The sequence below is a fragment of the Colias eurytheme genome, chromosome 19 (assembly GCF_061535395.1).
Source record: "Colias eurytheme isolate Ceu_HAF_F1 chromosome 19, ilColEury1 Martin Lab GWU primary, whole genome shotgun sequence".
Classification (NCBI taxonomy): Eukaryota; Metazoa; Arthropoda; class Insecta; order Lepidoptera; family Pieridae; genus Colias; species Colias eurytheme.
This window is the reverse complement of record NC_142998.1, coordinates 8,581,616-8,725,794: the sequence shown is the minus strand read 5'-3', so window position 1 is coordinate 8,725,794 and position 144,179 is coordinate 8,581,616. Positions and strand designations below refer to the sequence as shown.

Genomic DNA, 144,179 nt, shown 5'->3' with positions numbered 1-144,179 from the left:
AATTTGAAGCTTAAACGGCTGTATCTTTTCAATGCGTTGTATCCATAGAAATCTAAATAACAAGACACATAGAAGTTCTATAATGTCATAATTCGTATGAAAACCGCTGTCGCCAAAATCATCACATTCAAACCGAAAGCTAAACAGTACACACAAGTAAACTATGCCTTTTATTGGACAGCTTGATTTTAGTGAAAACTAACTTATCTATTAAATTAAGCTTTTGAATATGTATCCTCCGCCAACAATGTGATCCTATAAGTGTTCCGTTTTTTTTCCTTTTGAGGTTCGGAACTCTAAAAAAGACAGCGCAGAGGTTAATGTAGGGGACACAAAGTCAGAGCCTTAAAAGACACAATAATTTATTGTATTTTCGATCTGGTTTGATTAAGGAAAACACCGTGATTAAAAGCAATCCTTTTGTTTTAGGTTCAAAAGTTTCACGACAAGAGACATGGCTATCGCCATCTGGCCATCCTCAGGACTATGGCCAAAACCGTGATTGGAGACATGATTCTGCAGTGAAGACGTACCTAATCGATACATGATATATCAAAATAAAATATTCTGTTATAGTAACCTTCGATTCGAATACTTTCTTCTATCTGTAATCTACTATCTGTAATCAAATGGAAAGTTCTTTAGTAAGTAGCTCTTGGTGATTCTACTTGAAAATTATATACATGAACATTAATATGCTGAACTTATAAGGAATACATATCTTTGATAAAGGCTGATAAATTTTTTAAAACAAACAGCTCTATTTTTTTTTCATTTATTCGATTTCTATTAAGTTTAAATACTAACAGTTTTGTAAGGCGATTAACACACGGTGCCGCGTGCCGCCGCGGTTGGCGGTGAAGCGGTTCTCAAGTTGCATTGGCTTCTATTAAATCCGTTGATACCAAACACACATACACCGCCCGACCGCGCGGTCGAACGGTCCGTTCCTCGTAGGGATTCACTGCCTACCGCCGCGGTGCGCGGTGCCGTGTGTGAATTGCCTAAGGCATTCAATGAATTAGCCAATACCTTACCTACAGATGTTTATTGATATTAAATATAGCAGTTTAATAACTTAAAAGCCCCTCCGGTTTAGATAAGCCGATTATAAATAAAGCTAGCCATTTCACAATGACCTGTACTCGACATGATCAATCACACAGACCTCTAAATTAAGATTTTATTAGCTTTATGAATGTCATAATACCTTCGTAGATATTATGGCATTCATAGAGTGCGCTTAGATTTTGGAATAGAGCCAATTTCTAAGATACCAAACGATTGTTCAACAATTTAATGACTCAAAGTTTTTTTAGAGCGTAAGAGCGTTTTGCTTACTAAATATAACTTTGTTTAACTGAATAAGCTTTTAACCACTATTTTGATATGCTTATGTTTTTTATCATAGAACGAACATACCAATACCTATACAAAATCCCTCAATGCTCAATATTCGAAGTACCTACTTACCATTTTTACCAGAAACTAGAAACCAAAACATCGCTTCTTAAATACTTAATACACAACATATCAATAAAACTAAGTAGCGCATGATCAAATAATTATCAGCCCTACCCTTTGAGGGGATAAACCCTTCGCTACGTTCATTAGAGAGGCTCTGACGCCTTGCCTTTCAACAGGTAAATAAAGATGTAATAACGATTAATTAGTAAAGCGTTAGCGTTCCTGTACTTGTATTTCCTGGAATGTATTATTGCGTAGTTTGAGGTATTCTCATATATCTTATAGTTAATTAGTTATAGTCTGTCCACTATAAGAATTGCTTTTTGACAGCTCGACGGGTGATACCAGAAGTGATGTACAAAAGATTATCGATTGTGATACCATTTCAATTATAAATTCAAAATATTATCATAAATCGAATCAGGTATGTAAATAATAATTACAACGTAAACATACTAATAAGATATGTAATAATAAGACCACATATCTATGCATTTTATGTTAAAACTAAACTAAACTAATATTTTATTATTTATTGGTTTCTATCTTACAATTTGTTTGTCTTTATGTTTAAATTATATAACATAATAGAAGAGTTTTTCTGTATCGTATACATTTTACAGAGTATTTCTATCGATTTTATAATCTATCGACCCATCATTGAATAATTATGTGTAGACATCACTAAGTGGGCGGGGCCTGTCCATGAAGTACAATAATTATTTGTATGACATTTTAACATGGACAATACAATCCTTCATAGGCGTGAAGCTGTCAAAAAGCAAATATGTAATATAATGGACAGAGTATAGTGTTATATTTATTAGGGTAATTCAAAAACTAAAGTGAGATGCATCATGCAATTACTACATAAATAGAGTAATATTGTAAAGTGTGAGACAGCATCGCGCACCGAGGGTTTCTATTTTTCCTTTATCAGTGAGAAGTTGCTGCTTATCAAATTTCAAGATTTGTCCCTCTAGGGTCATGGGACGTACCCTAGAGGTTCTAAATCCTTATTCAAATGTAGACAATTTGCAGCATAAACGGCATTGATTTGATTGATTGTATCTTTGATTGCATTTGTTTAGAAGATAGATTTTTTCGCAACTTCAATGGACAATAGATCTGAGTATTGAATATAAATTTCAGCTTTATACCTGAGCAAAATATGAAATGTTCGAAAGCTATAATGGAAAACGTTCTTTATTTGCTAAAACTAAGGAGAAAACAGGTGCATAAAAGAAGACCTCAAGCATATTTTCTAAAAGTTTTAAATCGAATCAATCGCTATTCAACACGCAGCGAAATAAAAAGTTAAGCTAAGTACTTACATACGAACGAAAGTCCCCGATTAATTGGTCCCGTGGAATCGGATTGGTAGTAAATTAAACATTTTCCCTTATTTAAAGGCAAAATGAAGTCCATTTGAATTCGCGGCCGTAATTACAGAATTTACGACGTGCGAAGCATTCCAACGTTGCTATGAGAACGTCCCTTGAGTCTATGAAAACGTAACTTCTGTAGTAATTAGTAAACTCCTCTTAATTATAACTTATAAGACTCGACGTTAATTGGTATACACGTATCTTCTTATATATAAAAATGAATCGCAAAATGTGTTGGTAAGCGCATAACTCGAGAACGGCTGAACCGATTTCGATAATTCTTTTTTTATTATATTCCTTGAAGTACGAGGATGGTTTTTATGTAGAGAAAACGTAAATATGTACCACGGGCGAAGCCGGGGCGGACCGCTAGTAATATAATAAAAATGAATCGCAAAATGTGTTGGCAAGCGCATAACTCAATGCAAGGGCAATGCTGCCTGATACAAATAAAGAAATAAAAAAAAAATAACTCGAGAACGGGTGGACCGATTTCGATAATTTTTTTATTATATTCCTTGAAGTACCAGGATGGCTCTTATGTAGAGAAAACATAAATATGTACCACGGGCGAAGCCGGGGCGGACCTCTAGTTCATAATATTATTATGTTTATGCAATACATGTTAAATGCAAATATAGTAATATTCTATTCAATGTAAATACATCTTATATTCATAGAAATTTATTTCATTGGAAAAGCTATTGGTTTGCTTCAAAGAAAATTGAATAATAAATCTCTTACATTAGGTAAATATTTTCCTGTAGCTGCCATCTTTGTAACGGCGCCTACTCAATAAACCTAATAACTACTTCCTACGCCCTAAGCTCAGTAAAAAATAAGTAAGTACTTAATACCGTTCGTTGAAAACCACTGCAATATAAAAGCACATTTTATGTAAAGAAATAAACATTTAAAAGGAACTAAGTAACTTAAAAAGACAAGTCTAATCGCAGATTACGTAGCGGGGGCTTGTGATTGGAAAAATTTCTCCAACTTTTTAAATTGGATCGTTTCGAGCGGTTTGCGTCGAATGCGAATAGGGTAGTAGATAATGCGATTTCTTCAATACTTAGGTATTAAATTGCATCTCTGAAGAACGGTTGTATGAACGTAAGTAGAATCTGTATTGAAGTTCTTAGTGTTCAGCTATTATGATTTGAAAACGAAATAGTTTGCGTTTCATGATGTGATTAATTTTGACACACCTTTTAATTAATTATTTGCGAATACCTACGTAAAACATTAATTATTCCTTTTAAACGGATCAACCTTAATTCTCATGAGATTTCAATCATTCTTATATTGTAATCATAATTTGTTATTATCACGATAAGTACATAAAGTATTTTTACAGCTTGGTGCTTAAATTTGATCTTTCGAATGTTTATCACACTGCTTCACAGGAATTACATAAATGGTTATGTAGGTAATTCCTTTTTAAATATTCATAATAATATGATGAAGTTGCTCCTGTGAAAAGCCTTATCAAAATATTTCCTCAAATAACTTACCACATCCTTAGCCTGATCGTCTTCAGTAGTTTCAATATCCACGCTTTCATCACTATCGCGGTCGCTTTTAGTGGAGCGGGCGGGTGACGAGCGAAGCGGGGAGCGGGGCGGCGAGCGAAGCGATAAGCGGGACGGCGACTGGAGCGGCGAGCGGAGCGGGGAACGGCTGCTCGGAGATTTGTTTATTGGTGACCTGCTTCATAAAGGATAAATAATTTGTTGTTAGAATCTGAAATGCTTTTTTTTCATAATTATTTGAAAGAGCGTACTGCGTAATACCTTTATTTTCTGAGTCTAGCGGCATCTAAATTGAGTTTTCTGCAGTAGAAATTCACGATTGCAGTAAGTACTATTTTTTTTTTATTGGTGCTCTATTTTTTTAACTTATTGGAACAAATTTCACATTAATCTGTGTTTATCTTTTAACAAAGTTTTCTAGCAGATATATCCAGTAAAATGTTACTTGTTAGTGTTCTCTTTTTATACCTATTCGGTGATCGTGACGGTGATGTAAGTGGTGATATCTGAGGCGAGTCCAGACGATGCGTGATCACAGGTCGGAACGCACGCGGCTCCTCCATAGCTCCCACCCCGCTTAGAGCTGTTAATGCACCTTAAGAAGTGAATTTTTGGATTAATACTTTAATAGTAATGTAAGTATAAAATGTTGCTCATATCAAGTTTTTCATAATTACTTGGATTTATGCAGGAATCTTGCGCGGAAAATGCTTCGTGAAGTTTCTCTGGTCTGTATGGTTTCGCCTATTCAATTTCGTTTTTCCCATTGCAATAACATTAATCTTACCTTATAATGTATGTAATTATTTCTAACAGTTTATACTTTACCCTCACAAACATAAGATATAAAATCATTAAATCAATAATCTTATATATAAAAATGAATCGCAAAATGTGTTGGTAAGCGCATAACTCGAGAACGGCTGAACCGATTTCGATAATTCTTTTTTTATTATATTCCTTGAAGTACGAGGATGGTTCTTATGTAGAGAAAACGTAAACATGTACCACGGGCGAAGCCGGGGCGGACCGCTAGTAACCAATAAATCCAAATCACCTGGTGTCCACAAGGTCGGCTTTAGCCACGGTATAGCATACGGCAACGGTAGCCTAGCGCCCCACACATAGTCCGCAAGCCGCGGGACCGGCGTGTGCGCACTCGGCGGACTGGCCGGCACACGCTTCGCCTCGCCCTCCTCCGACCTGCGGATAGGTACCCTTCTGTGGCACAATTTAAGGCTGCACTTTTTGGTAGAGTTTTTGCATGGCATGAAACTAATGGCGATCATAAGAGATCGTACCAAAAAGCTTTTCGAAAAAATAATAAGTTGATCATCAAAAGGTCAAGAATGGTCAATTTCAAGAATGATCGAATTGTTTAGCAAAGTATGTATAAGCATCACTTAACTCAAGTTCGGTGACTACTGAATGTTTACTCATATCATTTACTCATATTTAATTCTAAGTAAGTACATTATACTTGATTTCAGTTTAGATATTATGTTCCTTAAAAACATAGATATCAAGATTGTGTTACAAAACTTTAAACACTTACCTAGCAGCAGACAACATTCTCTTCCGTGTACCACCATTGAACATAGCCTTAACGTCCTCCCAAGCATGAACAACTTCGACGGGAGGATTCCCGCTCAGCTTCATGTGTCGTCTCCAAGAGTTGAAGTTTGCAGCATCAGGTTGTACGTACTTGTCACCAGGTCCGACTCGGTGTGAATGAAATATGAATTTGTTCGGAGAGAAGAAGAGGCCACAGTATGTGCATTTGATGCATTTAGCACGGGAGGAGTTGTATCTAAAAATATTGGTACGTCAATCTCCATTGCATAACAAGGTATGATTGTTTATCACTTATTTCAGGAAATAGTTTGGTTAAAATGTTCAATTTAATCACAGGAACTATACTGATTCGATTTCCAATTGAACCATTTATTAATGAAAATTGTTTCAAAAGCGGGATAAAAATATTCCGCTCACCTAATAGCAAACGAAGTTAGCGTGGGCGTTTTGAAACAATAGAATATAATATCTACAGTTCTGATATTTCAGTTCTCCCAATTAAGAATTTTTTGCTAAGTATAGTTTTCAGAAATCTTAGTAACTACCTACCTATTGAAGCTATATCAATTTTTCATCAAATTGTAATACATTATAGTTATGTCCTATTTTAGAGTATAGCTACTCCATATTGTAATTTACCTGGCTGGTAGAAAAGCCCCACGGCACCCCCAAGCACATTCATGGTGAACTGCGAATGCAAAGTCATCAGGCAACCTCGGTGGAGCGTTGTCGCCTAAAAATGATTTGCATAGGCGCTCTGCTTCCCGACGGGTAATCATTCCTGGACGAAATTAATAGGATATTTTCAATGAAAACACTTGAGTAAAAACTTAAAGCTCAAAAGAAAGTTATTATCTCTCTTTATTTCATAGAAACGTATCGATCCGGGATGTGAAACCAATAAATTTTAAATCTAGTGAGTTTTCTTCATTTATGCGTAAAGGAGCATTATGTATCAATAATGTCTATTATTATGTGTAGGCATATAATATTTATTAGGTAGGTACAGTAAGTTTCGATCCATCATAATAAATCTTATTTATAATTCCACTTACCACATCGTCTAGAAGACACAGGCATTGCACCGGCGCGCCTCAGAATTTCCAATTGCACAGGTGTACACTGCACACAAGTGATGCCCAACGCTACTCGTCTATTGTGGATCTCATTGTAGGAAAACTGCTTTAACAACGTGTTCGATATCTGCGCTAAACATAAGCGCTCTATGCCCTCAATGACTAGAGATACTATTGGAACCCCGTATAGAAGAACTGTTCCTACCTGTAAGGCAAAATATATTAAAAGATCCAGCTTTTTTCATCGAGAAATCTGTTTATAGTATTAAAAAGGTAGGTGTTTAAAGCGCGTCACACACGGTGAAGATACTATAATATTTTATCTTAAGATACTGTTATATTTTATATTACAGTATCTTAACGCATCCGGTATCAGCGTTCGGACCATCATTTTTCTTTTTGTCATTGCGTACTAAGACTCCTGTAGAACCGCCATCCTGTTACAAATGACCCACAAAATTTCGCGTCACTTGTAACAGGATGGCGGTTCTACAGGGGTCTTAGTACGTAATGACAAAAAGAAAAATGATGGTCCGAACGCTGATATCAGATGCGTAAAGATACTGTAATATAAAATATAACAGTATCTTAAGATAAAATATTATACATAGTATCTTCACCGTATGTGACGCGCTTAATTCACAATTTGAATTGATGATGAGCTTTACCTAGGTCCTAGATAGATCACAAGTGACGATGTAACTATGTACCAATTGCTTTTAAACTAATATCAATTATCAATAAAGCCTAAACGAAATCTTTTAGGTAAGTATTATCATTTTTATTTTTTTTAGGTATGTGTTAAGTATATATCTATATATGTTGCATGACTAATTCAACTTAAAGCTAAGATGATGATATAATATATAGATACTAACTTGATTAGGTTTGCTGTTCATTTCCATAACTTTGTGATCACCCCGGGACTTGGATTCTCTCGAAGTCAACGCTAAATTTGTCGCCTCCATCCTCGTGACTAGAATAATACTATAAATTTAGATTATATTAAAATAAAGTGACCCATCGTTAGAAAACAATTAAGTCACATAAGAATTGTACATACCCATAAATCAATTTCATATTTGACAGAAAAACAGTTTTTGCACAATCCCCGAAATAACATAAATAAGCCATTACAACTACAAGGAAATATTCCGACCTTAATTTTGCCGGATCATAAAACAGCTATTCCGAATTTTGTGTGATTTCGTACAAAAGATCATTTATACAAATTGGCAAGCGTGTGAATACACTGTATCGAATATCAATTGGTTTTATTAACGTGGGGTGATAATGTATGCCCGCCCCTGAAGGGCGCTTTTGTTACCAATTTATTTCGTTGTAAGTGGCAATTGCTTGCTATAGTTTGTTGTATCTGAAAATAATAACTGGCTTGCACACTCGCAGGATTTAACTTGTTTTTCTTTGTTTCAATTTTAATAAATTAATATTCAAATTAATTTAATCATTTCCGAAAAAAAAACATAATTTTTTTACTTAATATAGCTCCATAATAGTTACAACTTGGTATAAAAAATGAAAATTCAATTATTATGCCGTTCATCTCTTATTTGTAATTGATTAATATTTTCAAATTTCCACCCTATACAGGGCGTCCCACTATTGTTATTTGTTAATTGTTATACTAAGCGCGAAGGGACTTGTATAGGCAGTGGCGTGCATTCCATAAAGACATAAAGACACTGCCTACCCTACCATTTACCAAACTCTGATCAATATTTAATATGCATAAATGAAATTCACAGCGTCATTAAATTTTATTAATTGCGCAATGTAGTTATGAAATAAAAATATATGTATTTCAAATATATTTTAGATCCATCTATCGGTATTTTGGTAGCATTATTATCTAATTTCTATAACACCGGCTCGGCTCATGCGCTGCACTAGCGCCGCCACAGGACCCAGTACGTCACGGGACGGCAAAGACACAAACTATCCGTGTCTAAGTTTTTATATGTGTGCTCTGCGTGTCTACGCATATTTTATATGTGTGCGTGCCTATAAACACGGCACACTGATGTAATAAAACCACGCACACAAACACACAAGGTAGGCAGTGTCTTTTTACGAAGATATACGAATTAGGTACGAACCGAATTAGGAACTACATCGAACTCGGACATCGAAAGTCGAAACTGAAGTTGAATATGCGACCAATTTAAGAAGTGTGATAATGTATACAATTTTGTAGCGGTAAAGACCATCTGCAAATAGTATCATTATTTGTTTGTTTTGTTTTGGAAATAACAAACGTTTACTTTGAGGTTAAATTTGTTTTTTGAGAAAATTAATAATGTTTACTAGTTATTAGACAATTTGCAAGTGAAGTGTTTTGAGAGTAACAAAATACACTGATGATATACATAATCTATTTAGATTATGTATATCATCAGTGTATTTTGTAAGATAATAAGGCATACCTAATTTAACGAAAAATTATTTTTGTTTTATGAATAAACTTTTATCAAACAGAGAGTGATAGGAAAAAGGCCGATCTATAAATGGATCTATACCGGAATTTGTAATACACAAAGGTAAAGTTAATCATTAATTACATAATATAGAATACTAGTTAGGATATCATACCTAGGTACTTTGACAATTATTTTATAGATAATATGACCTATGTTCGTGATATGTTTTCCATTATTTTGCGGAAATACTATATGTATCTCCAATCAAATATCAGTACTGCAATATGAAATATTAGTATTTATGACTTATTATCATTGCAATATTTCTGCCTACCCTGTCCATAAACTCTGTGCACGCCCCTGTGTATAGGTACTGTATAGGTATAATTAATTATCATTTAAATCTTCAATTTGAAACGGACCGTTTAAATACAACCTGTTATGATGTTCCATATTACGTATAAATCTATTTTGAATGGGGTCAGAAATAAAAATGGGGCTTGAATTTTATTTTGTCTCACTTTAAGATAATGATATGTTACGGTGCATTTCCATCAAACGAACATAGAGCAAGAGCATTCTTTCGTGATCTTTTTTGTAAACGAAACCTCTTATCCAATGTTGTTCAGTGTTAGAAAATTGCATAGAATCTTTTCGAACGCACTAGGAACAACGAAAGAATGCTCTACACCTGTTTACACTAAAATAATTTGACATAAGGTTAAGCATTCGCACGTTTGATGTAAATGCACCGTTACATGACGAGTCTAGAGCAAGAGATAAGCTAAGATAGATAAGAATACTATTACTATAAGTTTGAAGAAATTTGGACATCAATGAAAGCTTATAACACAAATGTAGATAATATTTATGCAAAGTACCATAATATAAACAATAGAGGTGGTAAAGTGCACAAACAATGCATATGACAATGCAATTCTCAAATCAAGAATATTTCGTAACCAAGTCGTAACCCATGTGAAATCTTCCTAACAAGCTACAATAATATCAAACTAAACGACACTTTTATTACCATGGAGAAACGGTGAATATATTTTCAACATTTTGCCTTAATAATATGTATGGTGATCCAACAATTCGTTAAAAAATTCTAAACATGCTAAGAATGCATGTTATAAGCATAGAAGACTCTGTCAACTGCGATAGGGCGTATTCAGAAAGAAAGCTTGAAACTTATAAGCGCTTATCGGTGCTTGTAATGTTCATATATTTTCCTGTCAGTGCTGGTAACCCGCGCAGGAAAATATATGAACATGACAAGCGCCGATAAGCGCTTATAAGTTTCAAGCTTTCTTTCTGAATACGCCCTTACGTTGCATTTACATCAAACGAGCGAATGCTCATTTTAACCCCACTATGTCAAATTCTTTTAGTGTAAACAGGCGTAGAGCACTCGTTCTTAGTGCGTTTAGAAAGATTTTATGCTATGTTCCTTCTATGTTCTAGTACTGAAAAACACTCATTAGGAGTTTTCGTTTACACTAAAAGATCACGAAATAATGCTCTTGCTCTAGCTGTTAGAGCTAGAGCAAGAGCATTCTTTCGATAGATAGAGCTTATGTTCGTTTGATGTAAATGCACTGTTATAGGCATACAAACATAATCTTTAATTATTATTTCAAAATGTTATCCAGAATGTCTTATTTATATTTATCTAATATAAAAAAATGTTAAAAGAAAGGAAAAGCAAACAAAAGCAATTGTTAAAGAAACAAATAAGGGATGTGACCATACAAGGGGCGTGAGCTGTTAACTTGTGTCAGGGTTGCGAGCGCACAAAATTGATTACACAAAATGGCATTACATTATAGTAATGATTGCATATGTTACTTTTTGTCGGCTCCGGTTTTGTGGCAACACTGCATATAAATTACGTAATTTTGTCATTGTAGCGGCAATTATTTGATAAAATTTATGAATTAGCTTTTTATTATGCTATTATCTTTGTTATCGAACATGTTATTACTGTTATTTTTGTATTGTTTAGTGACAGTAATCGTAAGAACTTCGAATTTTGGACTTTCCAGATTGTAAAATATCTGCAAATTGATAAAAACAGATAGTCATCTTGCGGATCTTATTTTACTTTTGCCCAATATTATTTATTATTCTTCAAAAAATACAATTAATAGCAACAATACAAGCTAAATAATCACAACTAAAGCGAATTAATTAATTTCGACAACAATGCATCTTATATCATATTTTCCGCTCCAACTGTGAGTGAGCATTGATAATTTACTATCATGTAATTATCCTTTATAAGTGCCATATGGTGAATCGAGCCGGGATGGCCCATCCCGGGAGACTGGCAACACTTGTAACGGAACTAATCGTTTTTGCAGACTCTTCAATGCGATACGCCTGCCAGGATTATTATGAATTGTATGTCTAGTGTTTCCATTGTTAGTTTTGAAGTGTTTTAAATAAATGACTATTTAATATGAGCGAATTGTGACCCGATTCTAGATTTGCATTGTGTGTATTTAAAAAAATGTTTATTTTTTACAGAGATTTATCGCCACCTTGTAGAGAAGGTATTATAACTGATGAGTGATGCTCTATCCGCACAAAAAAGGTTAGGTATCCATTGACTGAGTCGTCCGTCAATTATTGTCATATTGACATAACTACAATCGAAATATTATTTTGGTGTTAAAAACCTTAATATTTATTAATTGGAAATGGCACAAACATGCGGCGTACACCCTATGACAATAGCCAGTCGCGTGGCTATAGAAAGAGAGAGGTGTATCGGAATGAGCAGTGCTGAGAGAGAATGGCGAAAGCAATGGTTGCAAGACCAAGTGCTCTCTAAGAACGAACCAGTATACGTAGAAGAGTACTGGAGAGAACGAACAAACCCTATACGCAGGCTATACCGAGCACCACTAAATATTTTCTTTAGCCTTCTAACACCCATCTTAGGAGAAGGTCGGGCAGCAGACTATCGGTACATAACTGGCAAACTATTCTTACTATCCTTTGGTGTGTTAGCTACACATTACTATTTCAAGTATGGAGGCAATGATTGGACGAAGAAGGGAGGTTGGCGGGTTGTGCAGTCCAAACCTATGGTGTTACCAGGACAACCCGGGTTCCCGTTTAAAACTAACTATGCTCCGTCTGATTATGCTGATAGAGGATTTAAATGCTCTGGTTTTGCTAAATAGATTCTCTTCTTTAATTTGCGTTATGTAATGCGATTTTATTAAATGGATATAAATAAATATTGCTTGATTTTGCTTGTATAATATGTGACTTATTACAGTAAAATGTGAAAATGTTCTTGAACTAAAGTTACCAATTTGACACATCGGGAATGCCATAATTAAGTAGGTAAACATAAATGACCAATAAACACTATTTAGCATGATATATTTATATTTTCGAAGACGCTCAATATAAACATCTGTCTGAAAATCTTCACTTAATCGAAAAACATGAAGAAAAATACTGCTTTGTTTATAAAAATGCATAAATTTATCGGTAGGTTGGTATGGTTGGTATATAAATTTATCGGTTGGTTTCATAAATTCACTTGTAATTTTGGCATTTATTTTCTTCCTGTGACCTATAAACCCGTGAACTAGTCAACAAGCTGCCGTCAACAAACCCGCAACCAATCGTATTGACATGTTGTACATTTCTGCGGATAATATGGGATTATCCCTAAATAAAGGGGACATTCGAGTGTGTAGAGTGTCTACACGTTTTTGTTTTTGAGGATACCTGATTTGTAAGTGTGGTAATATCAAGCTGTGCGTTGCTTAAGCACAGTAGGTAATGTTATTTTTATAGTACTAAATGAATGGTAGGAACTTGGTAGGAAAAAGGTATTAGGTATGTCATCTACCAAGCGCAACTTAAGTCTTAACGTTAGGTTAGATACTAAATAAAAACACTACCTACTGCAAATAAAATTGTAACCTTTTTTGCTTATTTGAAAAGTCCATTGATAGGACGTAGTTACCTACCTAACGTCCTCAAATAATAACTAGCTTAAATTACACATACCTAATGGAAACTGTTTTCCTTTTAATCCCTAGTCTATAATCTATATAAGAGTTAATTATATTTGTATAAAAGAAAATTCTTTTTGATAACCTGAGTTAATCTAATACATATTTTTAACAAAACTTCATACCTACCTACTATAGTAGTGTAGTCAACCTACAAAAAATCCGATCATTTCTCAACTATTGAATGGAAGTGTTCCTTTGAGGGCCGTCCGTAGTGAAATACTATTTAATCTTTATAAGATACCAGTTGTGCGCCCCTTGGCCTACAATGTTACAGTTTGGGGCATGTTTTTTTGTAATTTTCTTCATCCGATTATTTTAGTTACACTTGAATTATCTTTCAAGACCGCCTCCTTGGTACAGTGGTTGACGCGTGAGCGTAGAACCGAGGGGTCCTGGGTTCGATTCCCGGTGGAGACGAAGAAAAAAAAAATGTCTCGGTCTGGCAGGACACAGAAGGCTGATCACCTACTTGTCCCTAAAGAAGATCGATCAGTGAAACAGATGTATGAATAATGCATCTGCCCCTTACCCCACTACGGGGACACGGGACTTCACTACACTACTTTGAATTATCTTTCAATACAAAATTTTAATAGGTATCTATTAATCAAGTTTGAATTAAAATGCATAAGATAAGTAAAGTAGATATGTAAGTACCTATGTAATAGGTAAAAATATAATGAAAAGGGAAATGTTTAAAATAATCCTGAAAGAAATAAGTAAGGTACTTCAATTTAATTAGACGTTGACTGAGTTAAGTCTGAGAAGCTATCTTAATGAAGTGTGTAGGTACAATTATTATCTAATACCGAAATTTTCATGAAATAATACTAAAAAATCATAATTCAATGTCACTTGGAATATACCTAAACCACCTGAATCGTAAGTTCGGTAGCTACCTATATAAAAAAAAAATTACCAATTCTACTGATCTAGGTAGGTACTAAGTACCTACAATAGATAATAATTTATATCTCAAACCAACTCGCGCAAATCATAACCCGAAAATGTGGGAACAATATGACAAGTGCTATTTATCTTACAGTATTAGAAACTTAAACAGGGGAATTCACGTTATTCATTTAATATTAATTGTCGAATTAACTCCGTCTTCGCCCGACACCAATTACGAGCACAAAGTACAAGGTAAATACAGCGGGTCGCGGATTAATTTTGTAAGCTTTTGAATTGAATAGTTTGTTTAATGGTCCCCGGGCTTGTATTACGATCATCATTTATGTATCTTGCGATTTGCTTTGTTTTGCGATGGGCGGGGCAAAATAATGTACCTATAGAGGCAGGTACGTTCCAAAGCGCTGAAGATCAACATTATTACAGTCTTTTATTCGAAAAGAAGCAGCAATTTCAAGAATAAACAATAGTCCACGTAGTACGCATAATTCCTCAACATCAGTAGCTACCTAAAAGATATCGTGTGGGGTACCTACCTACGACATAAAAAGTAGATTTTCCTGCTTGTGTACCTATCTTTTAACATATCTATACATTATTACGAAAAAACAATGGGGACATGAAGTCATGAAAGCGCAAACAATTTTTAGGCGGGGAGTTAATTTGGTCTTCGCGCGAAGTAATTTTCATCAAATCAACTTCGCAAATGTCATTTCGTCGTCGGAGGCTATTCAATTACTCTTGTAAATAAAATCAGGCACAATTTGCATGTTTATGCTTTTTTATTTTATCATCCAGCTTGTTTAAAGTTTCCTGCCTTGGAGTAACTTATATTACCCTAATTTGCCTCGTAGACGAGCAGATTTAACGAACGAAAACGTATTTTGCAACTTTTTATTCAAACGGCAAAATGTTGTAGATGTGTGTGAAGGAATACCTTTATACAATTTATATAGAATGGAAATTCATTGTGATAAGGCTTCCTACGCAACATTCAGCATGGAGGTAAGTAATCTTCTAACATTTAAATACTAGGTAACTTACGGACTCCTAGATACCATGACGTGAATAAAGGTAGGTTATTATTATATGTTATTATTAAGTTTTATAATCGAAAAGTAAATACTATAGGTAGGTATTTATTTTTTATGCAACTGCTTAATGTGAATTTTATATGAATTTATTTTAAGTTTCATAATTCAGCGCTCAAAAATGATATCAAAACTGTATCACATCTCAATAGGTAAGTAGGTATCTACAGTTGAAGAATATTTTGTTTCAATAATGGTTTCCCACGAAGTAAACTGTACAAATTTAAAATCAAAATCGAAACAAAAGTCATCAAAATCAAAAGAATAATCGCCTAAGCGGAATTAAGTTAATGTTATAATAATGAGTCCGGGCCCGCCCCTGTTTGTCTTTCAATTACGGGCCCGGGGGACCCGCGCTGTTTAAACAACACATTTATATTTTAGGGGATCAAATTAAATCTTACTTCTCTCTCGGTTTTAATACATTTTCGCTTTATGCTTTAAGAAACGTGCATTGTGGTAGGATATACCGACCTATAGACTAAAAAGTTTTTTATGTTGCATTGATTTCAAATAAATAGAAAACTTTTAAAGTGTTATATTTTATTATAAGCGATCGGTTAAAAAATATGAATTGATGATAGATTTCCAATTTTAATTTGCGTAGTAACTAGTAGGTAGAGATACAAGACGTAGAACTAATATTTTATAAAGTGACCGATTTTCTTTAAAATCAAGAGATTTTAAGGTCTGATTCATAATTATTTAAATTTTTATTCATTCGAAATTCTCATTCACAAGACACAATCATCAGCTTTTATGTTGAACACTGATATCGGCTTATATAAGGCAGTAACTTTACTTACGAAATGATATTTTGCGAAGTTATCTTGGACGACGCGGTTGGCGCAGTGGTAAAATAACTGCCTACTGAGCCGACGGTCCTGGGTTCGATCCCCGGTCAGGGCAAATATTTGTGTGATGAATTCAATTATTTGTTCTTGGGTCTGGGTGTTATTATCTATATATGTATTTATTAAATATTATATTTATCGTCGCCTAGTACCCACAACACAAGCCTTAATGGAGCTTACTGTGGGACTAGGTCGATTTGTGTAATAATGTGCTATAATATTTATTTATTTATCTATACTGCAGTTTAAATGTAAGTATTCTGTGGTTTATGCGATTGTAGGTAAGGGTTGCTTATAAGCGCCAGTTTTAATTCAGTGTAGGAGGAGCAAATAAATTACAAAAATAGATTGTATCTACGCCACTCTATATCTCAGTCATGGTACCGATATAATTTCTCTGCACATTTAAACCTTTTTAAAAGTTAGGTACATTGTAAATATTAAGAAATATTAAATCTACTCAATGCAAAACATGAAAATATCAAATATGTATTTACCTAGATGTGCTTTTTTACTTGGGCTCTAGCTCTATTTAGAGCGGTTGGGAAAGTAATTTTTAAATGTTAGGAGATGTTAGGTTTTACATCTAAGTTTATATATCTAATTGCTAACCAATCATATTGTGCTTGTTTTATAACTTAAAAAATGGATCAAAAGAATAAAATTATTTAGGTATACAACATATTAAAAATAAAATGAAATTGTGTTATGTTCACTGTAGGTATTTTTTAAGGACGATATTACTAAAATGATTACATAATTATTAATATTGCATTAATTTTTTTATAACATTTATTTATAAAAAAAAGGCCTGTTAACTTAATATTATAAAACAATAGGTTTTATAGGATAAATATCGCATTAAATTTTTACCTAAATGTACTTTAAAAATAATGGCTCTATATGTAGAGTCTTTTACTGTCATGTATAATATATAATTATATTTATATATGTGAATAAAAATTATTTAATTACATTTTCTATAATTTATTTCAACTCCAAAAACTATAAAAATCGAATAATCTTACCTCACGCCACTATGAACAGATTCACTACAAGTCCTTCCACCCGTATGGAAGCAGAATTTACGCGAAAAGTACAGTCACATACACTCGCCTATATTCGCACACAAAATTAAGGCATGACACGTCAGCGTCGCTTACATCGTCACACTGGCTACAGACGAGGGCCCAGCCGATCGACCAATGGGAGCCCCGCCCTGCGCCAACCGCCCGCCCAGTTTTCCTGAACCGCCCAATCAAAACACGCGTAGAACCTTATTTACCGATGCCGCCTTCGTCGTCCGCATGTATCGATTGGACGAATGGCTGGTTGTTTAATACGGACAAATTAATGCTGTGATTGAAATTACTATGTCATTAATTTGCTCATTCGATTAACGCGCGATTCGATTGTGCGGTGCCGCGGTCTGTTTTGTTTATGTTGTAATTGTTAATGTTGATTCTCTGTTGGTTAAATGCGCAATTTATTTTTATTCGGTTTGGCTGTTTATGATACGGGTTTAACATTTAATGATACGTTTTGCAATTCATTGCTATATACAACATATTATATCAAAAATGAAATTGCGCTCTTACTCTCTTACTTTTAATAATTCAATAATATTATAACTTTTTGTAACTGGAGATCAATAAAACATACTTATTGTTTTAATTTTGAAATATTTTGATTTACAGACAAAAGTGATTTTATAGACATGATTAATAATAGGTAATTTAACTATTACACCATAGGCATGCGGTAGTTTACACATTTAATTATTACATTAAATCCTAAATACATGAATAATGAATATTCCTACATATATTTATTCTCATGTCTTACGAATTTAATGTCGTTATTTAAAATCCATATTCACATTTTTTGTGAATTTCATTGTGAATGGTCTAGAGTAGTATAAATAAATAATAATAAATAAATATTATAGGACATTATGTATTACACAAATCGACCTAGTCCCACAGTAAGCGCAATTAAGGCTTGTGTTGTGGGTACTAGGCGACGATAAATATAATATTTAATAAATACATATATAGATAATAACACCCAGACCCAAGAACAAATAATTGAGTTCATCACACAAATATTTGCCCTGACCGGGGATCGAACCCGGGACCGTCGGCTCAGTAGGCAGTTACTTTACCACTGCGCCAACCGCGTCGTCAAATATGTAAGTAGTAAATGATTTTAAATCAATTTCTACAGTTTCTAAAATTTTCCAGAATAGAGATAGAAAAAGTCATATTTTTATGATAAGGTATTTTATCATAGTAACGTTCGTATAAATTGTTTTTGTTTGTTTAATACAAGCCTTGCATTCGATATTACATAAAAAATATATATTTGTGTGTATTTCTTAGACATTCAATAGTACAAAGTAATTGTAGCTAGCCTATAGGCATATTAATTGACGCGTCTACGATTATCTTAAGATCGTAGCGCGGCGCTACACTCACTGCTACGGCGCTACAATTCTTAACGTAACATTATTTCTTTCACATTATTATTTATATGTTATTACTTATTATACCTACTGTCTTTATTTTTATGTTATACACTTTTGTATTATATTTTCTACGTTGTTACCTCTCAAGAAAACATTGCCGTTATAATATTGTAAGCCAATTAAAGTAGATATTATAAACTATTATGTTTTCACTATTTTTTATTTATTTGATGAATCAGGTAGCATAGTTATATGAATATACGGTATATCTACGATCAGAAACAATGTAAGAAGTACTTTCTTAACTGGCTAATACATAATATTGTTATACATTTATATGCAATATGAGCATTAATAAAAATGAGTCACCAATTCCCGGGCTCTCAAACTCGGAGATTTATAAAAAAATCTGATTCTGTATTCCTGACTGCTTTTACTTTTCCATGAAAAACTAACCTGACCCTTGTTATATATCATCATTCACCAATTAATTTCTAAATGAACAAATTTCGTATCTAAGTACATAGTTGTTAAACTCTTGAGAGATATAAGTTATAACTATATCAAGAAAACTCAAAAATAATACTATATAGTAATTATATGTTATAATAGTAATAATATATTTTATTCCTCCTAAAAATTTCTGCTTGTTTTCAGAATAAAATTTGTTAAAATCTGTACTTATAGTATTCATGAAAGAAACAAATACATTAAACACCTAAAGAATGTTACAATTAAAAAAAAACATTAAATTTATCTAAATGTGTGACGTCATTATAGTATTGCACGCCTCATAAGCGAAGCGTTGAGGTGGGTACTACTGTCGCTTCGCGCAAAACATCTGATTTTTCAAACTTAAAATGTCTTTATGTATCATACATTGCACTTGTAAGATAATACATACACACACATATTAAGAAAAAACACTATTTTTAACGTTCATGATATTTTTGATGTCATTTTTGTTATTTAAACTAGTTAAAAAACAGTTTAAAAAAGTTCTGTCTTGGACGTCCGTGTGTCTGTATGTGCGGATCCTTTTTCTTGTTAACACGATAGCGACCGAAATACTTTACTAATCGAATCTTTTTTTTTCTCTTACGCTTGAGTATGCTCAGGAATAGAACCCTTTCATTTTTCAGGGTCTGATTCGATGTGGTTTAATTGTTATTAAATAAACAAAAAAAAACTCGGCTGTTTTTGCACGCCTCATAAGCGAAGCGTTGAGGTGGGTACTACTGTCGCTTCGCGCAAAACATCTGATTTTTCAAACTTAAAATGTCTTTATGTATCATACATTGCACTTGTAAGATAATACATACACACACATATTAAGAAAAAACACTATTTTTAACGTTCATGATATTTTTGATGTCATTTTTGTTATTTAAACTAGTTAAAAAACAGTTTAAAAAAGTTCTGTCTTGGACGTCCGTGTGTCTGTATGTGCGGATCCTTTTTCTTGTTAACACGATAGCGACCGAAATACTTTACTAATCGAATCTTTTTTTTTCTCTTACGCTTGAGTATGCTCAGGAATAGAACCCTTTCATTTTTCAGGGTCTGATTCGATGTGGTTTAATTGTTATTAAATAAACAAAAAAAAACTCGGCTGTTTTTTTTTTTTTTTTTTTTTGAAGTGAATTTTTATATTTTTATTGAAATTGATTCCAGAAGATTACTGGGAACTTTAGAAATTCATTTTGTTACTTTTATTAGTAGGTACGATCCTTATAAGTATTTTAGTGTATTCAACCAACTTAAAAAAGTGTGACTATTTTACAACAATTTGAATATGAATTGTATTATTGTATACAATATCGAAGCTTTTTAAGAAATGTATAAAATACTTTTTTAAGAATTATTATCATACATAATATTATGTTACCGGCAATATATTAAAACCGGCATTGTATGCAATTCTTAGTAAATGTATGTTATTCCGAGAAACAGTCGGAATGAAATAAATTAAATTCGTCACATTACCTACTTATATCTTTAAATCTGAACTTTTCCTAAGTAGCAAACACATTTGCAAATGTGGGTGGTTTTTGGGGTAGCTATTAACCAATATGAGGTCAAAACTAAAATCCAAGATGGCGCCGACGAAAATTTGAAATCTTTTCGTCATGGGTGTCATTTTCATAGTTTTTGGGGTAGCTATTAACGAATATGAGGTCAAAACTATAATCCAAGATGGCGCTGATGAAAATTTGACTTTTTTTCGTGATGGGTGTCATTTTCATGGTTTTTGGGGTAGCTATTAACGAATATGAGGTCAAAACTAAAATCCAAGATGGCGCCGACAAAAAATTTACATCTTTTCGTCATGGGTGTCATTTTCATGGTTTTTGGGGTAGCTATTAAACAATATGAGGTCAAAATTAAAATTCAAGATGGCGCCGACGAAAATTTTACACATTTTCGTCATGGGTGTCATTTTCATGGTTATTGGGGTAGCTATTAACCAATATGAGGTCAAAACTAAAATCCAAGATGGCGCCGACGAAATTTTTACATATTTTCGTCATGGGTGTCATTTTCATGGTTATTGGGGTATCTATTAACCAATATGAGGTCAAAACTAAAATTCAATATGGCGCCGACGAAAATTTTACATCTTTTTTCTCTTACGCTTGAGTATGCTCAGGAATAGAACCCTTTCATTTTTCAGGGTCTGATTCGATGTGGTTTAATTGTTATTAAATAAACAAAAATAATAATTAATAAATAATTATTAAAAAAAAATTATGAGGCGTGCACTTTTGGATTTTCCAAACTATTTTTTTTCTTTTCTTATTAACAGATGTTTACACGATGTCTATGAAATAAACAAAATGTCATCGCGATAACAAGCCGGTGTTGATAAATGTGACAGCCTGTTAGAGATTTAGCCCTCAATCATTGAATTAAGCCGCGAAGGGTTAAATCCCCTTCAAAAGTTAGGGATGTTAGCAATGAACTGTCGATATCGATAATACTTTTTGATCTTCATGCATTGGAATCGCTACAATTATATTGACTTTATTTTAACACTACGAATATTTTCAATTATAAATTGTTTAATGTTAGAATTGGTGTACAAATCACGTTTTTTTCTCTTATTTATTCAAAAATAATTTAACTCATACCGAATGAACTTAACTACTTAAATGATGATAATGACTATAAAAATATCTTAAACATTCACCAAAAGACTTCATCAAACCGTCTCATCTAAACCCGGTGAAAAAATATTTCATTTACTATATTTTATCGATAAGTAGGTACACATCACTACTCAAGTGACGATGTTTAAAACAACATAATGAACAGTAGTGTCGTCACGCTGCGATTTTATAGACCCAATATTTTGGTTGAACCCCACTGTTTTGGTATCAATTTTGAATCTGTGACAGTCATCGACTGTATAATGGGCGGGAAAATTGTGGATACTTATGAGTTATGATAGTATTAATGCTTTAAAAAAATTATTTAATCTAGGCTCAGTTGTTATGGCACTTAATTAAGAGTAATAAATGAATAAAATTGTTGGTAATAATAGGTAACTGTATTTTTCTCCTTGTGATCTTTATGGTTTAGGTATATCATTCCATTATTATTTAAACCATGAAAAATAACTTGAATATACTCAACCTATTCAATAATAAAGAAAAATTAATCAATGCTTTACCTTTTCAAAAAAAACACAATATACCTAACGACGTCTCACAAAAGCTAAAAAGCAAATCGCATAACTCACCCTTGAATAAAATTGATACGAGATCATACCAATTAAAAAGGAACATATTGTAAAAACCAAATACTTTTTCATTGAAATGTAAACGTTGGAAATCCCCAATTAATTGGTAACTCATAGAGAAAACGATTACGGGCTCAAATTGTTGGAAGAAAAATATAAAAATTCAAGTTGTATAATCACTCTAATTCACTTGTAATAAGGGTGCTTTCTGAGCTGTAGTACCTATAACATTAGGGGTGACAGCAATTAGTGGTCGATGCTCAATGCAGGTATTATAATTTATAATCTATGAGCTTTGCCGGTGGTTATCGGCACGTGTTTATTTTTTTCCTTTATTAGTTCTTAAAATTAATTTGATAGTATTTTTAATGGGCAACGTTTTTAGAATATAATAGGCAATCATTTATTATCATACAACAAGTTATTCTTTATTATAATAAAATATTTTTATACATTAAAAATTTTGTCAGCAAACAATATTGACGACTGTGGAGTGTAAAATATATTGTATTTTTTGGAGGATTGCCAGATCATTATTGATCACAAGAAACTACTTATTTAAAAAAAATATATGGGCGATAAGTAGGTACACCAATGTTTTTCAACTTTTTCGCATAAGAATATTTAACCTAAGTGCAAAAGAAAATGTTTCATATAAATTATATTTTATAAGTGCAGATCTCTTTTTTCTAGAAGCAGTATAAGCCAGCAGTAAGTAAATGAAAAAAGGATATTTCATACAAATACAATACTTCTATATTAGTTATTATAATAAAGCAGTATTCGAAGAAGTTATATTTTAACACAATATGGTACTTCACTTTTATATTTATCTCATATTCATAAAATTAAAAAATCGTTCCATAAAGAAAATGTTAATATCTATAATATATTACCTACCTACATATTTATAACGTCTTTAAAATATAAACATCAACGACTATTTACTTACGCTCTTATAAGGCTGAAGAATGAATAAATTGAATGCAAATAAACAATGTATTTAGGCAGTCGTTCCTGACGTAGTCAGACATAACTAAAAGTGCGAAGGCTCTCCATCCAGCCTCTACTTAATTGAATATCGCACCACTACCATTGCAACTCGAAAGCGACTCGTTTAGTATTTTGTATTGCACTTTTATTTACATTATTTTGAAAATCGTTTGAATTTTTATGATTATTCGACAGCCGACTCTACAACAACGTGGCAACTGCAGGACATTATCCAACGTTAAATCTTTAAAACTACGCAATGTATTTTGATGCGTTTTTTTTTAATGGATAGAGTGATTCAAGAGGAATATTTTAGTAATTTATTAAGTTTTAGACAAAGCAGGTTAGTAGTATCTAATACAAAGATAATATTGTACTAGAACTATAGGTGGTACTAGTGAAAATATCGTGAGCAATGGTAGTGGAACAACGCGGGCAGCGACGCGGAAAGTTAAAACGAAGCCCCTCCCCCCACCCCCCAGACAATACCGCTGAAAATGTGCCGGAATTAATTAACAAACGTACCGCTACATTGTTCTTTACATATATGTATATATATTGTAGAATTTAGATATGGGAAGTAACTGGTTTTTACTGGTTTGTAGATAGCTCTTTATATGATTTTATTTTACCTTTGTTATTGCAATATATTGTTTTTTAAATAGTTTAACGGGACGACGACGATATAGATGTTATTGGTAACTTATACATATATATGTTATATACGACCTTATACAGGGTGGCCCCAGAAGTATGGATGAACTGAAGCCTAGAGAAGAGGACCTAGAGGGCTATCCGAATCACCCCCATGTATGTTATGCGATTTTTCGTAGTTTCGGAGTTATGACTTTTTTTTCAATGTTTCACTTATCGCCGAGTACGATGAAATTTTTACTCATGGTGGTTATTAATTTCAAATTATGTTAATTACTAATACCTTATACCTACTTATAACGTAAAACATTAGGTATTTATTTATTACATACAACTTTTGTAAACCTAATTGTAGCACGTTCCTGTGTATAAACAAAATTATTTATTAGATAGGTATATTGACCTTCAAATAATAAGAATCTCAAACATTCACGTTACTTTCTTAGCTTATATTTCCGAAGCTCAAATCGCTTGTAATTACTCGCAACTCGTGTACTTAAGTGGAAATCCTCTGAACCGACAAATACCATTACTCACTTGCCGTAAACCGATTACCGACGATACAATATACCCGGCTATTGTACGAACATGTTACCAATCGGAATATTTACATACATCGCAATTTTTCTTTATACTTACCTACATTTGCCATCGGATTACAATGATTCACTTTATTTTAATCTCCAATAGTTTTGATAACAACGGGGTGGTTTGTTGAGCGTTAAAGCTCTGAATTTAATCTGATAGTTCAGATTGTAAGGAATAAATGTCAGTTTTAAGGTCTATTAGCAAATAATGATCACCATAAGCCTCATCATCACCGCTATGAATTGGCACTTCGTGAACCAATAAGTTGAAGACATGTTTCCAATCTTAAACTAGTGTAGGGACACACATATGCAATTCGCTGATCAAGCTTTTTGTATATGTGTACGTCCACATGGTTTCCCCGACGCTTTCTACATTTATTATAGAATTATATAATAAAACATATTAGGTATAGCCTGATTTTCCAACCGCAGCTGCAGGAACAATCTACTATGAAAACAGTAGGCTATAATTTGAGCAGTGGGATATCCTGATGATAAAAGGTCCAGTACCATAGCGAATTAACCACCATCATGAGTTATTGTGTGTGAAAATTGAAACCCTGAAAGAAGATATAAGTTCTTTGATCTAGGTTTTGAGTTTTCTTAGTCCCAGCTGTATTTTATGTGGTTTCATTATCATATCTACCTAAACATTTTGTACAAATTTAGGCACAATATAATAGAACAATGTGTGAATCTTTAATTATTTTACTAGCTTTATTAGTTTTTTAAGTCTCAAACTTAACAAATAATTTATCAAATAATAGGTACCTTCCTCTTGAACCACTCTCTCTTGAACCAATCCATAGACTCTATATTCTCTATATTAAAATAAAACCGCAGACAGACAATCAGACAGCTGGAAGCGACTGTTTTATACCATGTAGGTACTGATAATTAATTACCTGACTCCCGTAAGTGACTGCTAGATGTGTGTAGATACTAGATAGCTATATAAAAGACTAGCTGCGTTTCGCGGTTTCACCCGCGTGGCTCCGCTTCAGTTGGTCTGATCGTAATTATATATTATAGCCAGCCTTCCCCGATGATTGGGCTATCTAACACCGAAATAATTTTTCAAATCGGATCACTAGTTCCTGAGATTAGCGCGTTCTAACATACAAACTCTTCAGCTTTACAATATTAGTATAGATTATTAAGTAGAATAATTGAGCTGATGTAACCAATCAAAACTCCATTCTCATTTCACCTGAACTGGCTCGACAATACGCTACAAAGTATCAAGTCAAATAAGAAATAACCACCTAAATCAGCTAAATAATACAAATATCGCCCGTAAAGGTGGTGTGGGGTAAATCCAATGATACAATAATAAAATAAAGAGTCATCAAAAAGAAAATTCGATTTCATTACCGAACCAGCTGACAATGCGTTTAGAACGGTTTAACATCGATTGTTGGATTTGCGAATTTCATGTCTGCTTTTAATATAATTGTGTTCAGTTTATCTATAGAGGATTACGTCCTGGGATTACGGACGCCCGCCGGTCCGTTCAAATTGAATTGTAATATGCTGCCGTTATTAATAACGCGGCTACAGGCTTGTTTCAGATATATATACTTGTGTTATTGTGCAATCTACAATTTGAAATGTGGAGCGTGGAGAGTAGCGGGCACGATTATGTTCCAAGGGTTAACGTTGTTGTGTGAACCATATTATTATACTTAAGTACCTATTATTTATAAAGTGGTTGTTATAAAAAAATACTTATTGGTTGTCATGCAATTCTTTCTTTAGCTTCTAAGAATGTATAGATTTTTTCTTATTAATATGTAGGTAGTAGGTACTCTAGCACAGACTATAGTCCGTAACTAATTGATAGAGTCGCGCCGTGAATCAATGTGAAGTTTTGTGAGATTAACGAACACAAAAAAAACAGAATTAAGTATGTTGAATAAAAAAAGAAATTCACAGTTGAATGTCATATAAATAATACTAGTCTACATGTATTTGTACCTATTAGGTAATTTTTATACCTATATTAAAATGTACTTATGTACATAGTTCATACTCTTTAACATAACATCAAGCAGTACATACTACATCAATTATATTTTTTTACTTTCGCTAGTAAACAGATAAATAGCCTTGATAAAATCAAAACAATTATAAACAATTTATGAATCTAACTAATAAAACGTATTGTTCCAAACAATCGTTGTAAATTATTAATCCCTTAACCCTATAATGGCAACCCTACCACGACAATCATATCTACTGAAGCGTGTATTTTTTTCCGCAAATTTTAAGCGTTCCCCAGAATTTCGCGAATCAGACATATTTGTACAATAACTGCCCGCCCGGGAGCGGTACCCTACAATAGTCTTTTTGTTTAACGACGTCTTTCATTGCGACGGGCGCGTGCCGAGTTTTTTCAATGGGGTATGTTTGGCCCACGGTCGGGTATTTGTACTTGTAACAACGTATGTCGATTTAGGGTTAACGTGCCTTATTCATGGTAGATTAATCACGTTAAAAGAAGATATCGGATTGCCGGCAGGGTGACATGGTTTGTTTAAGATGTGTGCATAGTATATCGTGCCTTCAAATTAATAGGATAATATTTTAAGGTGTAGAATTAATCATGTTAAATGTTTAGTTTAGTTAAATATAATGGGAAATAGGTACCTAGTGACTTTAAATAAGTATACTCGTATAATAATATAATAATAAGTATACTCGCATAATAAATGAACATTTTATGAAAAACAGATGTAGAGCCTACTCTTCCTATTGTTTATCGAATAATAGCTGTATATGATGGTACGTTCAGACGCGTGCCAAGCAGCCTGGCAAGCAGCCCGGCAAGTAGCCCGACAAGCAGCCCGTGCGCTTACGGTACAGACAAACAAACACTGGCTCATGCACAAACAACATGTTTACATGATTGTGCCCGTGCTTGTGCTCGTTGAATGTCACTTTGAACGCAAGCGTCTGAACCACAGAACATATACATAATAATGTTCTGTGGTCTGAAACTCTGAACCCACCATTATAAGTTAGGGCGTATTCAGAAAGAAAGCTTGAAACTTATAAGCGCTTATCGGCGCTTGTCATGTTCATATATTTTCCTGTCAGTGCTGGTAACCCGCGCAGGGAAAATATATGAACATGACAAGCGCCGATAAGCGCTTATTATAAGTTTCAAGCTTTCTTTCTGAATACGCCCTTAGGATGTATTACTTACTGATTTTAATCTATGCTTATAAAGAAGAAATATTTTCCATTTCTGTAAGTTCCAAAACTACTGAACTGGTCCTGAAAAATGAAAATTCTTTTAACTGTAGAAACAGAAACATCCAGTGCATCGATACCTAAGTATTTATATAAAAAATAAAGATAATAGTTTAAAAAAACTAAAAAACACGCTGTTAGTCGGTTTTCTATAAAACGCGTGTTTTTTATTTTTTTTTAACTATAATTTATTTTATCAAATTAGTGTATTATCATCGGTCCTAAATAAATCTACAAAGTTTGAACGAAATCTGGCCGTTTAAAGTGGGTCAAAATCGCGCCCAAAGAAGTCGGTTACAAACATACAGGTGAAGCTAATATAAAGCGTGTAATAAAGGCAGTTCGATCAAGAAGTAATAAAAACAAAGTCTAAATTATATAAAGATGTTGCCAGTAAAGCGCAATTCCGCACGACATGGGTGGATAAAAAATAAAGTCATAAAAATGTATGAGGTGCCGGCGTTGGGGCGGTGGGGGGGGACGTCTCACCACTAACAAGATGTTTCACGTTGTTTCACACACCGCTTGTTATTCCGCGCCACCGCTAATTTTGACAAATCACCTCGTCCTTTCTTGTGTTTGATTTTACGAGAGTATTATTTAGAAATTAAAGATTTTAACGGATTTATTCATGTCTTGACGTAACATTCCTCTTGACGGTCCTACAAAAATGTCTATTTGTAAACTACTTCTACCTTTTTAGTTCACAAATAATTTTTTACCTAACATCTTAGATTCCCCGTTACCAATATCGCGTTTAAAATTCGTTAAAATTTTAAAGTGAAACTTTTATTACATCGTCTCAAACTTTTTGGTCTGTGTAGCGCATGTCGCGTGTATCGCGGCTGCCGAGTAGGTATACCTACTCGGCAGCCGACCGTCACGCGACATGCGCTACACAAAGCAGTGTTCGGAACGGTTCGAACAGTTTCACTTTTACCGTGGTTTCATAAAACCACACAACATTATTTATTTATTTATTTTTTTTATTTATAACACTTTACTATGCTAGTTATACAAATTGCTTAAAACTAAAAATTATAGCTAAACTAGCACAGAGGGCGGCCTTATCACTAAAGAGTGATCTCTTCCAGGCAACCCACTGTGTGAAGTGATAAAGGAGGAGGTAGGTCAGAAGTACACAACTACATAAATAATAAATACATACACTATTACTAATTCATATAAATACATACTCATATGCATAAAATACATACAATATTTATAATACATATATAAAATAAAATAAAAAACTAGATAGTTAACACTATAAAAAAAACATACAAATATAGAACTTACTGATCGGAGTTAAATGCTACGTTTTGGTAATGGCCTCGGACTTGTTTGGCAAAGCTAGACAATGTTTGAGCTTTTCGAATGCTCGAATGAAACATTTTTAATTTCTAAATCACCTCGTCTTAAACTTATTATGGGAGTAAATGAGATAAGGGCTAGACGGAAATGTTATCTATGGAGGAACGATATTAATTTTTTTGTGGGGATTCCCCTTTTGTTTAACATTCAATAACACGTTAGACTAAAGGGAAATCCCCGTACTCTCTTTAGGCACGCGGCGCGTTCCGTTTTGCACAAAAATACAGTTACTTAAATAATAAAATCAAAAAATCATGAAAGTAATGATTAATTAGGATTTTTTTCAATAAATCGTGCTTTATTCGATTTTTTCACAAAATCATGATTTTTTCCTACCCTGCTTAAAAATAAAAAGGGGCCAAGTGCGAGCCGGACTCACACCGTGGGTTCCGAACAAACCTATTTTTTATTATGTTGTTACTTAAAACTTAAGCTTTCATCAATATTTCCTTTATAATATGTGTTTTAACCATGTTTTAACTAGCTTTCCGCCCGCGGCTTCGCACGCTTCCTATAAAACATAAATTATATGCAAAAACCTTCCTCTTGAATCAATCTCTCTATTAAAAAAACCGCATCGAAATCCGTTGTGTAGGTTTAAAGATTTAAGCATACATAGCTATATAGCATAGACATTGGATCAGCAATAAGGACAGAGAAAGCGACATTGTTTTATATTATATGTAGTGATAAGACGTTATTTCGCACCAAATTTGATGACTCTCTTTTCAATATAGGTTTTGAATCCCTAATATCAAAATTTGTGAAAATTTGTAGCATTATACGGCTGTATCTATTGATTAGGTTGGCTTATAAGTTTGATATTTTCACAGCTTCAAGGGGCCGTAGACATGAGAACTCAATAAATAACTTTGTGTATTATTTTACATGACAATATATTATTCCTAAAGAAGTCCAAATAATAGTACCCGTTTTTTCATTTAAACGAAAGGGAAGATTAATTTCAAAAGTTTTTTTATGTGCCCTTAATAGGCTACAAAAGAAAAATCTTTAAACAAATAAAAAACCGGCCAAGTGCGAGTCGGACTCGCGCACCGAGGGTTCCGTAGAATTTACGGTTTTCGGAATTTTTCCTTTATGTGTGCTATAAAACGTTGCTTCATGCCAAATTTCAAGATTCTAGGTCGACTGGAAGTACCCTTTAGGTTTTGATTCCCTTGCGAGTACTTGCGAGTTTCAAAATATGCAGCTTAAATTGCTGTATCTTTTGAATGCGTTGACATAGAAGTTTGATTTTTTCACAGCTTCAAGGGACAGTAGACCTGAGTAATTGATATAAATTTCAGCTTCATACCTCCACGCGTTCCTGAGAAAAAGGGTCTTGACAGACGGACGGACGGACGGACGGACAGACGGACAACAAAGTGATCCTATAAGGGTTCCGTTTTTTCCTTTTGAGGTACGGAACCCTAAAAATGAAAAATGTATAAACAAACTCAATTTTTAACATTATTAGCTTCCTCTAATGAATGTATGTAATGGTAAAAAAACAAATTTAACTGATAACGAATGCAGTTAATTACTTTTTAAACATTACTTAATTTGATATTAAACACAAACAATCAATTATCGTGAGATGACACATTTAATAATTAAATACATAGGTTAGTTAGTTACCATCTTCAAAAATAAAATTTAATATTCTTATGGATATTCCAGAAGTAAAAAGTATTTTTATTTACATTTAAACTAATATTATAAATAAAAGTTTGTGAGGTTGGATGGATGTTTGTTATTCTTTCACGTAAAAACTACTGAACCGATTACGATGAAATTTGAAATGTAGGTAGCTGAAGACCCAGAATAAGACATAGGCATTAACCTGGAAATACCATAGGAGCGGGAACTATGCGGGATTTTCTTTGAAAACGCGGGCGAAGCTGGATTGCTCAATGAATCCAGAGCTTTCCATCCGCTAGAAAACTTCCACGAGAATTACTCTTTGTATAAAAAATTCTCATCAAAATCGGTTGCGTAATTTTAAAGGCTTCAGCAGGGACGGATTAACCGTATTAATTAGAGTTTACATTTCAAAAATATCTAATACAAATTTCGAAATCCTTCATAAAATCTTTAAATTTAAAAGCAATAATTACGATAGTAGGTACATCAAAATTCAAAGTAACTAATAAAATTATATTTACTCTACTTTTATGTATTAGTAAGGATGAATACACATACCTAATGACACAAATATAGGTACTTACATACGAAACGTACATAATCGAAAATATAAGGAATGGTTCTGATGATAAATAATTCCGGGTCAGCCAGTAAGCCCTAAAGAAATTTGTGGCTACATAATATAATATAAGTACCTAATACAGGCAAAACTCCAAAAAGTGGCAGCACCATCACGGAGTTCCTTGAAGTGATTGTTTATACTTATTAATTTGTTGTTGGCGATGCGATCGCCTTCACTCTTGTTACACATTTGTCAACAGCTGTAGACAGCAGTCGATCACGCGACGACTTCGTTAAATAATTTAATTTTACAGTGCCTATACTAAATAATAAAAAAAGTGTTTGTGAAACCTAAGCGAAGGTAAACGAGTTGATTATTTATTGGATAACTATAGGTACTTATACAATAGGTACCTTGTTTATTTATCTAAAAGCTTGATAAGTAATTATATAATACTCTCGCACATAGCTTAAGGGATATCCCCTTACAAAATGGTCGCCCTTTTACTTGATGTAAATGAACGTCACTAAAAAATAAATTTTTCTTTTCCTTTTTTTACAAAAAAAATAGGTAGATACAATTAGCAATTTTTAAAACCACATTTATACTATAGGGGTAGCTTCAGGACTTATATGTACATATATGAAAAAAAAGAACAATAATTATATTCTTGTCCTTACAAACATTACCTAGGTATAGTTAATATCCTATCTTACTCGTTAAATTTAATAATGTCTAATGACATAATATCATTTTACTTATATTTAAATTTAATTAAATTGGGTCTCCATAGATGGTCTCAACTTTCGATTCAGAGAAGAAATAAAAATGGATATCTCATTAAAAATCACTTACTTCACCTACTTAGCTAGTTTTGAACTTATTGTATTTACAGATGAAAAAATTCGAATTCGTATCAAAAACAAAAAGTGATGTTTCATCGTTCAATGGAAAAGTCTTCTACGAAATTTATAAATATGCGCAATTCTTGAAAGAAAACGATAATGTAGAGACAATATTGAACAAGAGCTACCAGCTGCGCCAAATGCTAAAGGACGTAGCTCCAGGCGAAAAAGTAATGGTCAAAAATATGTGGCTCACCACAGAGTAAGTTATAGCGATTAAAATTACTTTTCAATTATTTCTTTTGCCATATCTTAATATGTATTATGTATATATAAATCTCGTGTCACAATGTTTGTCCTCAATGGACTCCTAAACCACTTAACCGATTATAATAAAATTCGCACACCATGTGCAGTTCGATCCAACTTGAGAGATAGGATAGTTTAAACATGTAGGTACCACAGGCGAAGCCGGGGCGGACCACTAGTAGATATTATAATAATTATTATGTACCTAGAAAGTGTTTTTTGTCTTTCTTTGCCTTCTCATCGGACGGAGCGATTTTGTTATGATTTTATTTTGTGTCGAGATCGGAAGCTAGAGCCGTAACTGATATGAAATACAGGTAGGTACATTATAAATTGTAATATGCGTAGTTAAAAATGTCTCGGTCTGGCAGGACACAGAAGGCTGATCACCTACTTGTCCCTAAAGAAAAATCGATCAGTGAAACAGATGTATGGAATAATGTATCTGCCCCCTACCCCACTACGGGGACACGGGACTTCACTTTTATGCGTAGTTAAAATGTGTTATGCAATGATATTATTTACAAGAGAGCTGAGAGTGTTACTTCTATGTGATAAAACCTATAATGCTAGTGTGGCTAGTCATTATAAAATAGCAAACATTCGCCCCCGAATATTATCGAACTATATACACCTACATAATTATATAAATATACACTAGTAGTCCGGGATACATCGCCCATTTTTGCAAGTGATTACTATCAAGCTAATTTTTCGTGAGTAGCTTTATTTTGATGAGATGCCCAATAATTTCATGTATGAAACTCTCGATTGTGGTAGCTACTAGAGGAAACAAGGATAAAATATTTTGATTTGATGGTTCTCAAATATTAATTACTAACTGAATGTTTTTTTTTGTTCAATCTCAAGATAATTATCTAAATTATTCGAAAAAATATTTGTCCTACAAAATCTATGGTTTGATCAAAGAGTCCCCCTTTCCAATGTGTATCGATAACGAAGTCATCATAAATGATTACTAACAAGCAGATTTTTTTATTTTCACTTATTTAATACTTATATAATTCAACAGACATATTGTCCTACAAATTGCGTAATAAATATTTGAGAACCGTCAAATCAAAAATTTTTATCCTTGTTACCTCTGTAAGCTACCACAATCGAGAGTTTCGTACATGAAATTATTGGGCATCTCATCAAAATAAAGCTACTCACGAAAAATTAGCTTGATAGTAATCACTTGCAAAAATGGGCGATGTATCCCGGACTATAGCGAGTTATCAAGCATTGTGTTACTAAAGACGCTGACTTGAGACGTCACTCGTCAGCGCTTTATTTCGTAAACATTGTTTGACACAATCACACAATGTATAATTTTGTTTGTACCATTTCGTAACACCATTTATACGGCTACTAGAATCTGCACGCGGCTTCGCCCGCGTTATCAAAGAAAAATCCGTATAGTTCCCGTTCCTGTGGGATTTCCGGGATAAAAAGTACCTAGCTTATTTCTTCGTGTCTTCACCTACCAACATACAAATTTCATTGTAATCGGCTCAGTTGTATTTGCGTGAAAGAGTAACGAACATCCATCATCAAATTTTCGCATTTATAATCTAACGATGTAATCTAAGTAGGATTTTTTTTTCAGAATACCATTATTAGTGAAAAAGAGTGGCCCAAACATTGGTATAGGATGCCAAGACTTCACCACGAATCGCGTGACCGGTCTGGCCGCAGCCTACGCGTTCGACCAGCGTCGAAGGTTCCCGCAGTTGCTGGCCAGCGAAGCGCTCATGCTTGGCCTACAGTGGAACAATAAATGTGTGAAAACCGCCAGGCTGTATCTCGCGGCCGTCAGCGGCACTGAGCACTTTTACGACCAATTTTCTTTTTGGCCTTTTCTGTGCGCTTTAAAGAAACTCGAAATTGAAAAAATTACGCTACAGATCGTGGTGAAAATTGCCAAAGTGAAAAATAACAGGGGCGTGCCGATGGGCCGCGATATGATGGAACATCTTCAGCTTGCTAAATGCTTATGGACGCAGTTCAAATTTTACGAAACGAATTTTAATACTATGCTCAGTTCTCTACCAAAGGAATTGAAGGTTATATTAAAATTAAAATAAGTTTAACTGTAAACGTTAACTGAGTATTCATTTTTGTAAAAGATCTTTACAATCTTGTGGCCTGCCTATTCGTGAATGAAACAGTATTCAAATGTATGGCATTGGCCTATTGTAACATTTAATATTTTTTTTATTAATCTGTACTGCGACAGAAATTATATTACATGTGTAATCTTATATGTGTTTCTTACTTGTATGTAAAGATAATATTGAAATTGTATTTGAAAATAAAAATAACAATAATATTTTTAAAGCATTTTATTAATTTCAAAATAATCTAGTACACATAATCACGCAGATACTATGCAATATGCTACGAGAAAATACACACATTTACTATCAAACAGCTGCCAAAATAAATCTAGTTCCATTTATATCAATTCAGTTCAAGTAGATTCACTTTTATCATATATCATACCATTTAATTTTATCGATAAATTTCTAATAATCTACCTACTTACATCACTATTTTTACATAATGTTTCAACTATTACACCGTTCAATTCTTTGTGTCCAAATTTTATCTATTATATGAATGTACAATTTGTTATAATAGAAATCCTAATAAAATGTATTTATACAAGCGCTTAAGAACGCATAAATATGAATTTTTGACTATCTGTACACTTGCATCGGTGTAATGGTTGAATCTCACACAAATATTATACTAAAACAATTGTAATCAACTTGATGCGAAAATGTCTAAATTATCCAAATATACTACAATATAAAAAGACTAGTATGCCATAATAACGAATCACGCTTTTAAATTATGAGTCGATTGCGTCAGTATTGTAATTATTTGTTGAATAAAGTTATCATTTTGCTCTTTATATTTATCCACAATCGAATTTATGGTGAGAACACTTAGAAATTTTTAGAAACATCAAAAAATATGTAAAAACAATACATTGACAACTTGCTTAATATAAAAATAATAAGTCTAAAACACTCGTCTAAATAAGAATCGATAAATGTATACAAAGTAGAGAAACATTATTCATTTCAAATAATATCATTTCCTTGATTCATTATGATTTTTATTTTGTTACAGTAATCACAGACAATTTTATATATAGATAAAAAATCATAGACAAGATAAAAATTCACAGACTTATACAAAAACACGTATCCTAAAAACGTGGCGTTGGCAAAGCTGGCACATGTTAAAATGCGAAAAATTAAAAACAAAAATGTTACAAAAGATTATCTAGGCTATATTTATAAGATACTTAATACAAATAGTTCAGGAGCCGGCCGTCAAACTTACTCGTATATCATGCAACTATCAAATAACAATAATAATAATGAGCTTCATAAACGATCAGGTAACATATGTACAGACGGACTCCTTATACGTTTATATTTTCGGAATAAAATAAGCGTGTAGCTTTATATATCCCAGTCATTTTTGTAGTCGAGTTTGTGTGTTTGTCAGTATATTCTTAAATTATGAACATTTAATGTCAAAAAAATATATTTTGATCGGAACAATCGTCAGGTCACGGAGTTCAATAATGTTAAGATATATTAGTTAATACAGGGTGTCCCGCTTTCGGTATACTAAGCGCGAAGGGACTTGTAGTTTTGCATACACTGATCACATAAAAAATACTTAAATAACAAAATTACGCGAAAAATTTTTTGCTAAATTTTTCCTTCAAATCCATGTATTCGTCTTTAGCTTCGCGCAGCCGGCATATACCGCTTCGCTAATGTGAGTATTTTGTCTATGAAACATAATCTTAAACGATAGCTCACATGTGGGTGGCAAAGTTGGGCGGTTTGCTTGTTGGGGGTGTACACATGGAATTTTAAGAATTCCTCTATTTAAAAAAAAATGCGTCTGGAATTTTATAATTATTTTTTACGTACTCAGCGTATGCAAAACTACAAGTCCCTTTGCGCTTAGTATACCGAAAGTGGGACACCCTGTATAATTGAAGTAATAAAAATAATAAAGAAAAGCTGTTACATATTTCGAAAGGGATTCAAAACTCAGATAATCTAGCTAAATTTTGAGTATTGCGTCATTTTTAAGAATGAGGATACCTAATCAGATTGGTCTATTACGTAATATTCTCATCAAAATGGAAATAATGATGAAGTTATCTAGGTAAATCGTTTAATCAGAAACATAGGAAAATAGGTGGATTGAGTTATTTTAAACGTCGAATTTTGTACGGTAGACTTTAAAAGCGGGGATACCTAGGCAAATTGATTTATCTGTGAGTCAAAGTAAATTTATTGACATCCGTGACATTGATTTATTATTTCTGTTATATAGCTGAGTAGGCTACACGAGTTACTATAGTCGTAGTAATTCAAAACACAGGTTTTTCTAGTAGCAAATGACGTTTAACTATAACTGAAGGTAGTCCACGACATAGTCCTGAGGGTAGTTGACGACAAACTTCGTACTCGTATCTTCCATAGCGGGTAGTCCGATATTTCCCCTATAGCTAATGCGATATGACAGTCGCGTGTAAGCACTGCGGCACCACGTGTCTGTAGGGCAGCTTGTAGTTCTTCACGGTCCTCGCGGCGAGGCACTTGAGGGTCGTGTACTTGAGCGGGTTGACTATCGCGGCGAGGCTCTGGCCGCTCGCCTTGAGGATCTCTTCGGGGGTTTCCCCCTCGTAGTTCACAGTGTCTATGTGCGCGCCGTGCGTTAACAACTGTCGCACCACTTCCGAGGGACACGGGTTCAGCTGGAACGAATGAAAAATGTTATTTTTTTATTATATTTATAAGATAGAAATTATAATAGTGAATAATGATGATTATTGGCGTCAGAGCGCTTATTTTAAAAGTACAAAAAAAAATATTTTGTATTAAAATGTTTGTATTGAAGCCGTATCGTATCAAGTATGTATGGCGAAAGGGCGTGTGAAATGTGAATGGAGTAAGTATAGGGAAATTGCAGTGTTATATTGCTATTGGCATCGTAGGTGCATTGTGTGTGTAGTTGAAGGGAATGCACCTAGCATAATATGCAGTGGAGCCCTCAAGTTTGTGTATGTGAGTTCGGGGTATATAAAGTATGTTTTGTACGTGAAAATTAGTAGCGCACACGCGTTTGTTTGTGCTTGTGTCGTTGTGCAATGTATCGCGTTACTGTGTGTGTTGTGCAATGTGTCGCGCCACTGTGTGTGTGTTGTGCAATGTGTCGCGCCACTGTGTGTGTGTTGTGCAATGTGTCGCGCCACTGTGTGTGTGTGTTGTACAATGTGTCGCGCCACTGTGTGTGTGTGTGTGTGGTTGCACTGCACCTTGCACACGAGGTGCAGCGGCGTGTTGCCGTCCGCGTCGCGCGCGTCGGGCGGCGCGCCGAGCCGCAGCATGAGCGCGACGAGCGGGGCTGTGTGTGTGTGTGTGGCGCACCTTGCACACGAGGTGCAGCGGCGTGTTGCCGTCCGCGTCGCGCGCGTCGGGCGGCGCGCCGAGCCGCAGCATGAGCGCGACGAGCGGGGCTGTGTGTGTGTGTGTGGCGCACCTTGCACACGAGGTGCAGCGGCGTGTTGCCGTCCGCGTCGCGCGCGTCGGGCGGCGCGCCGAGCCGCAGCATGAGCGCGACGAGCGGGGCTGTGTGTGTGTGTGTGGCGCACCTTGCACACGAGGTGCAGCGGCGTGTTGCCGTCCGCGTCGCGCGCGTCGGGCGGCGCGCCGAGCCGCAGCATGAGCGCGACGAGCGGGGCTGTGTGTGTGTGTGTGGCGCACCTTGCACACGAGGTGCAGCGGCGTGTTGCCGTCCGCGTCGCGCGCGTCGGGCGGCGCGCCGAGCCGCAGCATGAGCGCGACGAGCGGGGCTGTGTGTGTGTGTGTGGCGCACCTTGCACACGAGGTGCAGCGGCGTGTTGCCGTCCGCGTCGCGCGCGTCGGGCGGCGCGCCGAGCCGCAGCATGAGCGCGACGAGCGGGGCTGTGTGTGTGTGTGTGGCGCACCTTGCACACGAGGTGCAGCGGCGTGTTGCCGTCCGCGTCGCGCGCGTCGGGCGGCGCGCCGAGCCGCAGCATGAGCGCGACGAGCGGGGCTGTGTGTGTGTGTGTGGCGCACCTTGCACACGAGGTGCAGCGGCGTGTTGCCGTCCGCGTCGCGCGCGTCGGGCGGCGCGCCGAGCCGCAGCATGAGCGCGACGAGCGGGGCTGTGTGTGTGTGTGTGGCGCACCTTGCACACGAGGTGCAGCGGCGTGTTGCCGTCCGCGTCGCGCGCGTCGGGCGGCGCGCCGAGCCGCAGCATGAGCGCGACGAGCGGGGCTGTGTGTGTGTGTGTGGCGCACCTTGCACACGAGGTGCAGCGGCGTGTTGCCGTCCGCGTCGCGCGCGTCGGGCGGCGCGCCGAGCCGCAGCATGAGCGCGACGAGCGGGGCTGTGTGTGTGTGTGTGGCGCACCTTGCACACGAGGTGCAGCGGCGTGTTGCCGTCCGCGTCGCGCGCGTCGGGCGGCGCGCCGAGCCGCAGCATGAGCGCGACGAGCGGGGCTGTGTGTGTGTGTGTGGCGCACCTTGCACACGAGGTGCAGCGGCGTGTTGCCGTCCGCGTCGCGCGCGTCGGGCGGCGCGCCGAGCCGCAGCATGAGCGCGACGAGCGCGGGCGAGCAGGCGCCGGTCCCGCCCTCGAACCACGGGCCGGCGCCCGCGCGCCGCGACACCTCCGCCGAGCACACCACGTGCAGCGCCGACCGACCCTGCCGCACCTGCACCAATACAACAACACACGACATGAGCATTATACCGCATTCACATGTAATACATTAATCTAGCAAAAATACAAAAAAATGATAGATTTTTTTGTAAAATGAACATTAAGGGCCTCGTTCACCATCTCCAAGTAAAGCGTTGATTAGTTACTTCTTGATTAACGTTAATCAGCAAGTAAAGGTTACGAGTATCTTTTGTCAATTTCACAAACGAAAAATAAGCTCCGAGTAACAACTTACTGGTTAAATGAGTAACGGAACAAATCGTACGTCACATTCGTTCAATATTACGTCAATGTCACTCGTCAAACGTCATTGCACTATTGCAGCTGTCATATATGCATTGTTAATTTGTTAATTGTTGTGGATTGTCTGTAGGGTTGGAAATACGCGTGTGATTTTAATTTGTTAAATTATTATATTAAGTACTTACCTATTTAATTATTATGGATAAAGTTAAAAGAGATAGACGTGCAAACTTTTCTTTGAGGGATGGGAGGGATTAATATGATTTGATAGGTTATCTATAAGTAAAATCACTTCAATAATTAAAAAATACCACTCACCTTTGCGATGTAGGCATTATTTTATATTTTATAAAGTTATGCACTTGGTTAACTGCATATTTCGATAGACGAAATCTAGCAAAAAAATCAGTTTCATCGAGGTCCGTAAAATAATCAACACGGAATTTAAATACACGAATCCTTGCTATTCGTTGTGTCGAATAATATTCTAATTCATCCAACTGATGATCAATTAAATCAAATAAATCCATTTTTATTCGTTTATTTAAAAAAAATCGTTGGTGATATGCAAGAAATGACAACAGACAATACTTAACCGTCGAGTAAAACACGCTAATTGGCAGAAGACGTGGCAAGTAAGTTACGGGTCAGTTAATCTTATGATTAGTGCTACACGGACGTCGTGAAACTCGCACTTGAAGTTACGGGTCACTTTAACTGGCGATTAGCCTACTCGACACTTTACTTGAGGGTGGTGAAACAGGCCCTTAGACAGAAAGATAGTTTTGTACACATTTATCTGGAAAAAATGTAAGATCCATTTTATTTTATTTATTTCTTCGTAATCATACAGCATTACAGTAAATAACATTTCTTACTCACGCCAACTCACGCCCGAGTAAGTTAGCGTGAGTGAGCGTGAGTAAGCCTGAGTGAGCGTGAGTGATCCTGAGTTAGCGTGAGTTAGCCTGAGTTAGCGTGAGTGAGCGTGAGTTAGCCTGAGTTAGCGTGAGTGAGCGTGAGTGATCCTGAGTTAGCGTGAGTGGTCCTGAATTAGCGTGAGTGATCCTGAGTTAGCGTGAGTGAGCCTGAGTGAGCGTGAGTGAGCCTGAGTGAACGTGAGTTAGCGTGAGTGTGAGTCAGCCTGAGTGAGCGTGAGTGATCCTGAGTTGCGTGAGTTAGCGTGAGTTAGCCTTAGTGAGCGTGAGTTAGCGTGAGTGTGAGTCAGCCTGAGTGAGCGTGAGTGATCCTGAGTTGCGTGAGTTAGCGTGAGTTAGCCTTAGTGAGCGTGAGTTAGCGTGAGTGAGCGTGAGTGATCCTGAGTGATCCTGAGTTAGCGTGAGTTAGTCTGAGTTAGCGTGATTTAGCCTGAGTGAGCGTGAGTTAGCGTTAGTTAGCCTGAGTTAGCGTGAGTGAGCGTGAGTGATCCTGAGTTAGCGTATAATTATTATATTTATAGAATCTGTATATTTTTATCTATTTAATCCCCCATAAATAATCTGAGTAACGATCAGGCCCAGAGTCCGATGGGAGTTTGCCATTCTCCTTTTACTTGTTAATGTTCATTTTACATGTCAAACAAACCCCATGCATTACCACATTGCAAATAAATTTCCATAAAAAAAAAATCATTACAACACGTACCTTAATATCGAGCTTGACCAACGAATACACCGCTCTATGCACATCGCGTACGACTTGCGGCTCGCAATCCGGCTCGTCCAACAAGCGCGCTAACAACGCCGCCAAATGTAACGCTATAACTACAACACGCTGTAACGTGTTTAGTGTTGTATCTCTATCTGTTCCTGTGCCGGTATTCACTGCGGTGACACCGCGTTCAACTTCTGATAGCGCCTTGCGGAATACTGGCTCGATGTCTTCGAATGTTACTGGAGGCACGATGCGACCTGAAATATGTAATGTTTATTTTGGTCATGGCTAGTTATTACGTTCATGGAATAGGAGGAATAGAGGTAAATAATGTAGTTTTGTGTAGGACATAAAGACAGGCACAAAATCTGTCTCGTAGAGATTCGTTTTGTATATAAATGGGGGACGTATAGACAGGCACATAATCGATTTTGACGTGACAACGTCTTATATACGCACGAAAAAACTCATGCGGCGTTACCTCGCTCTGAGGCGTTCCATGTAAAGCTTGAAGTGCAAGCAAAAGCGCGGAACGATTGATAAAGAAGCACAATCGGACGTTGTCACGTTCAACTATCGTCAGTAAACCGACTTTACAGACAACCAATTTTTTTTTCATCTTTTATTGGACAAAGCTTGTAGTGTTGCATGTCGGCGCGGGCACAGCCGCACAGCTCGCGGCGCATACCTCTGAGCGGCGGGCGCGCGCGCTCCGCCAGCATGTAGGAGAACAGCTCGGCGAAGCTGTAGAGGCTGGACTGCGTGAGCGGCGACAGCGCGGGCAGCACGGCGCGCTGCATGTCGGCGCGGGCACAGCTACACATACCTCTGAGCGGCGGGCGCGCGCGCTCCGCCAGCATGTAGGAGAACAGCTCGGCGAAGCTGTAGAGGCTGGACTGCGTGAGCGGCGACAGCGCGGGCAGCACGGCGCGCTGCATGTCGGCGCGGGCACAGCTACACATACCTCTGAGCGGCGGGCGCGCGCGCTCCGCCAGCATGTAGGAGAACAGCTCGGCGAAGCTGTAGAGGCTGGACTGCGTGAGCGGCGACAGCGCGGGCAGCACGGCGCGCTGCATGTCGAGCGCGTGGTGCCACAGCTGGCGGCAGCGCGCGAACCGCCCCGCGTCCGCGTACACGGCGCCGCGGTACCGCACGTAGTACGACGTGTCCGGGTGCGCTTGCCCTGCAATACATACAGATATTACGTAAACATTCAATAAATAAATATAATAAAATCGATCGCGTGGGTTTCGAATTTTTCGCACCTTTCTTATTTTTTTTTTATTGTTGTTTTAAAAACTTATCCCCGTTTTATTAGACAATAGACAATAGCACGCACGCCTCGCTCTGCCAAAATTGTAATCTATCCAACTTCACCCGCTCAATTCTACTGAAATTAAACTGATAACAACGAAAATGTGCATACTAAATTTTGATATTTTATATTACAAAAATCAATTCCTTACAATACAAACACGCCCCTCCTTTCCTTTCATAGCTCACCTAAAATCCTCTCCCTAATAACAAGCGCCTGCATCCTCATAGCATCCGGGTCGGCCAATAGTTCCTCCAACTGCTGCGCATTACTGGGCTCTACCGCGTAGTCGTACGCCTCTATGCGCGGGATGTCCTTCGGTTTGGGGATCGGGTCACTACCGTCCGTTGGAAATCTGAAATGTGCGAAATGTTTGGTAAGATTGATGTTGAGATATGTTTAAGACATAAAAAAGGGTGTGTGCCGAGCACACGTGTCAGAAGTGAAACTTTTTTCACAAGATACAAAAATCGTCGCCTTACTCCAACGTTACGTCCAAGTTCGTCATGTCAATACCGCTACGACATGATGAACTTGAAATTTTCAACTCTCAATGCGCCCAAAGAAGTTTCAATTCAATAATTTTGTAACTATTTGATAACTTATGGTCTTGAAAGTAGTTGATAAATGGGTATTATTTTTTTTTATTTTTTGTTGGTTATCCCCGCTCGGCGTGTGTCAGTCTGTCTGCACGTGCAGTGCCGCGGGTCACACCCCACGCACCTGTCGTCCATAGCGCGCTTCCACAGCGCGAGCGCGCCCACCATGTCGCGCCGCTTGTCCACGTACGTGGCGCCCAGCAGCTCGAGCGCGTCGATGCGCTGCTGCCGCGTCACCAGACCCGTCTCGCCGTTGATCAGGTGCTCTACGATGTGCGTGTGTCCTGTTACTGATGCGGCTAGGAGGGGAGTCATGCCTAAAACAGATTTATTTCATATCACGATGAGAAAAGATAATGAAATTAGAGTACAAATTAGTCGGATCGAGTAGTAAGGAGATAAACTCTTACCATAGGAATCCACGTCCATAGTGGCCCCGTGTCCCAACAGCATTTTGAGTATGTGTAGCGAGCCGCTCTCCGCGCAATCGTGCAATGCCGTATTTCCCTTTACACTCTTTCTGTTAACATCTGCGTTTAGTGACAGCAGGTATTTTGCGATCCTAATGTGGCCCTTGTAGCATGCGATCATGAGGCACGTGTGCCCGTGCCGATTCGCTATTTCTATGTCTGGAAATTCATACGGGAAAGTTTGAATTAATAATTTTTTATGAAAATTTTTGGAAGCTTGAATTACGAGAACTTTTTTTATGATAAGTACTGGAATATTTACGTGATTTATTGATTATTTCGTTGCTTGTTTCAAGCAAATTAATAATATGTATGTGTATAAAAGATGTTTCGTCGTTTCAGCCGTGGGACGTCCACTGCTGGACAAAGGCCTCCCTCAGGGTTTTCCACCACGACCGGTCACCGGCGGCCTGCATCCAGCGGCTCCCTGCCACTCGGACCAGGTCGTCTGTCCATCTTGTGGGTGGTCGTCCCACGCTTCGTCGCCCAGTACGTGGTCTCCATTCGAGAACCTTTCTGCCCCAACGGCCATCGGTTCTGCGGGCTATGTGCCCAGCCCATTGCCACTTCAGCGTGCTAATCCGGCGAGCTATGTCGGTGACACCGGTTCTCCTACGGATCTCCTCATTTCTGATTCGATCTCGTAGGGAAACTCCGAGCATAGCCCTTTCCATAGCACGTTGAGCGACGCTGAGCTTGTGCACAAGGCCCAGGGTTAGAGACCACGTTTCTGTACCGTATGTCATCACTGGCAACACACATTGCTCGAAGACTTTTGTCTTCAGGCACTGAGGGATTTTGGATGAAAAGATGTTATGTAACTTCCCGAACGCTGCCCATCCGAGTCGGATTCGACGATTGACCTCTTTCCCGAAGTTGGACCTGCCTAATTGGACCGTTTGTCCGAGGTAGACATATTCGTCAACAACTTCGAGAGTAGAGTTTCCAACAGAGACTGGAGTAGGCACAACATGGACATTCGACATGATTTTCGTCTTGTCCATGTTCATGCTAAGGCCCACTTGTTGTGAAACTCTGTAGAGGTCATCGAGCATTGCATTAAGGTCTTCCATGGATTCTGCCATGACTACGATATCATCGGCAAAACGAAGATGAGAGATGTACTCGCCGTTAATATTGATGCCAAGTCCTTTCCATTCCAACAGTTTGAAAGCATCTTCCAAAGCAGCGGTAAAAAGTTTGGGCGAGATCACGTCGCCTTGTCTAACACCGCGCTGCAATGGGATTGCCTTTGTGCACTGATCTTGTACTCGGACTGACATTGTGGCGTGTTCGTACAAGCTTCTCAATACTTCGATGTACCGATAGTCAATACGGCACCGCTGGAGAGACCTTAATACGGCCCAGGTCTCGATCGAATCGAAGGCTTTTTCATAGTCCACGAACGCTAGGCATAGTGGCAGATTATACTCCTCGGTTTTCTGTATAATTTGCCGCAGCGTGTGGATGTGGTCTATGGTGCTAAAGCCTTTACGGAAACCGGCTTGTTCGGGAGGCTGGAAGTCATCTAACCTGCGTTCGAGACGATTCGTGATAACCCTTGAAAACAGCTTATAAACATGACTCAAGAGTGATATCGGTCTGTAGTTCTTCAATAGGGTCTTATCTCCCTTTTTGAAGAACAGAACAATCACACTCCTGCTCCATGCTTCAGGCGTTGTGCCCTCGAGCAAGGCGGAACTGAATAGCCTCTGGAGCATTCTGAGGATTGGTTTTCCACCCGCTCTCAGTAGCTCAGAGGTAATTCCGTCCTCACCCGGCGCCTTGTTGTTCTTAAGCTGTTTCAGAGCTATCCTAATCTCGTACAGGCTGATGTCCGGGATATCTTCGGTGAAATGTCGGGTTAGTCGGGCTCTTGGGTCTTTCGCCGGACTATTAACAGGCTTGGCAACTGAGGTGTAAAGCTGCCGGTAGAACCTCTCGACCTCTCCTAATACCTCTGACTTGGCCGACACTACTACGCCACGGTCTGTCTTCAGCTTCGTCAGCCGGCTCTGCCCAATAGACATATCTCTTGCAAACACTTTCGAGCCTTGGTTTCGCTTAATCGCTTCCTCAATGCTTGAAGCATTAAAGGAGCGAATATCGTGTCGCAGAGATTTAGATATCCGTCTATTGAGCTGCCTATATGACTTAGCATCTTCAGATGTGCGCAGTGGCATAGAGCGCCGGTCTGCCATAAGTTTCAGAGTGTGGTCAGAGAGTTTTTGCGGGTTTACTTTACGGGTTTTAAAGTGGGACCCAACCGCGCGGATAATTTCTACCAGCCTGTTATTTAGATCGTCCACTGAAACGCTACTGTCGAGGCAATCGAAGCGATTTTGCAGTTCCAGTTGAAAGCTTTCGGGATTTTGGATTTGTTCATGGCAAGGACGGAGCGTAGACTTCATCAGACGAGATCTCTCACGTTTGACATCGATATTCAAGATGCCTCGTACCATTCGGTGATCGCTTCCGGTTTTCACCCTGTGGATCACGGAGACATCTTTGAATATTTGTCTTTTCGTGGTCATAATGAAGTCTATCTCATTTTTCGTCTTCCCGTCGGGGCTGAGCCAGGTCCACTTCCTGTGGGTCGGTTTCTGGAAGAAGGAATTCATCATAAAAAGACCCTCCTTCTCCAGAAAGTCTGCTAGTCTCTGGCCCCTCGGATTGCGTTTTCCAAATCCAAATTGTCCCACTCTCAACTCATCATCGCCTCTCTTGCCCAACTTTGCGTTGAAATCTCCCATCACAACATTGAAGTGTGTTTTCGAGGTATGTATGGCCCTACTTATGTCCTCATACATAACCTCCACTTCTTCATCGGAGTGAGCCGAGGTCGGTGCGTAAACCTGTATGACCTTCAGCGAATATCTTTGAGATATTCTGAGTATAAGGCACGCAACCCTGCTCGACACACTCTCAATGCTTACGATGTTGTTGACGAGAGATTTGTGGACGATAAACCCTATTCCACCTTGGGACTGTTGGTCGCCCTCCCGGTAGAAGAACAAATTACCGGACGTCAACGTTACCGTGTCCTCCCCCTCTCTTCGGACTTCTGATAACCCTATGACATCCCAGCGTAATTTGCTCAATTCTTCTTCCAGCTCAACAATCTTTTCATCCGTCCTCAATGTGCGTGCATTGTATGTTACCAGGGCCAGGGGTCGTCGGGAGTGGTAGCCGGATCGCATCCGGTGATTCTTAGCACCCCTTGCCCCGCCGTTACCATAGCCGCTACCGTAGCCAGGAATAGCGGGGCTGCCGGGTACTAGGGGCCTGGTTAAAGGTGTACAATCCATGAGGGGATTTAATGCCAATACTCGCCACGCTTGGCAGGCGGGTTGGCGAGCGCAGTAGATGTGCATGTAAGTCACGGAACGCTGCTGCCCGTTCCGGTATCAGGTATCCCTTAGTCGCCTCTTACGACACCCACGGGAGGAGATGGGGGAGTGCTATTCTTAAACCGGCACCCCACGGTATAAAAGATGTTTATATAAAAGAAAATGGGAAAAGATAATGGCTAGATAATAGTCGAAAGATTTAATAATTGTCAATAAAATTGAATTATCTTGTTCATTCAATAAAAATTCGTAGGTATTCATCCGATCTAGTACACTAGCCCACAAAGCAATCATAAATTCCACTCACCGGCCCCATTCTCGACTAGGAACTTGACAATATCGTAATGCCCGTCAAAGCAGGCGGCCCGCAGCGGCGTGCTGTGCGTGCGCGTCGTCGAGTTGACGTTCGCGCCCGCGCGGACGAGCAGCCGCACGAGGGGTAAGTGGCCCGCCGCCGCCGCGCACCACAGCGGCGGCGCACCTTCGATCGTTTCTCCGTCGAATGTTACTGGAATTTGAGATGGATACATTATTTATACAAGGCAAAATAAAGTAGCAAGAATACAGGGGAAAATATAGACAATAATAAAATGTATGTGGGTAGATACTAGCGGGATTATCGGCTACGTATAAACTATAGCAATCACGTTGTTTAAATATTAATAAATTACTTATGAATTTTAATATCTAATAATATTAAATAATTCTTGATACCAATATCATTCTATATATATATTGGCATGTCTAGAAATTCCATCTATTATTTATTATCTATTACTTATCTATCCAGGTATGATTCGGAACTTGGTCTTATTTGTTGTTACGTTATATCACAATGACCACCAAACCACGCGGCAGTGCTTCTAGGGACCTTATTACTAGTATCGGCCGGATATCTAGATAAGAAAGGGCTTACAAAAATCTTTATTTTCTCATAAAAATATGTAACTTTACCAGTGCAGATTTCTAAAATAAGAAATCCAAAAGTGCACGCCTCATAATTTTTTTTAATAAATATTTATTAATTATTATTTTTGTTTATTTAATAACAATTAAACCACATCGAATCAGACCCTGAAAAATGAAAGGGTTCTATTCCTGAGCATACTCAAGCGTAAGAGAAAAAAAAAAGACTCGATTAGTAAAGTATTTCGGTCGCTATCGTGTTAACAAGAAAAAGGATCCGCACATACAGACACACGGACGTCCAAGACAGAACTTTTTTAAACTGTTTTTTAACTAGTTTAAATAACAAAAATGACATCAAAAATATCATGAACGTTAAAAATAGTGTTTTTTCTTAATATGTGTGTGTATGTATTATCTTACAAGTGCAATGTATGATACATAAAGACATTTTAAGTTTGAAAAATCAGATGTTTTGCGCGAAGTGACAGTAGTACCCACCTCAACGCTTCGCTTATGAGGCGTGCAATAAGTTCAACAGATTGATATTATAAACCAGTTCATTATGCAACCAGTTAAGGACGCTGTCACAAATCTGCGTTACTCAAATTTAGGTATCTAACGACGTAACTTTGTTCGCGGCAATATCACGCTCACGTAAACATAGCGCATTCCATTTTATAGACCATCTTCATACTTGATATTATTTTTAATTTTTGATATTATGTATTTTTATTGAAATTGATTCCAGAAGATTATTAGGAACTTTAAAAATTCATTTTGTTACTTTTATTAGTAGGTACGATCCTAATAAGTATGTTAGTATATTCAAACAACTTATAGGCCAGTAGAAATCGACACTAAAAAACCCTAAATTCGCAAAGCACGATGTAGATTTGAATTTTTGGTATGTTGTTTGGATCAGTTAGGGTGATGTAAATCCCAATTTGCAACTTCGAAAAAGTTGTGCTCGCTGCGCACCACGTGATAAACTGCGAAAATTTTGGACTTTTTCACTTTTTGCTCTAAAAGTCATAAACTAAGCGTTTTCGACAAGTATGATTCAGTACATAAATTAAGGTTATTAAATTTGCAACAATTTAAGCCTAACCGCAGCTCTCTAAACCTTATAACGACTAAACTGTGGCCATTCGAAGATGGTTCATTTTTCCGGAAATATTGAAATTTTTAGTTTTGCTCCCGTTTGAAGCAAAATATTGGCAAAAACCGCTCGTTCTATGAGAAGTTCGTATAATAAAGTTGTAGTGCATTTAATTTTCTTTCATAAGAGCATAGAACAAAGTCTGTGAGACAAATAGTTCACTCACAATATCTGAAAAACAAAAAGAAGGTAGAAATAGATTTTTAAAGAATTGAAACTGAGGGCATATAAAATCATAAAAAGGATAATACTTTTTCATTTGCAGGATAGGTAATTAACAAAATTACAAAGATAATTAAATTTGCAACAATTTAAGCCTAACCGCAGCTCTCTAAACCTTATAACAACTAAGCTGTGGCCTTTCAAAGATAGTCAGTTTTTCCCGAAATTTTCAAATTTTTAGTTTTGCTCCCGTTTGAACCAAAATATTGGCAAAACCGCTCGTTCTATGAGAAGGTCATAAAATAAAGTTGTAGAAAATTTAATTTTGTTAATTACCTATCCTGCAAATGAAAAAGTATTATCCTTTTTATGATTTTATATGCCCTTATTATATTCTTTAAAAATCTATTTCTACCTTCTTTTTGTTTTTCAGATATTGTGAGTGAACTATTTGTCACACAGACTTTGTTCTATGCTCTAATGAAAGAAAATTAAATGCACTACAACTTTATTATACGACTTTCTCATAGAACGAGCGGTTTTTGCCAATATTTTGGTTCAAACGGGAGCAAAACTAAAAATTTGAAATTTTCGGGAAAAACTGACTATCTTTGAAAGGCCACAGCTTAGTTGTTATAAGGTTTAGAGAGCTGCGGTTTGGCTTAAATTGTTGCAAATTTAATTAGCTTTGTAATTTTGTTAATTACCTATACTGCAAATGAAAAAGTATTATCCTTTTTATGATTTTATATGCCCTCAGTTTCAATTCTTAAAAAATCTATTTCTACCTTCTTTTTGTTTTTCAGATATTGTGAGTGAACTATTTGTCTCACAGACTTTGTTCTATGCTCTAATGAAAGAAAATTAAATGCACTAAAACTTTATTATACGACCTTCTCATAGAACGAGCGGTTTTTGCCAATATTTTGCTTCAAACGGGAGCAAAACTAAAAATTTCAATATTTCGGGAAAAATGAACCATCTTCGAATGGCCACAGTTTAGTCGCTATAAGATTTAGAGAGCTTTAATTAGGCTTAAATTGTTGCAAATTTAATAACCTTAATTTATGTACTGAATGATACTTGTCGGAAACGCATAGTTTATGACTTTTAGAGCAAAAAGTGAAAAAAGTCCAAAATTTTCGCAGTTTATTATTTGCGTATAATCTTTTTTCCTACTTTCCCAAATTTTGTAATTTTGTTAATTACCTATCCTGCAAATGAAAAAGTATTATTCTTTTTATGATTTTATATGCTCTCAGTTTCAATTCTTTAAAAATCTATTTCTACCTCCTTTTTGTTTTTCAGATATTTTGTGTGAAATATTTGTCTCACAGACTTTGTTCTATGCTCTTATGAAAGAAAATTAAATGCACTACAACTTTATTATACGAACTTCTCATAGAACGAGCGGTTTTTGCCAATATTTTGCTTCAAACGGGAGCAAAACTAAAAATTTCAATATTTCCGGAAAAATGAACCATCTTCGAATGGCCACAGTTTAGTCGTTATAAGGTTTAGAGAGCTGCGGTTAGGCTTAAATTGTTGCAAATTTAATAACCTTAATTTATGTACTGAATCATACTTGTCGGAAACGCATAGTTTATGACTTTTAGAGCAAAAAGTGAAAAAAGTCCAAAATTTTCGCAGTTTATCACGTGGTGCGCAGCGAGCACAACTTTTTCGAAGTTGCAAATTGGGATTTACATCACCCTAACTGATCCAAACAACATACCAAAAATTCAAATCTACATCGTGCTTTGCGAATTTAATGTTAATTTCCACTGGCCTATTAAAAAAGTGTGACTATTTTACAACATTATTTCATTGAATAATAATCTATGAATTGTATACAATATCAAAGCTTTTTAAGAAATGTAGAATTATTATCATACATATGATGTTACCGGCACTGTATTAAATCTGGCATTGTATACAATTCTTAGTAAATGTATGTTATTCCGAAAAATAGTCGGAATGAAATAAATTATAGGTATTCGTCACATAACACATTACCTAGGATACTCTTAAATCTGAACTTTTCTTACGTAGCAAACACATTCTGCAAGTGTGGGTAGTTTTTGGGGTAGCTATTAACCAATATGAGGTCAAAACTAAAATCCAAGATGGCGCCGACGAAAATTTTACATCTTTTCGTCATGGGTGTCATTTTCATGGTTTTTGGGGTAGCTATTAACCAATATGAGGTCAAAAATAAAATCCAAGATGGCGCCGACGAAAATTTGACTTTTTTCGTGATGGGTGTCATTTTCATGGTTTTTGGGGTAGCTATTAACGAATATGAGGTTAAAACCAAAATCCAAGATGGCGCCGACGAAAATTTGACTTTTTTCGTGATGGGTGTCATTTTCATGGTTTTTGGGGTAGCTATTAACGAATATGAGGTTAAAACCAAAATCCAAGATGGCGCCGACGAAAATTTGACATCTTTTCGTCATAGGTGTAATTTTCTTAATAATAAAGAAGTAAACTAAAATAAAATAACAAAGATTTTCGTCGGCGCCATCTTGGATTTTATTTTTGACCTCATATTGGTTAATAGCTACCCCAAAAACCATGAAAATGACACCCATGAAGAAAAGATGTAAAATTTTCGTCGGCGCCATCTTGGATTTTATTTTTGACCTCATATTGGTTAATAGCTACCCCAAAAACCATGAAAATGACACCCATGACGAAAAGATGTCAAATTTTCACCGGCGCCATCTTGGATTTTAGTTCTGACCTCATATTGCGTAATACCCACCCCAAAAATCATGAAAATGACACCCATCACGGAAAGATGTAAAATTTTCGTCGGCGCCATCTTGGATTTTATTTTTGACCTCATATTAGTTAATAGCTACCCCAAAAACCATGAAAATGACACCCATGACGAAAAGATGTAAAATTTTCACCGGCGCCATCTTGGATTTTAGTTTTGACATCATATTGGTTAATAGCTACCCCAAAAACCATGAAAATGACACCCATGACGAAAAGATGTAAAATTTTCGTCGGCGCCATCTTGGATTTTAGTTTTGACCTCATATTAGTTAATAGCTACCCCAAAAACCATGAAAATGACACCCATGATGAAAAGATGTAAAATTTTCGTCGGCGCCATCTTGGATTTTATTTTTGACCTCATATTGGTTAATAGCTACCCCAAAAACCATGAAAATGACACCCATGACGAAAAGATGGCAAATTTTCGTCGGCGCCATTTTGGATTTAAGTTTTGTCAAATTGCTTTACCCCACCAATCCGTTCAACAACCCATAAAAAAAGAGGATCTCAGTCAACATAATTTTTAAAACATAATTTTAAATTACAAATAACTGGAATATGAAACTTATACAGTTTACTCTTATAAAGTATCAAATATTTCAAATCACGAAAACGACAGTATACGCACAATAATCTTTTTCTAATTCGTTTTTATTTTTGGGACGAGGAGCGATACACCCGTCCTTCCAAGAGCGCTTCTGAGCGCGGTCTGACGACCCGCGAGAGCAAAATGTATGAAGAAATCGACAAGTATTTTTAATTTAGCTTATAATTGAAATAAAATTTTGATTTAGATACAAAAAAATTATCACAATCAATAAAGGACTATATATCCCTCAATAATTTATAGGTAAGAAGATAGATTAGGCTTTTAATTTTCTTAAAAGTGTACCGTTTTAGACCCCATTTTTTTGCATTTTATGCGATCATTGTGCTGGGAAAATCGTATTTCAGTGACAATTTTGTATGACGTCGTACAATTTTTATAAGATGATCGTAGAACTGAATATATTATCTTTAAATTAAGATATTACTTTGTTCTCACGTGTAAGTGCTTTGAGTTAAAATTGTACCGTAAAATAGCGGTTTTTGTTAAAAATCTGTTATAGCACCCTTAATAAGGAAAATATACAAACCGTTCGATGCAAATTTCACTTACTTAATGTTTTGCAAGTGTAAAAATATTGTTTTTTTTTCTCTTTACATAAAAACGTTAAAAAAATATGTTGAAATGTTTTTTGGGACTATTTGTTTAGCTAGAAAAGTTATCTAAAATGCAAATTTTGTTATCCAATCTCATAAAATTAGACTCTTAAATTTCGCAATGTTTTATTATATGTTTTATCTATACTTTGAATTTAAACATGACTTTATTTTGAGTACACAGTACACTTCATAGTTAATCACGTTAAATCCTTTTCCATGATAACACTCTTCAACAGATTGTTTAATCTCACGCAAATATTATGTGTAGGTATATCATATTGTTGTTGTTGTTTTATTTGTTTATGAATAGGCAATGTATCTCAACTACTGGTACAGACCGTTGTTACGAGAACTGACAATGAGTTATGAGTAAGTAGTTAATTATTATGTTATTTAGCATATGTATAGGTTACCTATACATAATATTATGATAATTTTATTCTTAATTATTCTGGAATACTGCATAAGATTGAAGCACTGTTTCAACATTTTGCGGATCAACTAGACCAACATTATTATCAGCTATATGAATTACTTCATATTTTAACACGTAACCAAGATCATTTTTTAACAGAATGCGGCAATACGTGTATTAAAACCGCAAGTGTTGCTAGTATACAATTTTCTCTAAGGTGCGATGGAACCCGGCCAAACTCTCAACGGAATAAGAAAGCCAGCACGGTTATAAGGTTGGGTCGCCTAAGATCGGACGCATATGCCGAAAATTTTATACGTACTGTATTTTTTATTTTATTTCTCATGATTCGATGTCGTTTTTCTGTTGCGGTCAACTGTAAATTGATGACAAAAAAATATTGTTTAACCCCAAATTTTTTGGTTTGCGTAGATGCTATCTATCTAAGCAAATTTAGAGCCTAAAAACCAGACTTTTTTCGACTTACCATAGTGAAGAAAATAACAGTTCGGCCGAAGATCGGACTATGTAGTATCTTCACTTCTATGCGTTTATTAATAATGTTAACATTAGGAAAACATCCGGACTTACGTCCATACATTGAGCATTAATGATTGAGTCAGGAAATTCCTCAAAAAATTTGACAAAGAAGTTTTTTTTTATTGCGTTTTTTTAGTCCGGTCTTCCCTCCTCATCCTAATTAAGTTTCTCAAACTTTTATCCTCCGTGTTCTAGGACTAAATAATGAAAATGTACCTAAGGTCTGATAGTCATAGCGTCATTGGATAGTTAAATATATTAAAAGTTAATAATTATTGCGCATTATTGCATAAGGCGCAGTCAAGAGCTAAACTTCGGTCCGATCTTCGGCATTGGGAGGGAAGATCGGATCTTGGGTTGTGAACGTCCTAGGCGTAATCAAAGTATACAGATGGAAAGAGGATTCGCTAATTCTGCCCCAAAATAATTAATTACATTATTTCAATGAAAGTACTCTCCACAATGAGCCATCAAAATTTTGTAGGTAAGATCGGATCGACGATTTTCGCCACAAAATACACCTTTTCTGCTGAATCACCTGTGTACACGTCCCGTCTGGTCGCTGGCCGGCCGCAGAGTGAAGAGAGGGGCAGAACAAAATGGCGGATCTAGTAGTGTTGGTAGCAGTAGAGAATATTGCCTAGTTTGCGAGTTATTCCATGCATCCGATCTTATGTCACATCCGATCTTAGGCGACCCAACCTTACGGATACAATGAAGTGACCTTACCGCTATATTGTTCTATTGCCAACATAAACTACAATCAGTATTGTTATCTGTTTGAGCTTATCTGTTTATCACCTTCATATATCTCGCCCATGTTTATTGTTCTGTCGATACGAGTAACGGTTATATTTAACTGAGCTAGTCTATAGCATGAAACCAAGATTAATAACGTTACCGACATTTTTGCACACAGGCACCGACATTTTTCCCCGGGTACGAGATAGTAGCGACTAAAATATATAAATCTAATCTCTATTAAATGCTGCGTTCTATTGCTTTTATATTTTACATTTAAATCGGAGACCAAAATCTGCTCTTTGTTTCGTGAAATGCAATTTGCATCTACGGCTCTGCTGACTGCTACCCATTTTTATCAATATTTTAAATTACCAATTATTAACCACTAGGTACTATAGTTGCTTTCTCACCTGAACCGGGCTGTTCAATATCCGCCTTGCACCTCTCGATGAGGTACTCCGCGACGTCATAGTGGCCATTGCGACACGCTATTACGAGGGGCGTGGCGCCCCCCACTTTGGCACCCACCAACATGTTCAGCTCCTCTGAGCGCCAACTGTGTAGGTACACCTGGAACGATAAATAGTTCATGTTAAAACTCAACTCAACTCAAACATTTATTTATTTTTGACTTCTTCTAGAAGCACTTTTGAAACGGCATAACATAGTTTTACCGATTACCACGAATAATTAAAATTTATGAATATAAAGATCGGTATTTATATACATAAATCAATTGAAAGAAAGAATGAAATCGTTTTTCGTTTATCTCGCTAAAACCAGAGAATGGCTGGACCGTCTTGGTTTATATTGATGCAGAAACATTAGTGGAAATTTTGAATAAAAATAATTTGAAATACATTTTGAGAAATAAATAGATGTAACCAAGTTTACCATGTCATCTGCTTTTGTAAAAAACTCAAGGATAAGTTTCTTCATGAAGAAGTGTAGTCATGTATGACTCATGTTAAGGTTTTTACCAAATGATTTTCTTCTGACAACAGAAAGTTATGACCTTCTGAGTTTAGACTTATATGTCAAGTTCCAACTTCCAAATGATAACTTCTGAGTACTGAATTGAAATCGTATTTCGCAGTATCTCTTGGATTAGTCAAAAGCTTTCGGTAAAAACGACTTTAAATGAGATATGCAAAACATTAGAGACAAATATAGAGATCGTAAATTATTGATTCTATATGGACATCGTTTTGCAATTACTAATTTTGGTTTAAATATGAATCTTTTTATTTCATAAGCTTTATATAAACGAAAAGAATAAATCAATTTATTTAAACAAAATGTATGTTGGATACACACAATCGTAAATCTCGGCTTGACCTAAAAATCGGGACAATCAAAATCAAAGTGGGAGCAATTCATTTCAATTTCAGTTAATGAAAAAATAGTCTGATTTCGCCAGTTTTAATTTGGTTTCTCATTGCAATTTGCAATTAATATCAAGATTTTTATTAATAGAATCCGAGAACTAATTAGTTACAACTCAATTATGTATTAATTCATTCCTATGTAAATACGATTCCATTGTCTACACTAATATTATAAAGAGGAAAACTTTGTTTGTTTGTTTGTTTGATTGTAATGAATAGGCTCATAAACTACTGGACCGATTTTGATGAAAATTGGCACAGATAATCTTTAGACCCTGAGAAAGAACATAGGCTACCTTTTATTGCGAAATATGTACCACGGGCGAAGCCGGGGCGGACCGCTAGTAAGTCATAAATACATTTATTCCTTGTACGAATATAATATGATTAACATTGACTTAATTATAATTTTACAGAGTTACTTATTAAACTTGACATCGTAATTTTTAACTATTATAGAATCTCAATGCAATCAAGCCCAAAAACAATCTGACCTTTATAAATATCATCTAACCAAAATCAAATTTAAAAGAAAACAAAAGATCAGAAAACAGCCATATTAAGTACACATAAAGGTTACTAGTCCAATACGTACATAATCAAATATTAGCATTGACACACTTTAACCTGACTCGGCAGAATGGATACCAAAACAAGTCAAATCATTATCTAATAGTAAACAAAATCATCAAAAGAGAAATCGGTGACCGGCCCAGCGCCCGCGCCGGTTTCTCGGCGATCGATGGCGCAACGCCTTGCAACATGCACTACCTATCAGCTGGACGGACCTTCTAACAAAATTCACTTTATCCTACTAATATTATAAACGAGAAAGTTTGTACGAATGTCTTGATGCTGGTTACTCTTTCATTTAAATTTCCTACTGAGATGGATTATAGTCTGGATTATTAGCACATAAGCTTTTTTATAAACAATATAGGGAGACGGTTGACCACGATCTCGCCCGCTGGTAAGCGGACTAAGATGGAGCGTGCTTCCTTAGAAGGTAACTGTTCACTCTTGACTTGAAGATGAACAAGTCAAGAGTGAACAGAACAGTAGATTTTCATATTGTAAATGTAGATTGACAATATGTAAATCTACATTTTACCCATGTACCATGCAAATGACACCGCAGGTTCCAGCTAGTAGTATAAAGTATAGCCATTCCAATGATTCATTCTAGTGAATCAGATACATCTGTAGTCTGTACATGCACTTATGTCGTAAAATATTGCATTTCATAAGATACGTTTTAAACGTATTGAAATTTATTACACATCCTGAACCGAAAAATAGGTTATTAATTTATTGCCTTATTAAGCACTAACTCGCTTTTAAACGCGCAATAATAAAAAATAAAAAACACAAGCAGTAGTGAAAATATCAAACCTATGAGTTGAAATCGTATTATAATTATTTACACATTAAAATTTAGTAAAAAAATAAACACCAGCTTACCAAACACAACGGTGAACAACCTGACGCACGATAAAAAATTGAATGCAAATATTGTTTCACAAGAACCGCTTCCTATGCGTAAAAAGCGCGTGCTTTTTAGTAGAGCCTTGATTATTTTTCATAGACATTTAAATAGGTAGTTAATATATTATAGAATAATATACTAAGGTATTATTGATTTATTACTGAACAAGCTTTGAGCTTTCCGTCCGCGGCTTCGCAAATTATATACTAAAACCTTCCTCTTCAATTATTCGTTAAAGATTTAAGCATACATAGGGACAGAGAAAGCGACTTTGTTTAATATTATACTTTGTTTAACACTAATAAGAACTTAGTACCTAAACACCTCACACATACATCCGAACAAAATAAAACGTCAATACACACCAGAATAACACCCGATGTCTCAAATAATGTTAAATTCCTTCAAATTCACAGATAGGACTGAACAATGTCGCGGGAACATTGAAATAAATAAACTCAGGAGCGTACTATTTCAAAACACTTATTGTCTTACATTAGATTATTGAATTCATTGTCTGCAATCGTGTCTCGGGTTCAAAATCACGAATTTACATCGCAGAGTACATGCGTTAGTCACAAATATTCTTTTAGCTTATTTACTCCAGCCTTACCTAGTATAGTATAGTTTTATATTATCTGTGGCCTTACTGAAAGCTGCATTGCTCAATATAATTTATTTATTAACATAAAATAAATTAAAATAGGCCGCTATATAACTTTTAATTGATCTCTATCAGGCAACACCTTAGGCCAAATAGGAATAGTTGCTTAACTAATTTCTATTAGATATTATTTTTTTTATTTAACTATGATAAAAGCATCGACCGTGGCCTTCGTAAAGTGCGTAATTTTTGCATAATAAACGCAAAAATTATCATAAATTCAATGTTAGTATCACATTTTTTTATGCAAATAAACAGAAACGCTACAACATCAAAGGAACTTTTTATCCGTTTGATAAAATAAAAATGGTGTCAATGTTGAGTACATTAATATAATTACCGTGAGAATGTAAAGCATACATGTAAATTAATTCAAGATAGTAAAAGCGAATCGTAGATTAGGAACAGAATTTTAAATTCGGTGTTTACAGTTAGGTATGCCTATAACGAAAATTGTACATAATAAGAAATGCATGTTATTTTAGCATGCAAAGTTGAATGCCCGATATTTATGAATGAAAAGTGACAACAATATATACTTACTTACATAATATTTATACTATGACACTTACCGACTACTACTAAGTAGGTATATCCTAATAAATAAATTAAGTAATGTTTCTAATCAGATTTTACCAATTAAAAGCATTAATTTACAAAATATTGCAATGCAAAATGCTATAAAAACATCTTAGATAGTAATAATAATACGTAACAGTTAACGCGGAAAGTATTCCATTGACCTCAGCTTGTGACGTAATTGTAATGTACCTACTGTGTGCTGCTGTATACAATCCATCAACATAAATCTGTGTATTTGCGATTATTTTAATAGTAATTAGTATTGTAATTTTATAGCGCATTATAATTATATATGTAGATTGCATTGTTGTAGTAAATTTTGTGTTGGTATCAACTTATTAAAAAAAAAAAACATTAAACTGAATTACCAACAAAATTGTGCTATCACAATAACCAAAAAATAAGCGTAGATCGATAAAAATACTCGTAGTTCACAAATATGTTAATTTTAACAGATAAACATCAGATCAAACAAATTTACACTGATTGTTTAAGTTAAAATACACAACACTACACGCACCTTTATTGAAAATGTGTTAAATTTTATTGTTTTATTTATAAACACACGGAAGATATTATTTTATAGATATTGACAAGCACGTAAATATCTGTTAACTTATATGGTGGCGCAAATAATCGTAACTCAGGTATCAATAGTATAATATTTCATAGGAAATCATTTTGTTCATTTTATTCTATGAAATATGCCTTCCTATACATATTATCCCATTGAGCCCCGAACGGCCATATCCGACCGCGACACAATAGATTTTCTATTGTGTCTGTGATTCCGGGGCCTGATGGATTATGCATGTCATAAAGTTAGATGTGACTGAATTTTTTATGTTGTTTTAAAATTAATCCTAACCTAAAAATCTATACCTACCGACATATAGGTAACTACGTAAGTTAATGGTTCAAATGAATACGGCTAACTAATTATGTATAAGATATTTCGGGGCAGTCATACCTTTATTTAGCGCTAAGGTGTTACAAAAAGAAAGTTGCAAATATTGCGATTACGATATGGACTCGTTTTTCAGTGGTCAAGTTACAAATTGCTGATTTAAGATTAAACATTGATTTACTTACTTATATAAAATTTGATTTAAATCTGTAACCTACAGATGTTTTCTGAATTTATTTATATCAGTTACGTCTTGAAATGGGTACATGAAGCTTGATGAGTGAATGATAGGTACGATTTCATTATTCCATATTTAGCTTATGTTTTATAGGTGATATTAATATTCGGTTTAGATTATTAGGTACTAAACGCTTTGATCTTTTAATGAAAGACAGCTGATAGACATATTTAAATATTTTGCGAACTGATATCATAAACACCCACCTACAAACATTTGCGCTACATAAACAATACAATTTATCAAAAATATGTATTTAAAAAAATAACGAAAAAACATTTCAAAAGTCAATGCCAATCTATTTCTGTATTTATATTACTTATAAAGTTTGTGTGTGTGTGAGTTGTAGAGCAATCTCTGGATCTACTTAACTTGGATCTACTGATCAATAGAAAGCCACGTTATCTGTGAAAGTCATAGGCTATATTTTATTTTGGTTGTAATCTTTATTACGCTTGTTTTATTACGAGTGGTTATAATAATATATACCCGTTTAATCCTCTTCAAAAGTCGTCTCTGCCGTCGCAACAGCGTCTTCCCGCAGCGTCGCAGTCTGTCGAACCACTTGCAGCTCAACGGAGCCAAATCTATCATGTTCCAATTATTCGCCATGGTCAACACACTGTTCTGTTCTATCACATAATAATTCTACACTGTTTTCGTATGCACTTTTCACTTTTGATTGTCCTTTTTAGTAACTGTTTATAAATTCGCAGATAATTGAGGGTTGGTTTGTTTCTGTGGTTTGTTTGTTTTATATTCACAAATCTCTAAGAGAATACATTGGTTAATAATTAAATAATTATAAATTTATAAAGAATAGAAAAAATTCGATCACGAGGCGGGACTCGAACCCGCATCCTTCGCGCCATTCCGGGGCGGATGCCTGACCAACTCAGCCACTCGTGACCCGCCAGAGCAATCGAATTTATTCTATTCTTTCAGTTTTATGTGTCTGAAGGGACACACCGCGCGCCATCTATTGAGATGATTAACAACCATTTCAACCAATATGAAGCACTTTTCAGTGAATACAATATTGTAACGATGGAACACGACCTTTTTTGTTGAATTTATATTTTTGGTTTTATGGCATTCAAATGCTTTATAAATATAAATTTATAAAGAATAGAAAAAATTCGATCACGAGGCGGGACTCGAACCCGCATCCTTCGCGCCATTCCGGGGCGGATGCCTGACCAACTCAGCCACTCGTGACCCGCCAGAGCAATCGAATTTATTCTATTCTTTCAGTTTTATGTGTCTGAAGGGACACACCGCGCGCCATCTATTGAGATGATTAACAACCATTTCAACCAATATGAAGCACTTTTCAGTGAATACAATATTGTAACGATGGAACACGACCTTTTTTGTTGAATTTATATTTTTGGTTTTATGGCATTCAAATGCTTTATAAATATAAATTTATAAAGAATAGAAAAAATTCGATCACGAGGCGGGTACAATATTGTATCATCGTTACAATATTGTATTCACTGAAAAGTGCTTCATATTGGTTGAAATGGTTGTTAATCATCTCAATAGATGGCGCGCGGTGTGTCCCTTCAGACACATAAAACTGAAAGAATAGAATAAATTCGATTGCTCTGGCGGGTCACGAGTGGCTGAGTTGGTCAGGCATCCGCCCCGGAATGGCGCGAAGGATGCGGGTTCGAGTCCCGCCTCGTGATCGAATTTTTTCTATTCTTTATAAATTTATATTTATAAAGCATTTGAATGCCATAAAACCAAAAATATAAATTCAATTAAATAATTATCAATTATAACACACGTTTGTAATCCCATATACACGACAAAAAGAAAACGGCCTAGTTCGTAAGCCCTTCGAAACAATCGTCTGCAAGTACGTCTGTATGAATCACGCCTCAACGATCACAAAGGTATGCCACTGGCTATCACATGACACTCGAACTTCGGTACTAATTATCGTCTATTCATAATCCGTCAACAAGGTATTTATTTGCATAAAATTACACACGTTAACATGTTTCACGTGAGCGCTCACGAAAACATGAACATTTTTTCCGATAACAGCATTAACAACATAGGCAAAGAGCGTTTCATAAGATATTGAAAACTTTTTGTCTCATTTACATAATTTCCAATCGGGATACAGTATGTCATGTTTTGAAAAGGTTGTAGATAATTATAACTGTAAAAGAGATTTCTAAATAAAAGCCTCATATACATATTTGTATAGTAGAGCCATTTTAATAGGCAACATTTGACAGTTCAACAAAATTCAACAACGTAACCTAGTAACGACGACATAGAATAATATGATATTTCGTTTTGTTAAAACTGCACATTTGCTTAACTTTTTTCAATTACGATAACATATTTATAATAATAATGACCGATACAAGTAATTTTAGGATTTGATTTTACTGATAAACCATTCTAAACATAATAAACAATTTCTGATTTAAAGAACTGACGTTGCTACAATTTTGTGTCAATAAACCTTTTTTCTTTTTAAATACCAGAGACGTTACTCTAAAAATCGAAATCTGACATCTAGAATCGAATGCATTGATTACTTGGGAATAAAAATCATCATAAATTATTGACATGTGTTTCAAGTTCGATTGACAAATGTTTCAAGTCCGTATCGATTAATTCACTTTAATCGATGTTTTTAAGCAGGTTACCACCCTATGAAGATAAAATTGATAGACGTCAAATGTTGCCTATTAAATTGGCTCGACAATAGATACATTATTTCTTAAAGTATGAAGCAATTCATAAGGTTACGCCTGGGCATTGTTTTTTGAATGTGGGTTCAGGGTTTTATTGCGCACAAATGAACCGTGTTTAGGTATATAAATAAAAGGATTTATTGCCGAGCTAAGAATAATATTACTGCAAATCTTTTGTGAGTTGGTGACACATAAATTAGTATATATTCTCGTAACAAATAAATTAGGAATACTGAGACCTTGGCATATTTCCTGCAAGCACAATACTTAATGATAAATAACTACTAATAACAAGCGCTTGAAGTAAGAAATAATATAGAGTTATTTATTTTAAACATTGCTGGTATTTAATTTTGATTGCTATACATTTTCCGACACCGTACTCGCAACCTTACTCGTAACTTCGCAACACAACCTGTCTACAACTAACTAAAACTATAACCGACACACCAAGATCCTAACCAGACGCAAACTAACATCACACTAATATTGAACAAAGAAATTAACTTTATTATTACTTTACGTACAGGAGAAGCCGTGTAGCTTGACTCCTCAAGTTTCAGCTAATTAAAACGTGAGTATTCTTCGGCGCAGTCACGTTCCTATTAATATGATAATCTGTTTTGGTGCATTCACACATTCGTGTTCGAATACGAGAGTCGACGCGAACTACTTGTTCGCACATTCGTCGTCCTTTTGATAAGTCTGAAAAACCGCTCTATAATAAATGAAATGCTAGTTTGTCTCGTTTATCGCCTCGCTAATCGCACGAATGTGTAAATGCACCACTAGGCTTCTTATTCCCCTTCAATTTTACTGAGTTTCAACGACATTCTCGAAGGAGCTTTGGAAAAACCACTGCAACTAGCGACTGCATCCAAAATCCAAATATTGAAGAAAAAGTCGTAAGCAGTTTTTTCCTTCAAACGTTATGAATCTTAATTTGGGATAAACCAACAACCACACATGCTACGACAAGAACAAGACAAAAGAAGATCCCAGAATATTTTGTGAAAAAAAAAAAAATTTTGCACCGAATTGTCCTACCAACGAATTATTTAAACGTCTCTCTACCCTATTTATGGAACATTTGGACATAACCACCTGCCGCCAGCCCTGTGGGGCTGTGATGTGTGTAAAGGCAATAAAATCAGAAATCATTGGGTGAACATAACATGGCTGGGAAGAGGGTTGTATTGCCCGCATGTGCAGGTAATATTTTTTGCTTCAACAGCTGTTTACTTTTTGTCATCTAACAAGGGACCGCTCTAGCCTATTTCGTTTTAAATATTATTATAGGATGATATTTATTTATTTTACCAAAACCTTATAAACCTTTTTTACCCTATAAACCTGTTATATTTGTATTATGTATCTAGTAACTAGTTGGTAAGCCTTTCTTTAAATAAATAAACCAATATTAATTTGTTAATTCCGATTAATTAGAATAAGATCCTATCATCTGTTGTTGATATCGCGGATTTCACATAAAAACATCGAAAACATGTGTATATGAAAACAAACAATGTACATGCAAGAATACTGCGTTATAGGTTTATTTTATAGTCCCAACAATGTCATAAGTTTCAAGGTTTGAAGAGTTTAATAATCTCTACAACCCGGAACGTGTGTTTGAATATCCAATAATCCAAAACCAAGTATTATAGCACTGAATATGAATATGATGACGTGATCACGAGCCAAATATTAGCAAGTAGTTGGTTGAATTACGTACAATGCTTTGTAAATATTCCTTATTTGTTTGCATTGTTATTATGGCAGAAATTAAAGGTCAATTTGAATAGCAATTGCTTACATGTAAACGTGTTAGCGTGTTCGTAAATAGACTTAGCAGATTTTGATGTTTAATGCGATGGAGACGTGAATAATTTTCAACATTTTTAATCGAATAATGCGATTTGTGAAAAGATCTTTAATCTATTTTAATTATGTTGTTTAGTATCAGTGTTGTAAGAAGATTGTTTTAATTATTTACTATTTTTATAACTATACCTGTAAGTACTGATTACGAGTTTATCTTATGAGTTAGAGATGAGTTTCAGACGAGGAAATAAAACTGAAATAATCAAGGCCTATTTTAAAGGTTTACAGAGGATTATAACTCCCTATAAAAAGGAAGGTTATACCTCAATTTATATAACAGTGAACTTGAAAGAATACCTAGGTCATATTAACTTGACAATGATTAACTTTTGTTTACATACATCTAGAGATGAAATCCGTTTACTATACCACAAGCACTTAAACAAATAAGATAAATATTAGAAGTGAGGTCATAAAGAATTACATATTAAGTTAGTGTAAGTAAAATAATCTCATTCTTTATCTATAAATATTTTAAAGCAAATAAAGTCAAGAACAAAATTAATTTCTTTGTACATATTGATTGCGTTTTTCTTAAAACTTCCTCATTACGTAAATGCGATAATTATTTTTAAGTTTTATATCAAAATGACTTGAAAGTATTTGGAAGCTGTTTTGTCAAGAGTTGTTTTATTATTTACATATTATGCTGCTGGAATGTGATATTGTTTAATTTACTATGCATCAATTCATAATTTATTTGAATTTCAAGATTGATCTTGATTGTTTAAGGAAATCATTCAGATCTATCTGGGAAATAGACCATAATGAGACATTACGTACCTATCAAAGCTACATCACATCGGAAATGGAATTCGCTGATTGCTTATTACTCAATCTATGTCTAAAACAAAATTTAGCGTTTGTCTAGTCTTTCTTATCTCCATTTTAATAGTTAACATTTTTAATACGAGTGCAAAGGAAATTTTTATACAATATAATAAAAGCATATCAGTAGAACAGTGTTTTAGTTATCACTATAAAAAGATGTTTACGTAGTTTGAAGTGTTTTTTAATAGCAATTTAATTATCAAGTTCATTAAAGCCTATTTGTAAACATCTAACATTATTATATAAATTGCATTTGCTAGAACAGTACCGGTTGGAAAAATTTCACATCAACAAATAGATATATATATAAACGACAACATTCACTGAACTGAATTGAACTGAAAACTGCATTGTTTACGGTTGAGTAAGTAGGCGTTTGCACTTTCTAGCCTACCATTGCGATCGGAGTGACGACACATTTCTACATATTACCAAGAAGTAGATACGATATGAAAAATCCACTAAAGAATCATGTTACGAGTAACATTGTTAAGAGACCGTTAGTATATGGGATCACAACAAATGATACGATTTTTACCGGCGTGTAGTCGGTCCGCACGCAACCGAGCGCGTCGACGTCGAATGCAACACTGCAAGATCGGTGCCTCTTTCACCGGCGATTACACAAGCCAATTACGTAAAGCTCTTGCCTTTCCAACCAACGCGCCAGCTGTGCACTGTGTGGAGCAACTGCCGCTGATGCGAACTACCGCGTAAAAACCTATGGCCACAGCAAATGGGGATGACCGTAAATCATTGTACATCGCCCTGCACCTTGTCGGTCATGGCTTCGGTTTTTTTGTAGGTACACGTAGGTACACGATATAGAGATCGTCGCATTAAGATCAGTTTTTGTGGAGACAGGGTCATATGACATACATTTTAAACAGAGAATCTTTTATTTTTTTAAAGAATCTAAAAAGTAAAAATGTTAAGAATTAAAATTTGCAATTTGTGGCAGTTTCAAAGTTCAAACATTTCTACTATTTCGTATTAAAAATAAATACTTATAATAATATTACCTACATTGAAAATTAAATTATGGTTAGCTCATAACTCTTTCTTTACTTTTTATAAGAAAGTATGATACTCGCATTAAAATACCTACAAACCATTTATCCTTAATTGTTTTGTTTATCGATGTATGAGCTTAATTGCGCATAGTTCCTTTAAAACACGACATCCGAGATGACACTGAACAAAAACATATTCAATTTAAGGGTCACACAAAGCATAATTGCACTAACGACATATATTTGATTAATTTTCGTGTTTTTGAAATGTCAAAACTTTCCTTCTTTTGTCAGAACAGCCGCAAATAATAAGGAAATTGTCTCATAATTCGAGTGCATTCGCGTAAAGCATTTCTCTCGATGCGCCTTTTGTGTTAATTTAATTAATGAGATTCTTCGCTCCATTCCATTTGCATTGCGAAATGAATAACCGTAAAAAGTGTTAAAGCTCTTAAAGTGCAAGTACATGTATAAACAACGCTTTCTTTGTAAAGAATACATGAGTTCTCGTAATTAAATATTCATGACCCACTGTCTACTAATACAAAAGTTTAGCGAGGCTATAAATTATTAAGTGGATCTTGTAAGGTATGATAAATTAAATTTTGTATGATATTATTTATTTTAATCTATAATATAAAAGTGAAACGCTAAATTTGTTGCCAATCGCAAAACTCGAGAACGGCTAAACCGATGTCGTCTATTCTTTTTTTTAAATATTCCTTGCATGACGATGGTGGTTCTTCGTTCTGGAGAGAAAACGTAAACATGTACCAAGGGCGAAGCCAAGGCGAATATTCAATTGATATCATATAACAGTGGTTGCTATCCTACGATCGCGACCCTAATATTACAATATTCCCTATTTTCCCGTATCCTTTCATCTACGAGGTATATTCCTCCCTTATTTGCCTATCACAAAACGAATATTCGTACAAATTAAATAATCACTGAAACCTTACGAAAATCCTGTTGTAATTCGATACCGACATTTTGTTGCATTTTAATGGCTGCGTATAAAAAGAATCCGAAATCCCGATGTAACTCTATAGTATTGAAAATGCTTAAGAGCTTCCTTGAGTATACAACAAACAATATGGTGCCTAAATTAGAATATATTTAGGAATACAAACAATTCATTTGTAAGGTAATAAATTAATTTTACTATAGATATAAATCTCTACATTCCTCCCAAAACTCTATTATAACATTTGATGAATTGAGAGTCATAATTTAAAATATTAAACAAGCTTTAAACAAACGAAATTAACATACCAATTAGGGCTGATTTTTCAATCCTTGCTTAAAACTTATTCGTCGAATAATGTATAAAACTACCATTTTAAAAACGTATTCTAATTGCTCGTATTTGACAGTTTACGTGACATTTTAATATTATCGTGTAACACTTTATTGGACGGATAAATTTTATCCAAGCATTGAAAAATCGGCCCTTAATGTTCCAATCTAAATCCTTTAAAAACAAAAGCCACATCCCAGTCAACACAAATAGACGATCTTAGGATTTATAACGAAATTGTCTTTTGATGTGTATTATTAAACCATTTAAATCATTCTTCACATCAGAGGATTTCATAAAGCGAACAATTAACCCATTTACATAGAGCTTCCTCTTCCTATTCCCTTATGTAACAAAACCATAATTCTAAATAGAAAGTACGCTTCGAGCTTCCTCGGTGCTATTTGCTAAGTCAATTTCTTAACGTATATTTAAATACAAAATAAACTGTTGTAGAGGAAATCTCAATTTAAATGTTTAGGTAATATAATTAGAAATTGTCAATCACCCCGGCTTTGCAAGGTTAACACCGGATTTAAAAACAAATATTTATAATAAATTCATATACAATGCAGGATAAGTCGAACTTTCTTCTTAAATGGAATTAAAATCAAATTAGGATAGGTATTTCTATTTTAAAACTGAATATCTTTATAACATTTGGTTGAACAAAATCTTCACTCTAGTCTCCAAGCTGCAGATTGGTACCTATATATGTACTAGGTAGGAACCTAAAATCTTTATGTTACTCCAGGTCATAATCTTTGTTCACACCAACTTCTGACATATCTAATAGATAATTTTTTGAGTGAAAGAACAACAAACAAACATATTTTCACACGATACGAAACTGATCTTATCACTATAAATATAAAATATTGTTTTTGTTTCCACATTTATCTTAATAAATACTTTGATTTCGTGATTTTAATCTCATACGTTGTTTTGCGTATCTTGAACATAAACAAGTTGTTTTGATGAGATAAAATAATATTAAGGGGATTAAACTTCAATGTTCAGTGTCTAGATACTTAGATAGGTCGGTCACCAAATTTATAGGTACGTTATAGGTACGGTGTACAATATGTGAGCAATAAGTTTTACCTAAAATATTACGATTGTCTTTATTATATTCATATAATTCATAGCAATATGGTTGTAAAAGATTTATAGGGAATAAGATATCGTGAAGTCGTTAAAAGGCAGTGTGTGTCCCTAGTGGTAGTGGTAAGAGGCAGACGCATTATGCATACATCTGTTTCATTGAAGTAGGTGATCAGCCTTCTGTGTCCTGCCCGACCTAGACGTTTTTCTTCCCGACGAATCGAACCCAGGACCTCTCGGTTCTACGCTCACGCGTTAACCACTGAACCAAGGAGGCGGCCAATCATCTATATCTATAACTATAAAATTGTCTAAAAAAAATTGTGAAATCTATAAATAAATGTAGTATAAATTACAAGCAAACCTCTGAAACATGCTGTGTAAAGCTTAATTATTATTCTATCCACGTATCAACAAGTGAATTTCACAAATGCAGTTGATGGACGTACAATTGTTCTTACGCTATTATCTTTTGTGTTAAAATTAATAACATTTTACGATCGCCGCCAACGACTTAATTGCTACTTCGATAAATGAAGAAGCAGCATTCTTGCTGTAAAATATTTATTTTATTGCTATAGAAGATTTAACATAATGGAGGCCTCAAGTGTCGTAATATATTATATAGGTAAATAGTTTTTGAAATTTAATACTCGGAAGCTTTTATACGCAATATATTAATTTTATCATTATTCAACTCGACAACTCTGTTTCGACATTCCAACTTTCAATAGTAGATAATTTTTCAAAATTTAAATATTATGTTTACGTAATATCTTATCTTATTAAAAAATTCATAACAACCAAATTATGATGACGTGGTGATTTTTCTTTACTTGCATAAAATTGAGGTTCATATAATATAGGTATCTAACATTTGATTCAATGATTAATTTCCTTGTGATAAGTGCATTCATTTATGCCTTTATTTGATGATTTACAAGTTCATAAAGTGGAATAAAATTAGAAAACATACGTAGGCATATTTATAGAAAGAGAAAATTACGATACACCCGTGCTTCATCTGGATTTAAGGGTCTCTTCGTACCCATTCGGAATTTGTAGTGTCATTTTATTCTAAACGTACAGTCAAATTAAATTTCTCGTAAATAATATTAGTAGAATTTAATACATATAAATTATCGTATGGGAGATTGACTTTCCCATAATCGCTTTGAAAGCACTCCAAGATCTAAGCCTTATAATTTTAATTTCGTTGTAGAAATGTTGACCTCGATATAATCCAGTATAATTAACATTTCTCATTAAAACATTATATATTTTGGATAAAACGTTTAATTATTTTGAATACAGTACGTGATTTCAATTTTAAAGTTTGATTCTGTGAACTTACGTGACTTTCTTAAAACGTGTTATGGAGCAATAACAATTAAGGGTCAGTGCTATGTTATTGCAAAAATTAAAAAAGAAAACGAAAGATTATAGCAAAAAAATACTTAACATAGGTATATAATTAAATTGGCAAAAAGTCGATCCATTTCAGACCATCTAATTTTATCAGTCATGATAATAAACTAGAAGACTAGTGTTATAAAATATTCTAGAAATCGAGTCTAGAAACCTGCCCTAAGGAAGTGAACAACGTAACAAATTACATAAATCTAATATTATGAACGTATTTTCTATGGTATATTGCAACATTACGATCTATCGAAATGAAAGCTATACAACAGCTTTCGCAAGACCTAAATAAACAAGCTCTATAATAGGTTTCTACTTGCATAGTAACAAATCTAGTTTCATGTTACCATTTTCTTAACTTTAAATGTATTTTACTAACAAATAAAATTAACTAATTTTAATTCGCGCCATTCTTTCACGCACATAAAAAGTAGCGCCTTCCACTTAACTTGGCAAAAGTTTTATGTTGTATATTAGCTGTAAATAAAATGACAGGCGTTAAAAAATTCAAGCATCCATAAGTGGTATGAAATATAGATTCTATAGCCTTACATATAAGGTTTAAATAATTTAACACATAATTCTAGTATCAAGTGAAATACAATAAACTAAATTTATAGAGAGCGTATCCAAGTAGTTTTGAGGAAAATCGAGACTAGGTTTTTATCGCCGCTATTTTCAATAGAATAACCTTATAACCTCAATAATGGTTTCTATTACGGTCGCCGCTAATGGCACATAAACAAAATAACGAAAGCGACTTTCTATACGAGATCATACGATACCGATCAACTGAATATCATGGTAGTTGAATCTGATAGACAGCTCACGACTATTCGACTAGATTGTTCTAGAAATGATGGCAACACATTTGAATTTTGTAGGCGTTCAGAAAGATCGATAATTTTTAGTTTGAATTTAGGGATGTAACGATACCGATACAGATACCGATATATCGGCCGATATATCGGCAAGCCGATATATCGGTATCGCCGATAATAAATCAACCGATACCGATATTTTTTTATTAAATTAACTATTTCTTTTCTTTTATGTTTTTGCATTGTATTCATTGATATTGTTTTATTTCTGTTTCTGTAATAGTGTTAAGGAAGAGCGGAACCTCCTGACACCAGCATTTTATTTGCTTACTAGGAGTGTTCCAATCACAAATTTGTTTATGTAAAGGAAAGAAATAAATAATTTTGAATTTTTTTAATTTTTAACGTGATAACGTTTTTAAAATCGTTTTAGTCGGGTGACATGTTCATAAACTTGTGTCACACCAAAACCTCACGAGCGCGATCGCAGGTATAACGAGAGAGAGACGGACCGATCTCCCGTTTCATCTCGAGCGCTGCCACTGCATTATGTTATCACGTAAACATCTCGATCGTAAACCTACTTTACAAACAACCAATTTTTTTGATATCAAATATGTAATTCAAAAATCCGCGCCCAATGAACGATGCGGGAGGCCGCCCGCGCGTGCGCACTTTGTTTTCTGAAAAAACTCTACCAATACTGCCGTCCTTTAACTAAAAAGCCGTTAACCCTCAAATGGTCAATTTTCAGTTTTAAATGTAGGGTGATAGAGTTCAGAATTCTCTATCTTTCTGTCTAAGAATCATTTCTCTAGCATTAATAGTTATAAATATATGTAAAATATTGTAAGCCGTTAAGTGTCACAATTTTCAGCGATTCCATAACTTGAAAGCGTCTAACCAACACTACTTCGCTAAATTTCCTTAAAAGTACCTTAACCGCCAGATTTAATTATTATTTTTTAGCTTTTTACTTGACTAAAAGTACGTTATCAGATTATACTTGACTATAGGGACGCAAAAGGACTATAACTGCTTTATGATATGCTTTCATATAACGATTCCAATGGAAATCCTTACCTTATTTGCAGTTACTCGCCCTTAACGCTTGTTTAGTTAAGTAATTTTATTTAGGAAAAATTCTAATAACACTTTTTTGCTTAGCTACAAAGCAGCTAACCCTCATTTTTAAGCTAAAAGGCAGTTATCCGATTCTGGTGATGCATCAGTTTTGGGGATGAGAGTGATGATGAAATAATGTCGCTCCCAAGCAGAGTACCGATTGTTTTTGATTTTCTTTTACAAGACGTATTGTTTCTGATCAGGTTTACTAAGTTTTAAACAATCTAGCAGCTAAATTACGGAAAATATAACAAGTCAAAGTTACGAAAATTTGGTAGGTAATGGTTACGACAGTGCGAACTTTTAATCGTACTTCTCTGTTTAGACTCTGATTTGTCTCTGTAACCGAGAAAGAGAAGAAAGACAGTCTGTACTATTTAATTTTTAAAACTATTTATTAATTATGTAATTTACCCCTTGGGTGGAATTAGTATTCGACTGTCAAGCAATGTACTAGAGATGGTGATACAAAAATTGTTAGGAGTACACTACCTTTGACCCGCTGACGGGGAGTCCATTTTGCAACTATTGCTATTTTTTCTTATCTTTATATGTATTAGATTATTAAGATTTGTATTTTTTACATAGTAGCAAATAAAAAGTTTTCTACCTCCTGCTATTTTCCACATATTCTGATTTCTGGTATATTATATTTTCTGAATGTGGATGAAAGAGTCTTCTAATCATTTGATAAGCGGTTCTACATTATTTATTAAGAGCATCCCACATGTAAGAGCTTGAAGCCCTATTGAAACCAGGGTTTTATTTTTTCAAAAACCTTGTGCACAAGTCTTAATTTTTTTTTTCAGGAAACGATTTATGTTTATATGTTTGTGGTTCTATATGTACTCACATATCCGTGGCTCGTATGATGGCTTCGCAGAAGAATATTTATAAAATAACGTTAAAATTGCAATTCTAAATGAATATACGGTTCCAAAAAAGAAAAGCGAGAAGATTTATCTCAATCTTAACCCCTTAATGAGCCACTGTAATGAAATAAACGTGAACATGACGAGAAATAAAGGTTAATTTTATCGAAAACTTAAAAGAGTCATTTAGTAAAAGAGTTTAAAATACTTGTTACTCACAATAAGACACTAAATTTAGATAGTGTTTAAATCCTTAATACTTAAACCTAAAAGCTTTTGATCCTTTTCCTTTCCATTGGTTGATGGTTGACCTAGAGGATGTAATTCCCGAGAGCAAAGCCTCAGACAGCAGCAAATTTTTAACATTAGTAAGATTAATATTTAGTACAACTATATAGAATCATAGTACAAAAGCATCCAAAAACCCTTAAACGCTGATTATAAAGTTTTTGAAATTTAAATTAAAACGAAAGTCATAGCTTAAAAGTAGTTATATGTAGTAGCTTAACGACGTTTTAGGTAAGCATTTTATTACTAAATAAAAAAAAATCACAAAATGAAAATAAAAATACTAAATTACTTAGCTAAAAAGTCGCTATGGTATGTGAACGGCCGTCTTGTCCAGTAAATAGTTAAAATTTTCAGATTATTATGCTGAACTAAACGAGAAAAAGTGAATTTAAAAATAAATTATAACAGTTTCTGGGTAAAAACTAATATTTATATATAATTAAATGTCGATCGATGTATCTCACAATAATTATTGTAAGTGTCATAATTTTTAAGAAATAACGATTTCCGTGTTTTTTGCCATTTACTCGAAACTCACTTCGTGGGCTTAACGGCTTTCTAGTTAAAGGACGGCAGAATAGTAAACTTTTATTAGGTACTGATTGTATGTGTATTACTTAAAGTTTAACAGACTTCGTAAAATAATAATACTAAAATAAACGGTTTTGTTGTTTTTTGATTTGGCATTTTTATTTAAAAGAATACGATTAACAGTTGTCTCTGTTAAATGTTGGTAACTTTTTATGCATAATTCACTATTTATTTTTCTACCAAGCCATCGATATCGGTATCGGTATCGGTATCGCCGATACATTACTACAAATATCGGTATCGGTATCGTATCGGCAAAATCATGTATCGTTACATCCCTATTTGAATTAGAACAGCATCCGATATTAAGTCCTGTATCTGAATTTTAATATTACCTATACGATTATACGATGGGATTTATGATGAAAAATAAAAAAAAGATTCGAGATGTTCCAAGCTTCAAAACGGTTTCATACCCGGATATTTAGTTAAAAAAATAAGGAAAACTCAAATGTACATTTGTTAACATTTATTTATTTACTGACGTGTTCTGACTTTCATAAACAAACTTTTTCTACATCTGACTTGCAGAGGTCTTAAATCTATACCTACGGATTCGTGAGTTGTTTATGAATACTAAACTTCACATTTCATATTCATAACACATAAACAACAACAACAACATTGTGGTAGGGCGAGCCACAAATGAGATTTGTGCTAAGACTGTAAAGACTAAAGACGGTAATAGAATATTATCCACGGACGTTATAATCAACGATAAAACAAAAAATAAATACGTATGAAACAAATACCTAAGAAATATTATAACGTGGGTGTTTTCTTAATATAGATATCCAGTATCATATTCCAATTCAATTTGACGATATATTTCTGAGCTGATACCTCAAAACTCAAACATTTGTTTATTCAATTAGACTTCTTCTAAAAGCACTTTTGAATCGTCATTACATTTTTTTAATTTACCACCGATTCGGAAAGCAGTATCTTTGGAGAAGAATCGGCAAGAAACTCCAGTTGTTCTTTTCTCCTATAGTGAATACAAAAGGTAATACACAACAAATAAATGATGATCAAATTATTCAGCTTACCGCTGTTTATTACTAATTTATAAGAAAATAAGGACAAATTTGTATTTATAGAAAGTGTGTTTGTACATCTCATCTACGCAGATCAAAAGTATTGATTTATTAACAACTCGTACATTGTAAAACGCGTCTCTACGCAGTGTTTTCGCAGCGTCTAGTCTAGATACCCTTGTTATAACCTTTAAACTTGAATTTGTTTACAATTTTGCATCGTAATACTGAACAATCGAGAAGTATTTTTTTAACATTGTTACCATAAATATAAATCGAATTGTCATACGACACCTATGTCTGTTTTGTATGATATTGAATAACATTTAAGTACGACATTACATAAGGCTAAAGAGCTCGTTCTATAAGCGGTAAAGGCTTTTCTATTACGGCGTTTGTATACTAATAAGGTTTCATAATCTCACTGCCAATTATTATTTAAGTTGCATTGCCCTCAAAACACTATTTTTGTACTTAATTATAAGTACTTACCGACCTACATCACAAAGAGGATACGAAATTACTATTAGTCAGTCAGGATAAAATACTGTACCTACGTAAAGGTAATATTTAAATATTAAATTGTTGGCAGATAAACATAACATTATTATAGAGCAGATTTCCGTTTTTTTTTTTTAAATTAAGCTGAGAAACAATTATAATAAATCTAGAGACCAAACAGAGTCTCGCTTTACCATAGTGTTTCTAAATACCTACTACCGATGGTTACCTAGGTGCTTCTACTATTTAAGTACTACCTATGAAAAAAATATTCTCCCTGACAAGAAGTGAATACATAATTTACTTTAAAGTTTTCAAGACATTTAAACAGTGTTACTGCGTACATCTTAATGTTAATTTGGATCACACTTAACAATGGCAAATAACATACGTTAAAACAATACGCGGAAATGAAATTTAAACAAATATTCAAATGTAGGTTAAAATAATCGATATCAAAGAGTAACGAAATCATCACAAACTTCATTAACCACCAAATCGCAGATACAAGAAAACTATAATATGAAATAAATGTTTTTTCTTCTTCATTGATAAGACTCATACTAACATAGGTTTATAAATACCACCAAGCCGTGTATCTTACATAAATAGTTCACAAAGAACCGGTCACATTTAACTAAACGTTGTTCGTAATCTGCAATTAGCATTACCCACGTTACTCATCGTAGGTAATCCGTCAACATAACAATCGATATGACGAGTGCGTCATAAGTCTTCATGAGCGATTTACCAACACTTAAGGTGCGACCGCACTAGTTGTAACTGCGCAGCGCGGCAGCGACGCGGACGCTACACAGGCACACAGCCTTATATTCTTTCTAAATTGTATGAGGTATAACGCACTAAGCGACACCGAAACACGCCACGCTTCAATTTGACCAATCGACAATTAATTCAAGGGAAGGGACTGGCTCTCTTAACACAGGCTATGCCTAGCAAGAGAACCAGAGCCTCATAGTCAATTTTGTATAATCTAAAGGTGAAATAAAGATTTATTTGTTTTTTTTTTTTTTTTTAATGTGTCGCGCCGTGCCGCGTCGCCTAGTGCGGTCGGACCTTTATTTCCACCCACTGTACCTTGGAAACGTTTCACTGTAAATGACTCACCGGTGAAAGCACTAATTGTATTAACAATGATTTAGAAACCGCTAATGGCACCAAATAAACCGCTAACTATCGATGCTGATGTAGAAAAGCAGTGTTTTCACCGAGCTATAAAATTAAAGTGGTTGTTTTAAAACGCGATCAAATTAACAACGTTTCGAACATTTTACAGCGAGCGTAATCATGTGTTGACTCAATCGATAGTTTTCAAGGAATTATCAAACAAATGAGTAAAAAATATATTTTTTTTGCCACAATCGTTAAACGAATGATAGGACTATACTCTATTACTATCATTCGTTTTTTTAAGTATTATTAATAGACTATTAGAAAAATGCTTTTTAGTTTTGATGGATTCATTAAATCTCAAAATTTTAGCCATAATAATTATCTGTTAATCAAGCATGACTGACTAAACTCACTGAAGTTTTGAAAAAATACAACATCGATTGGCATAATATAACGATCTAATTATTATTGATCTTGCAATAACTTGCAAAGGCTCTTTTCACACGAACGTCGACGACAACGTTGCCGTTATTTTTAATAGGAAAATCTGTATTAAAACTACTATGAAAAATTGTAAAGACTGTAATTAATAAAAGCATATACAAAACACTTAACACGAATGTTTTACTAAAAATTAGTTATTCTCATATACAATTAGAATCAAATTCCTGTATAAATTATACAATATTTTAAATCTACAGAAGTACTAACGAGGCAGTAATTTTAAAGTTCTAAACGAATTAGTTTACAACTATATCGAATAACATTATTTATTCTAAGACATGTTTATCAAACCTGTACCTATTAGACAAGTTCAAACATTTAAACAATTTGTTACCGTTACTTAAGAAATTGGATATAGATTTAGGTTATGATAATATTATTTAATTGATTTAGATCACTTTAAAAGTAGATAGTTGTACAGGTCATAGGTCTAATTGTTTATTCTATTTAAAAACAATAAAATTACACAATTTCATACATAATTATTTTCATAAGCCATATCGAAAAAGACATAAGACTCGACTACCGTACGTAATTAACTACCTACCCAAATAATTTAACGTTTCACAAAACGCCAGAATTTTCTATTTATTTCATGTGAATTGTGCCTTAGTTACAGTAAAATGATAGCATGTAACTGTAATGTAACCAGTACGGATGCGACGTTTCTGTCATTAATTTCATATTGACCTACCTCATTACTTTACATTGTTGCAGGTATGCAAATATAAACATTTTTAAAAATTATTGCACCTAATATTTTGTTACAAAGTGCATGAATGAAAAACCTATTTAGAAAAGTACAGATAGTAATTCAAATTGATAAAACCGCATGAAAAATAACAGAGATCATTCCAGACAATCTGGTCAATCTAGTAGTCGCAAATTATTGCATGTGTTTACACCTTACAATAATATGCATTCCCTGTATAACTATTATAGGATGATACGTTTGCTCAATCTCGTTTCTTTTGAAACAGATAAAAACAAACACAATCATACAAACAAAATTAAATTCTTAAACTGAAAACAAAAAATCAAGGTTAGTGCACACTGCACAACAATACATCTGCATACATCCCATTGTTTCACATAATCTCAATGAAATCGCAACAAGATCGCGCGTGTGAACCGTGCCTTATTCATGAACCATTTGCCCATTACGTGAGAAACGACTTTGACCGTTTCGTTATATATATCTCTATACCGATTGTCGTTCTTAATAGCTATTGCCAAATAAATTGTAATAAATCCTTTTCTTTTCAAAGTTGCAAGTTACAGCAGGAAATGACGGTTTTGTAATTTTAGCGTTTGTTACAAATATACTTATACTAATATTATAAAGAGGAAAGGTTTGTAATTATGTATGTATGGTTTTCACGCATAAACTACTGGACCGATTTCAAAAATTCTTTCACCATTAGAAAGCTGCATCTTCACTGAGCAACATAGGCTATATTGCATTTTCAAAAAAATTAGAGATCCTTGCCAAAAATGCAATAATGTAACCCAAGGTGTAAAAAATTCTGTCATCGCGTGCACTGCGGAATCTATTCCTTGAAGTACGAGGATGGTTCTTATGAAAAAAAAACGTAAACATGTAGGTACCACGGGCGAAGCCGGGGCGGACCGCTAGTTACAAATATTTTAAACGCGGTTATAAATTAAATACTACATCTGAGTATGTCTTATATCAACAAAACTTGCTTTTTCGAGACAGAGCTGTTGTTGTTAAATCTACGAAATCTAAGAATTAAGAATTTTCTAGACAATTAATTCATCATTATCAAAGATGGTCAATTTGTTAAATATTCATGTATTGTACAGGCATCACGTTTTGTTTACACGTGAAATTTTACGCCTTCTTGATTTTTGTTTTATCGTGAATAACCAGTTTTAGAAACACTTCAAATATCAAACATTTTAAAAACATTAAACAACATAATTAAAATGTAAACGTTATCGTTACAAAAACGTAGTAGGTACTCTTAAATCACGAATGATGACGTAAAAGTTTTTATTATAAACTTACTAACCCAGTAAAGGAATAAAAACTATTCATTATTAATTTTATGAAGATAAAAGTACAACTTCATGAAATGGTCGTAAATTTCGAATTTGCCCATACTATCTTTTATATTATATGTATATAGATGATGATACTATTATATGTCAGTCGATTTCAGAAAAAAAACAGAACCATTATAAATCTGCTATATCTGAAATATTGACCGCCTCCTCGGTACAGTGGTTGACGCGTGAGCGTAACACCGAGGGGTCCTGGGTTCGATTCCCGGTGGAGACGAAGAAAAAAAATGTCTTGGTCTGGTAGGACACAGAAGGCTGATCACCTACTTGTCCCTAAAGAAAATCGATCAGTGAAACAGATGTATAATGCAACTGCCCCTTACCCCACTTGGGGACATGGGACTTCACTTTTTATATCTGAAATATTAAAAACAAACTGTCTCCCTTTGTGTACAATAAAGGAATAATTAACCCAGAACGTGCTTTATACGCAAATCCTTAAAGTGTGTCGTTATTTTCGTCACAAAGCCCGAGCCCCGAGCGAATCATCTTTAGCCTTGAAGTGAAATACCTTTCACTGTATCTAGGGTTACCGGTTATCCAGAGAATAATATTCAGAACGAAGTAAATAAATAAAAGTATGAATTAAGTTAAATAATAACATATTCAATTTTAGTTATATTGAACCATAATGAACTTGAAAATAATTGCTTAGATAGCTCTAGATATAGATTTCTACTTTTAACACAATTCTGATCTCTACTAATATTAAGCTGAAGAGTTTGCATGTTTGTTTGCTTGAACGCGCTAATCTCAGGAACTATTGGTCCGATTTGAAAAATTCTTTCAGTGTTAGATAGCCCACTTATCGAGGAAGGTTATGTACCTATATCATAACCAAAAGGAGCGGACCAGTGCGGATAAAACCTCGGAGCACAGCTAGTTTTGTATAATAGCCATGAACATCTAATCTGACAAACGTTGAATATTAATTATTGAATCAGAAGTAATTCTGATTCAATCAATATATTTTAGAACTACTTAATTAACAACCCTCTAATAAAAATCTTCAGAACAAAGACTGAATTTCAAAACGGAAATCGCAAACACACAACCCAGATTTTAATATGTAGGTACTTGAACTTTAGGAGGAAATGCTTTTATATGTAAAATTTCATTGTTCTTTATCTTCCTGTCGTGAAAGGAGTTCCAATATAAGATCTTCATGTTCTATATGTATTCAGTATTTACTTAAGTTATGTATGGCAATTGGCACCACTAAATCACTTTAATAAAATCATATGCCTAAATACATCTACGGGCTCTACTTCTCTTAAATATTCATTTTTCTGCTTAATAAAATAAGTAAAGCTGTAGAAAAACGCCCAGAAATTTAGTCAGCTATCATAAAAATTATACAAATAACAATTATCAAGAAGCTTAGTACTTTACGTCTACAAATCTTCCCCGGATTCCTATATTTAGAAGTCTTTCAAACTATGTACATGTATTATGTACCTACCAAGTTTCTTACCAATTCGACACAACTCACAAGAAACGAAATCCAAACTAACCTACATTTCTTTAGGACTTAGTAAAGTCACGAATATAATTTTAATACATATTATTATTTTTTATACATTTAACTCTGACCACTTTTACTCTAAGACGCTCTTATCACTGAAGAGTAAGGGAAAAATAGTTTACGGCCTAAATTTCATAAATATGGGTCAAGATTTCGTTTCGTAGTATATACGTTACAAACACTGTGACCCGAGAATTTATATACATATATCTAGCTGCGTTTTTCTGCCTTACTCTATCACTAAGGGGTAAGAAAAGGTGATGTTCGCCGATTCTCAGATCTACCCAATAGGCACACAAAATTTCATGCCAAACGGTCCAGCCGTTTCGGACGGAATATGGTAACTAGCATTGTGACAAGACAATTATATAAAAAGAGATATAAGAGATAAAGGCCACTGTCCACTAAGAAATGTACCCACTTTACAATTGACATAATATTAGAATATAAGGGCCGGCGCCCACTGCCGGCACGGCGTGGCATGGCAGGGCAGAGGATTTTATTACTAATGAAGTTATTTTGAATCTTATTTCAATCAGTTTAGAATTCAAGTTACTTTATTTCGATGCCACGATGCCGCGACGTATCGCAGGATGCTGCAGCATGACGCGGCACGCCGCAGGATGCGGCGGCATGACGTGTCTTGCTGTTTCATTCCAAGGAATGCCGCGGCGCGCCATTGCATCCCGCGAGGCGTATGCGTCACTTTGGGGTCAAGGAATTATGATTGCTAGCTAGTTGAAATAAGGTTGAAACTTATGCAGCATTAGTGGGGCTTTTAGCAGGATGCCACGGCATGCCACTGAATGCCGCGGGATCACGCAGCACGCCGCGGGATGCCACTGCACGCCGCGGGATGCCATTGCACGCCGCGGGATGCTCTGCCGTGCCATGCCGTGCCGTGCCGGCAGTGGGCGCCGGCCCTAATATTAACTGTATTCAGAAACCAGTGAACTGATTACCACACAATAGCATCTCGGACTAAATAAGTAGATATAAATAGTCAAGGACGCGTTAATTCAATGAATAATTACTGTTACTATTCAACATACAAACGGATATACTAATCGATTAATTACTATTTATTATTAGTAATCGATTCTATTGTAATACAAATCGGTTTGTTCATTTATTTTAGTTTTACACTCGCGTCTTGGTCTAAAAACTGTGCACGAAAGAATCTTAAGTCGTTAATTGTTTTGCGTGCAAACAGTTCATTGATACTGATTGAGACACAAACATTATAAAGTAATTTAAAATGTTTACAGTTCTTATTACCTACTTCATTCAAGTTTTATCAACCGTTGGAATTTTCATCTGAATTTTGAATCCTATAGAGTTGGTTAGCCTAAATTATAAAAGCAACAAAAAATGTTTAAAACTATAGTATAAACTCGTATGATTAAGTGTAGGCTGTAGCTGCAACAATGGTGGTCCAGTATTAAAATTGTTTATGATTTGTTGATTTTATCTCTGGACAGGGCCGCGCCGACCCCCGGCAGCGCCTGTGTGCGAAACCTATGAAGCGCCTCTTTTTTTATAAAAATTCAATGTGCACCTTACACACACACACTTACAATCAAATGATTGTTCATTTGTTTTGTTTTGCCTTAGCTATCTCGTTCGTTAAAATCGGGGAATACCAATGACCCCACCCCCGGGCCCCGCTTGCGTCGCACGCATCGCATCGGGTTGCGTTCAGAAACTCACTCATTCATATTTAGTCCACTCATTATATACATTTAAAAAAAAAGTGAATTTGCGCATCTAATTTTTTGATATATTGTAGGGATACCCAGAAAAGCTTAACTTGAGTTTTTCGACCAAGATTTCCTATGAGCTTTCGCCGCCATCTTAAAAAAAAGGTGTAAAATTTGTTTTTCGGCAATAACTCGGCTATCCGATGAAATTCGGAAATCACTTATAAGACACTTTTTGTTCCTTTTTTTATGCTCTACAATTAAGTCTGGACCATTTTTTCCGTATCATGCATAGTTATCGAGATATTGATCGATAAAGTAAAAAAAATGTGTGCGTGTACTAGTGTACACACGTACGAAGTGAAACTTCTTTATGACCTTATTTTTCAAAAAATAACTATATGCAACTTTACAGAAATACGTCGAATCACGCGTGGTAGGGATAAGAAAAAGATGGCGCGTAACGGAAAAAGTCACGCGTAACGAAAAAATGTTACATTCAATTTTTTTCCAACCCCGATAAAGAAGTTTCACTTCAAAAATTCAAAACACATTTTTAGTTTTTTGTTTTTTTTTGTTTAGGACATAATACATATACCTACATTATGTATAATATGTATCTAATACATATACATGTATTTAAAAAATCGTAGAATTCGAACTTGTAGAGAATATGCAGACCTACAATTTTCTTTTTGGAGTTTTTTAGTTGGACAAAAATTACGATCTCCAGCGCGCCGCAGAGTCGGTGAATTCACGCTCACCGTCGAGCGAGCTGCTCGCTCGGTTGTGTTCGCATGGCGAATCGAATGGGAAATTGTTTAGGAAATTGATGGGATAAAAAATAAGTACATAGACCAGACTTTAGAACAAATTAAAGATCACACTAAAGTATATTTTTAAAACAAATAATTTGTTTGTGCAATAAAAAAAAAAGTTGAACTGTACAATTGAGCGAAAAAAAGTACAACACACGGTAAAATGAATGAAAAATGGTTTCAAGAAAATTTTGTAATAGGCATGACGACAGTATCCATAAATGTTCGAATTAGTGTTTTTAAGGGAAAATGTATAATATATAAATTAAAAATAGTGACTTAGAAATATTAAAAACATTAAGATTAATGAGATTATCAATAAAATAAAACATTGAAATTCTGCAGTCGGCCATTTTGACTGAAACACGTGTGACGTCACGTCTACGTAAACAACTCACAACAACTTCACGGCAGGTGTATTTTGTTGTTATGAATATGCTGAGAATACACATTTTTATTTATTTTCTATTTTTTCACGTATGCTTTATCGACTCAGAACAGAAATATAATTGCGAATTCACGAATATGTGGTTCGGGTTTCTCTGCGTCAAATTTATACAATCATTTCATATTATTTTCTCACTTTGTATTATTTTTATGTAGATTCACATTGCAATACTGCATACCACTTATAAACTTTGAAATTAGATTCTATAACACTTTATAATTAAATATTTGTTTAATTTTACTTCGCTATGCATACAGATAATTACGTATTTACGTAAGAGTGACGTCACGCCTACGCCATGACACCTGTGAGCTGTTTTAGCACAGTTAATAAATATTTTTTGAAAAATGGCTTTTATCTTCGTTAAATTTAAGTATATTAGCGAAATATAGGGTTTTTCTTGTTTAATAAACGTATACACACATTATGGAAGAGGTTTTGAAAATCTTTCGTCATGCCTATTGACAAAATGCAAACACACTCGTCAAAACGGATGCCAGGTTTTATAATCTCGATAACTATGCACGATACAGTAAAAATGGTCAGGACTTAATTGTAGAGCATTAAAAAAGGAACAAAAAGTGTCTTATAAGTGATTTCCGAATTTCATCGGATAGCCGAGTTATTGCCGAAAAACCAATTTTACTCCTTTTTTCAAGATGGCGACGAAAGCTCATAGGAAATCTTGGTCGAAAAACTCAAGTTAAGCTTTTCTAGGTATCCCCTACAACATATCAAAAAAATAGATGCGCAAATTCACTTTCTTTTATTTGCCTTTTTTTTCGGACGAAATGAGTGGACTAATTTCATACTCATACAAACTCGGCGCCTCTACGATTTAAAATAACTAGTACTTTTTCTCTTGTTCAAAGAACTGCCGCCGTTTTAACGTTGAGCTCGTAAGAAATGTAAACTAAAACCCTAAACGTAAAATGAAACCATAAACGTGAATAATAATAAACATTAAATATTGAGAGACTTGTTCAATAAGCGTTATAGATGTTTTGTTGTTTACAAGGCCTATGTTGCGCCTATTGTACCTACTTACTTGTCGATACTCCACTACAAAAAACAATCATATAGGTAACAAAAATAATTTTGGTGGCAGTGGCGGCGCGGCGCCCCTATTGTCTTGGCGCCTGTGTGCGCCGCACACTTCGCACACAGGGGCGGCTCGGCCCTGTCTCTGGACTAAACAGAACTTGACACTATACTGAAAAAAATACGGTAGTACTCAGTTCTCAGCACATATTATCAGATACAATCTACGCTAATCCTAAACAAAAAATACCAAATCAAGCATACACACCATTGTTTATGTAACTGATATTCGCACGTCACCAATCACTAGACGACCTTGTCTAAATATTATTATGATACTAGCTGCGTTCCGCGGTTTCACCCGTTGGCTCCACTCCTGTTGGTCGTAGCGTGATGATATATAGCCTATAGCTTTGCTCGATAAATGAGCTATCTAACACCGAAATAATTTTTCAAATCGGACCAGTAGTTCCCGAGATAAGCGCGTTCAAACAAACAAACAAACTCTTCAGCTTTATAATATTAGTATAGATTTTATACATTAAAATACATACCTATACCCATAAGTATATATCTGTGTATCTATCCTCGTAGTTACGACCACCACGTGTTTAGTGTGAACGTAATAACAATAGCGTATAATTTATAAAATAATTAATTGTAATTAGCATAGCATTATTTAGCTTCGTATTAATCAAATTTTTTATAGAGGAAATTGTATGATTTATCGGACAAGACAAACTTAACATGACACGTTGTAATCATTTTTTAATTTAACATTTTTATATTTATAGCTTAGTCAGTTTCCGCCCCCAACTTCAATATAATATATTTAGAGCTGATTTTTCAATCCTTGGTTAAAACTTATTCGTCGAATAATGTATAAAACTACCATTTTAAAAACGTATTCTAATTGCCCGTATTTGACAGTTTACGTGACATTTTAATATTATCGTGTAATACTTTATTGGACGGATAAGTTTTATCCAAGCATTGAAAAATCGGCCCTTAACCTACTATAAGTTATTCATAAATACATAAGAACAATACTTGGACACGATACATACATACATACATACTGAAATATCCTAAGAAATAGATCATATTGTTTAATAGTGATATCGATTGTTGGGTTGCAATGTTAGGTTACATCAGCTGTAGCGCATGTGATGTAAGGAATTTAACAATAAATAAGTTTACAATAGATAGCCCTTATAAAGCCTATTAACCTATTATTTATTACCAATCATTATTTTCATAGTGTCGATACCAGAAACATTTTTTTCAAATACCTACAATCACGTTAATCATATCTAATCGGCTCTACTTATTATCTATTTAATTGTTTACCCAATGACTCATATATGATATACTATTTGTTATTGGCACATTGCACTTACGAAATACATCTTAATGGATGTATGGATGTATGGATGTATGGATGTTTGTTACTCTTTCACGTAAAAACTACTGAACCGATTACAATGAAATTTAGCACACATATAGAGGGTAACTTGGATTAACACATAGGATAGTTTTTATCCCGGAAATCCCACGGGAACGGGAACTATGCGGGTTTTTCTTTGCAAACGCGGGCGAAGCCGCGGGCGGAAATCTAGTACTATATATATACTCACTAAACGTTGTAGTACCTACGTAAACATTCTCATTTGTATCCATCAAATTGGCATTAAGGAAGAGCTGAGTATAAACGAAACATAAATTAAATACCTATACCCAATCCTACCTTCACTAAATATATGTACTTCAACTGTTTACAACTTTCTATACACAAACAAACACTGATTTATAACTAAATCTGATGATGGATTGATATCCATTCAGACCAATTAAGTCTTCTGTATGCTAAATGATAGCAAATATTTTCATCAACTATTTGAATCTATAATCTAGTACCTACTTCAACTTGTTCTAGAAGCACCATACACGCTATTCACCTGATAGCTTTATCTATATGCTATCTATATGCATATAGCATATAGCTAGAACGGAGCATGTCAAGTATGCACTCGACACACTGCGAAAGCTGTACTTCAATCATAAACAAATTGAAATCTGCAGCCGCCTCTCGGAATGTGCTTTCATGAACACTGACCGCTAAATCATGGTAATACGTGATTTGAAATATTAATCACAAATTGCTTGGTACAATTCGATTGCACATCAGTAAATTAAATACATTACTTTTATTACCGTCTCAAGAAGTCCATCTAAAATCATTTCTAAAAGCTTTCTAACAGATAATTGTAATAGGTAGGTAATAGTAGTTCCAAATTATCTCTTACCATATTAACATAATATGAAACTTTTTATTACTTTCTTATTATTAAGGAAAGGGTCTTAGCACCCAACCTTTCCAACACACTAACCTACTTACATCCACATGATTCACAACAACCGTTAATTTTCCCCCAACACTCCTAGACCTAGAAACTCACAAACATTCCCTAAGGTACTAAACAATCGACGCAATACGATCACGTGCATCGTATTCTGCAACTAGCATCTCATTGCTATTTGCTTGTCATGCCGCACGTGCGTCCAGGGGCGAAAGCTAGCTCGAACCATTACATAATGGATAATGATATGTGTTTGTTTTCAGCATTTATTAATGTGTTACGACAATTGCCTTATTTTTGCTCACCCACCAGATTATTTTATCTTCTTTTAAAGTTAGGGTTTCCTGGTAGAATTTGTTACCTAGCAATAAGATCGCCTTTTGCTATGTTAGTCTTTTGTTTATCATCTGTATTCATTTGTAACGCAATAAAGAATTTTTATTCATTCAATAGCAACGAAAGATCCACCTGTACAGGTATCCCTGCGCAGGTAGGCTGTAACGTGTATGGGAATAGACCTAGAACCGTATTATGACCTCTTATTTCCAGACAGTTTACGCCGTGAATTGAACTGACTGGCAAATTCATATAATGAAATAATTAACCGTGGCTGGTATAAAGAGGCCATAATACGGCTCCTGTGCACTTTCTGGAGCCTACCTATGTTCGGTTGACCTGTACACGTACGGTAAGCCTCTCCGGTAGACCGTGTAGCGTGTATGGGTGTATCGCTTACATAACACGCCTCTCGTCCGTGATATACATGTCAAACTAATTGCCTGATGTAACACATTGGTAGCCTTCGCGGTTTTGCGGCTTGATCGCGGACAAAGTAATTATTGTGTAATTTATATGTGCTTTATGAGCGCCATGCGACTGACCGTTTTGAATAAGGAGAAAGTTTTGTTTACAATACAGCACAACCTTTATGACAATACATATATCTACCTATATTCGATTACATAATATAACATAAAAATTAAAAATAGCATATAAAATGTAAATTACTTTTTTGTTGCAAAACACGCTTAAGTATTTAAAATACTTTATAATATACTACATACTAATTATCATTCAATAATTTAAATTTCCTTTCCATTCCGACAATAAAAAACTGAACCGTAATTTTTTGTATACCTACCTGTATAATTTATTTTAAAAATAAAACGTTGGAAGGCATATTTAAATTTAATGCTCTATATTTAAAAATAAAAATAGTCTAATAGGTACACTAAATAACGTGTTTCTAAAGTTTGGACATACAATAAATTGTTCCCTAAGGCAACCCCTCTGGGACAAGAGAACGTTTAGCCACACGCTATGTCCTTTAATCAAGCTAACACAAACGATTCCTATGTAACATTTAGCGAAACGATAATTGCAAATCACCGATGAAATTTATTCAAAATCGTGATACGATTTCTATATCGTTACGACAAAGCGTCATGGAGTTTATTGCGTGCGTCATAGACCTCTCAACACTTCTGGTTTTCAAGATAAGATTATGCGGCGTCTAGAATAAAATAAATAGACCTACATATAGTGCCTTTTTTCCGCTTGTCAGCTATTTGTACGATGCGCGTTAGCATGCGGTATTATAGGTCTAGCAATCCAAGGCTGATTAATTACCAGAAAGCATCTGTGTGATATGGCATTTTTTAGATTACTGTGAACGAATGCATTTTGTACACTATAGACCACGTCATATTATAGACGGTAAACTGATACTAATATCTGTAATTGTTGCAAATTGTAAACAAAAATAGTACGTACAACGGTAATTTAATAGTAAAGTAGCAATTTAGTAAGTCGTTGCAATAAAACTTACATAAGTAGAAACGGACTGGACACTTAATATATTTTGGTCTGAAGGTACCCTGTATTTGACCAAGTGAACCGAGCATGCACTTGCACTGTTCCTAAACCCACATATAAAAAAATATATACAGACATACAATTTAAGCACCTTCTTTATTTAAAGCCTGTTAGTTAGCTACGCTTAACTTCTAAATAATAATAATAGTTTAAAAAAACTAAAAAACACGCTTTTAATAGAAAACCGAACTAAAAAATAGAAAATTTTATCAAATTAGTGTATTGTCATCGGTCCTCAATAAATGTACAAAGTTTGAACGAAATCTGACCGTTTAAAGTGGGTCAAAATCGCGCCCAAAGAAGTCGGTTACAAACATACAAACATACAGGTGAAGCTAATATAAAGCGTGTAAAAAGCTTCAACAAATGCGTACTCTTCTTTACTAAACATAGATGGAAAAAAGCAACTCCCAGGAAATTATAAACGAGTACACACTATACAGACAATGATACATTCCATCCATAAATGCAGCCTGTTGCAAATCCTTGACTTTGTCTCAGCAATTACGCTCATTTCACGTGCTCTCCTTATGAGAACCAGTCAATCTACTTCATTCCAACTTTATACTGCATAAAACAAATAAACGTGACTAAGCTGTGTATCGTATAAACGCTTTTTTTCATTTGTGCAGTAAACAAAACTTCCTTGTATCAATTAAATGAATAATTAAACAATATTTTTTAAAACAATGACAAGGCAGTTTGCGATTATGTTATAATATTTATTTATTTTAAATCACAAATAACATGACTAAGCACAATTTACATTAAGAGATATTTATCTGTATTTTTTTATTGTTCTAGTTCCACACGATCGATATTTTTACTTCGTGGTCAGGGACTATTTATATAAACTTTTTTCCTAGAATTTTCTACAAAAACAAAGTTTATTTTTATATTTGACTGGCTGTTGATGACTAATGCAAGCAGAGGAAACACTCCATTCATACTTAAACAAATGTACCTTAAAAGCTCTGTCTTGAATTTTAATTTCAGAGTTGGAAGCTTGGAAAAATATAAAGGTTGTCTCGAAAACAAAATTTAAAGGAGTGAATGTTTTGCAGAAGCAATATGTATTAACAACAAAGCGTAAGTGCATGTTTGATTTAGATTTAACAGCACCTTCACAAAGACGACGAACCATTTATAAATGTGATAAAGACATACTAAGTTAAGTACCGACATTGTACAGTTTAAAGAACTTGTGCATAACATGGCTACATTTCTAAACAAATAAAATAACAATTAATGTTTATTTATCTTTAATTTATGCAATTAACAGGGAGGAAATCATAGAGCATTATTCACGCGTTTATACACAAAGCAAGTGGCCAATAAATCATAAATATTTCAAAACAACTTATCATTACTGGGAGGTGTGAACAAACCCATTCTAAGACAACATTATATGCATGTCAATAAATACCTTTTGTAAATTATTCTTTATTCTCTATCGAAAATGGTTTAGTTGCTTATTGTAGTAATTAATGCATTTGTTACATTTTTGCTTTATTAGTGGCATAATTTTGAGGGTATTTTGTCACTGTTATTTTTAGTTTCTATGCATATTTTCTTGCACAGTGCTTTCCTCAAGTCAAAAACGACGTATGCTCTAAATTCTTAGCTTATTTTTATTTTTTTAATTGGACAACTGAGTCCTATCAGGAAAGGTTGGGATAAAACAATAAAACAAACAATATTAGTCAATACAAACTTCCTTAAAGAAAAACAATTTAGTTTTACGTCAGTCAGTGATAACTGATAAAAGGTTAATGCGTTAAAAATATAAATTATACTTGTTCACATTCTGATATTTATAAACAAAACAGTTTGTATAGTTCGAAAAATAAAACAAAAGTTATTTATTAATGACGATTAAGCTATGCAGAGTAGGTATAAATGCAGTTTCTTCATCTTTTTTAGACACATAGACACATAGATACCTACATATTTAGATTTTAGAGGCATTCGTTTAAAACTTAAAAGCATCTATTTCAATACACATATAATAACTATAACACCATTTGAGATAATATTTTCTTTGCAGTATCACACTATAGTCTATACTATTAGTTAATTTTATTTTGTTTGGGTTGTTTCGAATATTAAAATAAAGAATTTCAGAAGACTAGTTTCATTTGTAACCAACTTTATACATCGTTATTTGATGTAACTTTAAAATTGCAAGGACGGACGATAATATGCCTTATTGTTTTATTTACTTTAAAAGAACCAGTATGGTGTTATTTTTTTAACTTTACCTTATGACGTTCACATACCAACTATATTCAATCGAACATACATATGAATACTTATAAATAAATGACGGTTTATTCCCTAGCAATTGCATCAGACATTTCGAGTAACTAAGGAAACTTCTCACAAATAAGGGGTTTCTATAATCATAACAAGATACGTCATTTGCAGCAATTAATGTCTTTGCAGTATTTGTATGCGAATTTATCACCTTATAAATCATTTCTGCAATTGAAATAAAAGGTCGTAAGTATGTTTGTTTGCTTGGATATATATCAGAAACTAATGTCGAAATATTTTTCCTATATGCACAAAAGTTTGACAAAACAGTACCTACCTACCTAATAGCTTCTTTAATCTCGTATTTTTGCCGTAACTACCTAATTAGGCCACTGATGCAAATAGTTTATCATTCTCTCAACACTCATTTGATATTAACTCCTATTATATAATAGATACCAAACACAATTTAAGCTTCACAGGTCATAACATCAATCGCTTTTTATCGGAAAAAAATGCAAGTAATTGCAAATTTAATCAACGTAGTACTGCGACATACATGCGCCTGTCCATACCGTATTGTATAATCCGACGAAATGCAGTGTAAAACTGAAAGTGGGCACATTAAGTAACGTTTAAATATCTTTATAATTTGACACACTTCGTTCTCGTTCGACTTAAACGTTCTTGACCTTACGATAGCTGTGAGCTCTTATCGAGTTCACTGTGCCAATTTAAATCATTTACGAAGCCGAGTTTTGCGTGTACGTTTGTCTGTTTCTGCCAAATGAGTGATGACAAGAACAATTATTATTAAAAAAACAAAATACCCGACTGCACACTAAAAAAAGAGTAAAATTTTTATCCCGTGGGACTTTTAGGATAAAATGTATCCTATGACACTCCCGTAATCAAGACAAATCTAACGATACCTCATACATCAAAACCCATCAAGCCGTTTAGGCTACAGGTGGTCACAAAGGAAAAGACATACATACATACTTACATACACTCGAAAAACATTACCCTCCTTCTTTGGCAGTCGGGTAAAAAAAAAAAGATTCTCGAGTAAACCAATAGAGTAGTCTGTAGTTTCTTATAGATCGAGTATGAAAGTTATGGTATTTCTTATTATCTACATATAATCAAGATTAACATGTTCCTTACAGACTAGATGAACAATATTAACCCAACAAAGCCGAATAGGTAAGAATAATTTAAACATAGCAAAGTATGCCGGTACTATTGAATTCATCATACAATAAAAAACATTTAGCTTGTGGCACTGATTCGAGAACCTAAATCATCTGGGACAATCGGAGAAAGCAGTTTTACTAGGCCTACGCCTACACTGGGACATAGTGAAAGGCATAACGCCTACGATGTTAAGACAATCTCGCTAATTGCTGAATTAGCGCTTATTATTGTAACAATAGAGCTGAATCAGAGGAAAAGTTAGGTCAGAATGTTATGGCCATTTTAAATTTTAAAGTTTTATAAGTAAAAGAACTCTTAACAAATTTCTACAGGCCTCCTGCCACTGCATAGCAGAAACGTATACCATTACCCACTAAAGTAAAATTTAAATACCTACATATTATAACTTACGACATATACAATTTTAACAATTGATATTAGGTATATCAGATAACAACAATTAAATAATAACGTATTACTTTCTCACAAAGCTAAAATAAAACATCATACATTAAACAAACAGCTTGATGTGATATATTTAGAAATAGTTACATCATGTCCATCTTGACAGCAGGAATCTCGAAGCATGATGCTCTCGTCTCTACGCATTAACTAATTACAACATTACTTTTATACGTAACTAGTGGTCCGCCCTGGCTTCGCCCGTGGTACATATTTCGCAATAAAAGGTAGCCTATGTCCTTTCTCGGGTATCAAAATATCTCCATACCGAATTTCATGCAAATTGGTTCAGTAGTTTAGGCGTTATTGAGTAACAGACAGACAGACAGAGTTACTTTAGCATTTATAATATTAGTAAGGATTAGCTAGGCGAACAGGGTGAATATAAGTGCTTTCTTTCAATATTTTCTTCTTTACAAATCCTTTCATGAAAATGAAGAACAGAAAAGAAAAATTGTCTGCAGTCAATAGCAATAGTAAGTGTGAATATTCATTTTTTATTTATACAGATAAGTAGATTAATTTATTATCTGTGCTCCCATTTCTGATACCAAAAATCTTTTCCAAGATGCTTAGAATATTAAAAATGTACGTTCACAATTTTAAATAGTATTTATACTTAAAAATATTCTAGATCTGGTCAGAAAATGGGAAAATGGAAGACGTACTATGTAGACCTTGAGCTATAAATACTTCGGATGCACTTTTTGCTTGCGCGAGAGCCAGTATGAATTACCATTTTTGTAGACGTGCAACTGCGTCTTCACATCTCAAAAGCTATTAACCGTAACCGCTTCATTTATCCACTTAATAAGTGATTGCATATACATATTTCTATCAGACAGCATATAATTACAGTAATTATTAACTCTCAACAAAACTGCAGTTACTGAACTTGTAAGAATGTTCGATTGTTTCAACAAAGCTAGTTTTCATGACTTTATCTTTTCCTTTTATTAAGATAGATTCCAGTGAAAATTGTCTGTTCTAAATTCCTACCTAACTATCTTAAGCATGAATAAAGTCACATTATCAGCACGTTATATTATCATGGTAAAACATATATTTATATTACAAAATGTATTGAAACTCACCTTAGCTCCATCACTCACAAAACGTCACTGAAATATCTTCAATATCGGGTATAATATCGTCAATAACATGTGAATAAATTTTAAATTTCCTTTTCCTTAAACGCGCCTGCTCGATTATACACTCTCGTTGTTTGGAATCAAATTGAATGGCAAATACAAATACATATTTTCCTTTTCAATGTATGCTCTTGTTATATTTTTCAGGATTTCTTTCCTCAAGAATTTAAAATGATCTCAACCTACTAAATTATACATGATGAGTGTGACAATTTGTATTGCATTTCTGCCTACAATACAAAAGAAGCGTATTTATTATTTTAATTATCCGATCAGGTATATGACCATTAATTACATTGGCAGTGTTCAAAATTTCCGGTACATAATTAAAGTTGAAACCATCAGACGTCACAAAATAATAAGCAATTTGTAGGTGTAATGATGGCAAAAATTATGAGCCTTGACATTTACATATTCGCCATTAAAACGATATATATTATACAAAAGGTAATATAATATACAAAAGGTAAATATAGTATATTACTATACAGATGTGGAAGTAAATACTCAGACATTCATCACCATTGAGCGGTAATTTATCACTTCTCAATACTATTTTGGGTTATTGGCGAAACAGATGAATGACACCGTCTGCCAATGAACTGGGTCAAACTGAATTGGACGTGAAAATAAGGATACATCATTATATAATACTAGCCGCTCGTCCCGGATCTACCCGGGCTGACCCAGGATTAACACAAAATAAAATATAGGGGGAGTCCGGGAGACTTGAACCGCTTTTTACTAAAAGCTCTATAAAATCTAATCAGTGACCTTGAGAGATTTAATATCTAGACCGTATGGAAGCCTTATTATCTGGCTAAGATTTTATACTATTCTGGATATAAAAATTGCAAGGAGAAGATAGTAAACTAAGTTTTAATGAAAAATGAGTTTTGATTCAAGTCTCCCCAACCGGCGGGACACTTGCTCATAAGGTGCGGGACACTTGCCCATACCTTTTAGAGAGGGGAAATGAAGCAAATAAAGCATATTATACATTAGTTATGTATTATTTAGACTTACTTAACAATAACTAGAATATTCATAATCACCTTCTAAACAATTTAGTGTTATATGTTTTCAGAGAAACTCCTTAACATAACATTCGCTTCTTTTTATTATTAAATACTCGTTTTGAGGTATCTTCTGCTACATAAATGTACAAAACTAATTTAAAGACATTTTTACTATTAACTAAGACTAGCTCTATCAGTCTCAAAGATTAAAATGAGGCACATGCATAATCACAATAGGTTTAATAAGTGGAACTTTAATTCAATTTGTTACTCTTTACATTTTAGTGCAATCGCGACAAATAATCTCTTAACGTAGTTTTTGTGAGGCTGACACATATCTCATGGACATTTCTACAACAAGAAACACAAAGACGTATATCCAATCATCAGACTGACAAACAAAGCAAAACCACGACTCATCCCTATTTTTTCCCAATCTTCGTCAATATAAATTTCTTGGTAATTAAAGATTTCTTCTTCTGATTCCTCTCAGACTTCTGATATGTTATTTTCTTCAATATTTGCCTCTTGGATGATCCTTTCACTTTGGAGGAATTTGGCTTAGTCGAAAGCTAGTTGCATTGCTTGTTTTCTGGTTAAACCATAGTGAATTTTACTGCAGATCAATAAGTAAAGAACGAGTCATTTCTGTTCATTTACACTAAAAATCTAGGAGCATTTGTCTTGCAAAGGTGTTAACTTTTGTTCACCTAACAGGTAATACCGTAAAGTGGTTCTGTCTATCCCATATTTGATTGCAATTAGACGAATAGATTTGCCAATCTTTATTTCTCTGACTGCACTTTCAATCTCAGACTTAGTAAACGGTTTCCTGCGACGACTACCTTCCTTAGGCTTATACTGAAATTACATTTTCTTTCTGAAACAAAACAAAAACTAACATAAATAGTACCTATACAAACTGTAAAGGGAGACTTGAACAGTGTTCAAGTCTCCTGACTGCAGACTGGTTCAACTCTCCCACACCCGACTCGAGGCCGTATCATGATTTTTTCCAACAAATCCACTATCAACTGGGGAACAACACTAAACGTACGACAAACTATGATAATCTAGTAATGCAATAACGTAGGTATTTGATACATACCTTCATAAATGCGTGCATAACAATTAAAATAACAAATCCAAAAAAAATCACACCGCGACGATAAAAACACTTTTTCGTAACTCACGGTCGAACGCATCAGCTGTTATCACTCAAAATTGCGAGTTGCTTGTGATTGGCGGGTTACGCGCATTCATTTGTTTGCCACTCGGCGTAATTTGGCGCCTAATTTAAAAAGTTATTCAAAGTGGTTCAAGTCTCCCACCTGGGCAAGTCTCCCGGACTCCCCCTACGCTATGTTCCTTCCAAATAATATTATAGTGAAATAATAATTAAAATCGATCTAGTACTTTCGGAGCCTATTCAATAGAAACAAACAAAATCTTTAGAATATTCGTGTAGATTATGCCTATTGCCTTATAGCCTCGATTATTCCGTATTATATGTAAGTAGGTATATATAACACTAGTCTATATATATATATATATATATATATAAAACTCAAATGTGACTGATATAGTGATCTATCAACGCACAGCCCAAACCACTGGACGTATCGGGCTGAAATTTGGCATGCAGGTAGATGTTATGACGTAGGCATCCGCTAAGAAAGGATTTCCCGAAATTCTTGCGGGAACGGGGAAAAACGGGGATGCACGTACAAAGCCGTGGGCGGAAGCTAGTATAATATATAGTATGTATATATTTTTGCTGGAAATGAGTAATGGCCTGTGTGCCTTAATTGCTGGCAGATGGGCAGATGCATTTCACATCTGCACAGTGCACACAAGATATGACTAACCAAGCATATAACTACAGGCACAGCCTGAGTGTCTGTACACTTATATATAATGAACTTTGTGATACCTACTGATACAAAAGGAATTTCACGAACACAAACAGAAAACATAAATGGCTGACTATTGAATCAGTTTCTGGTAAACAAATTAAGTTTAAAACTATTTCAACCAAGGAAGAAATATTAAGAACTTAATATATATTTATAATTTATAAACTTATCTTAAGCCAATACAAAAAGCCAATCCTAACCATGTTTTCGTAATGAAGCATATCCTTTCGTACCCACAACCGCCCGATCACTCGATCAAAGAAAACAGAAGGAAAATCAAATTCGCACGTGACATTTCCGTACAAAATTATGCATTTAGACAGTGCGCGCACGAGCAACTTTGTCTCCGCAACTATTTTGTCTCTCCACCCATGTGCTAGTATGAAAGACGAAAGTGCGCGCACGTAGCGACGCAACTCCCCATACAATTGATGGGAGAGACAAAATAGTTGCGGAGACAAAGTTGCTCGTGCGCGCTAGCTCTTACTTACGAAATGTCTGATCAATTTGCTGATACATGAACGGCTATTAACTAGCAATGTGCAATAAATAATAATCTATGGGAGGAAGTAATGTAGCAAGGTTTGAATACTAAGACGCGCGGAAGACGCAACGTCCGTGTTTGTGGTGTCATTGTCCTAATTGAGGTTTACTTCCTAGAGTGATGTATTTCAAAAGAACACTTGGTAAATTGATGGTCACAATTATTCACCGGAAACTATGAGCATTGCAAATATTACCAGACCTGATAAACTATAGATCTTATATTAGCCAACCTCAATTAAATTAAGTTGAATAATCCCGGTGCACCATCACAGAAATAGTTAATAGCCTCGAAGACTGAGTAGATTCAGAAATATTATTTATCTCTCTTTATTTCTTGAAATACTTACTTTAAAGATTCTTAGTTTATTGGTATTCGAGATCCGAACAATTTTCCATTTTAACTTTTTTTTTATGAACGTTGCATCCTTCAAAGGACATTGGCCTTTTTAAAAGCACCTGGAATTCAAAAGGTTAATAAAAGGCAAGTTCATAATTTTTAAGTTTAAACTTTTTTTAATTCTTAAAAAATTTAACGATAAAATCACCAGTAGGTGATTTTATCGTTAAATTAACGTACCTATAACATATGAAATATGTACATAAGGGCTTAGGTTTTACCTATTTAATATTTATACCTAATTGTAAGAATAAATAGGATATGCGGGTTACCTTGCGAGATGACAAGTTACATATTTTTGCATTTACATATCACTACTATATAATATGCAACCTTTAATCGATTATATTAATCATTGTCGATTGGTAACCTTATACCTTTTCAATTAATGGCTTTTTATGTACCTACATTGTATGTATGCGTTACTTTATATGTAACTAGATTTCCGCCCACGGCTTCGCCCGCGTTTGCAAAGGAAAACCCGCATAGTTCCCGTTCCCATGGGATTTCCGGGATAAAAACTATCCTATGTGTTAATCCAAGTTACCCTCTATATGTGTGCTAAATTTCATTGTAATCGGTTCAGTAGTTTTTACGTGAAAGAGTAACAAACATCCATACATCCTTACAAACTTTCACCTTTATAATATATATAATAATATAATATATATTAGATATGTTATTATCTGTCTTTCTATTTTTTCATCGCATAATTACTTAGGTACCAATTCTTTAACATGACAAAAATATTCAATCTCAACAAATACACCTTCATTTAGAGCAAAGCAACATATAAAATATTTTTGTTTTTACTTTACAAACAATGAATATTTTACAGGGCCAAAAAAATCTAAAAGGCATTACAATAAAACCACAATAAAATCAAATACTGGTTGAAAATTATTTATCAAATATGTTAAAAGGTTTTAAATTACAAATTTCAAGATAAGAGTAGGCATTTAAAATTTAAATATTCATATTATGCCCAAAATTACACGAAGGTATTCTAAAAATGAATTAAAGAATATAATAATAAACTCGATCAGACCTAAAAAGAAATCAATCAGAAATAACCGGTATTCATTAGTAACACTTCAACTACAAAAATGTGTTCGATAGAAAAATCTAAGTGTGACCAAATAATCTAGAAATAGAAGATAAAAAGTTTCGTACAATACAAGTGACTACCGTACTTCTAAGAATACCTGAATCACAGTGGTTATAACAACATACCTATTTCCTTTTTTCAATTCCAAAAAATCTCTATCACCCACTTTAAACGTTATCTTTAGACAATCAGTCACGATATTATTAATACTGAGGAAAAATGTATTTGTTGCAACTTGCAGTGCAAGAAGTGATTGACCGTAGGTCACATGCTAATAAGGCAACTCATTTTATGTAATTAAATATTTATGTTTGTACATTTAATGCATATAGCTGGATATGAAAATAGAAAGGAGAAAAAAAATTGTAACATAAGTAACTCTTAAACAATTACTTGTCTTTGTTATTATACATGAAGAAAAAAAAGATTTACCTTTTCCGGATATTATTTAGAAACCATCATTTCGAGGCCCAATTTAAAATAGAAGGGCATATGTGATTGAATTCCTTAATCTGAATTCCTTTGGGTGTTGTGTAACTTGGGACAGATATTACATACCTGTTTCCCTAATCTCTGAATAAAAAAATAAGCGGAATGTACCTAGTTCTTTTGGTACCTTTCGTTAAAAAAATCTTTAACAAGCAAAGTTCAAAGCATTATTTAATTTCCTATAATCAAATATAATTAAATAAATAAAACCAATTTTTTATTGGAGCAGAAAGCTCCTGTTTTTTGTAGTGTGTTTCTGAACCCAACAGTGAAAAAATATTCCAATTAGAAGGTATGTTGATTAAGTGCTTTCGTATTATATACCTGCCTTAGAACAAGACTTCCTAGCATTTAACTAGCGTGAAATATCTCAGATTCTTTTACCAAATAAAGTACGTTTATAGCTACAAATCCCAAATCGCACAATTTTTATTTGTCACCAAATCAAATGCCAGTCACACACGCAACAACGTCGCAGCGATAAATCATAGAATTCTCAAGGATTTTCCGCCGTCTTCCGTAATTTAACGATGTTAATCTCACATGGATAGACGATAAGAAGTTATATTTTTAATGGCGAAATGGAACGGCTATAGTTAAGTAGGAAATGTATTTTTATCTAGATCGACAATTATTAGATAAGATGTCTGTTTATAACTAGGTAGGTAATATGTATATATATTTTTGAGTTGGTTCGATTTTTTATTTTTGTCTATAAAAAGTTAAAATAGATGTATGTAATATTTCGGAGGTGTGTCGAAAATACATTTAATAATTCAATTGAATACAACACATTAAAATGCGAATGAGTTTAATTTTGAAATCAAGAAGCGTTTCGAATTATTCATTGTAACATTATACGAGTAAATTGTATCTAGACAGAATATTTTTACAGATAAATTATTTAATCCATTAGGTACGTTAAGATTATGTAATATAATCCTTATAAATGCCAGTCATTTTCGTATCGTCTTTATTTAATTACAAGTAGTTTCCTCATTCATTTCAAATAATACCGCAATGTTTTTGTACTGTCACAATTACCGTCCCAAAATAAACTGCTCACAATTTGCAATGAGAAACCAAAACACTATGACGTCACTACTAGTCATTGCTCACTAGAAACGTCTTCAAAACTTACATTTACTTTTAGAATCACATCCTAATACATGTTTACAAACAAAACATATCGAATCGAATTAGCCAAGTTACCGTACAAGGGTGTACGGCCTATCCGCGTGCACCCTGTATAGTCATGGCATGTGTTCCGCGGCGCCGGCGACCTTGCATCGATCCTTATAGGTTATAGGCTAGATGTGAATCAGTGTGGCACTCTTACTTTTCGAGCTTAATCTTTTGTAGCACTTAATTTACAATTTACCTGTATTTTAAAAGAGCGTGGTTATGAGGTCGTTTCAGAAACTAATCGTAATGAAAACAAAATCAAACATTTATATCTCAAAGATTGTTGGCTGAATGTTCATTAATTAATTATATAAAATCGTACCGACTTAAATCGTTCGATCTGGACCGATCTACCAGGAACTCGGAGTAATTTAATTTCAATTTTATACAGCCTACCTAGGCTTTTCATCGGGGGAAATGTTTTAAAAGAACGACCGGTATCATAACACTAAATATTATCTAATTAAAACTCACCAAGCATGGCGAATTCATAACGGTTAGACATTTTCAGCATCCCCATGAACAATCGTTAAAATTATAATTACCAACAATTTGTTCACGCCAACTTACCTGTAACAAAAAAGAAATAAACGATTAAACTTATCTTTTTATCAATAAAATAATATTCTTTACATACTTACCTGAAACATGCAACGATGTAAAGCTAGTATGACTAACTGTACCCAGTGAATTATTTAAACATTGAAGAGCTAAGCGAACGCTTTCTAGGTCAGCTGGCAATTTTGCGTGATTTATTCAGTCAGAAGAAAATATGTACTATCTAACTTACTATTCAATTCAGAGGTTCATTTTTAATCTACACCTACTAATATTTTAAAAAGGAATGGTCTTTATTTTTGTTTTGAACAAATAAAACGCGATATTATTATAACAAGTTAAAGTACACAGAATATTATTTATGAATGTTTGGTTTTTGTCACGCTAATACAATTGAAAGTTCAATTGTTTTAATCTATTTATGAGTTATTAAGAAAGACCTAGAATTAACTACACGCAAGTGAAGCAGCTTAACTATAATATACCTAATTGTTTAATTATCGTCGAAATCCAAAATTAAATAGGTAATGTGTCTGTATAAACTATGTATAAAATCCCAAAAACATACACCTTAACATTTGTGCGATTCATCACTGCCCATTGTTCACTAATTAGTTAAGTGCCATGACCCACGAATTTAACACGTTGTTAAATAGATCAAGTTTAATTATGAAGCGAAACTGGCACTCATTAAAAGTGCTTTTAATAAAAATGGATAAATCATAAATATGTATATAAGCAACGTATAACACATAAATTTTAATATTTTCAATAACAATGTTATGCTCGTTTCGCGCAAACAAAGCCAATGGAAAAATAAAAACTTTTGTAATGACAACTCTGTATTCATACAATAATCGTTGTATCGCGAAACAATATCGAATCTTCGGGATCTGTCAACATTTTAAATGAAATTATGAAAACATCACATTTAAAAATTACACAATATATTTCAAGGTTAATTGGAACAAACATCAACTTGAAAAAAAAACGTTAATTCTCGGATCAGCTAGCAACAAGGTAGGTACCTACTTATTGTTCTATTATAGCTCTTACTTCTTAGCCAACGAATGCGTATTGCTGATTCTCTATAAGGCAACAGAATCAAACAGGTCGGTCGACTCGTTTTCCGGCTGCTGTAATAAACATGGCCATTAAATAAATGGCACATGCATGGTCAACTTATGCGAAACGGCCGATTACGTAGGTCAAGATTAAGGTTTCGAAAAATTGTTAAAAGCATTAAGTTTGGAATTCGAGAGTACTAATCCTGGAATGCAAAGATTAGAAATCGAATCTACAAAGTTACAAACCTATGTTTACAATATTATATTCTCGTAGAATTCGCCGCCTAATTCATACTTAGACATTTTACGTTCGATACGTTTTAATGTAATTATTCCACACTAGATACATAATATAATTTAAGAAGTCAGATAATTGAACCTGACCTTTGTAGAAAAAAAGTCTCAACTAAAATATTAAGTAGACATTGCGGATTCTGTAAGCGATAACGAAATTCGTCGACCTTTCAGTTCCTACTTTTGCAATTTAGCACTTTACAGTCTAACTAGCTGCTCCGCGCGGTATCACGCCCGTGGCTCCACTCCTGTTGGTCGTAGCGTGATGATATATAGCCTATAACCTTCCTCGATAAATGGGCTATCTAACACCGAAATAATTTTTCAAATCGGACCAGTAGTTCCCGAGATTAGCGCGTTCAAACAAACAAACTCTTCAGCTTTATAATATTAGTAAAGATTAAGCGGCTAGCTCGGTTATAAAAGCCAAATTCTAGAACAGAAAGCGACCGGAACATGGTTTAGAAATCTGCCGGTAGACAAAATGATATGCTCGTTTATTTTACAATCTGTGACCGAGTGTCACACTTTTGTGTACCCCGTTTCTAGATTTTCATCAACTTTCACTGTCACTGTGACAAATGGCTAAATTTGGTTAACAGAAAAATATTTCCATCTAGGTAACTGGAATTGTAAAAATGTGCACTATTTAGTTCAAATTTTATTTGATTTTTCTACAAATGTTGCGTTAGAGTTGTCGTTTTCATATTACATATACTTAGAAATTTCTAGTAGGTACCAACTTATTTACACACGGAAAATTTCGTAAAAATCTCGATGTATTCATAATTTTCATTGTTATCGCCATAAATATGTACATATTCGCCTAGTAAAGAATTATACATATTTTAAAAACCAGTTCAATTTGTAAGTCATCATTAATTTGTTTACAACACATTTTAATATAGAAACGTCGAGAAGATAAATTGAAATCAAACTCAATAAACATTATTGTTTATTTTAGCCCCATTGGATATGTCGTCATCTTAATATATATAAATCTCGTGTCACAATGTTTGTCCTCAATGGACTCCTAAACCACTTACCCGATTATAATAAAATTCGCACACCATGTGCAGTTCGATCCAACTTGAGAGATATTTATAAAAAAATAGGGTAAAAACGTGATCGGACAGGAAGTTTTAAATGTTACTATATATATTATGTGGTATTCTACGACAAGAATGACTCACATCATCTAACAAATAAAGCACTTAAACTATAATTTTTCACACACAATAACCCACTGTTGCTAATTTGAATTTATAAAGAGATCATTGCACCTGTAAAAAAATCGCCCAACAAGGTCATCCTCTTTTTGAATGGATTAAACTCAATTTGGTAAGAGGAAGTTAAAATATACTGGGAGTTTTTATTGCGTAATATAATGAAAGCTCTTTAGTAATTATTTTAATCAATAGCAACATTTTATCATAAAAATAATAATTAAAAAATTGCATTTGCATCGCTGTCTAAATAGTTGAGGATTGCAATTTAATTCAATACATTGTGAAATAGCATATTTTTATCCGATTACCAAAAATAGACGGATACGAATACCTACCCATGAATGTGAACCGATAAGTCTCTCTTCTTTTAATATCATGGAATTAAATGTACCTAACCTTAAATATTATACAGTAGCACCTCGTTAAGTCGAACCTCGATAAGTCAAAAACCTCCAAATCTCGAAAAAATGTCTTGTTCCCTTCCCTTCAAACCCGAAAACCTCTATTACTTGAAATTTTGTCCCTCTGTTAGTCGAAATAATCACCGAGTCCCTCCAAGCCATTTTGGTACATATTTTCACTCTATAACTCGAAAAATCAAATTTGACCTCTGTATCTCGAACATAGCAACGTTTTATTTTACAACCAGTACACTATTGTTTCTTAGAAAACATTTTAGGAGTATACGATAATTAATTTATGACTCACGAAACACGTGTTTGCGTTAAGTATCTGATGACGAAATTATCGATTCAGTAGCTCAGAAAACCGATACTAATGATTAAGATGACATAGAAGACGTGAATAGTACATGCGCTCCATGGGTTTCCATCAAAGAGGCAAGAACCGTATTGAATACCTTACGAAATTTTATAAAGCAAACCAGTATCTTTGAAAAAGAAGAATTTTCTGCTCTTTATAGATTATAAAATGCTAGAGAACAACCAAATTATCTAAAGCAAAAAAAATACTGACTTTTTTAATGCCATTTTTTTTATTTTAAAATGATTTGAAATAATGTTGATTTATAATAAATAAAAACATGTTTGTGACCTCTGCAAGTTGAATTTTAATTTATTTTACCTCTGTAACTCAAAATTGATAAGAATAAACCTCAAACTCTTTATGTCGAATCAAAATCCGCCTAAGTCGAAATCCTCCATAAGTTGAAAACTCTGTAACTCGAATTTTTTGGCGTCTCCCTTGATATTCGACTTATAGAGGTGCTACTGTAATAATTTTGATTATGCAACAAACAATGCAATAACATAACAATGCAATTTTTTTTTAAATAAATTAATTTAGATGGTAAAAAATAAACAAAGAATGCAGCTAAAAAAAAGTTACAACCTGCAAATTACACATTGCCAAAATTTCAAACCGTTTCCAAAAGCTATATTTTAAAGCTTTTTCAAGTAGCTTTTTGTAAAGACTCAATTTGAATACTTCATTACACAGAAAAAGTGGCACAGTTATTACAGTTTCCGTTAAAAAATCGTATTCCCATAGCCTGTAAATTGGTAATGGCCTCTTTAAGAGATTTAACCTATTTTAGAACAATTTATACCTACTGTATTTAAAATGAATTTTCATTTCAATGAATGAAATTCTTCATTTGCATAATAACTCTAACTATACGATGTATTAATTATTAGCGGTTGTAATTGTTTACCTAATTTTAGTTAAAATGTTTCAAATATTATTAAACTAGCGGTCCGCCCCGGCTTCGCCCGTGGTACATATTTACGTTTTCTCTACATAAAAACCATCCTCGTACTTCAAGGAATATAATAAAAAAAGAATTATCGAAATCGGTTCAGCCGTTCTCGAGTTATGCGCTTACCAACACATTTTGCGATTCATTTTTATATATAAGATTTAAATTCTTAGTATTTTTACGTCAAGTTCAGTGTCATTAATCTTATCTGTCTTGTGTTGTTGTTAACGTGGTTTTAACGTGTGTGTTTCCGTCTTGATTTCTGTAAATAAATGTTTATGTCAATGTCAATTGTCAATCCAAAGCAACATAATTTAATACTTCTGGAAAATGCGAATGAAAAGTCGAAAATCTTCATGACAAAACGGTTAAATTGATTTTAATGCTAGACATTTTAAGTAAAGGGGAATCGCGCATTATGTATTGGTACTTGAAATGAAGTACATAAGTTAATTCTATAATAATGCTTATTATTGAAATATTAATATTAATAAGCTTGCTGCTAGCTCATAATGTATTATTTAAATTTATTTTCAAGATTTAATTGAAGCTTAGCTCACAGCCGAACGAATGTAATTCAACAGTAATTGTATACCTGGCCTGGATTCTCAATAGGTAATTTTAAACGCATAGCAACAGTTCCACTGATTCAGAAGTTATGCACGCCTGCACTCATGAGATATTCTGTTACACATCACGGTAAAAACTGTACCTATAGCGAGCGTAGAAAATACTAGAACATCGTACTACATATATTGCTTACAAGCTATAATTTCATCATTTTATCGCTCAATGCTTCGTGTTCATTAAGTAAAAAATATATTAAATAATTGTTCAGAATATGTTAAACAAATTCATGTAAAATCCAATGCAACAAAAACTCTCTACTTATCTAAAGTGCTTTAAAGTATTAAGTTACTTTAATGTACGCCAAAAAAAGTTAAATTAAATCTTAGAATCTGCGAAGCTAAAATGCATTTATTATTCACATTAAAATGATAAATTTTAAATTGAAAAAAAAAAGACAGCACCCATATCTATATTAAATAGTAAATACAAATACGTACAATTACAAAGCTGAAGAGTTTGTTTATTCGCTAATCTCGATTGAAAAATTATTTAACTGTTAGATAGTCCATTTCTCGAGGAAAGCTATAAGGATAGGCTAAATGTATATCATCACGCTAAGACCAATAGGAGTGGAGCAATGCGATTAAAACAACGGGGCACAGCAAGTATTAAATAACAGTCGTCAGTAACGAGTACCCAAAATTTGCCAATTTTAAGCTACGCAGTCGTTTATCTTTGTAGGTACTTTTTGCCTTTTTGTTACTGTTACCAACCCATTGCACCTGCCGTGACCGCAAGCGGATGTCAGGTGGGTTCACAACACTTCCATTTGCTGTGGTTTATACTTTATTTACGAGTAGCAATCTTAATCTTAATCTTAATACTATTATAAAGGCGAAAGTTTGTAAGGATGTATGGATGTATGGATGTATGGATGTTTGTTACTCTTTCACGTAAAAACTACTGAACCGATTACAATGAAATTTAGCACACATATAGAGGGTCACTTGGATTATCACATAGGATAGGTTTTATCCCGGAAATCCCACGGGAACGGGAACTATGCGGGTTTTCCTTTGAAAACGCGGGCGAAGCCGCGGGCGGAAATCTAGTATCATATAAATAACAAGCATAAAACAAAACAGTTCATATGTAGGATTAACGGTTACACAACTTCTGGATACATTTACAGTTTGGCTTACAGTTAAAGGTTCAATAGATGAACCTATGAACATTGACATCATAGCATCAAATAAGTTATAAGGAACATAGCGAATGGTAAACCCACGTCTTTTAGTTAGTATCTCTACATACTTGTAACACATTAACCTTGTATTTACAATAGGCATAAAGATAAACTATATTTGTTTAAGAAGTAAATCACCTAATAATATATCTAGGGGCCATTCATTAATTGCCTGACCTTAATGCATCTGTAATGTTACCCGGATTTATAAGTGAATAAAAAACGAGAAGCATAATAAAGAAGCTTTTAAAATTAATTTAATAACTGTATGTATTTGGGAAATACCTACCGATGTTCAGGTATATCGCAATTCGCATACATAAGGAAAAACTAATCGTTAGCATACTCATACCGCGCAGACCTCTTAATTCAATATTCGTATTAAGATTTAAGAGATTGTACAAAAACTTCTCAAAATACAAACAATTTTTTTATTCTAATCTTGCAAATAAATGTAATTTGAATTTGAATTTTTATTATTATTTCTATGAAATTATTATGTTTTTTATTTTATTTTATTTCCTACCATTCATCACATTAATTTTTTGCGTGAGGAAGCATTAGTGTGCGTCCACACTGAATGCGCTGTGGCGGCGGCCTAGGCGGGCGCGACGAGCGGGCGCTCGCGGTGGCCACACCGACGCGCGAGCTCAAGTAGCGGTTCGAGTTCGACGTTTTTCGGGTGTTGCAAACTTTGGACGATTTGCTATTTTTACTTAACATTCCGATTTTGAGATGAGATCATTATAGAAGTTGTACACGAAATAAATAAAACAGAGGAATAACGGGTGAATCTTATATGAAGAATTGAGATTATACCCTACAAAATTACTGTGGTGTATATATGTCACGGCTAAAGGTAGGTGAGAACATAAACTTAAGATTAGCCGGCTAAACTTAGGTTTATTTTCGACGAGGTGTTAATGTTAGTTTGTTCTATCTTTAGCCGGCTAAACTTAAGTGTAACCGCAGGCCCGTGGCTAAAAATGTCGGGGTGGGTAGATTTGGTTAGCGCCGGGCCGGTGGAGGGCCTGAGGGGCCCGCACAGTGCCAGAAAACACTCGCCCTGTTCCTTACATGTATTATAGTAACCAAATCTACCCACCCCGACTCAGGGCAGAAAGCTGGTGGCTAGGTTAGGTTAGGTTAGAACTCTTAAGACCCGCACGAGCCGAGCGAGCGCAGCGAGCGTGCTGCGGCAGCAGCCGGCGAAGTGCCAGAAAACACTCGCCCTGTTCCTTACATGTATTATAGTAACCAAATCTACCCACCCCGACATTTTTAGCCACGGGCCTGCGGTTACACTTAAGTTTAGCCGGCTAAAGATAGAACAAACTAACATTAACACCTCGTCGAAAATAAACCTAAGTTTAGCCGGCTAATCTTAAGTTTATGTTCTCACCTACCTTTAGCCGTAACATATATAAGTGTTTTAGATTGAATCGCACTTATAAATAAGGAAGTTTCACTTCAACAATTAAGTATTTACCGCTATTTTACGAAAAACAATAAAGGATATAATATAAGAAGTCGAGCGACAAGACCGAACTGGTTTGATACCCCCGCCGTCCGCGCATTGGGTCGCTTGCTGACTAGGCCCGTAGTGTGGCCAGAACGCGCGGATAGGAGAGTTTGAAAACTACGCGCGCTGGCTCGCTCATTACCGTCGCACTAGGCTTCCGCCATAGTCATTTCAATGTGGACGCAAAGGCGCGTTTCATACGTTTGATATTTCGCGCCCGCCGTCGCAACCGCGCTAGGCTCGCAGTGTGGACCTGCACTTATTTGTTTTATGCATTGTTTTGATAATTGTATGTTATAATAAAAATTATAATTATAGCTCTGTACGTCATACATTGAGTAATTTCTCAATATTAAGGGTAAGCCAAAACCCTAATTCTTACAAAAACCACAATATTTTACACACAATTGCAAATAACAACAATATCTTTTACACTTTTCGAATGTACAAATTATGTAAGGACATTTCCCAACAAGCCTGCAAATGGTATTTGAGCAACGAATACATAATTGTATTTCAAAAGAATAAGTAAATCGGGCGGTAACAGTTTTGTAACGGTAAAGTTAACAGCTCTTTGAGACAATATGGCCGTTGCAACATGGCTATTGATCATATTGTTGAATGCTAGTTGCATCTTCATGCCGTGGTTTTACAATAATAATTATAGGTGCAATTATTAATGAAACAAAAAATCCTTAGAGTGTACGTACACATTTAAACTTTAAAATAAAATGTTCTTAAAATATACGTAATTAGTTAATTAACTCATATAGGTACATATATCTAAAATTCTTAAACTTGATTTCATCACTACAAGCTTTAATTTAATTCATTTTAAGGCACATTATTAATAAAAGATGTCAAAAGGAAAGAATGCGTGAAATACATGATAATATGTTAAATATGCGAATTATTTCACGAATATATTGAAAGTCGAATTAAAGGTATTTTTCTTTTTTATTTTACATAATCGCTTTGCTTATTATATTCCAATATCCAACAAAACATTTAGGTAAGTAGGTACAGTTTACTGAACAACCAATTAAACCATCAAGTTGTATTAACAACATTGTAACAACGACTTATACTGTGTGATAATAGATCACAACATGTGATACAATTTTCATTCATCATATACCTATAGTGTAATATTACTTAAAATATTCGATCAGATTTAGGCAAAGAAATTCTGACAGGACATACCTATTCTGCAGTTTTTTAAACTATCCTAAATACTTTCAAAAGGCTGGTCGGTCTATATACCCATACGAAATTCATAATTATCTAGTACAAAAACCTTGTATTTGCAACCAGTCGCAACAGTTAACTCATTCGTATCCAATTAGGATCGCTAACTGAACCGTAAATGTGCAAGTTAAATGACCGCGCAGTGACCGGTGTCGATGTTATAATGAAAAATGTTTCAGTTTCAAAAAACACGCTTTATTAAAATGAAATTATTGTATTATCACCGATGTTTGATAAGTGTACAAAGTTTGAATTACATCTATCCAAAATCTATCCGTTTAATAATTTATAGGATCGAAATCGAGTCTAAAGGGAGCCAATTACATACAAACTTACAAACATAAAGGTGATGCTAGATACATAGAAGTAAATTATAATATACTGTAATAATGTAACCTATATACCTAATACATATTGTAGAAAGTATTGTATTCGTAGATTAAGGTCAAGAAACATACCTACTCTTCAGCTTTAAATATTAAATAATAATATAATGATACATATTATTAGTATAGAAGTGAAGTTAATTTATAATTTGAAACTTCAATATTTAATCATATTATCGTAGATCGATATGTGTGCATACAACATTGTTGACCGCCATATAATAATTATATAATATATATATACGTAGTTAATACTATGTCCTTCATGTTATTAATTGCATATTGTCATAAATTTTCCGTCACTCAACGTCGTGTTCGCTTTCCCCTTTCTTACCGATGAAATGGATTGGAAAATGTACTTATCACTCGAAAGATTTCTGCTTTAATGGAATTACCAATATGATATATTATATTGTTTTGATTCCTATATATATATACCTACTTTTCCACTGGTTGACCTATTTCGCATCCGCATACGAAATCCCAATTCTGAAGTTAATTTTGTCTCCATTTCACGCATTATTAATTATTATTCGAAACTTGCCTTCCTTAATTCTTTTTTTAAATGAAAATGTGTATTAATCGTAAACGACGCAATGTAATATGTACATACAAAAAATTTAAAATATAACATTTATTTATTTACTAGGTTTACTAAAAACCTTGACACGTTGCGTGTGTACCGTTATTACACGTATAAATAATGATCGAAAGTTGACATTAGTACATACGTAATTTTATTTGATTAATTCTTGTGCATTACCCAAAAACGGGGAAATCGAATTGATCGATGTACTATGATTATTGCGCCTAGTGGACTTAAAAATTTGCATAAAAATACAATTTAAATGAGCCGTACAACATACAATATTAATAAAAATAACATTAATTAAGTGGCATTTGTTTCAAGTAACTTCATTATAAAACACATCATACAAGTGGTAATTTAGGTCATAAACATTTAAAACGCGTACAATTTAAAAATAAATCGTGTTTATCAAAAGCCTGAGGCATTGATAACTACAAATCGAAGAGTATTAAAATTTTTGAATAGTAACACCTGATAATAATTTAATGGTACATTTAAAAACATCGTAAACACCGAGAACAAGGAAACAGCCCAATAAACAACAAAAACATCCATTATGTTTCGACTTCGTTTTTGACTTGGCAAAAAGTCAAGACCGATGATATGTACAAAGAAGAGAAGAAGTGTTTTTAGCAAACAAAGCCTATACATATAGGAACGGTAAAACGATAAAAAAACGCGCGTCTCGCAGGAACTGAGTCATTCGTACGAGTCAAAATAAGAAAATCGCATATGTTTGGTCTAATTCCGTGAGCCTCATGTGTACAGAGACTTCCGTGTATTTACTGAGCCAGCTGATGACTACAATATTGGTACGCTTTGTTTTTGTAACAGTGTACTCACGTTTTACGCACAAAATTTATTCATGGGAAATGAGTTATAAAAAAATTTATGAAAATTATTTTATTTAAGTAATAGCCTGACGAAATAAATTTAAATATACAAATTACAAATATTAATTTTATGAATACATCATTCAACATTATTCTCGTTGATATCGTGATCAACACTAAATTCAAACCACAAACGAGCCAAAACGTTACAAATTGGCGTACGCAAAAACAGCGCTTATCGAACACAATTTGGGTTACCAATGTGCCTTCGGCCCAGATAACGTAATCAACATTGCCGAAACATTCATTACCACATCAAACATTACCTACATAAAATTGCATGTATATAAATAGCATTTAATATTCTTACCATGCTCTTAATAGGATTTGTGCGAGGCATTAGCATAAAATATGTATGTACTTACATAGGGAAGTTGAATGCATTCATAATAAACAATGTATACATAATCCTATAAATAATGCAATGTTTAAATATTTATTATCTGAACAATTTATGAGTACAATCTTAAAACAAACAAGTTGTATGCATTGAATTAAGAAATTCTCCATATTTCTCTACCTACAATAATACACTGTTTTACTTTACTTACCCCTCAGCTATTAAAACTAAGAGAAAATTAAATACTTTATGTTTATTAATAGGTAATCAAATACTGGCTATACATCATATTCCCTGAATTCACGACGATAATACTCTGATATAATAAAAATCTGCCACTAACTAATTGCAATGTTTCTTGCAAATATTAAAATCAATGATTAGCATCACATTTTAAGACAGATCATTTTATAAACTACACTACATGCAACATAATAATAAGCACATAAATGCAAGTTTAAATCAGACATCCTGAACATCTGCATCAAGTAAGCATATGTTTTATTTTAGGTTCAAAGAGTGATGCAGTTACCAACTCAATAATGCTTACTTTAGAGTAAGTATTGATATATTAGGATTAGCCTAAAGTGCTATTATATTCAACATGATAGGTGTTGTTTTAGTTCATTTTATGTAAAATATTAAGTTGAGTTTTATTATTCATAACAAATTTCTACATCTTGTAATTTCAATGTGTAAGTGTATCGTTTATTTAACATTTTACATGTACACATTATTAATTCATTTATTAACATAGTTTTGCAAAGCAAGTTACTTGAGTTAACTTGCATGTTTGTGTTAAAAAATTGATATACTTTAATGACGCTATGTTTTATTCTTGTTGTGCATAAAAGATGTATTCTCAAAAAAAAATATAACATAAAAAATACCTTTATTTAAATTTAAAAATAATTACTGGTATGACTGTTTACTTATTATAAGTAGTACATCATATGTACATAACATCTTCTGATTCTAAGGAACTTTAAAAATAATATAATATAATTAATTATTGATTAAATTTTGAACAGACCGGAAAACATATTAGTACCATTTTACAACTTGTGTAAAAGTGTTTGAGGATGCGCTCTACCAAAATATACTATATATTTTATACTTTATTTATTTGTTATGAGAATAAGTTATATTATTGTACAGTATGAGGTATAATATTGCTTGCTGAAGCAGTGGCAGACATAAATTATCTTTATTGAAAGATAACATTAATCCGTCAGTCCTCGGATCACAGACACAATAGAAAATCTATTGTGTCTCGGCCCGATCGGGCCGCTCGGTGGTCAATGGGTTAATCAGCAAAACAAATTTAAATCATTTATTTATCCAAGGAATTGAGAACAGTGGAAATTCCATTCAACATAATTTGATAATAAGATTTCACTTGGGCCAAAGTGCACTGGTCGCCCACACAAAGTCAGTACAAAGTATTGAATCAGGTCATTGCACCACCACTTTCATTTAAAATGTTAAAAATTATTTAATACAATGTCAATGCACCCATTTATTTTAAAAATAAAAATGTATTCTTTTCTGGTATATTATTAACCTTTGGTTATCGCAACATGCAATAAATAATGATAAATGATGACTTTGTAAATTTATAATTAGGTATTTAATTAATTATTTAATTTTCATATAATGTGACATGGGTGCAAGTCCAAAATTATCTGTAGTAATGGAATATTCTATATATATATTTTTATGGGTAAGTACACCATTAGTTATGAAATTTATTATATTTTAAAGGCTGACAAAAATGACTTTATTTCCTACAATAACATTTTCCGATAATAATTACCAAAAACAATTCCATAATCTAATATACATAATAATTTATAGGTACCTATTTATTCTATTGATATGGATATTAACTTTGAATTAAGCTTATTTAGACCTCAGTTATTCAACTAAAATAACAACCTTAGTTCCATAATAACTTTACTTGTACTAAGAATTACATACTTAGTGTTAATTTAATGTAATTTATCAACAACTGTGCTATAAATACTGATCTCAAAACAAAATCGCTCAAGTTCTTTCATTGGTAAAAGATATTTTATTTTCAGAAATATATTTAATAATTAATAGTGACATGTATAGCAAGTAGCAACGAAGTCAATTGCTGAGATAATCGTACAGTAGGTACTTTTCCTCGATCTTCATTCCATAGCCTGATTTTATATAGGACGTGGATAACTACTGGATTATTATTAACTACACATTCCTTCATAACGGAACGTTGAAGCGCTGACTATAGAACGCCATAGACGATTATCAAATAGTCTATATACTTATTTATTTAAATATTGACAAAATAAAGAGGTACTTACTTTTAATCGTGTTAAGTTTCCATCTCGAGCAGCATTAAAAGTATTATAAACGGCTGATTTGAAATCCATGATGGTTCTCTTTGCGACGTATAAACTCACATAAAACGTAATACCACTTTAGGAACAGCACTTCCTTCTAAATATAATCATTGGAACATACACTTTATCACGTTTTTGTCAAAGCAACCAAATTTATGATTTCAAAACACTCCGAACACTGCACTCTTTCTACGTCTGCTTGCAACAGCGCGACGATCGCAATCTGCCATCAAAATGCGAAAATATAATTGCAAATGCGAACATTCAATTTAAATGTTGCCATTCACAAGTATAGCACCATTTGAGATTATAGCACTTTGTTGACAGAAAACGTTTAGAGTTTTGTCTTATTTTAATATTTTAAATCTACAATAAATTCGTATAATATTATTATTATATTAAAATATGCGTTTATAACAATACATAATTAAAACATTTTTGATTATAATCTGAGTTTAATATATGCATTTTAATTGCGTACAACTTATTGGTACTTTAAAATTAATTTTCTCTTTTTCAATTTATAATGATTATATAGCTATTCTCAAAATATATTAATACATGAACTTAAGAACAATCATGTTTGTATACCTAACTTACATTTTTTTATAAATCTCGAACCTATTTAAATATTTTCTCTCCATACAAAATTGAACTTTTATTAAGTTCAAGAGCGAGGGTAAAAAAAATGAAATTAAAAAATCATGGGAGAACTGGATTTATTAATTACTAGCGCTCTGCCCCGGCTTCGCCCGTGGTACATGTTTATGTTTTCTTCCCTTTTGAACCATCCTCGTACTTCAAGGAATATTATAAAAAAGAATTATCGAAATTGGTCCACCCGCCCACGCGTGATGCCGTGATCAAGGAAAACGGGTTTCATTTTTATATATATAGATTAAATCGTCAAATTAGTAAATCAAAAAGTTTTGAAATCGATCCGAGTATTAATTATTTAATGTGATAATAGTATCTGTACAATATGATGTCTGTGCTGGTGTTGCCAGTATTGTGAATTTTACCCAGGTTATAGGTAAAAATTTTATAAGGGTAATTGATTCTTTAACAATATATTATTTTTATTTACAGTAATTAATTTTGAAATAAAATGATAATTAAGTGCAGTTTAAGCAAAATAAATAGATCGTGTGAAATTACTGAAAAAGTGCTATCATACTTCTGGAATAACATATTATTTAAGTATACATATTTTAAAATTATGATGGTCGTGTATTCTTGAAAATTTTATTTCAAAGGTTATAAACTTATAAGATTTTTCTTTACTTCGTTTGTTACTCCTATCCACAAAATTTTCTCTGAAGCATGAATAATTTAGATAAAATTATGTATAAACAATAAACATCTCTATTATAGATTATAGTAGGTAGATTAATATTTTAAATTGGGTAACATTTGTCTGTGGTTGACGAATGAAGTGAATGATGGATGGATATGACATGACACCAAAATTGCGGCGTGGATTTATGGATACAATTTTTCGTAAAAATATCTGTTGTATTTTAATAAAATGTTTGGTTAATAACAATAGTTAAGGTCATTGATTGAAACACAAAATATAGTGGAAGAGATATATATCTCAAATGTCGAGATAATGATTGTTAATTTAAAAGTTTATAATCAAAGTTTGTGCATATCATTGTGCTTAGTGTGTTATTACGGAAAAGTGTTTAGTGCATTATAGCACAGGTTGAGTTACTGGAAATGGTGCTATCAACTTACAGCGGTGTCAGTTTTAAGACGAGTTCTATTTGATTGTGTATTTTTATTTAATTTTAAGAGTAAAAATGTATCCTACACCGACGCGGCACCCGGCTGGCGCAGTTCGGGTTTGTTTTATTTATTTATAAGCCTTTATGTTAATTTTATTGTACATGAATTTTATGGAATGTCGTGATATTTTTTTTTCAGGGGCCTCAACCCTCGGCAGGTCCGATAAAGTTTACGATAGCAGATACTTTAGAAAGAATAAAGGAAGAATTTAATTTTTTACAAGCACAATATCATACGTAAGTTTTCAAGTGATTCAATTTAAAATTTTCCTTATAGTTATTAAAACATAGTTATATCAGTAAGTTCAATGTTTCATGACGAAGAATTTGATTTTGGGTCATTGAAATTTATGCCACAGTTACAGTTCGAGGCTATTTCGTACTGTTTTAATAATTTTTTCACCCTTTAAATGGTATATAAAGGTAAGTTCAGTCAATTACTTTTAAATGAGGCCATTCTTTTATACTCGTTTACAATTTCAAATTAGTTTGCAAGATATAAAATAACAGTTAAAATAACCTAACCAATTAAGAAAGTAATTTAAAATATCTGTTCATCTATTGTTATTTTACAGGTTAAAATTAGAATGTGAGAAACTAGCTAGTGAAAAAACAGAAATGCAACGGCATTATGTTATGGTAAGAGTTTTTAATTTACATTATTCACGTTATTACTTGAAAATGTATATATAAGGAGTATTGCATGTATAATAATATGTTTAAATCTTTTCTAAGTCATTAAAAAAAAAGAATATTATTTTTTATTTCTGCTATTACCGCCAGTTAAAATCATTTCCGACTAGGTGTACTCATCATTTTAAATTTAACTAGAATTCAAATGCACAAAGCACATGGTTATTAATTTATCTATTAATGATTTAGAATATTAATATAAAGATTGCCAAAATTATTGCATGCATGTTTAATTCTGTTCGCATATGTATAAAGAATATGCGATTTGTTTTTCTGATAGGTACCTAACCTAATTTATTTTTCTTTTCAGTATTATGAGATGTCCTACGGATTGAATGTTGAAATGCACAAGCAGGTAAATTATTTTATTGCCTCTTTATTCTACGAGTACAATACAAATTGTCCATATTTATGAGTGCTAAAACATTAATATACTTTATTGCTTTGTTTTATAATTATTTCATGTCTATTACTTGCAGCAATTTTCATTTGATTATACCTTCTTTATCTGTATAATTATTATAATTGTAGCCAATAGAATGTATGTTCTCCTTCATTACAATAGTAATTACTTTTATGAAAAGTAATAATAACAATTAGTTATGATTATCCTAATTTTTTAATTATTTAAATGAAATTATTTTATAAGTTATATAAATTGTATAGCTATAGGTATACAACATCTATTAGAACTGCTAAAATAGTGCATTCTTGTTTTGAATACACTTGACTTTTTACTTAATCCTGATAGAGAACTTTCTAGAACATTTCTAACAGTCTCATTTAGTTGACCACCCACTATATTTGTTTATTTTTTATAAATCATTGGTTCAGCTGAATGCATATAATGTTTTAGACTGAAATAGCGAAGAGATTAAGCGCAATAATCGGCCAAGTGTTGCCGTTCCTCGCTCAAGAGCACCAACAGCAAGTCGCCTCCGCCGTGGAGAGAGCTAAGCAGGTCACTATGTCTGAACTTAATGCTATCATAGGGGTAAGTTTTTTGTTCGTATTTCAACGTAAATACAAACAAAATAGTTACTGTCTATCTATTTTTTTAATGCTGTACTGTACCCCTTTGTTAACTTTAAAAAATATTTCTTTACTGACAAAATTCTCGAATTTCTTCGACTTATTTATCTTGAATTGGTTTTTGGATGTTATATTTTTTAAGGGATTACATATTATGCAATTATTTCAATTAAGATAAGGTTGATGGTTTGTGCGATTGTGTTTCTAGATAATGCTTGAATCAGGTAATTTGTTGTTACAATATAAAAAATAAATAATTGAGCGTATTTTTTAAATGTTGTCCGCAGCAACAACAACAACAGGGACTGCAGCAACTTCTTGTAAGTTAGTCAAAAATGTGCTTGGTTTTATGTTTTTATTGTTTGTGATTAACACCACTTTTGTGTTGCAAGATTATTATTTTTTTCGTAGACATCTCTTTACATTTTAGTGTGAACTAATTCCGTTGTAAATATAATAATTTGATAAGTATGTTAAACAAAGCTGTTATGTAGTTTGCTTTAGATTAGGAAGTCTGTCTATAGCAAATACAGTCTTGTACACAGTTTAAACAGATTTTATGTGAGTCAAGGATCACAACACGACAAATGTAGACTTTTCCTGTGTTTCGATAAAACTAATATTCACAGATAAATCTGTAACAACTTAAATTGTATTTTTCATAATATATTGACCTAAAAGATATAGGTACTTTATTATTTAAACACCAAAAAGATAATATAACTCTAAAACAAATACTAGATAACTGAAAATCTTCGTTTATTTATAAATCATATTACAAAACATTATGAAATGGTTGATTTGTCCAAATGTCCATAGTTTTAATACAATACATTGTGATTACATTTTAATAGCACCCACAAATCAATATCTCGGTCATTAATATAACCATTTCTATTTCATATCGACATTCTCATATAAAATTAATGGAGTTTCCCATATGCCTAACTTTATTCCATTAAATTCAAGCACTGTTGACTTCACATAGTTATTGCTTTTTATGACGCACTGTACTGGCTCGAGGGTTATTTTATTTTTAGTTAAAGATCTTTTTTTTTATGCTCTTTCTTGTATTGGATAAATATTTTTTGGAGTTAAAAAAAAGTAATTATGACTTTTTTTCACTAAATAATTGTACTATGCAAAGTTTCACTTGAATAATTTTATAAAATTATTTGTTCTAGAAGTTAACATCTTCTTTATAAAGAGCATATTATGCTGTTTTATAAAGATCAAGCGTTGAATTAAAACTTGTATGACTAACTCAGCACTTCATTATACATATTTATTATTTTAACTAACTCACCTTGCACGCAATATCGTGATTTCTAATTCGGCTAGGTGGTTTTCTATTGTCATAATTATGTTTCTATCGATCATTTTAATATCATTTGCTAGGGCGAGATAAATTGTTTGAATCAAACTTTTTTAATACACACATAAACCTTTGACAAGATACATTAGTACCTACCTATTGTTTAAATAGGTCATGATTTATTATTCATAAGTGTTATTTGCTTTATTTTCGTTTCTGGGTTTTTTCATTCTTGTGTAATCATCACTTTTATTGTGTAATAAAAAATTGTGTTATATTTGTTCTTAAACTCTTATGTTTTTAGAAGTTGTTTATGTGTTTTTTATAGATCACCATTCACCATAATGTAGTTTTAATATATATGTTATTAGATCCATTATTTGTCACTAATTATAATATATGGGCTTTATCGATTTCTATAATAGTGTCTCATGTGTTATTAGCCCATAATATGCTAGAAATTATACGAGTGATACCGTATTTTCTCTTCTATAACCACGCACACAAGACGTAGTCGTACCGTAAGCGTATTGTACTACGCGCGAAGTATAAAGCCATACGAGCATGTATGTATTCAAAAAAGTCCTCTTATGAAACGTGGTACATAGCAGCGGTTACAGACGTTTCTTGTATACGCATTCTTATGAGATAGTCGTTGGTAAGAGACGTTTATTGTTTACTTATTCTTACAATATGCGTAAGCGTTACGTTACGCCTCGTGTGCGAGCAGGGTTAAAGACTACAAAATACAGTCCCATGTGTATAATTTCTAACGTATTTTACGTTTAAAAATAAATGAGGCATTACAATAGATACCCAACAACCTCGGAACGTTCGTAACAAGGGAATGTTTCCAGCAACAGATCCACGCGTCCGGCCTACCGCACGGGGTCGCGGGCGCGGGCGCGTTGTTAGGTGCGGGCGGGTTGTTGTTCCCCGGCGCGGGACCGCCCCCGGCGCCGCATTTACCCCCGCCGGCGCATAAGGTAATATTATAGTGGATTTCTTACCGTTTATGTTTATAATCAGGGTTATAATGTAAGGAAACTATATTGCTTGTAAAGAAAATAATATTTATCACGATTTTCTCTGTGTGATATTGTGACGATTAATAATATTTTCTCCCCACAAAGATTTAAATCGAGCTAATTTAGAGCGAGCACACGCACGAAAAATTTTGAAAATTCTAGATATTTAAATTTTAAAATTTAAATTGTTTGATGTTTTACTATTGATTCACACAACGCTAAAACTCTCCACTAGAATTATGATATTATACCGTTAAAAAAAGCTTATTAAGCAAATTATTCACTTATATTTACAGGTGGAACTACCCCCTCCATCGGATATAAAACCCCCGTTGTCCGGTGGACCGGCGCCACCCCCCCTCCTGCCGGGACAACCCCCTCCCCCCAGAGAGGACGATAGACTAGCCGCTTCTAGAGCTATGAGCCAACAGGTAAATCCATACTAATATTATAAATGCGAAAGTAACTCTGTCTGTCTGTCTGTTACTCAATCACGCCTTAACTACTGAACCAATTTGCATGAAATTTGGTATAGAGATATTTTGATACCCGAGAAAGGACATAGGCTACTTTTTACCACGGGAAATAGGATAGGTTTTATCCCGGAAATCCCACGGGAACGGGAACTATGCTATATTTCTTTGACTGCGCAGGCGAAGCTGCGGGTGGAAAGCTAGTATAATATAAAGAAATAACACTTTCATAGTTATATAGTTTGAGATGGGTAACTACTAACTAGTTAATTGTGTTATAAAGAGAGAGAAAATTGCAGGGACCATCTACTTCTCTCTTTTGATTTTTGTTTGGAAGAAGTCTTGCCTTGAAGTATTGCCATACTTACTGTAATACCTCTATAGAAAATTAAATATATCGAAAATGAACGAATATAATACGAGAAGCAGGTAGACTTTTTTCCAAAACTATACTGTAGTCTGTACATAACAGAATAAAAGATCTTTTATAGTAATCCTTCTGCCTTACATTTTTTTGTTTTCAAGTTAAGTTTTCCGGTTATTTAGGGCATTTTTATAAGCTACTGAATAGTAAATACATACATTATTATAATTTTCTCAATTGAATGGTCCGTTACGATGTTGCTAGGAAAAAAGATTAAAAATAAGATCATTAACAATGTGTTGAATCACAGAATCGTATTGAAACCATAAAACATTTAAATACCGAGTTTGATTTATAACAGTCGTTGCTATATAATTTACAGAGATTTATTTGTCTTTTTATAGGCATGTTGTAACACTGAGATTAAAGATATACATAATTAACGTGTGACGTCTTACTCCTCCGCACTGTATTATGTGTATTATTTTTGAGGAAAATTACTATAAAATTAAATCTAGTTGTTTCTAGATCTTGAATTGTATTTTTAATCATAGTTTTTACTAAATTAATTTTTGAAATTATGTTTTGGAATAATTTTACGCGTTTTAACTAGGGTCGAAAATAAATTCTATGTTAATTGATTTATTTATCCAACATGGCAGACCTGATGCCACAGATAAAAGTTCCTATATTGTCCTTATTATTTTAACCAGAAACATACACCTGCTGATACGTATATGAATAGTTTTGCGACAAAATGTAAATTCATCGAATATTTTGTTCGCACTGTGTTAACTACTAATGTGTGTGTGTGTTTTTATATTAAGGAAAATTATGACACATGCAAAATACTTACACACATACAATACTTTTATGTACTAAACAAATCTATTCTATATTAATAAAAGAAAAAGTCATGTTAATATTACCTTTATAATAAACTAGCTTCCGCCCGCGGCTTCGCCCGCGTGGTATTTTTTCGCAATTAAAGGTAGCCTATGTTCTTTCTCAGGGTTTAAAGATTGTCTGTGCCAAAATTCATAAAAATCTGTTGAGAGGTTTAAGCGGGAAAGCGTAACAGACAGACAGACAGACAGACAGAGTTACTTTCGCATTTATAATATTAGTAGGGATCAAGCATTCTTGATACGTTCATTTGGATTTCAAAGAACAGTATAGTCGTACAATAACTAAAGTCTACCCAAGCAGAGCCGGGACTATTGCCTCAATTTAAAATAATAAAGTAATTCAAAATAACAGCATAACAGCAATGTCTTGAGACATTGGGTCAAAATCCATGTCTCAAGCAGGTTGTGAATGAAAATAAGATTGTTTTTAATAGTAGATATAATTATAATACTAACATAGATTTTAAGGCCATTTGACTAACAACTATATGGATTTTAAATTTATCTGAAATAAAGGGAATAAATAAAAAATAAATAAAATAAATATTTATTTTTATTATAATTAGCAGCGTCGCTCAGTATCGCCTCTAGAGCGCGAACAAAAATACCGACCGCGCTCGCCCGAGCCCGAGCCGCTCGACGCGAAGCGACGGAAGGAGGACAAGGTGCGATATGTCAGTGTGTCTAGTGTTAGTGGTATTTGTACTTGCTTGCTGTGCGATTGGTTGGCTTGTTTTGGTGTAGTTGCGTGAGTGAAAGGGGATTGTTAAAAAGTCTAATTGATTTTTTTTATCAAGGAACGGGTGCTTGTTGGACAAGCAAATCAGCGCGAGTGCAAAAACTATCATCAAAGTATTCGTATCGTCATAGGGTGTATGACGTCATCCTTACTTAAAAAAAAGACGTGTGGCACTCGGGGACTGCCGCGGTAAAGCTATTTTCGTTACGGAATTTCTCGATTCGGTCCCCGCGCTCAAGGCCCGCGATAGAAGCTATGCAATAGCTTAAAATTAGTTCCATATTCGCGCGGCAGGGGCGCTTTTCAAATACCCATACAAATTCTCTCGATGGCAATACGAATACTTTGACTATAGTTTTCGTCATAGAAATCTAAATAACAAGACACTAGAAGTCGTAAGCGTGCGTGACCTTGTCGCCACTCAGGTTATTTTCACATCACCAGTGCATTCGTCACTGTTCAGTTGCTCTGGAGACGTATGAGTGTATACATGGTGTGTTTCAGCAATTCCCATTGCGGAAATTCTTCCACAAGTTGTAATTATACTTATAAAGGAATAATATTTCATCGGAAAATATTTTTTTTAGAAATAATGCTGTTTTTCCTTAAAATTATAGAATATTTACAAGTATTACGAGTGTCACCATAGTAATCGAAATAACAATGAATGACACAGTCGACCATTCTTATTATCACGTTTGTTCGTATTGGAGCAAAAAGTCTCATATACTTAGGGATGTTATTCTAAAATAAACCGTAAATTCGTGCGTTAGGATACATATTCAAAAGCTTAATTTAATAGTTAAGTTAGTTTTCACTAAAATCAAGCTGTCCAATAAAAGGCATAGTTTACTTGTGTGTACTGTTTAGCTTTCGGTTTGAATGTGTTGATTTTGGCGACAGCGGTTTTCATACGAATTATGACATTATAGCACTTCTATGTGTCTTGTTATTTAGATTTCTATGGTTTTCGTGCTCATTTATATGAAGTGGTACAGAATTACTTATCCTCTATACCATAAATAAAAACTATAAATATAGTTGATAGTTAAATTTTATGGGATATTATTATCTTACTATCTTTCCATTGTGTACAGTTTCTATTAAAAACAGAACACACCAATGTAAAGAACCGCAATAAAAATTCGAACATTGTAAACTATATTATAATTTATTTATTTTATATTTATTTATTATATTATTATTTATTTAAGTTTCACATCAGACGGAATGAATATTGAAAATGCATACCAAAACAGACAACCAATTTTAAGCTTTATAACGCTTTGTATAAAGTTGCTTTTAGTTTATTGCTACAGTGTTTGCTGATATTTAAATTGCTTTCATGCGTTAATTTCAACCATATTTATATTTGATATTACAGGATAGTGATGCAGAAAAGAGCGATCAGGATTTAGTTGTAGATGTTGCTAATGAGGTTAGTATTATATTTTCGTACTATATTATTGTTACTGTTAATTAGTTATTAAATATTTCTGCATCATGATTATTTTACGAAGTTGAGTTACTATTTTAAACTCAAGTTTGAAAGGAAACAACGATTTTTGCTATGGTGTTTGTTTACAATAAAAAGTCGATAATCGCAATAATCAACAAATGAAACAACATAATATCAGTTCTAAAGTTATGTTACATCAAAAGTTTTAGATTTTGTTCAAAATTAGAACTAAAATGTGGTCTACAATATTCCCGTATACATTATTTTGAGTGATAAATGATCCTTATATATTTTTTTAATGTAAAAATATCACTTTCAGGAGGAAAGAGGGTCGCCAAGTGTACGCACAGAGGGTGAAAGAACGGAGAATGGTCCAAGACCTCCCTCGCGTTCAGGGTCCTCATCGAGTCGATCTACTCCTAAGAGCTCTAAAGATGTAAGTATACAATTGTTTTATTAAAAAAAAAATTATACCTATTAATTTTCAAGATGGATCCTATGTCAATTCTTTAAATAAGAGATGATTTTAATAAATGCACATTTTTGTATTACATACACTTCAACACAAATCAAATGTACGCATGTAGTTCCGTCATAAACGTACTTTTGGGACGGCACATTTTTTCTTATCTGTTACGTGCTGTAAGAATATAATCGTGAAAAACATATATTTTTGAATGGTTCGGTTATATCCCAAGACTGTATGCACTAATGCATACAGCCATCCCTAAACTATCCTGTCAGCACATTCCTTTCCCGCCATGATTCCTGAGCGTCCCTCATCCAGTCAGTCTACATCCAACATCCTCCAACGTCTACATCCATCATCCTCGAGTACGGTTGCCGGCAAATTCATATAAGTCTAATAGTATATTAATTCTCTAAGTTCAATCATTGTGCTTAAATAATAAAATCATTTTTTTTTTTAAAAGAGGTTTTATTCACCTCGCGTAACAGTTCCATTTAGGGGATGATGCCAATGCTAACACTTATAAAAAAATAAAAATAAGAAATTCATACAAATTATTTGCTATTGCAGGAGAAGCCCGGCACTCCAGGTGCGAAAGGCAGGGCTCCAACACCAACGGGCCGCTACGCTTTTCCCCCTTACGCTGCATATCGTACCCCCCTCCCTTTTGACGGGCATAGGACCAATGGCATGCCGCCTGCTAAACCGTTAGTGTTTTTTTTATAATATATGTTTGCACAGTATTAATAATATTGAATAAAATAATGTAACTAAAACATTTTGGAATTAAATTGTTATCATGAAATCTATATACAGACATTTGTGTTTGATGTACAGTTTTAATAATATTGAAAAAAAAAATAATATGCAACTAAAACATTTTGGAATTAAATTGCTTTCATGAAATACAGACATTTGTGTTTGATGTTATCTTATTGATTATCTTATAACTTGCAAGTTGCAACTATTGTATATGAAAAGTATTTAGAAGGTAGATTTTCTAACATAAATAAACTTTGCTTCATTAAAATAGTCTTGCTACGTTTTTTCATGTGTCAATATTAACCTATTTGTAACATAATAAATAACACTATCTTGAAATAAACAGAATTAATGAGAAAATAAGAAATGGCTCTGTAGCCATAAGGTCGCCTATTGTGCAATTTATGTGTATTTAATTTTATGTTTTGTATTTAATTTGGTGTGTACAATAAGGCATTCATTCATTCAATGAATGCTTCTCATAAAATGATTTATGCCTACAGAGCGTATTCCTACCACACGTGCGGCGGGCCGCTGCAACCCGTCCCCTTTCCTGCGGATGCGCTAGTCGGACCCGGGATCCCGCGCGGGGCCCGACAGGTTGCCACACTCCCACATGGGGAAGTTGTATGTGCGGTGGCCTTGTCGTTGGGATCCAATGCACGGCACGCGTACACGGGTGGCAAGGGCTGCGTCAAGCTGTGGGACATCACTAGTCCGGGATCCCCGAATACGCTCGAGCCGCTGTCACAGTTGGATTGTCTGGTGAGTGTGTAATATGATGTGCAATAGAAAATATATATGATAAGGCGTATACACTGCCATGTTTAACGCAGCGTTGCGCGTGAATGCGTTAAACGTTGATTGTAAGTATCTATGTATAGAACATGTACAGTAGAACAGGAAATGTATCCACGCGCATTCATCGCGCCTGCAAACATTGAAACGTGCGCATATGCACGTCCGTGAAGGTGAAAATCTGATACGTAGGTATGGCGCATCGAGTCACGTAATGTAATCAGTGATTTTGAGACAACAGCGAATAGCTTTGAATGAATCTACAAAACGCAATTAAGCGCGGTACACACGATCATGAAAACTGAATTCCCGCAAGTACGCGCGTAAGTGCGTTGACACATTATAAATGGCGTCATATTTGACAATGATCAAAAATCGCCTAACTTGCAAATTGCGTGTATTATATATAACACTAGCGACCCGCCCCGGCTTCGCACGGGTGCAATGCAGAATGCTGATACTAAAATATACACTACAGAAAAACAGCTGTGAACGTTGCAGTTGTATATAAAAAAAACATAGCGACCCGCACCGGGCGGCCGGCCGGTACCGCCGCAAACGCTACATCCCGCAATTTTTAAATCTGTAATATCTTCGAAAATATTCACTTAAATCATACGGTGTAAAGGGCCATATAGATCTATATTAAATGAACAATGTATTCAAGGTATTTAATTGGTTAAGGATTAATGCTGTATTGGTTAAAATCGCTTCGAAAATTAACCATTATTTGTCGTAAAAAGTAAATGACAAAAAAAAGTTATTGTGGGTTATCCATAAGAGATAGACATATACCATCTCGGACTTTTCTGTAGACCTTTTCAATGTGTATAATACTTAGTACATTATTTTGATAAAACTCGTAGGGGTTTCAGCCTGCGTTTGCAATGTAAGCGGAAAAAATGTAATTTTTTACGACATCACATTAGAAACCTCAAAAATAACAGTACTTCTCCACTATTTAATGGATGTTATTATACATATAAACCTTCCTCTTGAATCACTCTATCTATTAAAAAAAACCGCATCAAAATCCGTTGCGTAGTTTCAAAGATTTAAGCGTACAAAGGGACATAGGGACAGGGAAAGCGACTTTGTTTTATACTATGTAGTGATGTTTTTATTTGACTAAAATAAATAATGATTGCGTATATTCAATTGAATGTGTTTCCCCACAGCAAAGGGACAACTACATCCGCTCGGTGAAGCTACTGCCGGACGGGCGCACGCTGCTGGTGGGCGGCGAGGCGTCCAACCTGTCGATCTGGGACCTGTCGGCGCCGACGCCGCGCATGCGCGCCGAGCTCACCTCCTCCGCGCCCGCCTGCTACGCGCTCGCCATCAGCCCCGACAGCAAGGTGACAATTCGTTATTCCACTGATAATAATTATTTGATATTTTCGACTTAGGGCTGATTTTTCAATCCTTGGTTAAAACTTATTCGTCGAATAATGCATAAAACTACCATTTAACCCATTGAGCCCCGAACGGCCAGATCCGACCGCGACACAATAGATTTTCTATTGTGTCTGTGATTCCGGGGATGGATTAAAAAAAAAAAGTATTCTAATTGCCCGAATTTAACAGTTTACGTGACATTTTAATATTATCGTGTAATACTTTATTGGACGGATAAGTTTTATCCAAGCATTGAAAAATCGGCCCTTAACATTCGTATGAACGAAAGAAACATTTATTTTTGAAGTGAAAGTTTTTTAGGCGCGTTGAAAGTAAAATAGTTGCGTCATGGCAATACCGTCACGATTTGGGCGACGATTTTGATATCTTTGAATCTTGCCAAAGAAGTTTCACTTCTGACACGCTTTGGTGACGTCCGAAAAACAGGGCTTATCGTGAATACTCGAATCAAGGCGAATAGCAAGTGCATTGTTTACATAATAATATGCGGTTTCAATTTCGCCTCGCTATTTGCACTCATGTGTACTCATGTGTACCATTGATTGTATGCACGCTGATCGCTGAGCTAACAGTTGACACGTATGAACCTATATGAAGCGAATTAGGGAATTAGGAATTGTATAAAACATAAGAGAGTGAAAGAGAAATAATGATCAGAAGTCAGTCTCGCATAAGACGTGCACCGTTGCACACGTTAACTAGGCCTTATAAAAAATTAATTATAACAAATACAGTTCATTTAAAGTTTTTGTGTGGGCTTTTATTTCACCAAAACCAGCGCCTGCTCACAGGAATTATAACACATCGTTCACGCCATGCGGTAATACCGCTCAGCCGTCAACGTTAACCGCTGCGTGCGCGTCTCTGCGTTTGGTGTGCGTTTTAGTCGAGTAATAAACGCCGTCTGCTTATAATAAACAATCAAGTCGAATCGTTTTTGAAAATTTTTGTTGATTTTTTTTGTTGATACTATGCAAAAATCTTCATTCCGTTGTCGAAACAGCATCAACATCGAAAAATAAAGGTTTTTTTTTATAAATGGAATGCTTTCTATGACATAAAAATATTTGATTTCAGGTTTGCTTCAGTTGTTGTTCTGACGGGAATATCGCAGTCTGGGATCTACATAATCAAACATTAGTTAGGCAATTCCAAGGTAAGACATCTTTATTTTAATACAATATTTTTAACTTTAGATCGGTGAAAATACTTTAATTTCTCCACTAAGGGCTGTGCAGATATGGCGGAGAGCAGAACAGAGCATTTTTCATGGGCAAACTATTATCGACATTGTCCCCATTAAAATCACTATATAGTATAAAACAAAGTCGCTTTCTCTGTCCCTATGTATGCTTAAATCTTTAAAACTACGCAACGGATTTTGATGTGGTTTTTTTTAATAGATAGAGTGATTCAAGAGGAAGGTTTAAGTATATAATTTACTAGCTTTCGCCCACGACTTTGTACGTGCATCCACGTTTTTCCCCGTTCCCGCAAGAATTTCGGGAAATCCTTTCTTAGCGGATGCATACGTCCTAACATCTACCTGCATGCCTGATAGATCACTATATCAGTCACCTTTGAGTTTTATATATATAGATTATGTTTTAGACAATGCGGGCGAAGCCGCGGGCGGAAAGCTAGTAATATTCATAAAGCGTAGCGCGCTACCTTTCGCATGTGACGCTTCGGTGCCCCTCAAGAATAAATTGTTATTATTGGATTTAGAATTTTATATTAATGAGGACAATGTCGATAAAAGTTTGACAATGAAAAATGCGCCGCGCTGCGCTCCGCCCTATCTGCGCGCGACCCTAAACGTAGTTTATAGCAACTACCTATTAATTATTTTACATAATGAGGTTTGTTTTTTTGTGTGATTTATTTATGTAATAATAATAATAATGTATGTTTGTCAGGCCACACGGACGGCGCGTCGTGCATCGACATCAGCCCGGACGGCAGCCGGCTGTGGACGGGCGGGCTGGACAACACGGTGCGCTCGTGGGACCTGCGCGAGGGCCGCCAGCTGCACCAGCACGACTTCTCCAGCCAGATATTCTCGCTGGGATACTGTCCCACCGGTATGTTGGCTATATCACATCGACATCAGCCCGGACGGCAGCCGGCTGTGGACGGGCGGGCTGGACAACACGGTGCGCTCGTGGGACCTGCGCGAGGGCCGCCAGCTGCACCAGCACGACTTCTCCAGCCAGATATTCTCGCTGGGATACTGTCCCACCGGTATGTTGGCTATATCACATCGACATCAGCCCGGACGGCAGCCGGCTGTGGACGGGCGGGCTGGACAACACGGTGCGCTCGTGGGACCTGCGCGAGGGCCGCCAGCTGCACCAGCACGACTTCTCCAGCCAGATATTCTCGCTGGGATACTGTCCCACCGGTAGTTTAGCTATTTTTATTAAAATGAACGTGTATGGCGTATGCACACGTGTCAAAACTGAAACTTCAAAAAAATTCAAAGATATCAAAGTCGTCACCTTACTCCATGACGTGATGCTATTGCCATGACGCGACCTTGAACTTTTACTCTCAGCGCGCCTAAGGAAGTTTCACTTCAATAAATCAATTCAATAAAACTTGAGAGGTGTCAAGTGACACCTGGATGGAACGTACGAACACGACAGAGAAACACGCGCACGCCGCACGGCTTACAACTATAGCAAAAATTGTCCGTCTAGCCCCCTTTAACAACGCGCGAAGTGGAACTTCCTTCCAAAAATACGACAAATAGCAGCGGAGCAGCCAGAGAATACTAAGCAATATTACAAAAGCGGTAGTCCTTTTGAGTGCAGATGTACAGATGAATTGAAATATTAATTTAAAATTTTCATATACGCAATCATTTGAAACCGAACTGTTTACTTCAAGTCACCACTGTTTTTGTGTTTTTTATTAATAACTATAATTATAGCTTCTCGCCCTGACTATGAAAATTTACATGCCTTTTATAATTCAAGTGAAGACAAAACCTACTAACGAAAAATGAAGCCTCTTCAGTTGTTCTTACGTGGCACACTAAGGCAACATTCCTAACAGATAACTAACACATAACAAAAAAACTCCCATCACACATAACCATATATCTCTCAACCCATGTTCACAAATATGAAACTACTAAAACATACCATATTTGCCCACCCAGGTTCCTGGCTAGCAGTAGGAATGGAGAACTCGCACGTAGAAGTGCTCCACGCGGGCAAACCGGACCGCTACCAGTTAGCACTACACGAATCGTGTGTGTTGTCTCTACGGTTTGCTGCTTCTGGCAAGTGGTTTGTGTCCACGGGCAAAGATAATCTGCTAAATGCGTGGAGGACACCGTATGGAGCTAGTATATTTCAGGTGAGATGATTATAAAATATGAGAAGTCTTTTTTAATGGTTAAATTTGTATGTAGAAGTTAAAAAAAATAAAGACGTGTGGCACTCGGGGACTGCCGCGGCAAAGCTATTGCATTCTATGCCTTCAAGCCACACCTCCGCCCGTCGGAGTGGGGAGCGTGAGGTTTTTCGTTACTAAATTTCTGGATTCGGTCCCCGCGCTCAAGGCCCGCAATAGAAGCTATGCAATAGCTTAATTCATCTCTGTTTTTAAAAATTTTAAGTGAGAAAAGATTCGCTAATCAATAAAAAATAAAAATACGGCAAATTTCACCAAGATGTCTGGACGTTATTTTGCATGATACTTTTTATTAATTTTTTTAGTACAGATAATTTATTTTTAAAATAGTTGTGAAGTTTTATTTGGAGAAATTACACCTTTGATTGAATAAAATGACAATATAGGTATTGAATACTTGTATTAATATCGTATTTTCGACTTGAAAAAACATTCATTAATTTTGTTTACTGTTTTCAGTCTAAAGAATCGTCGTCGGTGCTCAGTTGTGATGTATCGTCGGATGATAAGTTCATAGTGACGGGTTCGGGGGACAAGAAAGCGACAGTTTACGAAGTTTTGTATTGAAATAGTGATGTGAAATATAACAGTAAAACAAAATAATGTTAGTGAAAACAGTGATAGTGAAAAGTGATGTTTAGCGAACTGATAATCTCAATAGGCAATAATTGATTTGCGGTCCAGTAATTTTGAAGGTGAGATGGAATAGTGTCACTTTGTTTTAAGTATTTTTTGGCGCGAAAAGAGTATTTTAAGTGAAAAAGTGTAGATAGGTTTAATACAATTTCGATCTTTAAAACAGAACATAAGCACACACGATTAGATGACAAAGTAAGGCATGATTCAACTATTCTGAAAAATAGACGACTGTAGTCATTTCTGGCTAATTAGACACATTTCAATGTGCCGCTGGCTTTGAGCCTATCTACAGCTTTCTTCTTATAATATATTTGCAAAAAGATATGAAATTAATTGTTAAATATCACCTGTCGTCCAAAGCCTAGCTATACGCACAAATGTTCTATGCACGGTGATTTAGTATTATTTTGTAGCATTATGCGCGAACAATAAATTTGTATGGGAAATAAATTGCTAGTATGAAAGTACTTAGTATCTGCAGTTTTATCTTTATATGGTGAAAAATTGCCAGCATATCTTAACTATTGAAAAATTGTTTTTAAAGGAAAATAAGGGTATTAAAAAAAGTTGTCTATTATGTTTTAATGACACAAGTTTTTGACACCTATGAAATAAATGGGATGCGTGAAGACTGCAACTAAAGTAGCATTTAATAAATAGATATTTGATTTTTATATGTATTATATTTAAGTAATGAAGACAAGTAGATGCATTTTGTATATTTTCGATATTTTGGTTAAGGTAATGGTGCAGTGGTTTTTATTATTATTTAGGTGACATTTTATTCTATCTCATTGCACTATGAAGTTGACTGTTTGAATGTTTTCTACAAAATGAATTTATATAATTAAAAAAAAAATTACTTCAAAATGTATAGTGATCAGTTTTATTTTATGAAATGTAAATTTAATATCAAATGAGGATAAAATAAAAAATATGAATTGAATTTAAAAAAATAAATATTTGCCTTGCAGGGAAACATTCTTAAGCAGTCAACTTTTAATGTTAATTAATTATTGTAATCAGCAGTGGTTTGGTGATATCTCTTTTGTTAAAATACAAAAAAAAAACATGCATTACGATTTAATATTTTATGTGATTTGCTTTAATCAAATAACTGTTTTATTTAACTATGAATTCAGATAGTTATCACATAATCAATAAGTCGGTTCCCATAAGTGACAAACTGCAGTAAAAATTGCTTGTACAACTCACAATTTCTATTATTTTTGAGTCGATTTCAAGGTCGCGTCATGGTAATACCGTCACGACATGGAGTAAGGCGACGATTTTGGTATCTTTATTCTGGTAAATTTAATAAATAAAGAGATGTCGCTAGATCACTGCTGTTTATAAGATCACTGTCAGGCGATATTCTTAGTGTTAAGTATTGTATATTTTTATAAATATGAAAATCATTTTTATTTACTAAGTTCAACTTATTTCCTTGAGCCCTTTCATATATTTATTGCGATTGCAAATATATTTTTGTGTACATTCAAATTGTAATTCAAGAGATTTGAATTTATTTTTGTGTAGATTTATCACAGACTGAAGTAGTAAATATAATGTAATATTTTATGATTTATTTACTTTATTTTACGCATTTCAGTGATCATTATGCAATTTATTTCAATTTATTTGGATGTTGTCTTATAAATATTTTGATTAGTTGTTAAAATTGGGATGTTTTCTTCATAAAATATAATATTATGTTGCCAGTGAATCCTAATGCAAAGAAATGTTGCTTCCTATGAAATTTAGATTGTATATTAATTTTGTATAAACATAGAGACTGAATTATGTTTATAGTTTAATTTAACAGTACTCAAATACATGCCCAAAAGATCTAAAATGTTTTCGTAAAAATATGAATTTAATTTTTTCATTAAATGTTATTTTTCATGAGAATTTGTTGTATCATTTACCAAACATATATTTTAAATTAAGCTTAAGTAACTATATGTATCGTCTTCTTTTCGATTCAACTAATATTTTTTTTTACTTTATTATTCCTTTACTTGTGTAAATTACCTCTATTTTAAATGATTATGATTTACATTACTAAAATTTTATCAAAAAATTCTAAATATATAAATGCCAATAATTATCGATACTATATTGCCAAAAGCAGGGATATTTTTGTAAAACTAATGAAAAGTATATCTAATCGAGGTGTATTATCGCGGATAATTTTTATAAGGACTTTGTCGGCGGTAATCCGGTATTAATGGATTATAAATTTTTATTATAGTGATAAACTAGTGTAGTTCCTGAAAATCAACAATTTTCTCTCAAAAAAAAACCACTTGAAATCTTCTGACACCATCTTTAAAACTTTTGAAATAACATACCTACCTACGTATAAAAATATATTAAAATAGTTACTAGATCTTTTAGTTTTCTAATCTCAAGTTTTTACCGAATGAAAAATTTATAAGATTTACAAGCAACTCGAAACTTTTGCCATCAAAGTTTTAGCTTAAAATATTGGAGCCCTTGTTTCTTCTGTTATTGCCTGAAATTATAAATCCCCAACGCCATTATCAATTTCAGTAATCGCTCTTTCCCTTAAAAATTAATATTAAATATGTATGTATAAGATTTCTAATGTTTTTTGCAAGTTAAAATGTATATTTAATAATTGGTTCCTATACATAAGTCGGGTGATCGCTCTGACTGTACAAATTACCGACCTATCAGTCTTTTATCAACAACAGCTAAGGTATTTGAATCACTTGTCTACGACCAAATCTATAGCCATATAAAATCTCTTATTTCCGATAATCAACACGGATTTGTCAGGGGGAGATCGACCATCAGTAATCTCCTTATATTCAAAAACTTTATATGCTCCTCATTTGCTAAACGCGGTCAAGTCGACTGCATCTATACCGACTTTAAAAAGGCATTTGATAAGGTCCATCACGAGGTTCTTTGCAACAAAATATCTTCATTTGGCATACATGGAAACCTTTTTCGCTGGATAAAGTCGTACTTAACGAAACGAAGTCAGATAGTTGTGATTGGTGGTCATAAATCCTCACCTTTTATTGCCTATTCTGGAGTACCGCAAGGTTCTCATTTAGGTCCCTTATTTTTCATAATGTTTATTAACGACCTTGCTCAAACCCTCAAATGTCCTTGCTTACTTTATGCAGATGACCTAAAGATTTTTAACACTATTCTATCTAAAAATGACAGTCATAAACTACAAATGGACCTCAATACTTTACTGGAATGGTGCAAGAACAATAGAATGTTTCTCAACCTTGATAAATGTTTTAGTATATCTTTCACCAATAAAAGTAAAAATATTATCAATTTTCAATACAAATTAAATGACCATGTTTTAGAAAATAAATGCGTTGCTAAAGATTTAGGTATACTTTTTGACCAAAAACTTTCATTCCGTGACCACTATGACCAGATGATTGGAAAAGCGCTCCGTATATTGGGTTTTATTTCTAGATTTTCAAAGGAATTCCTCAGACCATCTACATTTCTTTACCTTTATAATACTCTGGTACGCACGAATCTGGAATATGGGTCAATCATTTGGTCACCTTACTACCAGATTCATAATGACCGTATCGAGAGAGTACAGAAAAAAGCACTTCGATTGGTAAACTACAGATTCAACGCAGGAGACAAAATATCCTATGAAGATAAATTGGAGATGTTTAATGTCACGAAACTTTCAACGCGCCGACAGTACCAGGATCTTTTATTTCTTCATCATATCATACACTTTCATATTGACTGTCCAACTCTGCTCTCACTTCTTAATTTTAACATAAAACCTAATCCCAGACACCCTTCTCTCTTCTGCATAAATGTTTTAAAAAATAATACTTCTTTCTATAATCCCATGGTCCGTATGTGTCGCCTGTATAATGATTTGACTTCGCGTAAGCCAAACACAGAACTTGACGTATTTGATCCAAAACTGGGTAAATTTAAAAATCAGGTCAAAACCGTGCTCAAGTCTAATCTACAAGTTCTATGATATTTTAATCTTTAACTTCCATAGTTCTGAGATACTTTAATGTTTATTGGACATAATTCATTATTATACTGTGATGAAATGTAATGAATTGTATTTTATGTGATTGAATGTAATGTAGGTATTTATTGATTTTACTGTATTTTATGTGATTTAATGTATTGTAGCTATATTGATATATTTATCTGTACTATAATTTAGATCCAATTTACTTTTTGACATGTATTTAAAAACAAAAAAATTACTTGATCTATGAATTGTTTGAATCGTTTGAATGAATTGTTGATAATTTAATCTTTGACTGCCATAGTTTCTTAGATACTTTACTAATTGTTAGACATAATTTATTGTTATACTGTGATGGAATGTAACGAATTGTATTTTATGTGATTGAATGTTATGTAGGTATTTATTGATTTAACTATATTTTAAGTGATTTAGTGTACTGTACTTAGCTATATTGATGTGATATTTATCTGTAGGTACTATGATTAATTAGATTCAACTTATTTTATGACATGTATTTTTGGAAATTATTTTACTTGATCTATGAATTGTGCTAAGTAATTAATGTAATTTTTAATAATTTTTTTTTCCCTCAACTATGCTGTGTGCATACAATTAATTGGTTGGCATTTCACCGCAACATGTTAAATTAAATTTGTGTATAACGAGGCAAAATTGTCAGCTGTGGTGTGCACCTTATTAAATAAATAAAAATAAATAAATAAATTCTCTGTACGATGTTTACTGTAATGTCTTTGAAAAATTGTGAAAACACTGACGGTAGCCCGTTTGAAAAGTACTTAAAAATCACGGCGTTTATCAATCAATAAATCAGTTTAAGTATCTTTCTCTTCAATTAACACACCCAGATTACGATAAAAATAATTAAATGTGTGTGTGTTTATGTAATGCGATGTTTTTCTTTTGACGCACAAATTAAAACTTTTTTTCATTTAGGTGCCTATTGAGACATAAATTCAGTCTTTTCTATTTTTCCTTTTCTAAGTAAATTTGTTGTTGTCTTTAACATACGTTCCATACGGTTTCATAGTTCAATACATTTTAATTAAAAAAAAACAATGTGTGGCACTCGGGGACTGCCGCGGTAAAGCTATTGCATGCTATGCCTTCAAGCCACACCTCCGCCCGTCGGAGTGGGGAGCGTGAGGTTTTTTCGTTACGGAATTTCTCGATTCGGTCCCCGCGCTCAAGGCCCGCGATAGAAGCTATGCACTAGCTTAAAAAATCTTAGGTTGTATGTACTTATACGTGAAGGTATAGTTGTGTACCTGTATAATAATATTCCTTCATTCTAAATTCTTCATTAATCACATAACTTCTTTCTTCGAAACTTTATAGAAATAACAATGCAAGTCAGAACTAAAAGTTTTAGAGATTAAAGCCAATTTTTAAAGGAGTAGGTACAAAGTACCTGAAGTATGGTTCTGATTCATAATTATTATATTGTAGTCATATAATCATATGTTTTAACACATGTATAAAATTACTAAACTAATCATTATTGGTACACAGGATACAATGCTTAATAAAATATTAATTGTTTTATAACCTATTACTAAGTGTTATAGATAATTTACTGTATATCTTTATACACATATTAAAATACCATTATTAGGATATAATACTCGATAAGAATTGCTGAAGGACTGTATAATTTTTGTGTTTTAACGTACATTTCATATGTTACTCATAGTTAGAGTCGGTGTAACCAAGCTATGAACAGATTGTATCTTTTAATGGAAAACAGTGATTAGAATGTGTTTAATTAAAGAATTAGCACTGTAATTAAACTTATCAACATTAACAGAATCGAAGAGCCGTATCTTATCCGATATAACATTTTGAATAGCTATGATACATAATTTTGTTTAAATCGTGGAGATTAAGCGGCGACCGGGACAGTGCTGTGCATCGAAAAAATGTACCGGCTTTTTATTGTGTCGTTGTGTTTCGTGTTAAGTGACAGCAGTGACAGCAAGTGCGTGACTGTGAACTTCGAGCAGGGGTTCAGTGATGATTTCACGAATGAGAGCAGTCTGTGCGGCGGCCAGCTCATGTGGAACCTGGGTCGCTATACCGATATAGGGATGACGCCTCCCCACGAACTGAGCACGCTGTTCATAGCGCCTAATACTATATTGAGCTGTATCGGCTCGTTCGCGTTCAACATAACGGCGGGAGGGATCATCGAGATGAACATTTTCATGGATACGGCGAGCACTCAGGATATCATATCGATAATAGTGAACGAGTTCGCCGGAAACAGTGAAGCAACAGTCGCGCAGCAGGCGTTGGGAGAGCAGACCCCGGGCTTCGTTCGTGGCTGGAATTCCGTGGTTATGACTATGGGCAGCTCTGGCACTTACAGTGGATATGTAAGTATCCATATTTTCTATTTATTTGACGTATTTTGCCGCGTGAAAAGTTTTCATTTATAACGTTTATTGCTTTAAGTTTCTTATTAATTAGTTCATTCAAAACATAAGGTATACCTACCTAATTGGTAGCTATATAGGATTTTAAAACATAAATATAAATTTTCTCTCAGTGTGCCTATCTGTTATTGCATATTATGCCTAATGAGGCATTTTCATACCGACGCTACCATCATGTCACCATGATGCCAAGGTGCGTATGCAAATTGCAGGATGTCTCATCACATCAAATAATCAGTGACACAAGTTTCCCATTCATTGTTTTTATTTATTTATTGTTCTAAAACATTTCGCTTTCATCAAAATTATATAGTTATATTCAAGCAGCGATAGTGGCTTTTTTCTCCACAAGAAATACATTCCAAGAGTTCATCTCTACGTATATTAATATTGCAATGTGTGCACTTCATATTTTAAAAGAGAAAAAAAAAATATATTTTCTTTTTTATTAAATAAGAATTATTGAAGAGAAAAAAAAATGAAGCACAAGACAAGTGAATCCACAAAAAAAAAAAAAAAAAAAGTTGCACTCTGCTGGGATTGAACTCGAGACTGTTGGGTTGATTCTCACAGTACTGTCCATGTAGCTAATGTGTCTATGACAAAGCTTTCGAAATAGTTCAATATAATTTAATAGTTCAAAATTGTTTTGAATGACACGGAATGACTTAACAAATTGGTTACAAATAATGCGCAGACTACCCACTAACTTCACAAGTTCCAAAGTATCACAATCACTTCTGATAATTCATTTAGTTATTAAAACCAAATATTTTTGTGAAATAAGTTTTGTTTTTAGGTACGTCCACATCCAAACTAAGACAATCTTTAAAGTTTCACACGAAAAACTGGTTGTAAATACTTTAAAATTATTTTTATAACACAGAGAAAATAAAACGCGTCCGTAAGTGTCAACAGCGCCACTCGCACTGTTCAAGTCTGTCTGTATACCCATCAATATTTTAGTTATAAGTCTGTAGTTAATTATATGATATCTGTATCACGCTCTCTTAATAATTTAATTTCTCCTATATTCTTACTTACCGGGTTTTTAAACAATTATGCACTAATCAAAGTCATCATAAATTCACTCTTAAAAACACAAGCATATTGCAATGATTAAAACAAAACATATTAAATTAGGTCTCTTAAACCCGGGTTCACTTGTAAACAAACATGATGAATTTATAGCAGCTATATCCAGAGAATCTCCGGACATAGTTGCTATAAATGAAACTTGGATAAGAAGCGGCCAAGAAGGCTTAGCCCCCCAGGTACCAGGTTATGAGTTTCGCAACTCTCCTCGTAAACACAATCTCAAGGCACGCGGTGGTGGGGTCGGGTTTTTTTGTAAACTAGGAATTTCTTTCAGAATTTTAGCTTTTCCTGTGATTGATGATACAGTGGAACAAATGTGGCTATCTATACACTTAAATGGGAATCGTTTAATAATTGGAACAGCTTACAAGCCTCCTTGGGTTAACACAGAATTGTTCCTAGATGCGTTGACCTCCTCAATTAATTCGTTTAATAACTACAGCTATCTCCTCTTAATGGGTGATTTCAATATCAATTTATTGAATGAGCATGATGGGAAAACTTTGCAATTAAATCAATTTCTATATTACTCCGGTCTAAAAAATTACGTGCAGTCACCTACACATATCACTCCTCACAGTGAATCGTTAATAGATCTTGTATGTACAGATGCCCCGGTAGTGAGTATAGTTAACCATCGAATTCCTACATTAGGTGCACATTCCCTTATTGTTACTGAGTTAAAAATTAAAAGACAAAAAATTCCACCCAAATATCGTCCCTTAAAAAATATACCTATTAGTTCATTTAACTCTGATTTAAATTCTATCAACTGGGATCTCTTTCTAAAGCAGGATTGCGTAAATGACTCGGTTAAATTATTCAATGGTATCATTCTTAATCTGTTCGATAAATATGCACCCACTAAAACTTCAATTATCAGAAAACCGCTTCCACCTTGGTTCACAAGCAATTTGCAGTATATGATTTCTTTACGCGATAAAGCACACAGAAAATATCAAGATTCAAAATCAGATGTCCATAAAGAAGCTTACAAAAGTCTCAAGCAGTTAGTCAATTGTGCTTTTTTCAATGAAAAAAGGGCATTCTTTAATCATAATATAAACAGTAATTTAAACAACCCAAAAGCATTATGGAAAAATCTAAAGAGATCTGTTCTACCTAACTTTAAATCTAACACATCACTACCACATACTTTTAATGACCCCGATAAAATTAATACTCATTTTCTCAATATTCCAGGAGATAACAAAGCAGATACAAATACAGTTCTCCATTTTAATTCAAAAAAATTTTCAAACGCTACATTTTCGTTTACATCTGTTAGTGAAGACAGCATAGCTAAAATTATTTTATCAATTGATTCAAATGCAGTGGGGTCTGACGAAATTAATAGAGATATGATCATATTGACATTACCTCATTCATTAAAATTCATAACCAATTTAATCAACAGATCGCTTGCTTCAGGTGTCTTTCCCTCTCTTTGGAAAAATGCTTTAATTCATCCCCTCCCCAAGGTTAACAATTGTTCAGATTTAAAGGACCTTCCGATTAGTATTTTGCCCTACCTGTCGAAAATACTAGAGAAAGTAGTTCAAAAGCAGCTTGTGCATTACTGTGAATCCAATAACATATTTCCATCTCTACAATCAGGGTTCAGGGCTAAACATGGGACCTCAACAGCTCTCTTTGATGTTATTGATAAAATTCTTGCATCTCAAGATAAAGGCTTTGGAACTGTCCTAACTCTTTTGGACTTCTCTCGTGCTTTCGACAGTATTAACATCTCCCTCCTTTTAGCTAAGCTATCGTACTACGGATTTGACTCAAATACTGTTGACTGGTTTAAAAGCTATTTGGAAAATCGTACTCAACAAGTTCTTTTACGTAATCCTAATGGCAACAATATACTTTCAAAATCTATGAAAGTTACCAGAGGAGTACCTCAAGGTAGTATTTTAGGGCCTATCCTGTTTATATTGTACACAGCAGACATTACACAGTCAATTAAACATTGTCAATTTCACTTATATGCCGATGACCTTCAACTTCTCATTCCTATCAGCAGGGACAATTTTGATGAGACTATCACGAAACTTAATTTGGATTTAAATAATATTTCATGTTGGTCTAATAATAACTCTTTAGTGTTAAATCCGATAAAATCTAAATTCATGATCGTTGGTTCCAAAAAACAGGTCAATTGTTTATCACAGTTAAAACCTAAAATTTGTATCGATAACTTACCTCTCGAATGTGTCAATCAGGTGCGCAACCTCGGTATTGAAATGGATAATAATTTGAAATTTGAAGCCCATGTCTTAAACGTTACTCGAAATTGCTTTTATCGTATTAAAGTTTTATATAAAATTCGTAATTTCTTATGTGAAGATATGCGCATTCGCCTATGTGAAACTCTAGTCTTGTCCAAACTAAACTATGCTCTGGCAGTTTATGGTCCTTGTTTGCTTCAAAGAACACAACGTCTCCTTCAGAGAGTGCAAAATGCTTGTGCACGATATTGCTTTCAGATTCCTCCACGAACACATATCTCACCATACCTAAACATGCATAACCTACTTAACATGAAAAACCGTCAAAAACTTTACTTTGCCAGTCTCCTTTTTGACGTTATTAAATTTAAAAAACCTTCTTATTTATATGATAAACTTTTATGGAGGTCCTCCAAAGCCTCGAGTGAATGTAGGTCATGCACAAATATTTTTTCTGTGCCTAAATACAAAACAGCCGCCTTTAGAGGAAGTTTTAGATTTCTTGCTACGAAATGCTGGAATGATATCCCGCCTCCTATTCGAAATTCTCAATCAAGGGACACTTTTAAAAAGAAGTTGAAAGCTTATTTTCTCGTTATTCAAAAACAGTCTACATAAATACCTATAGTTATTTTCTGTGTTTAATAATATCTACTATAAACTATAACCTCCTTGATAATCATTAAAATTGTGTCCTTCTTTTACTTTATCTATATTCTACGTTTTATATATTATTGTTCTGGAAAGGATGTCTTTAACTTCTTCTACGTACTTGGCGCGTTGGCAATATAAATTCATAAATTACACATAAATTCATTATTACACTCTATTTATTTTTTATTACTGATTCGTTTCCTCTCAACTCACTCAGCGGATTTTACGTTCTGACTGGCAAACTATGTTACATACTTCATACATCAAAATCTTCTTACTTTATTGTAATACTGTATAGCATAATTTAGTCCGTTCTTTAAAATTATACCTAATTTTATTAGTCACTCCTCTCTACTTATATGGTGCTGACAGAATAACAGCGTTACAGCCTCAGCTGTAACATTCATGCTGAGTCAGTAATCCTTTTCCCTGAGGTGATACAGATATAATATAATATTATTACGTCTACACAATATATTGTTTTACCCAGTTATACCTTGTTTTTTAAGTTATAAGTATTTTCTGTATCTAATGTACTGTATCATTTTTTTGGGAATAAATGTGTTTCTATTTCTATTTCTATTTCTATTTCTATTTCTAAAATTGTTTCTTACGGTGCATTTACATCAAACGCTCGATCGCTCACGATACGCTCGAAACGCTAGATAGATCTTGCTCTAGAGCAAGAGCATTCTTTGCATTCTTTTCCTTCTTACATTTCCTTTCCTACCAGGTTGCCTGGTAGAGATTGCTGTTCAGCAATAAGGCCGCCTTTTGTACAAATGATGCCTTTGTAATTTTGTTCTTTTTTTTTTTCTGCTTTGTCCATTCATGTTTGTACAATGAAGTATTATAAATAAATAAATAAATAAATTATTTGTAATGTAAATGCACCGTGCAAATACTTCAAATCAATATAAAATTTTGAGGCTCATAAGGAGGTATGTGACAAACCGTTGACTATTAAAAATATTTAACTACTAGTATATAAGTTAACTAAACAATACTGGCTAAGTCTGGAGAGGAAGGCGTCGATCGTCTCTAGCACAGGTATATTCTTACTTGAGACGATCGTCGTGTCTAAATTGTGTATTGTTTCCAAAAATTATTTATGTATTGTTTCCAAATAAACCATTTTTATTTATTATTTATTAGAAAGAAGTCCCGACTTTAACCACTGATTCGCCTCATCGGTGATATATT

The 144,179-nt window shown here is 34.2% G+C and overlaps 6 protein-coding genes across 10 annotated transcripts; 4 read left to right on the top strand and 2 right to left on the bottom strand.

Annotated features, from left to right (window-relative positions):
• Positions 1 to 1,680: 1,680 nt before the first annotated feature.
• fuss (SKI family transcriptional corepressor fussel) lies at positions 1,681 to 8,006 on the bottom strand. The gene is made up of 8 exons (XM_090113411.1): positions 7,917 to 8,006; positions 7,018 to 7,243; positions 6,602 to 6,743; positions 5,943 to 6,197; positions 5,445 to 5,590; positions 4,856 to 4,982; positions 4,370 to 4,562; positions 1,681 to 1,704 (listed from the first exon to the last, which is right to left on the bottom strand). The coding sequence occupies exons 1-8, from the start codon at positions 8,004 to 8,006 to the stop codon at positions 1,681 to 1,683; spliced, it is 1,203 nt and encodes a 400-aa protein (XP_089969537.1).
• Positions 8,007 to 12,181: 4,175 nt separating this feature from the next.
• Positions 12,182 to 12,670, top strand: LOC149900294 (uncharacterized). The gene has a single exon (XM_090112882.1). It carries the CDS (start codon positions 12,182 to 12,184, stop codon positions 12,668 to 12,670), a length of 489 nt encoding a protein of 162 aa, XP_089969008.1.
• A 19,217-nt stretch (positions 12,671 to 31,887) lies between these two features.
• LOC149900293 (uncharacterized) lies at positions 31,888 to 35,081 on the top strand. Its single transcript, XM_090113318.1, has 3 exons — positions 31,888 to 32,020; positions 32,556 to 32,767; positions 34,427 to 35,081. Exons 2-3 carry the CDS (start codon positions 32,556 to 32,558, stop codon positions 34,902 to 34,904), a joined length of 690 nt encoding a protein of 229 aa, XP_089969444.1. The 5' UTR covers positions 31,888 to 32,020; the 3' UTR covers positions 34,905 to 35,081.
• Positions 35,082 to 35,147: 66 nt separating this feature from the next.
• On the bottom strand, positions 35,148 to 115,451 carry LOC149900292 (protein fem-1 homolog CG6966). Of its 4 annotated transcripts, none has more exons than XM_090113301.1 (11): positions 66,405 to 66,556; positions 60,918 to 61,198; positions 55,574 to 55,733; positions 47,546 to 47,746; positions 43,829 to 44,047; positions 43,543 to 43,735; positions 43,008 to 43,174; positions 42,193 to 42,687; positions 41,496 to 41,761; positions 39,409 to 39,600; positions 35,148 to 37,615 (listed from the first exon to the last, which is right to left on the bottom strand). In XM_090113301.1, the coding sequence occupies exons 2-11, from the start codon at positions 61,038 to 61,040 to the stop codon at positions 37,367 to 37,369; spliced, it is 2,265 nt and encodes a 754-aa protein (XP_089969427.1). In that variant the 5' UTR covers positions 61,041 to 61,198; positions 66,405 to 66,556; the 3' UTR covers positions 35,148 to 37,366. The 4 variants fall into 4 exon arrangements, with proteins under 4 accessions (XP_089969427.1, XP_089969424.1, XP_089969425.1 ...); XM_090113298.1 differs by having other exon boundaries at positions 37,476 to 37,615; positions 38,177 to 39,600; XM_090113299.1 differs by lacking the exons at positions 60,918 to 61,198; positions 66,405 to 66,556 and adding an exon at positions 115,170 to 115,451 and having other exon boundaries at positions 37,476 to 37,615; positions 38,177 to 39,600.
• A 1,198-nt stretch (positions 115,452 to 116,649) lies between these two features.
• On the top strand, positions 116,650 to 134,430 carry LOC149900291 (protein groucho-like). Of its 2 annotated transcripts, none has more exons than XM_090112881.1 (18): positions 116,650 to 117,055; positions 117,138 to 117,235; positions 117,574 to 117,637; positions 118,002 to 118,046; positions 118,548 to 118,685; positions 119,011 to 119,043; positions 120,896 to 121,024; positions 121,363 to 121,497; positions 123,381 to 123,500; positions 124,935 to 124,988; positions 125,329 to 125,445; positions 126,049 to 126,185; positions 126,744 to 127,005; positions 128,217 to 128,396; positions 129,535 to 129,613; positions 130,377 to 130,541; positions 131,624 to 131,823; positions 132,340 to 134,430. In XM_090112881.1, exons 1-18 carry the CDS (start codon positions 117,014 to 117,016, stop codon positions 132,445 to 132,447), a joined length of 2,106 nt encoding a protein of 701 aa, XP_089969007.1. In that variant the 5' UTR covers positions 116,650 to 117,013; the 3' UTR covers positions 132,448 to 134,430. The 2 variants fall into 2 exon arrangements, with proteins under 2 accessions (XP_089969007.1, XP_089969005.1); XM_090112879.1 differs by having other exon boundaries at positions 123,378 to 123,500; positions 126,744 to 127,011.
• A 4,041-nt stretch (positions 134,431 to 138,471) lies between these two features.
• LOC149900290 (uncharacterized) lies at positions 138,472 to 141,795 on the top strand. The gene is made up of 2 exons (XM_090113410.1): positions 138,472 to 138,927; positions 141,703 to 141,795. Exons 1-2 carry the CDS (start codon positions 138,472 to 138,474, stop codon positions 141,793 to 141,795), a joined length of 549 nt encoding a protein of 182 aa, XP_089969536.1.
• The last annotated feature ends 2,384 nt before the right edge of the window (positions 141,796 to 144,179 follow it).

Bases quoted from the DNA above. Each gene is read 5' to 3' on its own strand.
- fuss (XM_090113411.1), bottom strand. From the start codon at position 8,006: ATGGAGGCGACAAATTTAGCGTTGACTTCGAGAGAATCCAAGTCCCGG. The intron at 6,744-7,017 runs GTAAGTGGAATT...AATTTCGTCCAG, and splicing joins TGTGTCTTCTAGACGATGTG to GAATGATTACCCGTCGGGAA. The intron at 1,705-4,369 runs GTAAGTTATTTG...AATACATTCCAG, and splicing joins ACGATCAGGCTAAGGATGTG to GAAATACAAGTACAGGAACG.
- LOC149900294 (XM_090112882.1), top strand. From the start codon at position 12,182: ATGGCACAAACATGCGGCGTACACCCTATGACAATAGCCAGTCGCGTG.
- LOC149900293 (XM_090113318.1), top strand. From the start codon at position 32,556: ATGAAAAAATTCGAATTCGTATCAAAAACAAAAAGTGATGTTTCATCG. The intron at 32,768-34,426 runs GTAAGTTATAGC...TTTTTTTTTCAG, and splicing joins AATATGTGGCTCACCACAGA to AATACCATTATTAGTGAAAA.
- LOC149900292 (XM_090113298.1), bottom strand. From the start codon at position 61,040: ATGGCGAATAATTGGAACATGATAGATTTGGCTCCGTTGAGCTGCAAG. The intron at 43,736-43,828 runs GTAAGAGTTTAT...AATCTGTTTTAG, and splicing joins TATGGACGTGGATTCCTATG to GCATGACTCCCCTCCTAGCC. The intron at 39,601-41,495 runs GTACGTGTTGTA...GTATTGGTGCAG, and splicing joins TGGTCAAGCTCGATATTAAG to GTGCGGCAGGGTCGGTCGGC.
- LOC149900291 (XM_090112879.1), top strand. From the start codon at position 117,014: ATGTATCCTACACCGACGCGGCACCCGGCTGGCGCAGTTCGG. The intron at 128,397-129,534 runs GTGACAATTCGT...ATTTGATTTCAG, and splicing joins CCATCAGCCCCGACAGCAAG to GTTTGCTTCAGTTGTTGTTC. The intron at 129,614-130,376 runs GTAAGACATCTT...TATGTTTGTCAG, and splicing joins ATTAGTTAGGCAATTCCAAG to GCCACACGGACGGCGCGTCG.
- LOC149900290 (XM_090113410.1), top strand. From the start codon at position 138,472: ATGTACCGGCTTTTTATTGTGTCGTTGTGTTTCGTGTTAAGTGACAGC. The intron at 138,928-141,702 runs GTAAGTATCCAT...CTCTACAATCAG, and splicing joins CTGGCACTTACAGTGGATAT to GGTTCAGGGCTAAACATGGG.